At 41.1% G+C, this 117989-nt stretch overlaps 6 protein-coding genes across 11 annotated transcripts; 2 read left to right on the forward strand and 4 right to left on the reverse strand.

Annotated features, from left to right (window-relative positions):
- Nucleotides 1–7509: 7509 nt before the first annotated feature.
- On the reverse strand, nt 7510–10290 carry LOC105923171. Its single transcript, XM_036136850.1, has 6 exons — nt 10147–10290; nt 9915–10060; nt 9703–9764; nt 9488–9601; nt 9074–9172; nt 7510–7757 (listed from the first exon to the last, which is right to left on the reverse strand). Exons 1-6 carry the CDS (start codon nt 10264–10266, stop codon nt 7570–7572), a joined length of 729 nt encoding a protein of 242 aa, XP_035992743.1. The 5' UTR covers nt 10267–10290; the 3' UTR covers nt 7510–7569.
- A 15028-nt stretch (nt 10291–25318) lies between these two features.
- On the forward strand, nt 25319–30259 carry LOC105916748. Its single transcript, XM_021309936.2, has 6 exons — nt 25319–25443; nt 26137–26414; nt 27421–29277; nt 29363–29440; nt 29985–30044; nt 30121–30259. Exons 2-5 carry the CDS (start codon nt 26144–26146, stop codon nt 29999–30001), a joined length of 2223 nt encoding a protein of 740 aa, XP_021165611.2. The 5' UTR covers nt 25319–25443; nt 26137–26143; the 3' UTR covers nt 30002–30044; nt 30121–30259.
- A 10101-nt stretch (nt 30260–40360) lies between these two features.
- LOC118563114 lies at nt 40361–44424 on the reverse strand. The gene is made up of 6 exons (XM_036136851.1): nt 44273–44424; nt 44041–44186; nt 43823–43884; nt 43607–43720; nt 41784–41882; nt 40361–40585 (listed from the first exon to the last, which is right to left on the reverse strand). The coding sequence occupies exons 1-6, from the start codon at nt 44390–44392 to the stop codon at nt 40401–40403; spliced, it is 726 nt and encodes a 241-aa protein (XP_035992744.1). The 5' UTR covers nt 44393–44424; the 3' UTR covers nt 40361–40400.
- A 3911-nt stretch (nt 44425–48335) lies between these two features.
- Nucleotides 48336–53035, reverse strand: LOC105916747. The gene is made up of 6 exons (XM_012851360.3): nt 52772–53035; nt 52155–52297; nt 49096–49157; nt 48887–49000; nt 48591–48689; nt 48336–48506 (listed from the first exon to the last, which is right to left on the reverse strand). The coding sequence occupies exons 1-6, from the start codon at nt 52880–52882 to the stop codon at nt 48382–48384; spliced, it is 654 nt and encodes a 217-aa protein (XP_012706814.2). The 5' UTR covers nt 52883–53035; the 3' UTR covers nt 48336–48381.
- A 3265-nt stretch (nt 53036–56300) lies between these two features.
- Nucleotides 56301–68902, reverse strand: fip1l1b (FIP1 like 1b (S. cerevisiae)). 4 transcript variants are annotated; one of them, XM_036136853.1, is made up of 15 exons: nt 68601–68902; nt 68231–68285; nt 66863–66938; nt 66610–66722; nt 65229–65293; nt 64994–65104; nt 64296–64426; nt 64064–64182; nt 61618–61717; nt 61378–61534; nt 61208–61289; nt 60266–60321; nt 59947–60136; nt 59491–59637; nt 56301–56845 (listed from the first exon to the last, which is right to left on the reverse strand). In XM_036136853.1, the coding sequence occupies exons 1-15, from the start codon at nt 68677–68679 to the stop codon at nt 56707–56709; spliced, it is 1620 nt and encodes a 539-aa protein (XP_035992746.1). In that variant the 5' UTR covers nt 68680–68902; the 3' UTR covers nt 56301–56706. The 4 variants fall into 4 exon arrangements, with proteins under 4 accessions (XP_035992746.1, XP_012706812.2, XP_035992745.1 ...); XM_012851358.3 differs by having other exon boundaries at nt 56301–56848; XM_036136852.1 differs by having other exon boundaries at nt 59923–60136.
- Nucleotides 68903–87251: 18349 nt separating this feature from the next.
- On the forward strand, nt 87252–113869 carry kitb (KIT proto-oncogene, receptor tyrosine kinase b). Of its 3 annotated transcripts, none has more exons than XM_012851355.3 (21): nt 87254–87511; nt 92225–92500; nt 92585–92869; nt 94970–95109; nt 96408–96576; nt 97427–97616; nt 97702–97817; nt 98571–98685; nt 100519–100706; nt 101233–101339; nt 103649–103775; nt 105960–106064; nt 106159–106269; nt 107880–108018; nt 108127–108203; nt 108297–108388; nt 110675–110797; nt 111106–111217; nt 111480–111579; nt 113325–113430; nt 113570–113869. In XM_012851355.3, exons 1-21 carry the CDS (start codon nt 87457–87459, stop codon nt 113711–113713), a joined length of 2877 nt encoding a protein of 958 aa, XP_012706809.2. In that variant the 5' UTR covers nt 87254–87456; the 3' UTR covers nt 113714–113869. The 3 variants fall into 3 exon arrangements, with proteins under 3 accessions (XP_035992747.1, XP_012706809.2, XP_021165610.2); XM_021309935.2 differs by having other exon boundaries at nt 87255–87511; nt 108124–108203; XM_036136854.1 differs by having other exon boundaries at nt 87252–87511; nt 108127–108388.
- The last annotated feature ends 4120 nt before the right edge of the window (nt 113870–117989 follow it).

The following is a 117989-nucleotide window of genomic DNA, read 5'->3' on the forward strand; positions in this document are numbered from 1 at the left end:
AGGCAATTTGGGTGACGTGTCAAGGGGAATGGTGCAACTTAGACAGTTGGAGCAGGGGATTGAACTGGCAACCGACGAATTGCAGGACAAACCCCCAAACCTCTGCACCACTGTACAGACTTGGGTGTCTTTTTTTGTTAAAGCTGCTTCCTCTCAGCCATTCCAGAGCCTTTTTCTGTTATATAAACCCTCCATATATCCTAATTCACTACATCCATTAACCTGCTCCATATCTGTCCATCTTTTTACCCATCCAGCCAGCCATCCAGCCATCCAGCCATCCATCCATCCATCCATCCATCCATCCATCCATCCATCCATCCATCCATCTAGCCATCGCAGACAAAATAGGTCCATTAAGGACAGCCCATCTTTACACCCATGCCCTTTGGTAAACTGTCTTATAGACTGTAAGAAGCTGTTTGACACAATGCCTGTAATCAACATAGATTACAATGAAGTGTGTGTGTGTGTGTGTGTGTGTGTGTGTGTGTGTGTGTGTGTATGTTATGCCATATTAAAGCCATAATGAAAATAATTGATGTCAGATTGAATTCTGACCACAAAGCCACAAAGGAGAGAGAGAGTCATCTGGGACGGCCTTTCTCTCAGCAGGGTGCCTACTGTAAAGCACTCCCCCCATATACAAAGGTCAGAGCACTCCTAGCAGAGAGCCAGTTTATTCCTGCAATCTACATGGAACAGCAGAGTCTGCTTTGCCTCCCTGGGGTTGCCAGGTGGCTAACTAGCCACCTCTGCAAGCCACCACAGACTTCCAGTCTTCACTTCTGACCAGACTCTCAGACGATCACTACTTTTCTCCTGGGGCTCCCGAGGAGAGGGGGCTAGCAAGTTACCCAGTCTCCTTCCTCAGCAACCATGAGGCCACATGGTCTCTTCTGCTTGGGACATCTGAAGGAATTTGGCTGGGCCAGCCACACCTGATCCAGGTTCTGCTTTGACCAGCAGCTATGCCACTTAAGGCCCAAAAAGCTCAAGCTACATAGAAAGTGCTGGGAAACTCATCTGCCTGCTTCGATGGAGGACCTTCCTGGCATCGGAGGAGCTGCTGGAACGAAGCTAAGTTGCACTCTGACTTCTGCGCAAACCAGCCACGAAGTACAGATTGCCAAAACAGTTTTGTTTATTTTTGTATGCCTTTACAGGGAAGCAAACCCATGACGGAGCTGGAAAGCCGACAAAGCAACCCATTTTCGTGACTGCAGAGCCCAGGCCTCCGACCAGGCCGTCCCCGACCACATGCTTCTGCAGAGCTGAGCCACTAGCCGCTGCTGAAGGAACAATGGTTCCCTTTTGACTGCCTTCCCTGGATGACCAAAGTGGACTGAACTCACACGAGGCATCGACATGTTGGATAGAGAGACCAACGGGGAAACAAACGAGGGGAACTTAAATACAGCAGGGAATTAAGCAACAACAGGTGAGTCAAATCAACTACTTAAGTCCCCAGCTTGGGGATCCTGACATTGAGAATGTAGGGTCACCCTGGAGGCTCTCGGCGGGTAGATATGGCATTTGTTTTCCTCTTAGTTTCCTGCATGTAACACACGTGTGGATAATGCTGCTGATGAGCTGCTTCCCTCCAACAATCCAGAGACCATCGTTACAAATTCAACCTTCAGTAAAATGCCTGCCGTGATGCCTACTTGCAACTCGCATTAGCCAAGGACAACTTGCAAGTTGTCCTTGGCTAATGCGTCTACCAATTTCTAACATTCATTTATAATAATATAACATAATGCATTTATTAATTAGCTGTTATGAACTAATTTATGCCAGGACCAGATTATCCAACCGTTTCTGACCGATGAGATTTGTCCAGCGAGCTGATAACTCAAATTATAACTGCAATTAGTGTTTAATCTTACTCCTTTATCACCAACCAATGATTGTGTCTCTGTATTAATGTCAGATGTTAACTCGAAAAGAGATAATTCTGTATCTTGAAGAACCATGCAACTCTGGATTGGAATGAACACAAACAATTACGATTCCACATGTTTTTATTTATTGAACTAAAGCAATTCCCTGTTACTCCCTGTTATTCTAATTCCACAACCTTGGAAACTCTACTCACTACTAAAATAAACATGCAAAATTATATGAAAATAAACAAGTCAAAAATGGATTAAAACGAGAGGTAGCAATTCTTAGTTCAACTCTTAGTTCTTTGAACATCACATTCAAGACGTCAGCACTTGACATAGCAGCATTGAAAGACAGAGATAGCTCTGAGAACTGGATGGGCGCCTCAATGTTTTTAAACAAGCTAGCTAACAGCTTAGATACACTGTACCTTCCCAAGATGGCGACTATGACGACACATGACCTACAACCTTGCGTTGTAGGTCATGTGTACGTAAAGAGGAGGTCCTAATTACGTCTCTAGCGTATACGCTAATGTGGGGTGGTACCTTGATTAGGGAGGCGGCCTGAATGAGAAATTGAAAGGGAGAGCGCGGGCTGAGATGCAGACAAAAAAATTTAACAGATAAGACAGAAAAAGAGAGGAAACGGGGAAAAAGATGGAAAAAGCGACCCGCGGCGGAGTCACTTATGAACCACAAATCAACACAGCCAAAATCACTTACAAAATGCATGCACATACATCAGAAATATTCAGCAGTTAAAACAAAACTCCGTCTTGGAGTACTTAAGCATTAAACTGTATCCTATTAGGTTTCTGCCCAGGCACAAAAATATCACCTTATGGGTGAAAAGAGAAATAAAAAGGGAAAAGTCACGTTTACTTGTGTTGTCTCACGGGGAGGTCCCAGCTCCAAATATGCGGTGTCCTGGAGCGTTTCGGCAAATGCCGGTCCGTCACACAGCAAAGAGAGGGTGGTCCCCGAAGTCTCTGGGCTCTTCGGGTGCTTTGTTTGGCCAAAACGAAAGCCTGGTCCGACGATCACTGGGAGATAACGGCTCTCAGTCTTTGATCGGAGTGGATTCGAAAGTACTTTTTAAGTCGACCTCCTGCACATTAAGCAGGGATAAAGTTTGCTTTGAAAATCCTCGTTCCAGCGAGAAAATCGAGCACGGCCGTGGGGAAAATCCCAACAGGATTAAACAGCTGTGGGTGTCTTCCCAGTCTGGCGGGGCGGCAAGTAAGAAGAAAGATTGCAGTGTGCGATTGGGTTAAATACTTATCACCATAGCAACATTATCAGAGTCGGTGGCCATTTTGACCTTGTTGCATGATGGGAATTGGGGGCCATTTTGACCAAATTGCCTCATGGGAAATGCAGTCTGTCACGTTCTGAACTGGTGTTACATTATGTTTTGTTTTAATGCCTGCTTAATGCCTTTGGTAATAAAGTAAAAAATCTTGGTGTTATTTTTGACCAAGACCTGTAATTTAAATCCCATATTAAACAGGTTTCTAGAGTTTCCTTTTTTCACCTCTGGAATATCTCCAAAATTAGAAACATTCTATCCAGGGGTGATGCTGAAAAACTAACCATGCATTTGTTACTTCAAGGCTGGACTATTGTAATTCTTTACTATCAGGAAGTCCACAAAATGCAGTTCAAAGTCTTCAGCTGATCCAAAAAGAGAGTTCTGATGAAAATCAACAAGAGAGATCATATTTCTCCTATTTTAGTTTCTCTTTATTGGCTTACTGTTAAATCAAGAATAGAATTTAGAATTCTCCTTCCCACATATAAAGCTCTTAATAATCAAGCTCCATCATATATCAGAGCTCTGATTACCCCGTATGTTCCTAACAGAGCACTTCGCTCTCAGACTGCAGGTCTGCTGGTGGTTCCTAGAGTCTCTAAAAGTAGAATGGGAGGCAGATCCTTTAGCTATCAGGCTCCTCTCCTGTGGAACCAACTCCCAGTTTTGGTCCGTGAGGCAGACACCCTGTCTACTTTTAAGACTAGGCTTAAAACTTTTCTTTTTGACAAAGCTTATAGTTAGAGTGGCTCATGTTACCCTGAGCTACCTCTATAGTTATGCTGCTATAGGCTTAGGCTACTGGAGGACATCAGGGTCTATTTTTCTCACTCTACTGAGTTCTACTGTTCTCCAGTTTTGCATTGCTTGTCGTCATTCCAGCTTTTAAGTTTTTGTTCTCTCTCTTTTTTTTCTTCATAGTAGGTACACCTGTTAGCTGTGACATCATCCCGGGAAGACAGATCACCCGCTATTACCATCTAATGTAAAACAGATTACTGGATCAATGTGTGCTTTTTTGTCTCTCTTATTGTGTCTCTAGTCTGTCTTCTGTAACCCCCAGTCGGTCGAGGCAGATGGCGGTTCATACTGAGCCTGGTCCTGCTGGAGGTTTTACATTCCTGTTAATGGGGAGTTTTTCTTTCCACTGTCGCTTCATGCTTGCTCAGTATGAGGGATTGCTGCAAAGCCATGGACAATGCAGACGACTCTCCCTGTGGCTCTACGCTTTTCCAGGAGTGAATGCTGCTTGTCGGGACTTTGATGCAATCAACTGGTTCCCTTATATAGGACATTTTGGACCAATCTGTATAATCTGACCCAATCTGTATAAACTAATTGAATTTGACTTTGGAAAGTGCCTTGAGATGACATGTTTCATGAATTGGCGCTATATAAATAAAATTTTATTGAATTTAATTGGACACACTTTTTGAGGATTTTTTCAGCAACCAACAGGCCATTTTTACACACATGCCATCCAACACACTTATGACTCTTTAAAAGTTTGGAGAAACATTGAGCGATATGATGGGCCATAGCCTTACTGAGTGAGGTCCAGCTAGAAAAGTCCTGGAAGCCTTGTGAGTCAAGGTTATTTTCATCTGGGTTCACAAGGCCATATGTCAATCCCTTCCTGCCACTGGAGTCAGATTTTGTTGGTTTGGTTAAGAATGCCGGCCCCGTTAGTCTTGTGGTGTTGGCAAGCTCTGCAACTAGCAAGTTCATTGTTGAGAAGACCTGCAGGTGTCTCTCACGTTGGGCCCCCCACGTGGCACGTGATTCGATTCCCGGCTGGTCCGAGCTTCGGCAAATCACCTTTCCCCTTCACCCAATCAGGGAGGTATTGACATTAAGATTAACGTTAACTCATTTTTGAATCCACTGAAAGCTGTTATCTTCCGGAGATCGAAATCTGTTTGTTTTATTTTGGTCAAGCAAATCGTCGGAGAAGCGCCCAGGGAACGTGGTGTTTCTGCTCCTCACAGTGAACTGTGCCAAGCCTACCCTAAACTTTGTGTAAAAGCCATGGATGCTGAGTGGTGCCGCCCGATCTCCTTACCGGAGTAACACCAAGTAAAAGGATTTTCCTTTCTTTACGTCACTTTTTTTAAGGTGATATTTTGTGCCTAGGCAGAACCAATTAGGAAATTGTTTTTTTTAATACTTAAGTACTCCAAAGGGAGTTTGTTTAACTGTGCCAAATATTTCCAATGTGTGCATGCATTATGAGTCATTTTTGCTGCTTTGGGTTTTATTTAAGGATAAACCACCGTGCTGGACCGCTGAAACTAGAGCTCTTTTACATATTGCTTCCCTTTTCTCTCTCTCTCTTTCTCTCCCCCTCTTTTGGGCTTCCCGCATTGTTTTCAAAATCCTTTGTCTGAACTGAGTACCGCCTTATGATCAAAGCCCGCCTCTACGCTAGGCTAGTGTGTTAAATGTGATCTCGGAGCTGCCATTTTTCGCACAACACGTGGTCGGACGTCATACATCATCAGGACCGCCTCCTTACACACCGCACACAAGGTCGGAGGTCATATGTCGTCCTAGTTGCCATCTTGGGTAGGGCCTCAGGCAGCCTGAAGCGGTTAGCCATAGGCTGTAGTGAACTAATACTAGCTTGGCAGCCTTTTGTCGAGTGCTACCGGCACTAGAAGGAGTTAGAAGCTAACCGTGCATGAACATTGCTAGCGGCTAGTTTTGCCAGAAGCGTTCCCCATCTTAGCTTCAGGTCTGTTTCGGTACACCAGTTTTGCTACCTCAGTACCATGTCCTTTCAATGCTGTTACCTCAAAGTGCTGACATGTTGATTGTGATGGTTAATGTTGATGTCAATAAGATTCCTAATCAACTGTGAATTAATTTAAGCATTGCTACCTCTTAAGTAATCCATTTTCATTAACTTTATTTTCATTTCTTTTTTCATGTTGTATTGGGTAGTGTTTCCTAGTGTTTTATAAAACAGAATAACTGCTGTAACAGGGAATAATCAGTTTAATAAATAACAGCTTGTGAAATCATAGGTGTTTGTGATTAATTTGAGTCAGAAATTGAATGGTCTCTAAGAATTATTGAATTATCTCCCTTTGAGTTAATAACTGAATAAACAGACTTTCCATTGGTTTGTGGTAAAGGGGTAAGGATTAAAAGTCCAATTGCAGTTACAATTAAAATGATCAACGTTTGCTGGACAAGTCTAACTAGTAAACAACTGGTTAAATAACACCTTTCCGGTATAAATAAGTTCATAACTGCCAATTAATAAACCAATTGGTAGTGCTAATCATTACAGGCTTGTAGCCCTTGATCACAACCATTTCAATTAAATTTCGTTATGGCTATCCTTTGATTTTGAATGATATATTATTGAATTTAATTGCCAATTATAATTAATATTAATCTTCATAATCAAACAGCAGAGAAAGAAATTCAATGCTGGTTTTGAAATGGATAGATTCTTTACTCCGGCGTTTGGTTATGCAGAAGTTAGACAGAAGTTAGACTAATCTTCGATCCAGTCAGCAGTTCTCAGAACCCAGTCAGATCCTCTGCTCTGCAGAGGAGGACGAGAGTTTGCTCCCCAATGCCTGTCCAATGAAACAGCGGGAATGAGGACGATTGGCTGTGGGAGTTTGGTTTTATACAGTCATCCCCTACTGTGAGAGGAAGACCCTGGTGCCTGTAAAAGTGTCCTGCTCCATGTTGTTTCCAACTCATTTTGATTTTTCCTTATGGCTTGATCGCACAGCATTGTCTAGGATAGTACCCAAATACTATTATCAACAGCTGTACCATTAATGAGTGTTTTTCTAATTGTAGGCTGATTCATATGGAAATAAATCAGCAGCTCTTTTGTTTTAGAAACATTGAGATGCAAGTATGAGTTATTTACCCACCTCCTTGCAAAAGGCTAAGCTATTACAGTCATCTGCAAATTTAATGATGAACCATGATTTGCAACTGACTCTGATGCTCGTTAGTGTAGAGCAGGAATAGCAGGTGTGGTAACACATAACCTTAAGGAGAACCAGCTGAGCACACCAGTTCCTTGGAAGGAGTGTTCTCTTAACTTGTGTTTTCAATTACTGAAAGATCAACCAGTCTCCCGGCCTGGGTGTGGGGCTGCATGCAATGTTGAATAACAGTCAATAAATGTATTTATCTAAATTTAAATAAATAAATCCACATTTTAGCGCAAAATTAATGAAGAGGTCTGGTTATTTAGTACCCCCCCCCCCCTTTCGCTCATTGACCCACAACCTCCCCATTTTAGCAAGAATAAGAAAATAAATGTGACAGAAGACAAAAACAATGCCAAGTTTTATTTTCCATTTTTAATACAGCAAAATGAGCCTCCCAGTCATGTTAATTTTCAAACATAGCGGTTACAGTGTTGGAGAACTTTGAAAAAGCGTCAGAAAAAAAGCTTGACTCTTTGACCTTCCTTAAAATCTTATCCATTAGGTCCATATCATCAGAGCCCATGGTACTGAAGATGCTGGTCAGATCGGTGATCTTTGTGTCTTTGGAGAGAGATGGATCTGGGCAAAAACCTGAGTGAAGAGTGAACATTGAATGTAATTCATTCTTGAAACTTATCGATTACATAAATCATCTCATGACCTCCTGCTCAGTGATTCAGGACCCACCAATGTAGTGTCAGTTCTTGCATGAATAGCATCACAAACAAACTTTTAAAACAAAACCCAATCAGGAAATACCTATTGCAATGTGTCTATTTAGAAACATTAAGATGAAATCCCTAGTGATCTCATATTAAATTAGCCATATAAGTAATGTAGTTAGGAAGACATATATGAATAAGACATATTTATAATGTTTTTTTGTTTTTGTTTCGTTTTTTGAAAACTAGGATTTCTCTGTTTTGCTGTTTTTTTTCATGTACTGTAAAGGTTTCCCAAATTCAAACCATCATTGTGTTATCATAAACTAAGGCACGTTTAAATAGTCAATATAATGGTCTTTTCAGGCCCTTCGCGTAGTGGATTAACAAGTTTATTGGTGACAGTCAAAACTGGTCCTCACATGTAAGAGAGGACCATCAGTCTAAAGCAGAGGTTGCGACGCCTAGAAAGGTTGGGGAGGTGTTGCACAAGGGTAGCAAGTTTAAGTTTTTAAAAAGATTTCTTATTACTAGACCTAGGCAATAAACCAAAAATTTACAGACAGTGAAAGTTATGACAATAACCAACGTCATCTTTGTCCATGTCAGTATTGGCGGTTTAAATTTTTTTAAGAAAAAGTTGTTTCTTATAGGTAAAGGTAGGCTACGCTCCTGTCCCTTTAAGACACTGCACTATGTGTGTAGTCTATATCATTATAATATAATAATAATCACGTGACTCCACACCATCCAGTCTTAAATAAGAAGAGAAAGAGAGGGGGAGGTTGAGGAAATGGAGGAAATGGAGGAAATTTTAAATGTTGAAGCGGTGGCGGCTGTAGAGCAACTCCAGGAAGAAGAGGAGTAGCTGTTAAATACGTTGCAGCAACATCTGATCTCTGGTTCAGTCGCACAATGGTCCCGTACATTAGTCTGACTGTACGTTGTTATCAGTAGTTTCATCGTCCATTTATTGTTATCGAGGTGAACTGCTCAATATATCACAATATTGATTTTAGGCCATCTCGCCCAGCCCTATTTATTACCATAAAGTTTACCTTGCTTGCACTTTGTTTTAGTTGATTGGAATTGAACTCGCAAACGTTGCAGAGATTCATATTTAAGCCCAACAACATTAAGTGGAAAAGTTACTATAATGACTCATCTACAACCTGAGAGATTACACTGACAGATGCACAAAATTATCAAGACCTTGGAATCTGTGCAGGCAGATGATGAGTTTACCTTTTTCTACGTCCATGATGACAGCTCCAGGTAAGTTCAAACACTCTGCCTGTTTCTTATACTCTTCTAGTTCAGCAGCAGAAACCTGTGATCTCCTACCTGAGAAACAGAACAAGTAAGCAATGTATTATTGTCCAAATACCAAGCTTATCCAGGGCCCTAGCTGTCCTTATCTTATTGCAATGTTACGCTATTGTTGTCTTGTAAACTATAAGTAAAGGGCGAACATTTTCAAAAGCAGATATCTTGATATTATTCTATGTTTTCATCCTAAAATGTAATTTTTCTTTGTTATGCAACAAATCTTTAAAAAAAACTATTATTACTGAATGAGCAGAGCAGAATAGTGAATGTGTTCAGACATTATTTGAGCTGTGACAATGAATAAGAATTAAATGTTTTTTTTTTTCTTACTCAGAAGCTGCAGACTCCTGAATGAGCTTTTGCCAATTGTGTAGTTGGAGTACACAACCATGCAGTCAGGGCAGCCCGTATTAAGGTGGAAAGTAGTCGGGGGGTAGGGATGCACTGAAAAAAGAATTACACATTTAAAAATATATTTTCCTGCACTGAACATGAAATCCAAAGATGTTAGCTCTGGTAATCACTCAGTAATTGTTACAACCCACCTAAAACAAGAGCATTGTTTTCCAGGGTCATGTTGTATGAATAAGTGTAGCACAGGCCAAACCTTTAGCAAAAGCAAACATTAATAATTTCCACCTGCGTTGTCTTTTAGGCATATCAAAAATTTAGTTTTGCATTTCGATACAATTATGTTTGTTTTTTGTAATAACACATGAAACAAAGACACAATCCTGAAGCTGAAGGTTTAAATTACATTTTTTGGTATTGAATACTTGTGATGACATTCTCCTCAGCAGCAGCAGTGAGATTCCTCCAGACCGTCGCGGTGAACATCTTTGACAGCTCAGTGTATCCGGGCAAGTCTGTGCTCTCTGCCATGTAATTCCATCTTCCAAGGAGCTGGAAAACATCACATTTGGGATTGTTTTTATAAATCACATGGGGACTAAGCAGGTTACAATTAGTAGACGTGAAACGCGTCTTACCTGATCCCTCCCACTAAGTTGAATTGGTTGGGTGAGAATATCACAGTTGGTCGCAGGAGCTGACTGTCCAAGAGACAGAAGACTGAACAGGACAACGGCTACATGAATGCACTCCATCATGGCTGGCTCGTGGACTGAGTCTGTCCAGGCTTTACAGGGGCAATTTTAAAACCCAAGGTTCAGCCCATGTGTACTAACAGGGGCGTCAGCTGTTTACATTAGTTCTGGAATAGATAAGAAAATGTCAACTTGAGGCAAACAATAACTTAGGATATACTTTCATGAAGTATAAATGTTTTTTAAAAATATGTGAAAATTGATTGAGATTAATGTGTGACAGAAGAATAAGTTGTTGGAGGGCTTTTGCTGCAACCGGCACCACATGTGGTCCACCAAGGACCACATGTGGTGCCCTCGAGCCTGTTCAAAAAATAGCACAACCCACCAATGAGATGCATCTCAAATTGTATTTTATTCGGTTGATTTTCCATTTTAATCACACCTGCATTTATATAAATTTAGATTGACAAAAGAATGAGAAATGTTAATTTTTACGTAAAGTTAAGGTGAGCTCCGACATTTCTTGTTCAAAGGTCAGTACTAAAATGGTATTTGTCATGGTTTAGTTTTGGTCTGGCTTTTTCTCTGTTTTTTTTCCAGTTCCTCGTCATGTCACTCAGCTCACCCTCCACTCCCTTAGAAATTAATCACACCTGTTAGACCCTAATCAGTCTGAACTCACTCCACCTGCCAGCCTCCCTACATAAGCTCCCTTCAGTTTGCTCCTGGTCGATGGCTCGTCTTTAGTCAAACCAACACTACCCCTGTCAAACTCCTGTCCTCAGCCATCATTATCATGACGGTTCGCAGGAAGCATAGCTCTAGATTTCAGCCCCAGGTCACAACCAACCCGTCTGCATTTCTAACAAGTTTTCCCCACTCAGCGACGCATCCGCTGAGAAGCCGATCCTGGTGATTTGCAGTTTAATAGTCAGAAATGTGGCACTAGAGACACCATGGACCATAGTTAAATGCCTGCCAGGGGCCAGAACGGGTGACATAGAATCCTACCTGAAACTGCTGGCTAAGGATAAGCGTAAATACAGTAAAATTGTTATTCACGCTGGCAGGAATGACACCCGGGCACGCCGATCGGAGGTCACTAAAGTTGGTGTTGCTTCGGTGTGTGAGTTTGCTAAAACATTGTCGGACTCCATAATTTTCTCTGGTCCCCTGTCTGATCTGACCAGTGATGACATGTTTAGCCGCACGTCATAATTCAACCGCTGGTTGTCTAGGTGGTGTCCTGAAAACGTTGTGGGCTTTATTGATAACTGGTGAACTTTATGGGGAAAACTTGGTCTGATCCGGAGAGACGGCATCCATCCCACTTTGGATGGTGCAGCTCTTCCTTCTAGGAATCTGATTTGGTGATAAACACTGACAAGGTTAAATATAGTGGGGGATTTCAATATTCATGCTGAAGAAGAAAGAGATAACCTTAGTGTAGCCTTTAAAACGATCCTAGATTCAATTGGTTTTGCTCAAAACGTGCATAAACCGACGTACTCTTGATTACATACTTTAGACCTTGTGCTGATATATGGCATTGATTGTGAGAAATTAACAATATTTCCTCACAACCCTGTCCTATCTGATCATTTTTAATAACATTTGAATTTAATCTAACTGAGTTCTCCACCCCCAAAAGAGGGTTCCATTATAGTAGTTCTTTATCGGACAATGCTGCATCAAACTTTAAAGAGTCTGTCCCCCTTTAAATATCGTCAGTATTGCAGAAATACCCTGCAGATAGCAGCAATGTTGTTTCTTCCCATTCACAAATAGATGTCTTTGTTAACGATGTGACTTTGTCATTGCGTTCTGCATTAGACAATGTAGCTCCCTTGAAAAAGAAGCTGATAATTCACAGGAAGCTGGCTCCCTGGTTTAATTTAGAGCTGCGTTCCTTGAAGAACAATGTTAGGAAATTGGAGAGAAAATGGCGCTCTACACACCAAGAGGAATCCTACCTAATCTGGAGGGACAGTCTATTGTTGTATAACAAGACCCTCCGCAGAGTTAGAGCAGCATATCTTTCATCATTAATTGAGGAGAATAAAAATAATCCTAGATTTCTCTTCAGTACAGTTGCCAAACTTACTCAGAGTCACTGCTCCGTTGATCCATCCATTCCCTTAGCTCTTAGTAGTAATGATTTTTATGGGATTCTTCATAAATAAAATCGATTCCATTAAAAAAAAAAAACTTGCATCCTCCTAAACATGATTACCTCATCCTCAGTAAATGAGGCAGCGTTGGAGGAATCTTTAGAACCTGGGCAGTGTCTGAACTGTTTAGAAGAAGTAGAGCTTTCTAAGCTATCTAAAATTTTAGCTTCATCTAAACCTTCTACCTGTATGTTAGACCCAATCCCAACCAAGTTGTTTAAGGAGGTATTCCCACTGATCAGTTGCCCTATTTTGGACATGATTAATCTATCCTTATTAATTGGATATGTACCGCAGGCTTTTAAAGTAGTTGTTATTAAACCTTTACTTAAGAAACCATCTCTTGATCAAGAAGAGTTCATAAATTTCAGACCTATATCTAATCTTCTTTTCTTATCTAAAATTCTTGAGAAAGTAGTTGCTAATCAACTATGTGAACATTTACAAAGTAATGACCTACTTGAGGAGTTTCAGTCAGGCTTCAGAGCTCATCATAGCACTGAAACAGCTCTGGTGAAGGTCACTAATGATAATCTAATGGCCTCAGATAATGGACTTGTATCTGTACTTGTCCTATTAGATCTTAGTGCTGCATTTGATACAGTTGATCAAAATATTCTCCTACAAAGACTTGAGCATACTGCAGGGTTTAAGGGGAAAGCATTAGGCTGGTTTAAATCCTATCTGTCAGACAGATTCCAGTTGTTCATGTTAATATTAAACCTTCTTCAAACTCTAGGGTCACTTGTGGAGTACCACAGGGTTCAGTCCTTGGACCAATTCTCTTTACTATATATATGCTTCCGATTGGCAAAATTATCAGACAGCATAGGATTAATTTCCACTGTTATGCTGATGACACTTAGTTATATTTGTCCATAAATCCTGATGAATCCAATCAGTTACTTCGACTGCAGTCATGTCTTGATGACATCAAAAGCTGGATGACTTTAAATTTTCTGCATTTAAATTCTGACAAGACAGAAGTTGTAATCTTTGGGCCAGAGTCCTCAAAAAATAAAGTTCTTAATCAATCACTTAATCTGGATGGCATTAACTTGGCCTCTGGTGATAAAGTAAAAAATCTTGGTGTTATTTTTGACCAAGACATGTCGTTTAAATCTCATATTAAGCAGGTTTCCAGAGTTTCCTTTTTTCACCTCAGGAATATTGCCAAAATTAGAAACATTCTGTCCAGGAGCGATGCTGAAAAACTAGTCCATGCATTTGTTACTTCAAATGCATGGACTAGTGCATGCACTAGTCCATGCTAGGGACTGGACTATTGTAATTCTTTACTATCAGGAAGTCCACAAAATGCAGTTTAAAGTCTTCAGCTGATCCAAAAATGCTGCAGCAAGAGTTCTGATGAAAATCAACAAGAGGGATCATATTTCTCCTATTTTAGCTTCCCTTCATTGGCTTCCTGTTAAATCAAGAATATAATTTAAAATTCTTCTTCTAACGTATAAAGCCCTTAATTATCAAGCTCCATCATATATCAGAGCTCTGATTACCCCGTATGTTCCTAATAGAGCACTTTGCTCTCAGGCTGCAGGTCTGCTGGGGGTTCCTAGAGTCTCTAAAAGTAGAATGGGAGGCAGATCCTTTAGCTATCAGGCTCCTCACCTGTGGAACCAACTCCCAGTTTTGGTCCGTGAGGCAGACACCCTGTCTACTTTTAAGACTAATCTTAAAACTTTCCTTTTTGACAAAGCTTATAGTTACAGTGGCTTATGTTACCCTGAGCTACCTCTATAGTTATGCTTCTATAGGCTTAGGCTAATGGAGGACATTAGGGTCTATTTTTCTCACTCTATTGAGTTCTACTGTTCTTCAATTATGCATTGCTTGTCATCTTTTCTTCTTATAACATTTTGTTCTCTCTCTTTTTTTTTCTTCATAGTAGGTACATCTGGTCTGGCGTTCTGTTAGCTGAGACATCATCCAGAGAAGACAGCTCACCTGCTATTACCATCCAATGTAGAACAGATTACTGGATCAATGTGTGCTTCTGTGCTTTTTTGTCTCTCTTGTTGTGTCTCTGCTCTGTCTTCTGTAACCCCCAGTCGGCCGAGGCAGATAACCGTTCATACTGAGCCCGGTTCTGCTGGAGGTTTTTCCTTCCTGTTAATCAGGAGTTTTTCTTTCCACTGTCGCTTCATGCTTGCTCAGTATGAGGGATATCGGCAAAGCCATGGACAATGCAGACGACTCTCCCTGTGGCTCTACGCTTCTTCAGGAGTAAATGCTGCTTGTCAGGACTTTGATGCAATCAACTGGTTCACCTTACATAGGAAATTTTTGACCAATCTGTATAATCTGACCCAATCTGTATAAACTAATTGAATTTGACTTTGGAAAGTGCCTTGAGATGACATGTTTCATGAATTGGCGCTATATAAATAAAATTTAATTGAATTGAATCTTGTCATCCACCATCCATCCTTTGCAATAAACTCTCAAAAACTGCTCTGTGTGTGCGTGCTGTGTCCGGGTTCATTCAAGCCAAATCATGACAGTATTATTGGGCTTTCTTTGTCTGGAAACAGATACATACACCATCTTACAGGTGCAGCGATGATAAACTGGTTGAATTTGCACAGCTGATAATAAAGCGATCTGATTGCCTGAGCAGCAAATCTCGAATCACATGACCTCTTGGACCGGAGCACAACAGTTTAGATTTTTTATCGGCTATAACTTGTTAATGTGCAAGTGAAAACGTGGGAACATTGGTGTTTTGAGATCACTACTATGTGTAGCAACTTATCCAAGTGCAAGAAAGTTGCCCCCAGACAGTTCATAAGAAAAGTCATCCTACAGATTCTGGCCCACGGACTATTTGGACTGTGGGAGGAAGTTGGAGTACCTGGAGAGAACATGCAGAAAGAACCAAGGAGGGACTCAAACCCAGGACCTTGTTGCTGCAAGGCAACAGCACTACCACTGAACCACTGTGCAGCTCTCTTCATTATATTTATTCTGATATTCACTTAATGAACAATCCTACCTGCCCACTCAGGACTTGTGGGCCCATGGCTGGTACTTCGCTTCTGGCTCTGAGGGGCTACAAGGTTAAAATTCCCAGTCATGAAACGCTGCATCATACTGTTATTTAGATTATATATCATTATATTATGCGCCACTACATCACAAACAAACATCACACTTGGTAACTAACTTGTAGGGAGGTTGGCAGGCAAAGTTCAACATCTTTCCTAACTTATTTCATTGTTCATCTTTGACGTTTCAGACTGTTAGCTAATTTTACATGAAAAGCTGCCAATATTCGCAAATTTTGCAGCGTCTGTTTTTAGAGCTTTCCTCTTCAATTCTAGCTTTCTCCACCACTCCAACTTTGCTCTTTCTACAATTTTCAAACACCTCTGACCGAGTACACTGGCAGCTACGTGTATGTGATCCACTCTACAGTGTCATGACTGAACAGCGGCCTAAAAAAAGCGGGACTCTGCCACTTCTGATAAGTCCGATGGAACTGAAATGAAGAGGTAGGTATTTATTATATGAGGTAGCGTTTGATAATTTGTAAAATATGATTGAGAAAAGACTTATGTTTCACCATTTCACTGTTCCGGGAAGGAGGTGGAGACAACGGTGGGGCAGTGGAGGGTGCACAAGAAGGTCAGCAAATAAAACTTTCCCGGTTGTGCAGTGTTTAAACAAGAGGTTAATGTGTTAATGGTTAGCTTCAAATAGTCCACCATTAATGTCAAAAACAGGACAGTTCAGTTTAGTGAACTATGCTGAAGGTAACAGTTGCTTTAATTAAAGCCAAAGGTTTTGTGTCAAGAATAAACTTCCTAGCGTGTTTTATCAGGTACTCTCAATAGCTTGTTTCTAAATATTCATACCTTGGGATATTTAAATGTGAATCAGGCATACCCGTGGCAGCAACTCACTGCATTTATGCATTTTGACGTGCTTAAGAATGATGGAGATTTAAGTGACTTTGAACCTGGCTGGATAGAAAGAGATGGACAGTTCATTGTAGTTCAGTTGCTTGAAGAGCACTTTCTTAAGAGGCCCTTCCTGAAGTACTGTTATGAAACCCTGTGGAGGACCACCACAAAGTAGTGACTGAATGGAAGGTAATGATAAATACATTTTAAACATTTAAATACAAGTGACCAATAATCTGATCTGATTGATTTCATCTTTACTTTGACGTATGTTCTGCCCATTGAGATTTTAAATTTGTCTTATTTTTTGAAAAGTCTTTAACAGATAAAAGTTAAAAAACAGTGTATGCTGTCCTCCCTAATGTTTGTTGCAGGCAACATATTTCAGCTATACAGCCAGCTTAACATTTTTTATTTCCCTGCAACTCACTGTCCAAGAAACAGGCTGTTTGCTGTGTTTGGCATGATTCAATAAAAGGGAAATTTATTAGTCGTAAAAAAAAAAAAGGCATACAAAGTACACAAAAAGTGACTTTGAAATACAAAACCCTAGGCATACAATTAAAGAGACCCTTTTGTTATTATTCAAATTTTCCTTATTAGATTTTGAATTGTACATACACAATAACAACCAAACAACATTCCCAACATAAACAATAAAATTACAATAACACAGGAAAAAATAGATTAAAATTAAAAAATCTGATAACATATAAAAATAAGAAACTTGTGAGAGGAAAAAATAAAAAACAATAATAGAAATGGATAAATAAATTAATATCGACATGTTACAGTAGGGTTACAGAGCCTATGACTCAATTATGTCCCAGTGTTTCCAGCAGGGACTCAGTTTCAGCCCTGGAGTTTTATGCCTCAGAACAGCCCACTTAAGATAACACCCAATTATTATTTAAAAAATATATAATTAAATACAGTTACTGTAAGCAGTTTGGTAATAAAAAAATAAAAAAAATCACACTTCTTAACCCGGACCAGCAAGGTAATAAAGTGACCGGTGAGTGTATGTGTGAGTGTATGTTACATTTAGAATTTTTTTTTTTAGGACAGGATTAGTGCTTATTAGGCAATAATTGACGTACAGCCACAGCCACACAGTTACCTGAAAAAGACTGCAAGAAGCTAAAAAACTCAAATAGTCTTTTATCATCCCTTGTATCATCATCACAACAGAGCCACAATATGTTGTGATAGAATTTAAAGTCCACATTGCTCAAACCTATTTTGAAAATGGTCATAATTCTTAGCTCAAATGAAATTACCCCTTAAAGCCATTTGATAAACTCAGGTCATCTAACATCTCACGTCACAGTTCATATAGAAAGCACCATACTCTTCATTATAAAGCGGGACTCTGCCACTTCTGACAAGTTCGATGGAACTGAAATAAAGAGGTAGGTATTTATTATATGAGGTAGCGTTTGATAATTTGTAAAAATGATTGAGAAAAGACTTGCAGGCCTTCTGGTGGTGACACGCCCAAGATGGCTGGTTAGGAGAAGCGGCCGAGCCGACTTAGCTATTTTCCCCATTTGTTCATAAATACAATTTGCAAGCATGTGTATACCGGTGACGAAACAACGCCCCCAAGGAAATGTGTCAGTGGAAAGCCATTATTTTACCCGCAACACCTCTCAAAATCAAAGCAGCAAAAACACAGAGGGAACAGAGGTCCCGTCTAAGATGGCGGACTCATCTCTGCAAGATGCCACAAACGTGGTGACTGAACAGCAGGGTATCAAGAATATCCTCGAGACCCTAGCTTTCGAAGTATCGGGTGTTAAAAGAGAAGTAGACGCTGTGAACGAAAGGGCGAAAAGCCTGGGCTACAGAATTACAGAGGCAGAGTCCAGAATATCAAAGCTTGAGGTGAGGAGAAAAAAAAGGCCCTGGTGGTGTACGATCTAGAGAGACATAATTGCATACTGAAGGAGAAAATAACAGTTTTGGAAGGCTTCTCCCAAACTGTTAGGCAAAACATTTTGTAGGAGGGCCGCGATTGGGATGGCTTTATCAAAAAACTGCTATGGGAGGCACAAAATATTGATGTTGACGACCGGTATGAAATTGACAGGATTCACCTGGTCGGCCCCCGACCTGGAGACAACGCCAGAACAGGACATATCATTGTCCGGTTCCTACGGGACAAGGCCAAGGCTGCTGTGTTAATCGCGGCAAGAAAGAAGAAGCAACTCATCTAGAATGGCACAAGGATTTTTTTCTTCCAAGATTATGCTCAAGAGATACAGAAGTACAAAAAATAAGAGGAGGTGAGACAAATTCTCCGTAAGCGTAATGTGGAATATGCTCTCAGCTATCCAGCTACAATGACCTTCACCCTCCACGTCGCCGTAGGTAGGGAGGGGGGCAGCGAAGGAGTGGGGTGCGATACTGGCGATGTATGAAAATATGGAATAATGTCGAAAAATACGCTGGGAATACCGAACTGATCGTGAGAGGTTTTTTTTTTACATGGATGTTGAAAGAGACCTTACACACCGAGGACTGAACAACAGGAGCTGAGTTATTTCCGAATGATTGACTGGTAATATTTCTGATTACTGGACTGTTTTTTTGTGTCATCATATTATATGGCATGGGGTCAGAGTCTCTGGTTTATCATACAGTTATCACTCAATAAAGCACCTGTAAATTTAGGCTCTCAGGTAGTCACTTTGTAAATGTAGGCTTCATAACAGATATGTTTAATGCAATGGCTAGAAATTGTACTTAAATAGCAGCCTAAAATATGTGGGTCTGCCATTTCTGACAAGTCCAATGGAACTGAAGAGGAGAGGTGGGTATTTATTATATGAGGAAGCGTTTGATAATTTGTAAAAATGATTAAAAAGAGACTTAGGTTTCACTGTTGTCAGAGAAGAGAATTCCAGGAGAGAGGTTATATATACCCAGTGGGTAGTGAGGTTGGAGAGATTGTGGTGTGTGTAGTCGATAAATGACGCTGTTTGTTGTCTTGTTCTGGGAAGGAGGTGGAGACAACGGTGGGGCGGTGGAGGGTGCACAAGAAGGTCAGCAAATAAAAGTTTCCCGTTTGTGCATTGTTTAAACAAGAGGTTAGTGTCCGCAATAACACGGTTAGTGTCACATAGTCCACCATTAATCTAAAAAACATGACAGTTCATTGAACTGTCTATATTATTGAACTATACTGAAGGTAACAGTTGCTTTGATTAAAGCCAAAGGTTTTGCAGTAAAACTTCCTAGCTTGTTTTATCAGGTACAACTCTTCAAAAACTTGTTTCCAAATAGTCATACCTTGGGATATTTAAATGTGAATCAGGCATACCCATGGCAGAAACTCACTGCATTGATGCATGTTGACGTGCTTAAGAATAAAGGAGATTTAAGTGACTTTGAACCTGGCTGGACGGGATGGAAAGAGATGAACAGTTCATTGCAGCCTAGTTCAAGCAACTGAACTGCAATGAAGAGCACTTTCTTAAGAGGCCCTTCCTGAAGTACTGTTATGAAACTCTGTGGAGGACCACCACAAAGTAGTGACTGAATGGAAGGTAATGATAAATACATTTTCAACATTTAAATACAAGTGACCAATAATCTGATCTGATTGATTTCACATTTACTTTGAGGTATGTTATGCCCATTCAGATTTTAAAATTGTCTTATTTTTTGAAAAGTCTTTAAGAAATAAAAGTTAAGAAACAGGGTATGCTGTCCTCACTAATGTTTGTTGCAAGCAACATATTTCAGCTTTACAGCCAGCTTAACATTCTCTATTTCCCATCACCTCATCGTCCAAGAAACAGGCTGTTTGCTCTGTTTGGCATGATTCAATGAAAGTTATTAGTTGTAAAAAAAAAAAAGTACATCATATGTTACTTTGAAATACAAAACACTGGATATACAATTAAAGAGACCCTTTTAAGAGACAGCAAAAACTGTCCTGTTAACACTTTGTGAGAATAACATTGCTCTATTAACATGGCATAAAACTGGGCACCTGCATTCAAATGAATTAACTCAAAATAGTGCCAGAACCTGCTGATACATTTTCAATGCATAAGAGCTTACATATGAAGCCGATATTGTAGACTTTAAGAGCAGGTTTGAAATGATTTTGTGTGATTGTAGCTTTTTGGGGTCTGCCTATGCTGCGGATGAGTCAGAGCGTTCGTCATGTTTAATGTGGCAAATCTGCTGTTAAACTCAGCCACTTGAACAGTATCAGAGGGACTTTAATCTCCGAATATACTTTATATTCGTAATATTTTTATTTTTGTAATATTCCGAGTTTATTTTCGTATCCATTTGGCTTCTTTCTTCTGACTTTATTCTAGTAAAGAATAAAAATAATTAAAAGAATCCAACCTCGCCCTATTACTCCAGGACTAAAATAGTTCTGTAAACTGTGACTATTCTGGAAATTCCCCCTTGATTCTCATAATATGACATTTGTCTCGTACTATTACCACTTTTATCTTTTGTTATTGTATTCTCCTATGACTTTTTTCTCATATTAGTAATTTTATTTCTTCAATACTCCCCCAAAAAGGTCTGTTGCTAATCTGTGTCTATACCAGATCTTAAAAGGTTCACACTGTTTTATGAAATAATGAAGACCACAATGTTTAGATTTAACCATTTGATCTATGTATTTATAACACATTTTCTCTCTCTCTCTTTATATATATATATATATATATATATATATATTTACAAGTATATATAAGCCCCATTTATATCTTTCTATCTAAATACTTAAAACATATATACAGGGAACATAGACATTCACTACTTTCTGCCACATGCAATATGGCAGTGACATCGAAGTGTAAACCTGCGCACCAATTAGGCGTATATGTATATATGTCTGTGTTCCTTTCACCACATCACTATTATGTCACTTCCTTTACAGAAACACATTTCCCTTACATACCACTAGGTTGTGGTAACATTGCAAAACAACTATAATACATCCATTCCATGACACTCCCCACCTGGAATAATGGTAATATGTCACTTTACATTGTCAATCTGAGAAAAGACTTAGACTTAGACTTAGACAACTTTATTGTCATTTTGTATGTACAGAGCGCATACTGAACGAAATTTCATTGCATACAGCTTACAACAGTGTAATGGGGTTTCAGGTGGAATCAGGCAGCATTACAATACAATATAAAGTGCAGCGGTGATCAGATTTAACAGTACAGGAGAAAAACACTGTGCAAGAACAGTGTGCAGAGAATGTTCAACCGCTGTTTATGTCCAAAAATAATGGTGGAAAAAGGAGTCAGGAACAGCATCTGCACATGGGTTTTCTTCTCCTCCAGGTGTGCCAGGCTCAAGAGCGGAGGAGATGGCGTCCTCAGTGGAGTGGTTCCGCCAGTAGGCAAACTGGAATGGGGCGAATGTTGGGGTGAGTCTGGAGATGATGTGTTCTTTACCAGCCTTTCAAAGCACTTAATCATGATGGGAGTCACTGCAACAGGCCTGTAGTCATTAAAACAGGTGACTTGAGGTTTCTTCGGCACCGGAATGATGGAGGCAGACTTGAAGCATACTGCCACTGTGGCTTGGTCCAGCCTGCTGTATTCAGTGATTGCCCGTATGCCTTGCCACATGCCCCAGGTGTTGCTGGCGTCGTGGAAAAGATCCTGGATTTTCTGACTGTGGTTCCGCTTCGCTAACCTGATGACACGGTTCAAGTTGGCTCTTGCTGTCCTCAGTGCCTCCTTGTCACCAGACTTAAAGGCTGAGTTCCGTCCTCTGAGTGTCCTCCGTCATCCAGGGTCATTGGTTAGCTGAGGTGATGATGTTTTTTGTGGTGCTGACGTCCTCAGCACTACGTCCTCAAAAACAGCAAGACTTCCTGAAAAATAGGTCTAGAAAACAGTTTTGCTGTCTGGTTTTGTGTCACCTTAACTTCAACTTTTCTGACTAGGCCATCTTTGCTGGGAATAACCTTTACAGTAATTCCTATAGGCCACTGATTCCTTTTGGTCTGATTGTCCTTCATCAGAACTATATCTTCTTCTTTGAGATTGGGTTTCTGAGATTGCCACTTGTGCCGACGCTGTAGCATGCTCAAACATTCACGCCATCACCTAGTCCTGGACCATAAGGTATCTGCTAAGGCTTGAACTTGTTTCAACTGATTTGTGGTCAGATCCACTCTTGAGAACTCACTTACAGGAGGAGGGGGAACACCAGTTTTCTGAGTCAGCAATATAGAAGCTGTCATATTGAAAGGAGCCTCTGGGTCAGTAGAAATTGGGATTAATGGCCTAACATCTACAATGGCACTCACCTCTGGCATGAACGTGGTTAGAACTTCATGTGCCGCATAGGAGCATAGAATCTAAAATCTTTCTTACAACCCCAATCATGCACTCCCAAATACCAACCTTATATGGAGAGTGAGGTGGTTTAAAAACCCCAAGCATTTTTGTTGAAGAAGGTAATCTTCTGTGCTCTCATGTGTGGGGTCATTTTCAGCTCTTTGCATGCTCCAGTAAAGCTGGTTTCTCTAATTGAGAAAACTCTAAGGAGTGCATTTATAAAGCTTGAAGACATCATTGTTTCACACCTGGTACAACATGTCACCACCTCCCATGGCCCAAAATGCCAATGCCCACAAAAGAGTGTCATGATTTTGCCACGAGGACCTAGGGACAATGAGGCGGAGGACAATGCATGGTGCAAAAAGACATTTTAATCAAAAGAAGACTTACAGGATGCTTGGGAACAGAACTCAGGGCAGCGGCAACACAGGGAATACAGTGCAGAGGAAATCAACTAATTAAGTCCCCAGCTCGGGGATCCTGACATTGAGTATGTAGGGTCACCCTGGGTAGATCTGGCATTTGTTTTTCTCCTAGTTTCCTGCATGTAACACACTTGTGGATAATGCTGCTCATGAGCCGCTTTCCTTCAACAATCCAGAGACCATTGTTACAAATTCAACCTTCAGTAAAATGCCTACCTGATGCTTAACACCCTGATGATGATGACAAACAAGCAAGCTCGCTATGTGGTTACGACTCAGCATAATTAGTGGATGAGCTTCACAACTTTGAAGTTGTCCTTGGCTAATGCCTCTCGCCAATTCCTAACATTCCTTCAATATCCAGAGTAGGTCCAAGTTTGTAAGGAGTGCTGCTTTTGGGAAGGTTCTGTTTCGTTTTAATGCCTGCTATTTCTTCAGAGTAAATTTTTTCTTGGACACACTTTATGATGATTTTTTCAGCAACCAACAGGCCATTCTTACACACATGCCATCCAACACACTTATGACTCTTCAAGAGTTTGGAGAAACATTGAGCAATATGATGGTCCACAGCCTTACTGAGTGAGGTCCAGCTAGAAAAGTGCTGGAAGGCTGATGAGCGGCTGAGATCTCGCGAGAGCTGTGAGCTGTGCGTAAGTAAAATGGCGGCATACATGTATTTCAAAATTAAGTACTAACCAATAACTGAAAATCAAACAAAGTAAAGTTTAAATATTAACAATTGTCTTATTTTGCACAAGGGAACCAACTGGACGAAGAGACCTTGACGAGCCTGGAGAGCTACCTGGACGATTGTTTTGATAACATTGTAATGGGAAAATCAAAAAATCCCGCAGCCACAAACACACCTTCACTCAAACAAACCCGGTCTAGCTCTACTGACGCTTCAACTTCTACTCTGTCTCCCGACAGAAGCTACAGCGACGTCCTGGGATCCATTGACAAGAAGCTTACCAGTCTGGACGCTCGCCTCGCTTTGGTAGAGGTCCTCCATAAAGAGTTTCAGGCCCTCAGGGAGTCGGTGGAATTTAGCCAAGCCCAGCTAACTGCTGTTGCCGCGGAGAACGAGGCGCTGAGGGAGAAAGTTACAGAGCTCATCACCGAGGGGATGATGCAGCTGTCCAGCGAAAATAAGAAGATGAAAGAATCCATTCTGGACATACAGTCGCGAAGTATGAGCAATAAGCTCGTCTTTGCAGGCATCCCGGAGCAGCAGGAGGAGGATCCCGAGCTGGCAATCCGTGAGTTTCTCCAGCAGAAGCTGAGAATCCCAGCGGATCAGGTAAAAAACATCACCTTCCATCGCGTTCACTGGCTTCAGTGATCTTGGGTGATGTTGCCTGCCTTCTCGCCATGTTCTTCCTTTTGTACTCCAGCAGCAGCAGAGGTGGCACTTGTTTTCACTAGGAGAAACTGGAATTTTCGCTGTTGCCTTTCTTTGCTCGTAGAGTGTTGTAAGAGCTGACCCTTCTCTGTAAAACGTGTGTTGTAAGTTGTGTGTGTGTGTGTGTGTTCTTTATTAGCCAACTACCTCTGTAAAAATGGTTGAAAGAAAAAGAAAAATGACAAAGCCAGGTTGATCCAAACTTTCAACTTTGAAGAGCTTATGAAATGTTTCATGTTAGTATTATTAGGCAAAGCAATAGAGAAGAGAGCTGGATGAAGAGAGGGAGGGACTTTCAGACAGGTTCAAAGAGTTAGGGGTAAGTGTAAGTTTGATGAGATTGAATTTATTCATGTTAGGGGGGAAAAAGTTCCTTATTTAGTCATGTAAGTAGGAAGGCCTGATGACAGCCATTTGACTAAGAAAAACTACACCCATATATTTGATGTAAACTCCCACTACTAGTCATTATTGGTCCTGCAGATTTAACAGATTTAACACATTAGAAACCTTAGCATATGGAATATGACACTGATAATGAACACTAATGTAATAATTAATATGACATTTGATTATTAAATACATTTGATTTGGACATGCCAGATTAAACAAATTAGTTAACAGTTATTCAGTATACTGTATGCAGTATTGATAAGGTTCCAACTGTACAGCAGTAGCCTGTATTTCACCCTATCTTTGTTGTCCCTCTAGAGAAATCTCTGTTGTTGGGTACAAGCAGCAGCAGACGTTTGTCAGAAACAAAAAACCTTGACTTATTACGTGACTAAAAGCGCCATCAACTGTTTGAATTGCAGAATGGCACACTGTGATGCCGGTGTCTGATTGGCTCCAACATTATCAGCTGATCCTGACTGCAGCGCTGCTGATTACCTTACTTAATGGCAGGTGTAGCAGCCCTGATGTTTCACTGTTGCGCTGCTCAGTGTTCTGCGTCCGACTTCCAGCGAGGTAAAGGGACTCTTTCTGTAGTCTGTGTTGTATTCCTAAAAGTGCATGGCTCTATGTTGGTGTCAGAACCCTATTAATCTTATGCCATGCTTACACCAAACCTCACCTTTCTGTTAATCTTAAATCATTTATTTTTTTCCACTAACAATATTTGTTCACATTCATCTTGGCAATAGATGAAATGTTCCACACCTGATTGTTTCCATCCTAAAAACCTGTTTGACTCCAAGACTGGATAGCTGGGAAGCACAAGTTGTTGAAATGTAAATCCTTTAACGACATCGCAGTAATGTTGCTGCCATTATTTGGTTTGGTGGACTTTTTTAATGTTGAGAAATAATTTCACTTTAAAGAGTTAAACTTCCTAATGAGGCCAGTTCAATACAGGGGCAATTGAGATATATATTATATATATATATATATATATATATATATATATATATATATATATATATATATATATATATATATATATATATATATATATATATATATATATATATATATAATCTTAATGGTCAGCTATAAACTGAACCCAGCAGACAGTTAGGTTGCTTCTAATTAGTTTTTCCCCAGAAGTATTCTGTGCTCTGAAACTTCATTGGATATGTAGTGAAGCTCTTTAGAGTGGATTCTGGTTTTCGTTGTCTAGAACAGTGTTGCGCGACTAATTCTACTTTCCCATTCCTGCAGTGTAATTATGGCAGCATTTAACAGACCACTTCCAGCCCATTCAGAACGTGATGGAAGGAACCCAAACCTTCATTCTAACGGTGGCATGGCATCCTCTGTGCAGCAGGATCCAAGTCCCCATGGTGCTGCTCAGGACCCAGGATTTCGTTCACTTTTCCAGCATCCCATCTTTGGCCGGCCTGTCATGTACTTTCATCCACCCCCACCTCCCCCTTTACTTCATTACCAGTGGCCCACACCCTTCTCCTATAACCCCTTTGCAGGCTTCCCAAGCATGGGTGAGTGGTGAATTCCTATTTTAATAGCAGTATGTCGTTTAGACGTTAGATTGAACTTGTGCATAGAAAACTTCAGAAAGCTATTATCATTGAAATGGACCATAGTCCTCTGGGCTTTGCCTCTTTAATAGCAGAGTTAAAATCTTACAGGGAATATTTGAGTAGGAGTTTAAATTCAACAAACAAATTGATGCTGTGGTCGAGAATGTTTTAATCATCGGCGTGCTCTGACCAAGGCTAAATCTTTTTTAAATGGTCCCAGATTGGAGAAGGCTGTTCATGCTTTTACTAGTTTGAAACTCAACTACTGCAGTCTCTCTACTCTTAAACGGCTTCAACTTGTTCAGAATGCAGCTGCATGTCTTTTAACTAACGCCTCTGACAGCGAGCACATCACCCTGTTGTATGCGCTCTAAACTGGTTTCCTCTCAATTCTAGAACTGATTTTGACCTTTTTTTTTAAAAGCCGATATATCTGAATGGCTGATTTTTCTGAACATGACGGATCTCTGAGCTTCTCAAATAAACATTTATTAGATGTTCCAAGGACTGGACTTAAGAATTGGGGCGACCGGACATCGTTAGTGACAGCACCGTTTGGAGGGCTTTTCCTTCAGACTTTCACTCTCCCCCAGAAGCAGGCATCTTTAAATCCAAGCGCAAGACTTCTTGTTTTCAGACAGACTTTTAATACCCAGTAGCATGGTGGCATTTTATGGGATTTTTATTTTTGTCTTGTATGCTTTTATGGCTGGATATTTTTGTTTTGTGTTAAGTGCTTTGGTGACCTTAGTTGGTTGTTTTTAAAGCATTATATAAATCAATCAATCATGCAGTGTAGCTTTTTACCACTTAAAGAACAAAACAAAAGTTCATGGTACAGATTAGAGGCTTTTGGAACTACTGCCACAGTCTACATTAAACCCCTAAAGTCATGATATGAAGTGCAACTTTTTTACATTTATTGCAGAGCGTTTTAATTGCAACATCTGTTTTTGTCTCTTAGGCTATGGTACGGTTGTACCTCCTCCACCGTTCCCCCCCGCCCCTTATATGGACATGCCAGGATATTTTCTACCTCACCCTCCTGTTCCACCAGTTGACTACAGGCGTTTGCACCACCCTCAGGCCCACACTCAAGGTGCAACCAATCAAAACCCTTACCAGATGTCCAGAATCCCCCCAAATCATTGTATCCCTGGAAGAGAAACTGTGAATTCTGAAGTTCAAACTGAGTCAGCACCAAGGAGCATACATGGGTATGATGTGGGCTCAGAGTCTGGGAGAGGAACATTTTCAAGCCCTCCATGCTCCCCAGCCTTAAGTTCCCCAAAACAAACCTTAACGGAGTTGATAAACTGTAAGTTGCCCTGCAGAGAAGACAAAGAATTGAACATCAATGAGCCGTGCACAAATGCCACAGTCAAATCCGGCTCTCAGAAACGCCCTATAGGATCAAAGGCTGTTGAATCTTGTGGAAGCACCGGGGAAGACTCGGTCATGAAGAAAGCCTTACCTGACCAGGAGCCTGTCCCTGACTCTCTTTTTAAAGATGGCACAGACACATTGTGGTTGAGTTCTCCAGATGGCGTAGCTCCTGTGTCTTGCTCTTCTCAAAACAATGACGTGGTCCTTAAAGAAAGACGTGTCTCTGCTCCTGGTGTTCTGATGAACAGGGGCGGTGGAACACCACAAACTTCACTGCTGGAAAAAGATGTGGAGTTGTCCCGGAACGGTGATCAGCTGTCTCATAAGCATGAGGTTCAGCCTGAAAAGCCTTCATCTCTTAGTTCCACTGAGACAAACACTGGTTCTGTTGTAGGAGTCAGCACTGCTACTACTGAGGGTATGCAAAGTCTGAAAGGAAGTGAAGTTCTATTCAGGATCCTTCGACTCCCTTATCCCATGATTGACACCCTCCTGGAGTGTAGTACTCATGAGGAACCAACAGAGGCAAGTTTTTCGGAAAGGCCCTCATTAAGTTTCAGAGATAAAGTGCAATATTGGCAAAATTCTTCCCAGAACAACACAGCTGAGTGGCAAGAAAACCACTCTGGGAGATATCTGCACGAGATCTCCGATGTTGCACCTCATATGTCTGATAGTAGCTGTCAGGCAAATAGAAATTTTAATGAGTCCTTTTGGTCTGTGGAATCTCTGCCCCCCTTTATCCCTTCCAGAGAGTGGCTGTTAGAAAATGGCCTGTTGGGACCTAAAGTCAATGAAGTGATGGAGGAAGCTAAACATGTTGAAGACTCAAACAAAAATGACACGATGGTTGATCAAAAAAGGAAGAGTTGTGGCTTGTTGTCCTGTGTCTCCAGTGTTCAAATGTCAGAAAGTTGTCTCTGTTCCGGTATCCAACAAGAAGAGCAGAGTCCTGTGAATGAGACGGGAACAGAAATTGAAAAGGTAGAGTCTGACCCTGTGGAGGCAGAACAAAGTCAAAGCATGCTTCCCTCAGAAGAGAATGTCTTGTCATCTTGTGCCTCGCCAGATAAAGCCATATCTACTCCTTCTGAAAGGGATGAGAATGAAAACAGGTCTTCTGAACATGATTCTAGTCACAGTCCGAACCAGAAATCCTTCTGTTTAAATGAGCTGCAGCAGACAAGTCTTTCCTCCTCTGAAGAAAAAATGTCCCTTAGCTCTGCAGCAGAGGAAATTCCCTCATCAGCCGTCCAACTGAATGGGGTGGACACCGAGGATGACGGCGCTCCAGCTAAGACTGAAGTGTCCCCATCAAAGGGAACTTTAGTGGACTTTGGTGTCCAATGTAATGCATTCCATGAGCAAAAGTGTTTATGTGAGGGGCAGAATAAGAACACTGAAACACATAGAAGACTTCATTTTAAATCCTCAGGTACCAACTTTTTTTTGCTTCGCAATAAAGTTTTACTTTGACTATTCAGTAAAATACTTACTGGAACTCAAATGTTTTCTCACAGATATGAAGAAGAAAATTTATGGCAGAAATGGACATATGCAGAAAAGGAAGAATGGTCAGTGGAGAAGCACAGGTCAAGGTAATACAATCACATCAAACCATTACCAGCTATAGTATGTTCCCTTGAGCCTTGCAGCGATCTGGAAACTACCCAAGAAGCAACTCTGTCAGAATTCTTAAATATTGTAACTCCAACTATAGAAGGGTTTTTTTTTTTTTTTTTTTTTTTTTTTTTTTTTTTTTTGTCAGTCATTATATATGACTCTTGGAAGATGAGATGGGCAGAAGACACTTAGTCCATGTTCAGTCAGTGATAGACAGCAATGTTAGTGCTGTCACGTGGAGAGGAGCTTCAGGGTTGTCCTTCTGTTTATGAAGCTTCATCTCCAGGATCCCCAGAGCACTCCACAGAACACAACCAGCTTTCTTTAACAGCTAGTTTTTGCTTTTTTAAAGTATTTGAGTCTGTGTTAACCCACCAACAAATGTGTTGCTAAACTACTAAGCTTGACTTTTTTTTGCTTGTTGAAGCTGATGATTAAGTTAGTGAATTTGATCCCTTTGGGGAGATTTGCAGTTTTGCTTATCCTGATATTCTTTTGAACTGTTCTTTGTCCCTGCAGAATGGCAGTTTAACTAACAGAAAGCTCATAGTGGATACTGTAGAGGAGGGAAATCAAAAGGTGAGAACCTTGCTTGCTTTTCTCTGGATTGCTGGACCCGGGAGGGAGGACTTGTTTAATATTTTGCTTTCTGCAGGTGGGAGAAACCCCCAATATTAATGACCAGCCTCAAGAGAACAGTGGGTTTTGAAAACAGCCTGTTTTTAAACTTGAAATGGCTTTTTATCTGTTTTGAATGTGTGTTTTGTATACATTAAGTAAATAAAGTTTAAAATTAAACTGCCTTGTTTAAAATACTTTTTTTTTTTTAAATACTGCAATTGTATTATGCCTTTGACCAGTGCAAAGATGTCATCGTTTTATATGAACTATAACGAAGTCTTAAGTTGCATCTATTGGAGTTCAGCTCAGAGATATTCTGCTGGCAAACATCCACTTTATCTTACTCTAACTCTTTGCTTAAGATGGCATACTTTTGCATTCATATCCCAAACTTCCACTTGGGCAAAAAAAAAAAAAAAAAAAAAAAAAAGTTTCCACTCCCTCACTTTTCATAGCAGTAGCACTAATCAAGCTCATCTAGGTGGTTGAAACTCAACTCAGAGGCGATATCATCTCACCTGGCTGGTTTAGAGTAGTAGTGTGTGTACGTCACCTGCTTGGAAGCTGGGGGTTTGCTTGAAATTAGGGTCAGAAAGAAACTTGCTTATTTCAACTTTGGCTGCACAAAAAGTAATGGAGTAGCTGTGTAATCATGGCAACCGTCAGCACATTGCTTGTATTGTTGGCATCAGCTTCAAGTATTTACTGTATGTCTCTTCAAGGTGTATGACTAAGTTTGCTAAAATACTGAGAAATGGGTTGCTGATGGTTTTTTGTAAGGATTCGGACTAACAAGGAAGATCAACCCATATGAAGAAAAAAAGGCAGAAACTAAATGTTTTTGCTTAATGACTGCAATGTTGTGTATATAACATGAATGGATACATCTGACACATCTGGTAACACTTCCTCAGTATCCTCTTAATGTTTTAAGTAGAACCTCAGCTGGTTGTCAAGAATGGAACGTAGATTATGGGTTCCTCTACTGTCTGAACTAGAAGAGGGCTTTGCTAAATTTTATTGATGGATGCAAAGTAAAATGTAAATGGACTGAACATGTTTAGCACTTTTCCGGTCATACCACTCAAAGCACTTCACACTACAGCCACATTCACCCAGTTACACTCGCTAAGATGTACACATTCATACATCAACACACAGATCGGTAGGTAACTTGGGGTCAAGTGCCTTGTCCAGGCGCACATCGACATGTGACAGAACCCACAATTTTCCAATTGTAATACAACCATTCAGCCATAGTCGCCCTATGCATGAAAACAGCCAGTAATGTTTTTTTTATTCGTTTTTTGTTTTTTTTTTATCTGAACGTGGCTATTTCCTGAAAAGTGAGCAACCACTTATGCTTCCTGTCTGCTCCTTTTTTTTTTTTTTTTTTACCCCACAGCAGCTATTCAAGTTGTGAAAAAATTCAATAAACTAATATTTAAAAAACAATATCAAATGTCTCTTTTTTTTTTTTTTTTATTTCCACTTTTCTCCAACAAAAAATGTCTCAAGGTGCCATCTAATATTTTGGCTATGTTTTATTTTCCATTTTCTTTATTTGCTATACCCGATCTTCTCAAATTTTGGTTCCTGCACTTTGGTTCCTGCAATACTGAGGCTCGTTAAATTGACATTGGCATTAGTTGTCACTTAGTTTGGATCACTTTGTATTTTGATTGTTTGTGAGTTTTTTTTCTTTTTGGGTGGTGCATTAAGTTGGTTTGGTGGTAGTTGAGGAGTTTTATCAATTTTGGTAGGTTTATGTTGATTCAGTTTGCTGAGGTGATTTGTTGGTTAGGCCATTTTGATAGAGGGCAAAGAGCAGGTGTTCTCTTTGTTTGGTTAGCATTAGGTATTGGATTTGGTTTTCAACCACTGGTTTTCTTTGGAACAAAGAGTTCACACAATTCATGATAGATCTTGGATTTAAGCAGAGTACCTCGGATCCCTGTGTTTGTGAGATCATCACAGAAGCTGGAGATAATTGCAGTTTATGTAGATGATCTGATGCTGATTACAGTCAACTGAAAGCATGGATAAGGTAAAATTGACTCTCCAAGAGTGCTACAAAATGAAGGACTTGGGTGAACTGTCCTACATTCTCGGCATCTCAGTTAATCAGGACAAAGCAAACAACTGCATCTTTCTTCACCAGAAACAGTACACTGAAACCATTCTTCAGAAATATGGGATGGATAAAGAAAATCCTGTTGCAACCCCTGCTGACATCAGTGTAAAACTGAAAAAAAGATGATGCTGTCAGTAATCCTGTCAATCCAAGCACATAGCAGTCCACAGTTGGAAGTCTACTGTATGCGGCAATGACAAGACCAGACATAGCACAAACAGCAAGTGCAGTGTCAAAGTTGAATGCAAATCCAAATACTGCACATCTGACTGCTGTGAAGAGGATTCTGCTAATCTTGCTCTAAAGTATGACTGTTCAGGGGACAAAGATTGGAGTGGTTTCTTTCATGCTGACTGGGCTGGAGATCAGGACAACCGCCATTCAACAGGGAACATATTTCTACTCAGTGGAGGAGCAGTGAGCTGGCTAAGCAAAAAAACAAGCAATGGCTGCACTTTCAACAGCAGAAGCTGAATATGTTGCTCTCAGTCAAACAGCTCAAGAAGGTGCATGACTGAGAAGATTACTGAATGATTTTGGTATGGTCACAAAGCCTACAGTGATTCTGGAGGACAACCAAGGAGCCATTGCAATAGCAAAAGATCCAGTGAACCATCCAAGAACCAAGCACATAGACATCCGTTACCATTACATTTGTGAATGTGTGCAGAATGGCGAAGTCACGTAAGAATATTGTTCAACCGATGACATGAAGGCAGATATCTTGACAAAGCCTCTTGCAAGACAGAAGTTTGAGTATTTTAGAAAAAAGATTGGACTTTTTCCAATGTAAATCTGTGATAGAATGTCTTGCTCTGTTGTTTTCATTATAAAGTTGATGTTACGACCCGGCTTAAATGGCTGCAACAAAACCAGGCAAACAGAAACGATTTTTAGCCCTTCAGAGGCATTTATTAAATTAAGGGATAACGCGCAGCAGCCAAAGATGTGCTCCCTCCGCCTGGTCTTCTCTCGCTCTTGGTTGGGTCCTGGCCTCTGCTGGTCCCCTGGATCAACCCTAGTCCTCCGCGGCACACTGGAGCTTCGGCAACCTCTAGGTCCACTGGTGCGCTGAACCTCTGACACACCTGGCACTTCAGTGACACCTTGACACCTCGTTGACACAACTTCACGGGTGGAACGGCTGATTTGGACATTTCAGTGAAGACAGGAACGTCAGCGGATTATGATCTGTAAACACCACGATGTTAGCGCCACCACTTAAATAAGCATCAAAATGTTTTAGGGCTAAGATCAAAGCAAATGTCTCCTTCTCAATCACAGAGTAGTTCAACTGATGCTTATTGAACTTTTTTGAAAAATAGCTCACCGGCCTGCCAATACCCAGATCATCAGTCTGTGTAAGGACAGCGCCAGCACCCACGTGACTGCCGTCCACATAAAGCTGGAACGGATGTTTAAGACATGGAGCAGCCAACACCGGAGCAGCACAGAGGAGTCTTTTCACCTGCTCAAAAGCCTGTTGACAAAGGGTAGACCACTCAAACTTGACATCCTTACGCAGCAAATTTGTCAGAGGCACCACCACAGATGAGAAGTTTTAACAAAAACATCTGTAATATCCCACCAGCCCAAGAAAACGCATTAGCTCCTGCTTTGTAGCTGAAACAGGAAACTGCTCTACCGCCTGAACCTTTTCTGCAACAGGGCGGATCTCGCCTTGGCCAACCACAAGACCTAAATAGGTAACAGTCGCCCTCCCAAACTCACATTTGGACAGGTTGACCGTCAACCTCGCCCCCGCCAAACGAGTGAAAAGCTCCCGAATGCGCTCCACGTGCTCTTACCATGTGTCCGAGTACACCACCACGTCGTCCAAGTTGACCGCACAACCAGTCATGTCGCCAACCAATCTGTTCATTAGTCTTTGAAACGTCGCCGGTGCATTTCTCAGACCACATGGCATTACAGTATATGAATACAAGCTTGTAGGTGTAACAAATGCAGATACTTCCCGTGCGCACCTCGTCAGTGGCACCTGCCAGTAACCCTTTAAGAGGTCAAATTTACCAACAAAATTAGCAGAACCAACCATGTCGACGCAATTCTCCATTCTCGGCAATAGAAAAAAGTCTGGTTTTGTAATAGCCTGGGTGCAATTTGCTGGGGGGATGGGGGGGATTTTCCCCCTCCTCTGGTTGTGACGTCCCCCCCTCTGGTCATTCATGTTTTATCCCTGGGGGGGATACATTCCTCCCCCTCTGATCTGAATAAGTAATATTATCAGGGGTTTAATGTTCTCCGTCGCTGTGAGGGACTTTTGTCATTTGGAAAATGAGCGCAAAATGTTCCGTGTAGACTTTTTATTCAAGATTTTAAACATAAGCTGCGCTCAACCAATGAAATCTGGTAGAGCTGGTATCCAATCAGAAGGAGAGTAGGGCGGGTCTTTGCAAACCGGAAATCTACCAGTTTGAGGTTCATCGGTGTTCAATCATTTTAACTTTTGGAAGGACATCTCAAACTGACCGCAGATGCATGAATGAAAGTAGCGGTGGTCAAAGGTTTTCTTTGGATTTATGCAAACCAGCAGGTCAGAAAGTTCAGTGCATAAAACAGCTGACAACAACTTCCCTCGGTAAGTGTGTCTATCGCTGTTATGTTTTATTTAAAGCTGAAAGAGTAACGCTCTTGCTCGGCTAATTTAGCATGACGCGCCTTTTTTTTTTTTAAGAAGAAGAAGGAGGAGGGTCGGAATGTGAAACGATGTCCCGGTTTGACTGGGTCTGATTTGGAAAAAGTAAAAAAATCATAAATATTATTCCACCTGCGCTTTTCTGGAACAAAGAAGGTAGTGGAGGGGCTGTTGACCATTTCCAGCAGTCAATGAGCGAGAGGTGGGGACACAGAGTATATAGGATTGATTTATATTGAACGTTACAGTAGAGTTAATGTACAGGTGTGAAGAAGATGATGTAATGATGAAGCTGCTGTCTTTTGAATTAGCTGCAGTTTATGGAGGGTTTTGAAATTGTAAAGCGGAAAGGTGAGTGGACTGTGGACCAGTTTGGCAATAGTGCGAAGAAAGAACTTGCTTGATGCTGCAAATATGAAAGTTAACCAGGTGATGTTATGGATGTGTAAATGAAGGAGATTATGCAGAGGGCTGTCCTTGATGGTGCAAAGGCTCTGAAGCTGGAAGATGGGAGAGATACAGGAATTGTCAATGGAACTACCAGATTTGGGTAAAGTGGACTTTGCACAATAAGCAAATGAGCTTACTAAGGTGGCATGACGTCCACGGCCCTGGGAATATATGGGCTGACTAGAAAATGTTTTCAGTTAAATTGATTATTTTTGATTTAACCCCTGAATATTATGGATTTTTCAAAATTGATAATACATGTCTTGTGTCCTTCACATTTGTAAATGAATTTTTTTGTTTGTTTTTTTAAGAGTATTATTACGTTTTCTGCTCAAAGCAGTTAAAGTAAACTAATACCGACTCCTGAGTCCCGACAGTAGATGGCGCAAGTTTAAAAACAATAGTCTAACCTACTGGATCTAGCTAGCTACCTGAAAGAGCACCTGGTAGCTAACCATTATTAATAAAACTTTTATTTATTAATAAAACATTTGAAATGATCCCCCCCCCCCTCTGTGTTTCTGCTCAGATTTTCGAAAATGTAACACTATTACCAGTGTGCGATTTGCAAAAAAAACAGAGTGTTATCAGATTTAGGGACCAGAATACATGGTGAAGCCCAACTGGACATGCTTGGTTCTGCAATCCCGTTACAAAGCATATAATCTACTTCTGCAGCCAAATGCTTGTGTTTTTCCAGATTCACTCTATAAAACCGTTGCTTTATTGGTTTAGCGTCTCCCACATCTACATCGTGTTCAATCAAATGTGTGGGACCTGGTGTGTCTGAAAATAGACAGGGAAATTCTCTTATCAACTCTGCTAACTGTTTAGCACAACATGCAGGTAAGTGAACCAACAGCGTGTCCAACTTACCCAAAGTTTCAGAGTTTTTAAGAAGCCCATGAATCAGAGCGCTATCCAACCCATCCGTGTCGCTGTCATCCCCCACAGACGACAGTGCACTGTCCATGGTGCTAAACGTCTCGCTCCTGCCAGCAAGACTGTTTACGGCCTTGCTGGCAGGAGCCGTCACAGTTCACAATATTTTTTTGTATAGCAAGACATAAGTAAACTATAAACGAAAAAAGGAACTAATAGGTTAGTCTTGCAAGTTGAGTTAAGATTTATTTCATCACTATCTTAGTACCATTGTAAAAATTAAGTGGGAGTGTTGAAATATGAAGAAGTAATTTGTTCAATGCTTATTAATGGAGAGGCTGTTATGCTGCCATCTGCTGTGTCAACTGAGTACTGCAGTTGTACTGTTCGGAAAAAAATAAATAAATACGACACGCACGTAAAAACAGCTGCTCTCTTCATCCACAGACTCCATGGAAGGAGTTCAAAAGCCCCTTTCCCCAAAAGTTTCAAAATCTCCTGCCTTAAGGCTGCAGACCTCACTGGATCTGAGACTACTGTCATTCTTACCTCAGTGATCTTTGGGGGACAACGTTTGAACTGAATGCTGTAGCCCCTGAGCAAGGTTGAAGTCACCCATTGGTCTGAAACAATGGCCCTCCAGTTTCTGAGATGAGCTGGGGAAAAGTGGTTTGGTGCCAGATGCCTCGACTCAGGCCTTACCACCTATGCCCCCCAAGGATCCAAAGATGCGGCAGTGGGAAACTCAGCGAAACCGGTCAAGGTTTCGCCAAGGGCCCAATGGGAGGAGTTACCAAAACCACCAATTTGAGCTGCGATGTCACAGCTTTTTCAGAGGAGCTCATCAGTGACCCTGACTTGGGGTTGTGGACAGGGGGAATCAGGCTGGGCAGCATCAGCCAGAGCCACTACCAGATTTGCAATAATGCTGTCAACAAATGGAAAACGGTTAAAACCGTATTGGGCCACATCACGCATAGAACTAAGAGCTCTGAAGTCCTGTGTTAAATAAGTGGGCACATCTTCTATGCTCAGTGGAGCCAAGCAGCTATTATAGCTGTGTCCCAACAGAGCTAACATCATGGTAGCAATACCAGCACAGGGTGGGAATCACTCACAGCTGAATATAATATAAAAAGGGTACAACAACAATAGCTGTCTCTACTAACGGTATCACAGCACGGGAAGAGAGTCATCCACACGCAAACTAAAGCAATGTCTGGAGGACATCATCAGCAGCACGTAACTCCAAACGGATCTTTGCAAGGGTACAAGTGACCAAATCAATACAGAGAAATGTGTATCCAACTTCTGCATGAAGCGAGAATGTAGAAAAGAAACCAGTGCTGGGTGCGTCGGGTATAAAAGCGTACCGCTGATGTCACCCAGGTCACGTCCAATGGCATGTCTTTGTTGGTATGTTCTCGACCTCTGTGTATCACGGGTTTTGTGTTAGTTTTAGTTTTGCACTTTACTTTATTACTTTATCAGTCTGTGTTCAGCAAGCATTTAGTTCAGCTCTGTTCACCTGCCAGCTCACTTCTCTGTTTCCACCCAATCAGTTTGTTTGTCACTCCCCTGTCAGCAGTCACTAGCCAGTCAGATCTGTTCACCTGTCAGTCTCCAGTCACCAACCTATCAGTTCAGTTCTCTGTCAGTCACTTCCCTTCCTTTGATTAGTTCCACCTGTTTTCCTGTAATTAGTTTCTACTCTGTTCACCTGCTCACTCCTCTATTTATACCTGCTTCACTCCTCTGTTCGTTGCCAGATTTTTCCGTGTCCTTGTGTAGTACCTCTTGGTGAGCCTAGTCCTGTATTTTGTGTTCTGCATTTGCCTGTTGATCTGACCCAATTGCCTCGGCATTTCTGAGCCAGCCTGATTCGGTTTTACCCATTTCTGTTCAGTGCTAGAATATTCCGTGCTCTGGTGTGTCTAGTCCAGCATTCTCCCTCGGGTCAGATCTACGCCTGTAGATCTGACCCGATTTGCCTCCGGTTATCTGAGGCCGCCTGACTTTGAGTTAGCCTGTTCCCTGTTTTGGTTATTAGTTTCGCCTGTGACTGCTTTTGGTCTGCCTTTGGTTATTGGACGTCGTCGTTCTGTTTTTGGCTTGATGCACATTTTTGTTTCTGCCTGTTCCTCTTTTTGTAAATAAACTATCTTTTACCAAACCTCTGCTTGTCTGGCTGAATACTGGGTCCTGCATATTCGGCGCTTGAGACTGTGCTGCGTACATGTACATAACCAGGTGCTAAGCACCGTCCTCTGGCGGTCAGAAAGGATGAAACAGAACTGGAAAAAAAGGAGATTCTTACTTCAAAAACTAGAAAAATACATTTTCACTATGTTATCATGTAATTGTCGTGAACCCAACATTGTGTATCTCACATAAGATACAGATAGAGAGGCTCACCTAGGACAGCATCCATACAGGAACCACCACTGTTTTCCCCCAAAAAATCCCAGACTTTCATAAAAACTGTCTTTAATTAAAAAGGCTGGGACACCATACAAAGGATGAGATCTGCTCCATTTCCAACCCCTGCAGATTGGAATGCATATGCTAAGAAGGTTGAATAGGCGTTGGTATTTTTTTCTGGTTTTGTTGTTGTAATGGTGCATCTTTGCCATTATTATAACCTAATTGGTCCTGTCCCAACAGATCTCTGGAACATTTTGCAGGCCAATGATGCAGCAGCTGATATATTGTTGGCTACTCAGTGGTGCAGTTGGTAGCACTGTTGCCTTGCAGTAAGAAGATCCTGGATTTGAACCTGGGTCTGGGGTCTTTCTGCATGGAGTTTGCATGTTCTACCTGTGAATGTCCGGTCTTCTCTCTGGGTACTTCAGTTTGCTCCCACATCCTCCTAAAAACATGACTGTTAGGTTAACTGGTTACTCTAATTGAAATTAGCCATGTGTACATGATTGTTTGTCCTGTGTGTCTCTGTCTTAATGGATGGCTGATATACTGTATGGAATCAAACAAAACTGCATAAACGGTTTTAAAATGATGTGACTTGTTTTCTATACAGTTCTGTTTACTTCTCCATTGTAAAGAATAAGTGGGAGTGATAAAACCTTTGACTATATTGGCATCATTTGCAGTTTTGGTTTTTCATGGAGACTTACTTGCATGTAGGTAACGGAAACCCAGAGATTTATTGTTTTGGTATTGTTCAGCTGAAAGGGTGTGGTGGGAAACTGTCACCTGATTCTATATTCACAATTTCCCCTCTAACTCCTCTTAATTGTTCCTTGATGTTTTAACTCCTCCCTTTTGTGTTCTTTTCTCCTACCAATCTGACTTGTGCTGTCTAATCCTAACATGCAAATCAGACCACAAGAAGTCCTCCTTGCAGCAAACCCAACAGAACTTTCAACAGCAAATATTTCAACAGTGTGCATGATAAAATCATGGCTTATTAAAATAAAGTTTTTATATTAATAGAACATGTTTTAAATTGAATTGTGTTTAATTGAAATACTTTATTATCCCTGAGGGGCAATTTCTTTGCACATAATCAGCACGCACAATGAGCACTCACCCAAAAAGAATAAAGGCACTAAAACATTTACAGAATATCAGAACTCCAAGCAGCACAGTTTATCAGGGATGAATAAAAAGCCTAACAGCTAAGGGAATAAAAGACCTCAGGTGTCGGTTAGATCTTGCTTTATATAAGTAAACCTCCTTCTTGATGAGAGGAGCCTAAACTCAGTACACAAATGATGCTGAGGATCATTAAGGGTTGGTTGTGCCCTCTTAGTCACTCTTGTTCACTCCTTTCCTTTCTTGATAAGCAAAGTGGTCGATCTTGCTCTGCACCAACTGCACTGGTTTCCTCTTTCCCATCTGGTCAAATGATTCCATCACTAGAGATGTGAGAGCCACTGGTTCATAATTATTCAACGCTTTTGGGGATTTAACCTTGGCTACTGGTATAATAATAGAATCCTTCCATATTGCAAGAAAATTTTTAGAGTTAAAAAGCTCTGAAAGAAAGATTAAAAATACAACACAGGGATGGAGCACAGTGCTTAAAGGGGCATAGTGCAAGTTTTGAAGTTAAATATTCTTTATTTTCTTTCCATTCTTGTACAATTGACCGACGTGTAAAATTAGTTATCCTCTATTTTTCCATCTATCTTTCCATTTTTAATACAGAAAAATTACCCTCCCAGTCGTGTCAATTTCCAAACATTGCGGTTGCAGTGTTGGAGAGCTTTGAAAAAGCGTCATTAAGAAAGCTTGACCCTTTGACATTTCTTAACATATCCATTAGGTTCATATCATCAAAGCTCATGTTACTGATGGTGCTGGTCAGATCGATGATCTTTGTGTCTTTGGAGAGAGATGGATCTGGGCAAAAACCTGAGTAAAGAGTGAACAATTAATGTAATTTATTCTTGAAACTTATTGATTATATAAATGAAAAACAGAAATAGTTGCTGATATCATCTCATGACCTCCTACTCAGTGATTCAGGACCCACCATGGTAGTGTCAGTTCTTGCATGAATAGCATCACAAACAAACTTTTAAAACAAAACCCAATCAGAAAAGACCTATTGCAATGTGTCTAATCAGAAACATTAAGATGAAATCCCTAGTGGTCTCATATTAAATGAGCCAGATAGGTAATGTAATTAGAAAGACATATATTAATAGGCCATATTTAGAATGTTTGTTTTTTGTTTGTTTTTTAGAAAACTGTGATTTTTCTGTTTTGCTGTTTTTTTTTTACATGTACTGTAAAGGTTTCCCAAATTCAAACCATCATTGTGTTATCATGATCTATGCCAAGTTTAAATAGTCAATATAATTCAGTATAGTGGATTAACAAGTTTATTGGTGACAGTCAAAACTGGTTCCTCACATGTAAGAGAGGACCATCAGTCTAAAGCAGAGGTTGCGACGCCTAGAAAGGTTGGGGAGGTGCTGCACAAGGGTAGCAAGTTTAAGTTTTTAAAAACATTTCTTATTAGTACACCTGGGCGAGAGACCAAAAATTTATGCGTTACACTGAAATTTACGACGATAGACACTGCACTACATGTACAGTCTATAGTCACGTGACTCCACCCCATCCAGTCTGAAACAAGAAGAGAAAGACATGGGGAGGTTGAGGAAATGGAGGAAATTTTAAATGTTGAAGCGGTGGCGGCTGTAGAGCAACTCCAGGAAGAAGAGGAGTAGCTGTTAAATACGTTGCAGCAACATCTGATCTCTGGTTCAGTCGCACAATGGTCCCGTACATTAGTCTGACTGTACATTGTTATCAGTAGTTTCATCGTACATTTATTGTTATCGAGGTGAACTGCTCAATATATCACAATATTGATTTTAGGCCATCTCGCCCAGCCCTATTTATTACCATAAAGTTTACCTTGCTTGCACTTTGTTTTAGTTGATTGGAATTGAACTCGCAAACGTTGCAGAGATTCATATTTAAGCGTAACATTAAGTGGAAAAGTTACTATAATGACTCATCTACAACCTGAGAGATTACACTGACAGATGCACAAAATTATCAAGACCTTGGAATCTGTGCAAGCAGATGATGAGTTTACCTTTTTCTACGTCCATGATGACAGCTGCAGGTAAGTTCAAACACTCTGCCTGTTTCTTATACTCTTCTAGTTCAGCAGCAGAAACCTGTGATCTCCTACCTGAGAAACAGAACAAGTAAACAATGTATTATTGTCCAAATACCCAGTTTATCTAGGGCCCTTAATTATTAAAAGCCCATAAAACACAACTAACTAGCTGTCTTATTGCAATGTTACTCTAATGTTGTTTATTTATAGTCTTGTAAACTATAAGTAAAAAGCAAATGTTTTCAAAAGCAGGGTCTCCTTGATATTATTTCATTATCTTTTCATCCTTTAGTCCTTTATTATGCAACAACTCTTGAATTAAAACTATTATTACTGAATTAGCAGAGGAGAATAGTAAATCTGTTCAGCTCAATTATATGTCTGGGGGGGTAGATGTCAGGAGGGCTCCTTGACCGGCTCCTTGTCTTGGTCCTAGTCCATGCAGTCTCCCAGTGCTGGTTCTACGCGGGGAACAGGGGTCTGCATGGTTCGGGTGTGCTGGTTAAACAAAGGTTTTTTTTTTTGTTTTTGTTTTGTTTTTCCCCTCCGGGACCCGGAGGAAGAGTGGGCGGGTTGGGTGGTGTGGTTCTTGGTTTGCAGTTGGCTCTCAGGCCCTGCCGCCTGTCCCTGGCCCCTCGAGCTATGGTGGTGCGGCTGGCGGAGCCTCCCTCTCTGGGTGGGTGTTTGGAGAACAGGGGTGACTGTTGGAGTCAGCAGAGGAGCTGGCTTCCTGGGAGAGCATGATGGTCCTCAGTCCTTTCCTGCCCATCCCCAGACAGGCCTTGCTGGGGAAAAGGTCCCTGGGGACAATGGCCGGATCCATTCCACCGTAGCTGGATGCCGGCAGAGTCCACGGGCTCGCCCCGCAGCTGCCTGGGGCTTTGGCTTTGTGGCTGTTGGCGGGTTTCCTTGGGGCCGTTTCCCCTCTTCTCCTGGGTCAGGGAAAGAGGAGAAACGGCCCCAGGGAAACCCGGCAGATTTCTGGTGTTGGCCCCTCTTGGGCACATTGGGCCCCTCTGGGGCTCCCTTTGGGCATGTGGGGTTTTGGTTCCCCTGGCGTCAGCCTCTGTGCTCTGGGGGGCAGGTCTTTGTCTCTTCACAACCACTATTGAGCACTTTTCTCATGGATAAACCTTACATACACAAGCACACTCTCACAAACACCTACATGTGCTTGGATCCAGGTACTTACAGACTCACTTCTATACAGAAAACCCCTATTATTATCGTCAGCTGTCACTTTATACATGTCGTATTAATTGATGCTGTATATCCTTCAGTGATGTTACTTGATTGTATCTGTAACACTTGATCAGCTGGTTGTCCTGTTCTTTTTACATCCCTTTTTGCAGGTGAAGAAGCAGACTGAGGATGTATTGTTGTCTCCTCTTTCTCTTTCACCTTGTCTTTTTATTTTTCTTCTACCTACTTGTTTCAGTGTCCATGTAACATGAAATATTCCCCGCATTAATTATCATAAAGCTTCTTAAATTTATAAATCAAGCGGCGCACTATGGCGAATGTGGTAAGGCTCCGCTTGTGAAAGTAAAATCTGTTGGGCTCTTTTTGCCGTTAAGACAACAATTCTACTTGCCACATTGCCAGACAGGACACAATAAAATAAATGTATATATATATTTAATGTATATAAATGTATATATATATATATATATATATATATATATATATATATATATATATATATATATATATATGAGTAGTTCAGACATATAATTGAGCTGTGAAAATTGAATATGAATCTTTTCAGAGTAATTGAAAATGTTTTTTTTTCTTACTCAGAAGCTGCAGACTCCTGTATGAGCTTTTGCCAATTGTGTAGTTGTAGTACAAAATCATGCAGGCAGGGCAGCCCGTATTCAGGAGAAACGCAGTCGAGGGGACGAGGTGCACTGGAAAAAGAATTACATGTTTATAAATATATATTCCTGCACTAAACATGATGTTCAAATATGTTAGCTCCGGTAATCACTCAGTAAATTGTTTCAACCCACCTAAAACAACAGCATTGTTTTCCAGGGTCAAGTTGTATGAATAAGTGAAGCACAGGCCAAACCTTTAGCAAAAGCAAACATTAATAATTTCCACCTGCATTGTCTTTTAGGTATATCAAAGATTTAGTTTTGTATTTTAATAAAATTCAAAATTATGTTTGTGTTTGTAATAACACATGAAACAAAGACACAATCCTGAAGCTGAAGGTTTAAATTACATTTTTTGGTATTGAATACTTGTGATGACATTCTCCTCAGCAGCAGCAGTGAAATTCCACCAGACCGTCGCGGTGAACATCTTTGACAGCTCAGTGTATCCGGGCATGTCTGTGCTCTCTGCCATGTAATTCCATCTTCCAAGGAGCTGGAAAACATCACATTTGGGCTTGTTTTCATAAATCACATGGGGACTAAGCAGGTTACAATCAGTAGACGTGCAACGCGTCTTACCTGATCCCTCCCACTAAGTTGAATTGGTTGGGTGAGAATATCACAGTTGGTCGCAGGAGCTGACTGTCCAAGAGACAGAAGACTGAACAGGACAACGGCTACATGAATGCACTCCATCATGGCTGGCTCGTGGACTGAGTCTGTCCAGGCTTTACAGGGGCACTTTTAAAACCCAAGGTTCAGCCCATGTGTACTAACAGGGGCGTCAGCTGTTTACATTAGTACTGGAATAGATAAGAAAATGTCAATTTGAGGCAAACAATAACTTGGGATAGAAAAGTAGAATCTCTACTCCTTTCATGAAGTATAAATGTTTTGAGAAATTTATAGGAAAATTGATTGAGATTAATGTGTGACAGAATAATAAGTTGTTGGAGGGCTTTTACTGCAACATATAAAACCAACCTGTTAATCAGATTTAAGAATTACACTCTGGATCTTTTTTTTTTTTTTGTGTGTCCTCATCCGCCTGTTTTTTAGTATCGTAAACATAAAAGGAGGTCAGAGTTGATCTCTTGCATGTTGGCAACGCTTCTTTGAAACAATATTTTTGTGGAAAAATCTGAACATCCTGACATTTCAGTGATATAAATAAAAACTGAGATACAATCTTTTAAAGTGTTCTGTAAAATGTAATTTTATTTAATGTAATTTCTTGTGAGAAATTAATTGAAATAAATGCATGTCTTTACCCAGTCAAAATTGAATTTATTTACAGTATATAGCACCAATTCACAACATATGTCATCTCAAGACACTTTACAGAGTCAAATTCCATCAGATTATACAGATTGGTCAAAAAGTTTCCTATCTAAGGAAACCCAGCAGGTTGCATCAAGTCTTGACAAGCAGCATTCACTCCTCCTGAAAGAGCGTAGAGCCACAGGAACAGTCGTCTGCATTGTTGATGGCTTTGCAGCAATCCCTCATACTGAGCATGCATGAAGTGACAGTGGAGAGGAAAACTTCCTTTTAACAGGGAGGAAAACCTCCGGCAGAACCGGGCTCAGTCTGAACGGTCATCTGCCTCGACCGACTGGGGGTTGGAGAAGACAGAGCAGAGACACAAAAGCACAGAAGCACACATTGATCCAGGAGTCCTTTCTATGTTATATGGTAATCGCAGATGATCTGCCTCCTCTGGATCATGTCACAGATAACAGAACGCCAAACCAGGTGTACCTACCTATGAAGAAAAAATGGCAGAGAGAACAAAAAGTTAAAAGCTGAAATAACAACAAACAATTCAAAATGGAGAACAGTAGGAGAACTCAACAGATTGAGAAAAATAGGCCCTGATGTCCTCCAGCAGCCTAAGCCTATAGCAGCATAACTACAAAAATATCTCAGTGTAAGCTAAGCCACTCTAACTATAAGCTTTGTCAAAAAGGAAAGTTTTAAGCTTAGTCTTAAAAGTAGACAGGGTGTCTGCCTCATGGACCAAAACTGGGAGTTGGTTCCACAGGAGAGGAGCCTGATAGCTAAAGGATCTGCCTCCCATTCTACTTTTAGAGACTCTAGGAACCACCAGCAGACCTGCAGTCTGAGAGCGAAGTGCTCTGTTAGGAACATACGGGGTAATCAGAGCTCTGATATATGATGGAGCTTGATTATTAAGGGCTTTATACGTTAGAAGGAGAATTTTAAATTCTATTCTTGATTTAACAGGAAGCCAATAAAGGGAAACTAAAATAGGAGGATGATCTCTCTTGTTGATTTTCATCAGAACTCTCTTTTTGGATCAGCTGAAGGCTTTGAACTGCATTTTTGTAGACTTCCTGATAGTAAAGAATTACAATAGTCCAGCCTTGAAGTAACAAATGCATGGATTAGTTTTTCAGCGTCACCCCTTGACAGAATATTTCTAATTTTGGAAATATTCCGGAGGTGAAAAAAATAAACCCTGGAAAACTGTTTAATATGGGATTTAAATGACATGTCTTGGTCAGAAATAACACCAAGGTTTACCAAAATGGTAAGACACAAGTTCACCTTAAGAGCAGACAGCAAGAAGAAGCCTCCCAAAACCGAGATCTCATCAAAAGACCTACAGTAAGGTCTCAAATACACAAATACACAAATAGGAATTTAAGTTGTGCAAGGAGGAACCTTTGCATTCTAAAAATCATAAATGCCTGAAAGTATACCTAAAACAAAATAAAAAACATAGGAAAAAATGCTAAAATATTGATATACACCCCTAAAATATACACCCCTGGTGTAGGGCTTTGACTGCGGTCTCTGTCTTTCACTGACAGCAGCATAACAAGCTCCCACGGCTGTCTCTGCACAACTTCAAACCGGGTTCTCATTCATAAAACGGTGAATTTGTTGACATCTCTGGGTACATTTTAAATGAGGACAGATCTTCCAAAGCGGGTCCACAAGTTCTCCATAACTTTCTTTCCGTTCCTTGGGGCTCTGTAACTTATTATCCATCCATTTTCTCCACCCGCTTATCCATGCAGGGTCAGGGGGGCTGGTGTCTATCTCCAGTGGTCAATGGGGGAGAGGAGGGGTAAACTGTGGACAGATCTCTTTATATTACCATTTTTTTAAATAGTTATTATCATTATTACCTCCAATGACTGAGGGGACGTTTCCGTCTACAAGGCTGGAGAAGCTCTGCTCATCTGTCTTATTTGACACGACCTGATACACGAACCGGTAGAATAAACAGGGATAAATCTGATTTGTCAGCTTTAATATTTTCTTATTATACTTAGACATAAAACTAAAGTTTTTTTCTTCTGTTGAGCAGAGCTTCTGCTGACAAAACGACCCTTTTTCTTAATGTTTTGATAAAAATGAATATTGTCTCAAAGAAAACAGTTTAATAGCAGAAATTCTCCATTCATTAAAATGGTTTTGTGCGTCCTGGGTGTCTGGAGATTTTATGTGAAAGATTTGATCTTCCTTTTTCTTTTACACCAAACAGCCAGTACTGCACGCAATTCTCTGATTTAAATGGGGCGGACCAAATCTTTTTTGCACTTCTTATCTACTGGGGACGCAAGCTTTGTACATCAGGCGCAACATGGCCACTTATTGCTGGCACAGTTGTTTTTTCTGTCTACACAATTTAGCAATCCTTATTTGGAGTCTTTGGAGATCAGGCCCTTAATATTCTTATTTTTTCATAGTTCTTGGAACTAATAAAACATGTTCGACTGTTTTTGTCATATTACACAAATCACATAAATGAGAAGTTTTTAAGCTGTTTCCTCATCTCAGAAAGAGTGCCATTTAAAGAACAGTAACCAGTTCTTATTCCATTTATAAGTATCTCCTCCCTCCTACTTATCCCTGTATTTCTTGTCCCCTCAGCAGTTTTTGCACTCTGCAGCTTTCATAGAGATCTAATTTTTTAACCTCCTTTTTCTGGGTACATAGTTTATTTACTACTGTCAGGATGGAAGGAGCATTTCACCCAGTATAACAAAAAGTGGGTGTTGTCCAAGCTCACATCCATCATGGACAACACCTTTAACCCCCTGCACCAGAGTGTAGAGGAGCTGAGCAGCTCCTTCAGTGACAGGCTTAGACATCCTGTTTGTAAAAAGGAGCGCTACCGTTGGTCATTCATCCCTGCTGCCATCAGACTTTACAATGCTGCGTTATAAATGCAATAACTTGTGCAATAACTAATGTGCAATTACTATTTAATACCCTGTGCAATAACCTGTGGAATAATCCTGTTAAATAAGTGACTTCAGTTGTTAAAGCTATCTCAGTACCTCACTGTTGTTCTTTACCTGGTACCACTTTAATGCACAACGTCAAATCCATATGTATATAAGTCACCTTAAATGTACATAAGTCACCTTAAATGTACATAAGTCATCTTAAATCTCTGCTTTATTTCTTTTTTATCTCTCTCGATCCACTGTACATATGTGGACACACTGTATATACCTCATGCACCTTTTCCTCATTTTGGCACCTTCTTCTGATTATTGAGCCGATGTGACACGTGAATTTCTCCACTGTGAGATCAATAAAGTCTATCTTATCTTATCTTATCTTATCTTATCTTAACAAAGGCCTTCCATTTATTTTTTTATTTTTCCACACCACTGACCGATAAAATGGCTTTTTGAACCACTCTTTCAGTTTATGAACATGTCAAAAACTGCGTCCAAAAGTCTTGCCACCCGATGTCCCATCTTGGCCTGCAGTACAGAGTTGAGGGCACTGAGCCCCTCGGAGGGCGTGATGTTGTCAGGGCAGATTTCTGTTTCCATAAAAAAAGATTTAATAATACACAACTGGCGGTCAACATAGGTTGGATAAAAGAAGATAGGACCGGTATTCTCACCACTGTTTGAGTTTGACATTATAGGCGTCGGCATCAGAAGGCATTCTGCTTGTTTCTTTAACAGCTCCACTGCAGCAGGTGATACGCTCCTGCTTTTACCTGAAAATAAAGGTGTCACCATTTAATTTAATATATTATTAAAGACCAAGCGGGTTTACCTGTAATGCTTGTGTAACATGTTTCACTAATTGGGGTTGAGTGCCAAAGCATAAAAACAGAATAGTATCTTTCCTGGATTTCTTAAGAAAAAGAAATACTATATATTATATTTTTTGATAAAGTGTGCTTCTTCTTACTAAACATAAGGAGACTGGTAAAATTATCGTTTCCAGCGATGACGTCCTCTTTCGCAACCAGGCAGTCTGCACACTCTGTTGACAGGTAGACTTCTTTGAGGTAGAAAGGTTGCTCTGGGGACCGCAAACAACACCGAGCAGACAGCTGAGTGAAACGAATCAACGTAAACGTGCATCAGATTCTCCCTGTCTGCCTCCTCTTTACTCACCGATTAACATTGTGCTGTTTTCAAAGATCACGTCGTATGCTAAGCTTGAACATTCGCCTAATCTGGAAGGTGAAAGGCACAAGACTTCAATGTTGATGCAAAGCATTTCGCCTGCAGTCAGAAAACAAGCCGTGAACTGAGTTCCCCTATGAAACCTCTGCTGGGGCCTTACTCTGTCTCATATTTTAATGTCTGGAAAGGGACAAAGAGAATATGTGGACCTGGAAGTTACATTCAGGAATACTGAACATTACAATATGTTATAGCCGAAGAAGCCGAGGCAAAAAGTAATGAGTTACTGAAGTAAAATGTGCTTCTAAGAGTATTTGAATAACACCTTACTTTTTACTTCCACTTGGAAGATTACTTCAAACTAAAGAAACACTACTCTTACAGTTTATTACGCTGGTCCCACAACTAACGGAATCAGGTTTTTATGAAACATGCACCAGACTGAAACACACTAGTTTCCTTGTTCTAATATTATTTTAGTCTGCCACCCCATTTTAAGGGCAGGTGACCGTGCCGTATAAAGCAACGTTGTCTTGTCAGTGGAAGTAGTTTGCAGCGGTTAAATACACGTATGTGCAAAAACATTGTTTTTGGAAAATACCAGGATCTGCACATAACCCTACTTCTGTTTTCTGTCTGATTGCATTGGTCACACAAAACAGATCAGACATTACGATGATCAAAAACTTGAGATGTCTTTTCGCCAAATACCTTTTTAGCCTGACTTAAGTACTATTTTTTAAAATGACTACATTTTACATCTACTTGAGTATTAGTTGTTTTTAAGCAGTTCTGCTTTTACTTGTGTACATTTACTTTTCAGCTACTCTGTTGCCTTTTTACGTTTAAATGTCAGTGTAAAAAAAATATTTCAGCAATGCCTTCCAACACTTCGGAGCCCCTCTGGTGACATGGACAGAATTTTTTTTTTTGAAGATGTTAAGTCGTGGCCACGCTTTAATAATGCGTGGCCACGACTTAACATCTTCAAAAAAAAAAAAATCTGTCCATGTCACCAGAGGGGCTCCGTACAACACATCAGATACCGTGGTATTTGACTCTGTGGCGTACATAATTTGATCGCTGTCCAGGGATTAAGATTATTATTGTTATTAGGTTTTTTTATGGGGGGTGGGGGAACAAGTTGAAAAACTCAGCATTACAACTCTTAAAAGCCATGTTTAGAACACATGTGCACCACTACTTTGTAATAATATCAGGTAATTTCATACAACGCTTTACCCATGATTCTTTCTGCAGCAACGAAGATTTACTCCCTTCGGCATGCCAAATACTTCCAGTGTCTCCAGCTCTTTGCGGTGCAACAAACCCTCTGACTAAATGAGATAATAATTATTTGAGCACTTTGGGACACTCATAGACTAGTGTAGGTCACTTCTTTATCCCCAGATGGTTAACTGATGGTTAGTCATCAGTCAAGACAATGACTTCACGGCAAAATGAACAAATCTGGCATGATATTCTACACCCTTCATCCCAATATACATGCAACGATATACACAGCAGGGATCACCAACCTTCTTTGAAACTGAGAGCGACTACTACTCTGGTACTGTTTGATATAAAGGGCTACCTTTACTGACCTTTGAACTAAAGAGTCAGAGCTCACCTTAACTTCATGTAATATAAACATGTTTTTGATGGGTCAAATTTATGTAAATGCAAGTATGATTAAAAAGCAAGAGCAGCTGAGTAAAATAGCATAGGTTTTCCTATTTTTTGAACAGGCTTGAAGGCACCACATATGGTCATGGGGGCTACCTGGTGCCCACAGGCACCATGTTGGTGATCCCTGATATGCAGCAACCTCGGCAGGACACTAGAGATGCAGTTCATCCTGCTCAGTAACATGCTTTGGGAATTCACTGCTGTAAATAACCTTAGAGTTATCCTAAAAGTTGAGTTAACAAATCCTGTTATTTTGTCTTGGTTTTATCTGATTATGACACCAAGGCTGTATACAGTCATTTAAGGGCCCAAGAAGGCCTATTCTTCCTTTCCTTTTTGACAAAGCTTATAGTTAGAGTGGCTCATACCCTGAGCTATCTCTATAGTTGTGCTGTGATAGGCCTAGGCTGCTGGAGGACATCAGGGTCTAATTTTCTCACTCTACTGATTTCTACTGTTCTCCAGTTTTGCATTGTATTACATTGAAATGACTGTCGTCATTTCAGCTTTTAACTTTTGCTCTCTCTCTTTTTCTTCATAGTAGGTACACCTGGTCTGGCGTTCTGTTAACTGTGACATCATCCAGAGAAGACGGCTCACCCGCTACTTCCATCTAATGTAGAACAGATTACTAGATCAATGTGTGCTTCTGTGCTTTTTTGTTTCTCTTGTTGTGTCTCTGTTCTGTCTTCTGTAACCCCCAGTCGGTCGAGGCAGATGACCGTTCATACTGAGCCCGGTTCTGCCGGAGGTTTTTCCTTCCCGTTAATGGGTGGTTTTTCTTCCCACTGTCGCTTCATGCTTGCTCAGTATGAGGGATTGCTGCAAAGCCATGTACAATGCAGATGACTCTTCCTGTGGCTCTACGCTTCCCTAGGAGTGAATGCTGCTTGTCGGGACTTTGATGCAATCAACTGGTTTCCTTATATAGGACATTTTTGACCAATCTGTATAATCTGACCCAATCTGTATAATATGATTGAACTTGACTTTGTAAAGTGCCTTGAGATGACATGTTTCATGATTTGGCGCTATATAAATAAAATTGAATTGAATTGAATTGAATTGAATTATTCTATTGGTCTCCAAAAAGAAAAAAGAAGTTTATGGACTGTTTCACGTGTATACCAACACTAGTGTCAATCGGCTTTGACATTAACAGGTGATTTTTATTTTAAAGGATACTTTTGACTTTGTGTGGTGGTTAGCTTCTGCACTAAGTAGTAACAAATATAATCTCCACAATATTTTAGGATCATGTGAACTTTGTTTAATAAACCCCTATACTGTTATACTTATTCCCTATTTGACCAAACTGATGACTACTGGTACATAATTATGACTATATGCAGCTTTACATCCGCTGAGTCTGGACGATGTTGAGAACGTTGCTCTTGGAGGTGACAGTCATGTCCAACCAGGCGCTGGTCATCAGGTGAGCCAGGGAGCGACTTCCTGGGATGTCAGAGCTGCCGCCAATGAAGTACAACCGACCCAACATCTGCAGCACACAGACATCACAGTGCATGGTCATGATCAATATGATACTAGCATCAACATGTTGCATAACTACACAGTCATGACATTCACGTAACAGCTAAAATAGTTTTTAATACCAGTAATCCAATTTGAATCTAATCAAATTGAAACGAGAAGAACTGATTCCACATCTTGAGAATGGTAATCGAATTGATTTTTGAAATTTCAATCAATACACACACACACACACACACACACACACACATATATATATATATATATATATATATATATATATATATATATATATATATATATATATATATATATACATACATGGAATGTGTTAAAATTGAAGAGTTTAATCTTTTCCATAACAATATCCTTTTGTAGGTAACTTTTTATCAGCCTTTTACCATAGTTAGACAACAGATTTGCCAGTTTTAGGAGCATTATAGAATGATGCTGCTGACTGTATTCTCATGTAGGGACTTACTTCTTCAGTGCTGACAGTTATTGGTTTGAGCAGAGCATCACAGCCGCTCTGAGGAGCAGAGAGTCCCAGAGAGAGAAGACTCAGCAGCACAACAGCAGCAACACACTTCATCTTCCTGATGAATCTCTGATTTTTGTCTCCGGTGGCTGCCTTTATGGTGTCTCCTTTGTTTGGTCGTCTTCTAACTCAGCTTTTCTTCACGCTCGACCTGTCAGTGCATCAGAAATTTAATTTCAGTAGTGTCCCTTCTGGCCAAAACACACATTCTGGAGTTTGTGAGCTGATGTAGTGAAAGTAAACAGTTAAAGGTTAACGGGAGGGAACAGACTTTGGCCTTTTTCGAGGACAATTGATCTGATCACATGGAAGTAAGAGCTTTGAAGAACATTATGTACAGTTGTACTCAATGGTAATGTAGTAGGTTATAAATGGTGTAATGGTAATATGTGTGGTAAGAATAGTAATAGTCATCTCTTCATCACAAATAAAAAGTAATTTAAGCTCTGTAGTGTCCAACTTGTGTGTTAGATAATATGCAAAGCTCTCCTTTCCTGTATGACACATTCTTAAATGGTGGGAATCAGGTGGCCGAAGGTTTCACAAATCTCTTAATTTTGCAGAAATCTGTAATTTGATGCATGAAGCGAGTTAAGTATTTCAAAAACAAAAGTTTTAGCATTTGATTACAGAACATTTCTTAGTCTTTATATTTTTCAATGAGGTTTAGTCAAATAAAAATTCTAAGTTTTAAGAATAGTGCTACTTAAAAAGAAAAAAAAGGAATATCAATGCCAGCTGGTTATGTTTGTTTTTTTTTTTAGTTTGCTAAATACTTCTGAAGTGTTCTGTGTCTAAAATAGGCTTCTGTAAAAGCTCTTGAAGAGTTTTGTTTTAAAATGAAATCACAGAGACGTAATTTCAAAGCTGGAGATAGAAAATGGGGGGCCTTCGACGTTTCCGCCCCCTCCTCACTAACTCTGAACAACAGCGGCTTCGTGCAAAATGTTTGGCATTTCATTAAAATCCCTCTGAACTTTGTTCTCCTCTTGACAACAGCTTTGCTCGGCTGAAAGAGCCCCAACGAAACCCCACAGCTGGAGCTGAAATTGCACAAGTGTTAACAGACTGACACAACAGCAGGTCAGGTATTCACGTGAAGTGGAAACACGTGTCGAGAATTTCCTCAGAAGGCACGCCTACCTGTAAAAACATGCTTATAAAAGGCCAGTGCAGGAAAAATGCTCTCCCTACACGCCTATCCAATATTTCCTTTTGTTACATTAGAACCATGATCTCCCTTGAATTTCACTGGAACTTATAGGCCAGCAAAAGCAACACATTAGTGTGACGTGGAAGGAAAGCGCTCTACTCCCTTTATCACCATATCCCTAAATAAAACCCAGTGTAACAACAAACAACCATGGACACAGTCCCTCCAGAGGGTAATTTATAGGGACCAATTACCCTAATAGTCATGTTTTTGGACAGGGGGCGGTACCCGTTGAGAACCCACGCTTGCACAGCGAGAACATGCAAAAGACCCCAGATCAGGATTTGAACTCAGGACTTTCTTTCAGCAAGGTAACAGTGGTACCAACTGCACAGCCCCATGTGCTTTCAGAAGTAACTGATCTGTCCACCGATGTGTGATTTAATCTCAGTATCTCAATCTGGCTGTTCTGTGAAGTCCTCACAGATTTGATGAAGACCAAAAAAGAAAAAAAAATTCATCATGAACACCAAGGAACAAAGCAGAAGTTTAGAGCAGGATTTAGTGATCACATGTCCTAGATGTTAAACAGCATACGGTGCTCTGTTCAGTCCATCATCTGAAAATGGAAAGAGCTTCACACCTCTGAATATAGGGACGTCCACTTTAACTGACCAGCTGTGCAAGAACAGCGTTAGTTTGATAAGCAGCCAAGAAAGCGGTAAGGCTCCACTTGTGAAAGTAAAACCTGTTGGGCTCTTTTTGGCATTAAGACAGCAATTCTTATTGCCACATTGCCAAATAGGACGTACACAAAAAAACAAGAAAAGATAAGCAGCCAAGAGGCCCATGGGGACTCTGGAGGAGCTGTGGAGACCCACACTTAAAAAAAAAACTTTTACCTGTGGGGAGAATGGCAAAAAAAAAAAAAAAAAAACAGCCACAAATTCCTTTTAAGGTCCACCAGAATCCATGTAGGGGAAATGTCAGAATCAGAATCAAGTTTAATCGCCAAGTCGGTTTGCACTTACAAGGAATTTGACTTGGTGTTGATGATGCAGATAAAATAAATATATAAATACAGAATCTATAGCTATATACACAGTAGACTTTGCGTTAATGTAATGCAGAAGGTCTGGAGATGCTACTTTAGTGTAGCTTGTAAGTCCTGAATGGGGGAGCAGATGGGAAAAAACTGTTCTTGTGACGTGAGGTTTTGACCGCAGCCTTCTGCCAGAGGGAAGTGTCTGAAATATTTTTTTAACTGGGGTGCAAGGGATCAGCCACAACATTCCCTGCAAGCCTCAGAGTCCTGGAGGCGTACAGGTCCTGGAGAGATGGAAGATTGCAGCCAATCACTTTCTCTGCAGAAAGGATGACACGCTGCAGTCTGCCCTTGTCCTTAGCGGTGCCACCAGCGTACCAGATGGTGATGGAGGAGCTGAGGATGGACTTAATGATGGAGGAGTAGAACTGCACCATCATTGTCCTTGGCAGGTTAAATTTCTTCAGCTGGCACAGGAAGTAAATCCTCTGCTGGGCTTTCTTGGTGAGGGAGTTGATGTTCAGCTCCTCCATATATGTGGCAAAGGTGCTCTTGTAAGGCGAGATCAGACTTAAGGCCTACATGTATAACTCCATGGTTTAAAAGGAACACTGCCCATCACCTAGAACATGCCAGTTTCTATACCAAAACAGGGTGTAGGAGGCATCATACTGTGGGGAACACATGGAGCTAATTACAGGGGAATCCTAAAACACGTCAGAGGCTACAGGAGACTGTGGTAGTCCTGCTGGAAGGTGAACTCCCATCACAAACTGCCAAGAGTTACAAAAGGTTAAGATCAAACCAAATACATATATTAGAATGGCCTAGTCAAAGTCCAGTCCTAAGTACGATTCAGAATCTGTGGCAAAACTTGAAAACTGATGCTAACAGATGCTCTCAATTTACTCCGACTGAGCTTAAGCTGTTTTCCTTTCAAAGAGTGGCCTAAAAGTTCAGTCACTACAGGAGCAAAGTGTTGGAGGCGTATTCCAAAAGCCTTGCAGCTGTGATTACAGAAAAATGAGCTCTAAGAAAAGGACAAATCCAGATTTCAGACTTTCATTTGCAAACAATGTTTAAACCCACGTTAAAAGGTCACATTGTGTGACAAACCTCTTGATCCTCCATAATTATACAACATGGCAGCCATTGAGTTCATTTTAACTGCATTGTGTGTAAACATTCAATTCAACAAATAGCTCCCTTCATGCAGAACCTCCAATAAACATGCAGAATGTCAGGCTATTCTGATAAATAAAGAGAAAAAGAGGTGACTTATCAAAAGTGTTTTTAATCAAACTTAACAGACAGCTTTTTTGTTTTTTTTTGGAAGTCTTAATTTCAGACAAGAACAAAAGGAAATCAAACCAACAATAGAAAACGGTCCTATCAGACTAATGGTCCAGAATATACAACGGTGCAGCCGTGCGGGACAGGATGGAGGCGGCTGCAGAGACTACGGTGTTTACTGGTGGAAACATGAGAAGGACGAGCGGCTCTCCTTTCAGCTCCTCTTCTCCTCGGTCTATTCTGACGTGATGGTGAAGTTTAACAGCAGGAGCGTGCAGGGGGAACCAGACTGACGGAGGACGACATGATGCGTTAATCTCATCCCCTTCCCCGTCCATTTTTGTCAGCGCGAGGACAAAGTGAGGGGAAAATAGGACCCGGTCATGGCTACTCCATAGCCTCCTGGTTCTCCTGATCTGCACCCATGTCTTCAGCCTCTTTGCCCTCCTTGCTCCTTTTGCTCTTCTTGTGTTTGTGCCTCCTGTGGCTGTCGCCCTCCTCGCTGTCGTGTCTCCTTCGACTGCTGCTGCTGCGAGAAAGAGAACAAGCGGAGTGAAATGAGGACAACGGTGCAGACAGGAGAGGTCAGCGTGAACAGAGACAGAAGGGACAAGAGGACGAAGAATGACAGAAAAGGCATGCCAGGGATTTGATACAAAGGGAGGTAGGTGCTGTTCAGGAGAAAAAAGATGAAACAGAGACATAAATACTGCCTGGACTGTTTCTGCCGAGCCCTTCACCTCAAATCTCTCTAATATATATATATTAGGGCTGGGCAACGATTAAAATATTTAATCGCGATTAATCGCCCCGATTAATCGCGATTAATCGCGATTAATCGCATTGTATTTACAAACTCCAAGAAGTACTGTAAAGAGCACTTTTATTTTAATGTCCTGCTGCCATATGAACAAAAGTGTTGTAACATTTGTAGCACTTATTTTATACTGGATATTTTCAACCCATCTATTGAATTTAGTGCACTAGTTGATCTTTTCTTCATAAGAGAACAAGCACTGCAGCCAAAATATGGCCTTTTTTGACCTGCTGTATATTAGCCAGTCCCTAAGCTTGATGTATCATGAAACTGTTGACCTTTTGGGTTTTGTGGTTTTTATTTTATTATTACAATTAAATAATAATAATAATAATAATAATAATAATAATAATAATAATAATATTATGTTCAGTGTTTTTTCGCTAATCCACCTCTTATATATTTCAATCCTTATGTAATTTTATCTGTGTTGTGTGCACCTGCCTGTTGCTTTAATCCTATAAATTTCCCCGTCGTGGGATTAAAAAAAGGATTAGCTAATGTTATCTTATCTTAAATAACACTTTTTAATATATGTACTGGGTTCTTTCAAGGTCTTAATTACATGTTATGTGTGGGCTCCAGTAACATCCATCCATCCATCCATCCATCCATCCATCCACTGATCTACCTGGATGTTCCCTGGAGGACTGAAACGCCTCAGTCAGAGACGTCAGTCTGTGGGTCTGTCGGGGCAATGAGAGAAGTTTCGTCTCCTCTCTCCGTTTCTGGGGCTCGACGTTTTCATGTTTTTTCACGTGCTTAGATAAATTTGTTGTGTTTCCACTGAAATGAACCGGCTTTTTACAAAACATACAGCTTAATTTAATTTACGGTATTAAAATAAAGCCAAACGGTGCTACTTCCCCTGTTCATGTTTTTTCGCTGCTGCGGTCTCTCTCAGCTGTTTGTGTCTTAAGTTTGTGTGAGAGCTGAGTGGGCGGGCCAGGCTGAGCCCGCGTGCTAATTGGCTGGCGCCGCTGAGCCATGTACGAGAGGGGAGGGGGAGCGGGAGAGTGCTGCCGTGACAGCAAGCTGCAGTCAGCGCGCCTGCTGACTGACACTGACTGAAAGCATGTGAGCAACATGCGTTAATGCGCGATAAAATAAATATCGCCGTTAATAGTCTAATGAATTAACGCGGAATTAACGCGTTAACTTGCCCAGCCCTAATATATATATATTTTTTTTTTTTTTTAAAACGCATCGACATATATGAGAAGTTTCAATCTGAAACCAGTCTGTAAACATCAACTCCCTGAAGTTTAATGAAAACCCCAATAATTTGGTTTATGAGATGCAGACATGAATCCTATGACATCACGTCTATTTGTCACAGACGTGATGTCGTGTCTATGACAAACAGACATGAAAATGTACCAACCAGTTCTCCAAATCATCCAATTTCTCATGATTGCCTCTGCCGGCGTTTACATGGACAAAAATAATCAGGATAAAGGACCGATCGGAATAAAAATGCGTCATGTAAACAAGACAATCGGATTATTATGATCGGATTAAGCTCAGTAGGAATGAAATCGTAATCGAATGAGAGGGCTGGTTTATGCCGATTGATGATCCGATCACCTTGCGTATAAAAGCTTGTCAGGGTCAGTTATTCCGAATGTGGCAAACTGACCCGAGTGAGCCGACTCAGTAACGTTTCATTGTAATTAGAACATCGTGCGAGTCTAGCCTGGACGATCTGAAGACAAAGGAACTCGTATAATACTGCTCTGTTTACTATTTTTGTTGTTTAGCAAAAACAGAAGTTCTTCTTCTGTGGTTTTTAAGGGTATTTGACAACTGTGTAAGTCAGAGTGGTTCTATTGTGAATAAAGCCAGGTGCGTATAAACACAGTCCAATCCGATTATTTAATCTGAATACAGTTTATTTCGATCATGAAATTTTGTGCATGTAAACCAGCTGCTGATCGGCAGGTCAAAGCTGGTTTGTTTGTTGAAAGCATTAAGATATCAACTTTTAATTAGTGAGTGAGCTTTGATTTATAAATTAGGTTCATCTTGCTATGCCTTCATTTTCTGGATGATTCAGAACTAACCTTCAACACATCTTTTCTTCTTCAGTGACTATTTGTAATATTTATTAGCTAAATTAAAACAAAGTATAACAACAATAGATAAGGTCAGCCCCTAGAGGGAAACTTTGGGGTAAACTGTTAACCAGGAAAACTGTATCAGCAAAGGTCTGATTTGAACCCAATAAGTACAAGAACTAACTTCTGTGCCAGAGAAAGATTATATGAAATAAAAAACAGAATAATAAAAACCTCAGGATTAACTAAAGTACCAAACACATAGATAAATGTTTGGCGTTTCGGCTGCTGGCGTACCTGCGGGACGACTTGTGACGGCCCTCCTCTTTCTCTCGGTGCCGCCTCTCTCTGTGTCTCTCCTCTTTCTCCCGGCTGGCCCGATCACGATGGCGCTCTGCGTAGCCACGCTCCTGGTACTCGCGGTAGCGATACCGCTCCTCGTCACTACGGCAACAGAGAGAATTACCCTTGCACCCTATAAACCTGAACAAACCTGAACAGGCATATCAACACATATCACAACGACGCAGGCTGATGGGCATTTTGCATTTGCGCCTCATCTGCTCTGAAGTGAAATTCAACACACTGTGGGCCCATTTGATTAAAGGCCCTTGTTTCTGTGACAATAACCCGCTGCAGAGCATCAGCTCAGGGTTCTGTCTAGAGTCTGAGCCACACTGATGACACGACATGATATCCTCTAAGTTGAGTCTGCGGCAGAATACACACCATGCATGTGGCTGTCCTTCTGACCTGGTGTAGCTCATGGTTGAGGGGCTGTGTTCCCTCTCTCGCTCCCGCTCATGCGTCCTCTCTCTGGGTCTCTCACGCTCCTTGTCTCTCTTGTCCTCCCTACGAGAATAGTAGTCCCAGGGCTTGCTGTTGTCCACCATGGGGGGCCATGGCGGAGGCACACCTCCGGCTAAAGGCGGAGGGTAAGCCCCTGCAAAGGGAAAACATTAGGGGTTTCAATTGAAATGTTTGCTGGAAATTGGATATAGCTATGAATCTTGACTCAGCTCATCCCTTATTCAGTTTATTTTGTAGGTTTGTAAAGTGGAGAGATTCCTACCTTGAGGAAACGGGTACGGGGGCACAGAGCGACCGTCGTAGCCTCCGCCGTGGCTGCTATGGAAACAGATGAAAGGCACTGTGTTAGCAAAAGCTCGGTGGGTCAAGAGAAAACCAAAAACCATTTTATTAAATATACAGTTCTTCAGTAAGGAATATTCTGACATAGATTTCCAAGTTTATTTACTTCCCCAGTAGAAAAAGTGATTTAATTCCAGCTAAATGCCATTTGATGAGTCCATAAAAAGAATAAAACAAAACAATGTTTTCCATCTGAGGTTAAGGTTATAACCCCTCCCCCTCTAATAGCTAGCGTTAGCTTAGCTGAAATGATTTCTGGGCCGCTTCTTGTTACCATCCAACAATCTGCAACATCTGTCTGAGGACGTTTGCACCGCTTCTCACCTTCAGCTGTGAGATATTTAAAATCCAGCCAGTCTCTGGTGGTTGGACCAGGAGGTCGTTTATCTTTTTTTTCTTTTTTGGTAATTTTCAAATAGTAGGGTCCACATTAGTTTGACCTTTAATTTGTGTTTTACATATGTTCTCATATTTTCCACAAGCATCCTCCTTGCACACCTCTTATTAAATTAAATTTTCAGGGTGATGCGCGTTAACTTCCTTAAACCCAGACTGTAGCTTGTTGGCAGTTGCCCTGAATCTCCTCCACGTTGAAACTTTTCCCGTACGGCTGATTTCAGGTGATCCTGAAACCTCTTCAAACCCGGTACCAGACCCATGAGCTGCTATGATCTTCTTTCTGAAAGCCTCACACGGCTCTTTGATCTTATATCTGCGTTGACTCGTACATCAAACTAAAGGACTAGGATTTAATCAGGGCAAACCAGTAAACTAGTTGATCTCTGACTTTCTACCCAGTGTTACGAGACAAATATACGACAGATGGAGTTACGATCAGGATAAGTGTTGTCATGAGTGTTACCTGTCCATTGTGGGAATTAAAGAAGGCGGAGGCCCGCTGGTTGGAGGGTGAAAACCAGGAGGAGGGACTGTGATGGGCAATCCTGTGAGGTAGAGCACGATGGAAAAATAAGCACTAAAAGCAACAGATGTTCTTTAAAAACGCAGGATCAGAAGAGAAAATGCACTCACTGGGTGGAGGTATGAGAGGAGGAGCAGTGCTGACGTTTGGTGGAGGAGGGAGAAAGGGCGGCGGGGGTATGTTTGGAGGAAGGGGTCCGGGGGGGAAGAAGGTAGGAATCTTAGCCGGTGCTGGTTCAGCGTCTGAGGTCGAATGCTCAGAGATCACCTGTGCAAAAAGCAGACAGCAGAGGGCGCTGTTGGCACATTATCTGGACTTTGAGCAGCGACTGGTTCTAGTTGCTTTCCTACCTGGATATTGTTGCCCTCTAGGTTGTGTCTGCGTCGACCCTCAACCCGGCTTATCGTGGCCGTCTGTCCACCAATCACATCAATGGTACCGCTTGGCTTCCTACAGAAAGAAGATTTTAAAACAAACGTTAAAGCCAGCATATTTATTATCATCCATTAAAAGGAAAAGTTCTGGTAAAGATGGCGATATGATGCAACGTTGACCCCTAACCTACCAAACATCTGCCATTTATCTATCTTTTGTCTTACATTTATCTATCTATCAAGCGTGCGAACATGAAATGGCAAATGAGTGAAACGGAAAAATGAGTGAAAGTCAAAACAAAATCAAACAGAAATAATGGTTAATTAACAAAAATAAAATAAATCTAAATATACAAAATGTAAAAATAGAGGAAAAATAAATAAAGTCCAGAAAAAAGGCAAAGTTGAAGGAACAATTTATAAAAGCCTACCCTCCTCACTAAACATCAGCTGTATTTCTCTTAACAAAAAATAAAGTTTAAAAACTTTAATATGTACCATTCATTTCACAACTAATACTATTATGCAACTGGAAGACGGTGTTGCGTAACAGTCCTCTCTGAACGATGTGACTGATGGTGAAATATAGAGCAGGTGTTTCTGCTAAAAAGATCTGTGGGACCAACTAAATCCTGCTGAATAGGAAAACAGCGCCACCTGCTGTTTGGTCTGGGCCTGCAGTCAATAATACCAGTGAGAAGAGATTCTCTATAATCCTCAGAGCAACGGCTTCACTGCGTCGAGGTAACATAGTTATAGTTATTAATAGCATTAATTACCTCCTAAAAGAGAATAAAACTCAATAAAGCATGTTTTCATTTTGTTTTTGTTTATTTTGTCTCTGAATTTTTATGATGAGGTTCAAACCAGTTAAAAGCACCATGTGCCGTCTTTCCAGAGAGGGAACGTGCCATGTTTAGTTTCCTCTTTTGTTTTGACAGTAGGGATGCATCAGGCTAAAAATCTTTTACGTTGTTCTAGTTGTTAGAAACTCCTGTTTTAAAACATTTTGACAATTATAACATGTAAAAAAAAAAAGGATTCCGGGATTTCTAAGAGAGAAAAAACTAAATTTTACATTTCTGACCCAGTTTGTTGGGATGGGTGGCCTGAATTATTTTCATTCTTCAAAGGGCGACCAACAGCATTTTGAGAACCACAGCCTTAAATGTTAATGGGTCAGTATGACTAGTTATGTTTACTAGTTATTCTTTCATTTAAGTCCTAAAACTTTGATGAAGTTAAATTGAATCGGTTTTGCGTTTATAACCATTTCCCCAGATTTCCAAATCGATCAATAATGAAATCATTGTCATGTTATGCATTAATGCAACAGACAGTTTAGATGTGACATAATTTGCTTCTTCCATGGTCATTTGCTGTCTATAATTACTTCAGTTTAATGAATCAATTACTTTATTTAATTTAGATTAAAAGTAAATTACTATCAAAGTCTTTAATTTGTTTAGCTGCTTTCCTATCATGTCCTTTTCACGACACAATTTATTTTTGTTATCTGCAAAAATGTTAACTCTAGTAGTATAGAAACCTTACAAATACTTATTTGTATTTGTAATATATATATATATATATATATATATATATATATATATATAAATAAATAAAATAATATTTCAGAAAACTTACATTTCTGTTTAAAATGTGATTTTATTCATATTCTAGTTTTCTGAGAAACTCTATTTTGGTGTTTGATGTTCTGTAAGACATAATCATTAAAAAGACAAAAAAGGTCTAAAATATGTCACTTCACATGAAATTAATCTGTACAAGTTCTCTTTCTAAAATGCCTGACAAAAAAATAAGTTAGAACTTTCTTGTGTTGTTTTTATATGTACTTGTATATATAGTTTATTTGAACACACTAAAAATCTATTTAACCAATAACTATTTTTAAAAGAGACAAGTGCTGCTCTTCCTATACGACACCTTGTGGCTTTTCTTAAAAATGTACAGCGGGCGATCTTCTGTCGCCTTCGGGTTCTGGAGGATCGCCTTATCTACTGGTTGACCCACATGCCAATGGTTGTGATACGCTCAAGTGACTGAGAGTCGCAAGAAGCAAACTGTGTACAAGTGTACGAAAAGAAGAGGAAGGATTCAGGAGAAAGAAATAAGACCAGAGTGGATTTGGGAGATTTTTTCACACGACCCAGCCCCCCCCCCCCGAGGCGCAGAAGAGCAGGTGAGACGGTTTTGCGAATGCGCTGTTATTCAAAAAGGGAAAAATCCTCCTCTATACCTTTAAAATTTTATGATCAACAGTATGAAATACCTTATTTGATAAAAAAATACACATACAAGATATTCTTTAGTGTCTTTAGCTGTCTAACTTATTATTATTGGCTACACAGAATATTGTTTTTGTAATTTGGTCAAACATTCACAAAAGTATAGATGTTACCTGGTGATCTGGCTGGTAACAGACTTGTAGAGGCTGACAGGAGATGTAAAGTCTGTTTTGGAGGTATGAACAGCCAAACTGGATACATCCTTTTCATTTCCTGTTCTGCCCTGTTGAACCTACGAAGATAGCCACAGAAAGTCCTTGTTAACAAAAGGTTTGACAGCACATAGTGTCTGAGGGTTCAACTGGGAAGGATAAGAGAAAAATGGCAGGAGGACAAATGTCATACACTGATCTTGCTCGTCACGGAGCCAATTGTAGAGACCTCCAGGCCCATCCGCAGTCTCTTCTGTTTCTCACAGTAAGCCTTCCAGGAGTCCTCGTTAAAACCATAGTTGAAGTAGTCAGACAGATCCGCTCCTGCAAACCAAGACACAAAGACACTAGCAGTGAATTACAGCACAGAAAACCTGAACAAGGAAATAAAGACAGGTCAGTTTTGTTTATTGCGCAGCCGTTATAAAGATAAAGTGCATCCGAGAATAAAATATGTTACTTTACAGTATGTTTAGATTTTATGGCCATGTTTAAAGGCAGCATGGATGACTATACAGTGAGAATTAACGTTTCTTTAAACTTTGAGTCAGCACAATATCAGCAAAACACGTGACCGTGATATTTTGACTGGTTATTGTGATTAATATAGATTACATTCAATCCTATCACACTGTCCCCACGGTCACACACCATAGCAGCATGCAGAAATTTAATGCATATGATATGAAATAGAAAAGCCTGCCATGTATTGCATTTAAGCCGCCCTCTGCAAAAATGATCCTAGGGTGACGTTTATAATTTAACATAATGAGTCATCTATTACAACTGATCTCCACTGCAGCACCACCTTTTCAAAGCTTCAGATCTCTTTTCGTATTCTTTTTTTTATTTTGCTTAGATACAACCAAAACACAAGGACCCTCAACAGACCTGGCTTCCTCCAGGGCTTCTCTTCAAAGGACTCCATGTCCACCTCCAGCACAGGAATACCATTGATGTTTCCAGGTGCGTCCAGATCCACACCCTTCAGCTTTGTGTTCACTGAAAATGAAAAAAAAAAAAAAAAAGTAATTAGTGGTTATTATTGTGGTGAAGAAAGAGGTAAAACTAGCTGTAGTCAGAACAGCAACATGAGATGACAAGTTAAACCAATGAAGAGCGACACCTTGTCCATACGGTCTGGACCCTGTTGTCTTTATGTTGAGGTTAACCGGCGGGGCTCCATATGTCCTGGAGAGATTAAAAGAAAGAGATCAGCTGTTTATTTTTAACCTGACTAGATAAAATGATGCTACTCTGATTGAGAAAAATTTGCAATAAGGTTGAGAATGTTGCAATAATAATGCCGATAAAAAAATTAAAAAAAAATCAATTGTGTATAAACTGGATGTTTGTAAAGCGCTTTGAGACTAAAGCGTCCTAAAATTAGTTTGTGGAACCGTTAACAGTCTTTGGCTGGAGGATCTCAAACTATGAGAAGGGGAATATGGTTGTAAAAGGTTGGTAATATAAGCTGGAGCTTGGCCACTCAGGGCTCTAAAAGTGAATACTAAAATGTTTAAATAAATTCTAATATGTACCGGTATACAATGAAAAGAGATTAAAACTGGGTTATGGGGTAATGTGCCGTCTTTTTCTTGTCTTGGTTAAAAGTCTTGCAGCAGCATTCTGCACTAACTGCAGACGGCCAAGATCTTTCTTTTTCAAACACATAAAAAGGCTGTTACAATAGTCAAGATGAGATGAAATAAAAGCATGAATAATCATTTCTAATTGACACCAAAGTGTAGAAATATTTCTTGACTGAAAGAAACCGTTTTTGATTAATCTGCGAGAATGACACTCTGGTGACACGTGGCAGCATAAAAAATGATGCCAAGGTTTCTGAGGCTTGCTTTGACAGAGGAGGCCAATACACCCAGAAATTGCTTGATCTCAGTTATTTGGTTCTCAGGGGAAACAATTAAGTGTTTCCGTTTTATCAGAGACACTGTTTAATAGTACTAACACAGTTTATCAAGCAGGACAACTAAAAATATTCAGTTGGCTTAAAAGAGGAATAGAGCTGAATCAGCATAGAAATGATAAGACACACCAGGGAACTGCCTGATTATCTGGCCAAAAGGGAAAATATAGAACAGAGAATAGGTCCCAAGACAGAACCCTGTGGAGCCCCAGACAACAGGCACTTTGAGTCTGACATGAACTGGTTAGCAAAAACACTGAAAGATCTTCCAGAGAGGTAGTATGTAAACCACTCTAGCTCCTTGCCTGATGGACTGACTACATCACAAAGCCTAATAATCAAAATACTGTGATCAACACAACAGTATCAAAGGCGGATGTAAGATCCATTAGAACCATTACCATGGAAGCACCAGAGTCATCAGACATCAAAACGTCACTAGAAACTTTCAATGTTTGTGGCTCTGCGCTACAGAAAAACACTGCCTACAGTTTAATATACTGCATCCTGTTTCCATCGACAATCATTGAGACGTTCCTACAGCTCTGCATTAACACACATTTTCTTTTAGGAAACCTACGTGTATTGTGGGGCTCCAGTTTTGATGTCACCAATGGTGACACGGACGTCGTCGTCGTCGTCATCGCTGTCGCTGTCACTCTCCACATCCTCACCTGCAGCTTCACCTGAGGGCTAAGAGTCCAGAGAAAGAAATGTGACACATGTGAAAGCTTGAGTGTTAGTTTGGAGGTAGAGAGGAAGGAAACGTAACGGGACGGTAAGAGCATAGACAAAAGAAAAGAATGTCCCAGGAAAGTAAAGACGTTACATACCTCAGAGGCCACTCCGTTTCCCGTAGCGTGTACATCAACAACACCAGCATCGTCCGTTGAAGTCTCAGCAGGTGTACTGCAGATTTAATACACAATCAAACATTTTACAGTTTTTAAAAAACTGGAGTGAAAATTAAACTACCATCCTATCCTTGACAGATGGAGTTTTAATGGGGATATCGTGCAAAATCCGCTTTTTCAGCCTGACATTTTGTTGTGTACTTGGAAACTCTAGAAATGCAGGAAAGAGGAAGTTCAGGTGCTGTGTAGATATCTTTATATATGGGTCATTTTTTTACAAGCCAGTTTGCACTATTCTGTTACATTTTTCTATTTTTTTTTAAATATTACATCACAGTATTTGCTGCGGCTTACTAATTTCGAGAAGCCACCATTTTCATTTCATTTTTTGTAGTCAAAGTTGAAGGATGCTGAAGCTGCATGTGAATAAGTCAAAATGTTCGGCTGTTCAATACTCCCACCAGGGCTGGGTGATATAGAAAGAAAGCATATTGATAAAACAGAAATATTGATTGATATCAACAATTACCAAAAAAAAAAATTCAAAACATATATTTTAAATGCAGCCCTGGTTATTTACTGCCGTTGCTTATTTACCTATTTTTAGATCAAGAACACCGAATTAAAACTCAACCCTTTATCCAATCAACTTCTTCACAAAAAGTTTTTTAAAAAAGAAAAAAAAGGAACACATGCTCTCTGAACTCTTTGAAGGAGGCGGAGCGTTTCTGGATCTGGGTTTGTGATTGGTTGGGAGGATGTAATGCCTGCAGTATTAACCTACATGATAGGCTAGAATGCAAAAGGAAGGAAAACTGTTATTGTATTGAACTTTTTATAGGCCCTTTTTTATCTATCACATATATGGTCTATCAATCGATAGATATTGTTTTTCAATTATCATCTGGTCCTAATCCCCGGCATACTAGGGCCCCCCCTCCCCTAGTATGTTAATTAACGAGAAACCAAAGCATTGCTGTTCAACTTTATACAGACCACAACTGAACAATTTCAATATGAAAAGCATGATATGTCCCCTTTAAAAAAAAAAAAAAAAAGTTAACGACAGATTAACTACTTTTCTTCCCCATTCTGGATGTGCTGCAAGACCATTGTGTTTAAATGTGTGTAGATGATGGCTGGTCCAGACCAAAACACAGAACTCTATAGCTGTACAGTCCTGTAAGCAATCATTTATCCTTCCCAGCTCCTTACAGGCTGATTTTTCTTCACCTAAGCAAACACCCTTATTAAGAACAATCTTGTCTAATCTCACTACTGTGTAAGAAGCAGTGCGTTAATGCATAAATCATCAATCATGTTCCCCTTGAGCAGAGTTTGTGTTACCTGACTACACCACTCAGCTTGGCTTCTTCACCCTCCTCCTTGCTTTCTGATTCATCTGAAACACAAATCAGACAGTATTTTAGCTAATGATTTTAAAAATACTTTTTTTAATAACAACAGCTATATAACACGTATTCATCATATTACGGTGGATTCTTTAATGGTTGGGTCCAGTTCATGCTTCTGCTAGTGATGCTAAAGGCCTACAGATCAAACAGGCAAGGCTAGCTAGCTAGCTAGCTTGCAGGCTAACGCGCCGTCCTGGTGGCACACGGAGGTAATTACTGCTTAACGCTGTCATTATTAGAGCAGCAGAGACACTAACACACGTCTCCGTCAGTTCTGTGGGGTGTCCTCTGGTTGTTTTTACCTCCATACAGCCATTCCTCCTCCTCATCACCGGCACTGGCGTCAGTGGTGGCTGTTTTGTCCGCCTCCTCCGCAGACATGTTGCGCTAACGTGAAGTTTACGTCAACGGCAGCGCCAACTGCTGGAGCAGCGAGCCTCGGTGACGCGCAGAAACACTAAACCGCGAGCGCTGCTTCTCCCTCGAACGGGACAGTTTAGTTACGAACGTGAAACATTTCTTCTTACATTCATATTCAACCTGTGCAAGTCAGCCAGACGACCGGAAGAAGCGCCTGTGCCCGCTAAGGTCAGGGCGCGTCGGAGCAGAAACCACAGCGCCCCCCGCTGGACAGAAGGAACTACTGCCTTCTTTCAGGTCACGGTGATACCTGGCGAAAGGGCAGTTTAGGGTTTATGATGGGGTGGAGTTCTGGTTCTGTTAACAGTTCACAAGCAATAAATGTCTTAAATGTAGATAACTCTCTTGGCATCTTGATTTAGTCGTAAAACTAACAGCTGGATCCGAGAGGTGCAGGACTAAAGTGGATTTCTACCATTTTAAAGCAACTCCATTCTCAAAAAAACGTCAAAATGGTTGATGTAAATCCCATTTTTTTTATCAACCTTTAAGCTGTTATGTTTGCATTTGGCAGTTGTTTACAGAAAAACCACATGATTATTTACATTGGAGATGCCACCGGTGATCTTCCTCTGTGATGAGGATGAAACATGTGCATTTCTGAATGCGAAGTATTTACCTAACAGAAATTAAGGCATTGGGAAAATCAATAAAAATATAGTTCAATTAAACTACGCATTTTTTTTTACACTGCTTTAATTTTATATAAGACTGTTACTCTAACTGGAAATGTATGTTGTGTATCTTCCATTTTTAGTTAACGTTTTACACAGGATGAACCAAAACTTTGTTCCCTGTTTTAATAATCATAGGCTTATCTGTGAATAATCACACAATGCAAACCTGACAAGAGATCAAAGGTTCACAAGACAGTGCTGCTCATTAACTGCTATGAGGTTTTAAGAATTAAGTTGTTTTACGATGGTAGCAGTCCACCTTGGGCTTGGCATAGTTGTTAGCTTCAGCACCCAGGCCCATGTACTCTGTATTTATGCTGAATGAAGACAACAAGGGTTATCCTGTAGGCGAGCTAAAAACGTGTTCACAAATTCCATTTAATTGTGGAGTTGCAGTCACTTGATAGTGGTTCTGATGTTGTGCTTGGTTTAGTACTGAGAGTGTTAAGTGTCATTTCGCTGCAATAAAACTCCTTTAAAACTCCTCTCCTTTAAAAATAGGCAGTATCATGTCCAGAGGGGGAAATGCTCTTCAAGAATCATGGACTACAAAGTATTTTGTGTTTAAACTACAATGAATAGTGAAATAGGTGCTTTGCCGAATAATGGGTAGGAATATTTACTGAGAAATATCAAGCAATGGGAAAATGTATTTTCTCCATACACTTTTTTATCTGTATTTAAAAAAATATAATCCTGGTTTTGTGACTATAAATGCATTCCCGCAAAGGGTGTCAAGGTTTCTATATGTAATATAAATTATCGTGAGACATATCCCCTTTTATTTTAAACGTTTAATTAACAGATGTAGGTACAAAGGATTACATTTTGTTGCTCTCATGGCTGACTACCTTTAATGTAGTCAGCTAGAAGGGTTTAAAAAATATTAAACCCTTCTAGCTTTTCATGTTTTGACACATCAGAACCATAAAGTTCAACATGTTTATATGTTTGTTTTTTATCTGGGGGGCGGGTTGTGATAGCCGAACGTGAAGCAACACATCATTGTCAGACATGTTAAATGGAACAAAAAATATTGTGCTTTCTTTGTTTGTTTGTCTTTGCAAATAAAAATCTAAAACGGTGTGGGTGTTTTTGAAATCAGCCTCCTAAATGTTAAAATCCCTATATATAATTCTGTGTAACCAGTTGTCTTAAGAAATTACAACGGTGAACAAACAGTATCAGAAAGACCAAGAAACGGATCCTACAGCTCAGGGAAAGTTGTGGAGAGATCTAAAATAGGGTTAGGTCATAAAACGATCGCTCAAGCTTTAAGCATCTCTGGAGGACTTAAAGCAATCCACAGATAAGAAGAGGTAATCTGTTGACAGAACAACCATCACTTGTGATGGCCACAAGGAAGCCATTTTCAGTTGGTCACCAGACATGCAGGAGGACAGAACGTGTAGGAGAAGATGCTTAGATGAGATAAATACATTCTGGTCTACATGCAAAACATTAGTTATGGAGGAAATGAACCCTGCCCCTCAACCTGAGCACACCATCCCAAGTTTGAGGCTCGTTTGTGGCAGCCCCAAGCTTTGCAAGTAGATTGAAATTTTGTCTAGACATTCAAAGCTGGTAGAAACACACAAAAGTCCTGCAGCTGTAACGACAAAGTTGTTCCCATAGGTGAGATTAAATAAAAACACATGCCGCACTTTTCAGATTTTTATGCATAAAAATGCTTAAAAGCCAGCTATCCTCTCCTCTATACGTTTCATACGTATCTGCTGGTATGTGTCGTTCAGATCAAGTACCAAAAAAATCCATTGATGCTCGTGGTTGTAACATGACAACAAGCAAAAACCTTGACGTGGAATGAATTGTTTTGCTAATCGCTGTACATGAAGAAGGTCCAAAGAAATGTGAAGTGTCACGCTGGCGACGTTTGTTGTTGTTTTTCATCAGTCTTTCCTTTCGATTGCACAATCTTATTCACATGGGATCCCTGACAACACTAACTGTGTCCCATCATGCAGTGGTCAGTTCGGTATTGCTCCATTATTGTTGTTCGTGATGCAGCCCTAGACTGTGGGCAGGCCAGTAGAGCACTTAGCACGCTTGATTAATAACGTAGCTCTGCTTGTGCTTTGCTTTCTGCGACGAAAGAAACTCCGGCTGCAATATATAGAAATCTGAGATGGGACCAGAAGGCCGCACAGTCAGCAGCATCAGATGCATGTTGCACTTGATGTGTCGAACACCTCCCTGACAGACTAAGAGCCTTCAGCTCTCTTGCGCCCCCCCCCCCCAACACACACACACACCTATTTAAAATGCTGAGCTGTATTGTTAGGTTTACCATATTTCTGAGAGCGCCCTCAAAAGTGACCACAATGAAGTTTCTGCTTGTAAGCTAGTCTTGTTTTGTGTATGGAAACAAGAATAAACTAAAGAGATGGTTGAGTGAATATATATATATATATATATATATATATATATATATATATATATATATATATATATATATATATATATATATATACATGTAGTCCTACGTTTCGTGTGTTTCTCAGTGATGTCTTTCAGGGTAATGTTCTGTGCATTGGTCTAATCTGACCGAAGAATATACAACCGTTAGATCCAACCACCTTGTTATAAATGTTATAGATGTATTGTGCAAGTTGTGAAGTAATAATTTTTTTCTATTTCCCATATATATTACAATTGCCCGACATGTAAAATGAGTCATCCTCTATTTGGGCAGGGATACCATAGCAGCACCATGTTGTGTGACAACGATGGACGTCAAGAAAAGTGGTCAGAAATGGTTCCACTACCATTTATCACTCTGTGTCTATAGCTTTGATTAATGGTGCAATCCGACTTGTAATCTGAAGTCAGAATTTCCAAGTGCCCAAATACAAAATAGAAATAAAATAAAATAATAATAATAATGATTATGGCACCTAAAGTGCATACTCTGGTTTGGAAAGTCAGCCTTACGGATATGGCTGCTGTGGAGAAGTGCTGTGATGATCCTGAAACATTTTAAGCTTAGTCCAAGTCAGAAAATGTTGAATTTTCCCATAGCCAAAATTTTGAGGAAATTACGGTAGTAATAAAATAATATAGGACACCTTGTGCCAGTTCTCTGCCTAAACTGGGGATTGAATGGATGTGAATGGTTGTAATTAATTTACTTGGTTTACATTTGCCATAAACAGGAGAGTCGAAGGAAACAGAAACAGAGCCTAACATTGATGAAAGTATTATGGGCCTTGTGTGTCTTGGGTCCCTGGAGCCGAGGTCTTACAACACCTATGCTGCGGGGTATATAAACTACAGTGAAAGTGTCAGGCTTTAATTATTTACAAGTGATTCTGGCAGTCCCTGCGACAGACTGGTGACCTGTCCAGGGTGTACCCCGCCTCTCGCCCAGTGAACGCTGGAGATAGGCACCAGCAACCCACGCGACCCCATGAGGGACTAAGCGGGTCAAAAAATGGATGGATGGATGGATGGATGGATGGATGGATGGATGGATGGATGGATGGATGGATGGATGGATGGATGGATGGATGGATGGATGGATACTGGCAGTTATTATTTGATTAAACAAGGAGGACACTAATTTCTATGTTATATTAAAAGTTACTTTAATGTTTCAACACATAAAATGGAAAAAATACATGTATATATTTTGCTTTAACCACTATTAGTGGTTGATACAATAACAAGTTTCAATGTTTTTCCATCTTACAACTAGAACACACTAAACTCAAGGGTGACATCCTTGCTAGATTGCGGCCACACTACAAATCAAAGGCAGCAGGCTCTTGTCTGTTTGAGACGGCCCTCCTGGCTCTCTGTCCTCTGATTGGTCAAAAACAATTGAGCTGATGTTGTTTGCTTGAACTTTGCCAAGCTGTACACCGGTCAGGTAGTTGGGAGTAAACGGGGAAGTAAAACAAGACCCAAAGAAGGCAGCATTTTAAATAAAGATTCCACACAGCTTAGGAGTGTAGGGGACGTAAAGGCCTGCATGCTTGCAGAACGTGACGAGTGGTGGAAAACGGACATTGCGCATCACACTGAATGCACCTTCCCCAATATGAAGCATGATAATGGCAGCGCCTCGCTGTTGGGATGCTTTTCTTCAACAGCGACAAGCAAGTGGGTCAGGGTGGATGAGAGGATGAGTGGACCTAAATACAGGGAGGAAAACCTGTTAGAGGTTGCGAAAGACTTGAGACTGGAGCAGAGGTTTACCTGCCAACATGATCATAAAACCAGAACTAAAAGGAAAGGCTTTAGATCAAAGCACCTTCAGATCTCAGAACGGTCCAGTCAAAATCCAGAACCAAATTGAGCTTGGAATCTGGGGCAAGACTCGAAGGCTAATGTTAACAGATGCTCTCCATCCAGCCTGACTGAGCTTTAGCTTCTTTTGCAAAGAAAATCAAAGCAAAGGATGGGTAAGCATATTACTGATTCAGGGGCGCTGAACCCAAATGCAAATGCAGGCCTTTTTTTAACTTTTATTTAGTAAAACTACTGGAAACTATGGATGCTTTCTCTTCTGTTTCCACATCCTGCACTGCTTTGGGTTGGTCTATCGCACAAAATCCCAATAAAATGCACTGATGTCTGGGATTGGAGTGTGACGACGTGTTTTGCACGGCACTGTGTATCTTTTCGTCTCACGGACAGCTGCAGCGCTTTCCTTTTTATGCCACTGAGCAGTAGCAGCAGTAGCAGCAGCAGCAGCAGCAGCTGTGGGCTCATCGTCAGTAAACCGACCCTCATGACTTCTGCCTCTGTTTGCGAGAAGTCGCCGTCCGTCGATGCAAAGCGGGGCTGTTAATGCTTTCATGGCCTTTCACTTCGTTTAAGTGGGTCCTGTTTAGCTGCTCAGTTAATGACTCGTAATTTTTTTTTTTTTTTTTGCGGATCGTCTCCCGCTCTTCTCTTTCACTTTAAGTGCCATCGCAGAGATTGCACACAGAGGCGTGAACAGACTCCGAGCCGATCTGCCTGCTGCTGAGAGGAAACTCACCAAGGCCTGGGTAGTACCTCCTCTCTCCGAGGCGGTAACGTTATAGTTAGGAGTGCATTGATTTTTCTCTTCCATGTGAGAACCCTGCGGGGGGGGGTTCATATCATGAACATCTAACCGTATCATATCATATCATACGTGTGAGTTTCATGTGGCTCTTTGTAAGGTCTCACACACACGCAGTTAAAACACACACACACACACACACACACACTCAGAGGGATGTCAGAGAAGGCTGCTAATGGTCCCTGAGTTAAACTGATCATGAAAATTACATTTATTTTATTCACTCTGTCTCCTTCAAAGTGATCTCTCCTGCAGCCTCCACCTCCCCCCCCCCTCCACCTACCCTGGGTTTTGTTTTACTTTCATTTTACCTCACCTCATTTCACGCCTCATCTTCTCACCACTTCTCTCTTAATGTCCTCCGTGCACCCGAACCGCATCAGAGTTTTTGAAATAGAAATTAAATAAAAAATTCCCCCCATTTGCCACAGAAAATATTTTTTTTCACTGCTTTCTATTTTGCCGCAGTCCCTCCCATCTAGCGTTGTTTGGGTTAATTTGACACTTTGATGGATTGTGACTTGGAATCAGTTCTCCTTTTTTGGCTCCTTATTGTTTTGTTCCTCTCTCTGGCAGAGGCTCTGATGACTGCATGTTTATTTCAGAGTGTGCCACTCTGGGAGTAGTTCTCATCTGCCATGCCAGTAGGAGCATCCATTCGTGTCTGGGCTGACACTGAGAATCTTGGTTAAGAGTGTTGTCTGATTGATCTCAGATGACCTGAAGGGACATTGTTGGATGATTTGTTTTGTCTGGTGCAACCATGGCTAAAGCCACAAGGTTTACCTCCGGTGGCTTTTCTGTTGACTGCAGGGTTTGAAACGGTTCCCTTCAGGTGAACGCCTCGACTTTAGCGTTACTGAAGGGAATTAGATTTGCTGAAGGTAAAGGTATGAGCCTGATATTTGTTGAACTTAGCACAGACCTATTTGGGAACCTAAATTTCATGTAGTTATATAGGTTTATCTCGTGCCTACCGCAGAGCTGCAGTGCCTTGCTAAAGAATACACACCCTGTAAACACATTTATCACATTTTGCTTCATTGCAATCGCAGACATTCATGTATTTTATTTTGTTTGTATAGCATACATCAAGAAGAAGGGGAATTATATGGTTTCTATTGTTTATTTTCAAATTAACATCTGAAAAGTGTGGCAGGCATTTGTATTTACCCTCTGTGAGTCAATTGGTGAATAATAAAACCTTTGGCCGCCATCACAGCTGCAATGGTTTTTGGGGTTTGTCCAAAACACATCTATGCCGAGCATCTTCTCATTCCCATGGAGGAAGGCGTCCCCAAAGCATGATTCTTCCCCCACCCTGCTTCACCATGGGGGTGGTGTGATCAGGGGACTGTGCAATATTAGTCTTCCACCCCCAGATAGCATGTAGGCCAGACAGTTTAGTCTCTTCGGACCAGACTGCCTTTTTCCACATCTATGCTGTCTCCCTCTCAAATAGCTTGGGGCAAACTTCAGACAGGACTTGTTGTGGCTTTCTTTCGACGCTCTCGTCACTCTTCCATGTAAGGCTCAGATTTGTCAAATTCATGACAGTTTGCCTTATTTTAAATTGGAGAAGTGATAGGCATGTGTGTTGAAGCGTATAGCCAATAAAAAGTTACAGCGGCAGCAGCTTGTAACTGGGACAGTCGTTGATGAGGAATACAAACTCTGTTTTCAATGCACTGAAAAAAGGCTTCAAAAATGTTTAGTCAGTTGTGATGATTTTTTTATATAGTATCAATTTTGACCCATCCATCCATCCATTTTCTGATCCGCTTTATCCCTCATGGGGTTGTGGGGTGCTGGTGCCTATCTCTAGCGTACACTGGGCGAGTGGCGGGGTACACCCTGGACAGGTCGCCAGTCTGCAATTTTGACCCAAATATGCCAACCCTAGTCCTTTTTGTCTGAGAAGTAATTCAGACGAAACCCCTAGAAGTCACGAGTCCGGTGTGCGTTCTTTCCTGAATGGAGGATATTTGCTGGAGGGTGTGGTTGCCGGCTGAAGACCGCACACCTGCCTGCAACTTTCTCACCAGGCTGCCGGACATTTAAGGAGCTGTGCCATGACCTGCTGTTTTTGCCAGATGCTTAACCTGCCTGGCATTGTCAAGTCAATCCTCCCAGTGGTTTTGTCAGCTTTCTGAGCATTGTGTCCGTGCCGGTCTTTGCACCTTCCTCGATTCTCACCGATTTTCACGGCGACCCTGGGTCCCTACTGCAAAGTCCTCCAAGGCAGATCTGCCCCGTCGCTCATAAATCTTGCGTTGATTCTGCATGTGGGTCGAAAATGTCTGGAAATATGACAGACCCGGATCAGATTCTATGTGAAATTGAACGTTTTACGGCTACCTCCATATTTCACAAAAACACTTCAATAAAATGAGAAATGAAGGGTGTGCTTTGGTGGTGCCTCAGTGGTTAGCGCACATTACCCATGTATGGAGGCCTTAGCCCTCAACGTGGCTGACGCAGGTTCGACTCTCCCCTCTCTCATACCCCCTTTCCTGTCAGCCTACTGAACAAAAAAACATGCCACTAGTACCATAAAAAAACTAAAAAAAATTAAATTGGGCTTAATGGTAGGAAACTCCATGAAATGAAAGACTGTGGGGGTGAAATGCCAGCAACAGGTAATGATGGCGTTCTGAACTGTTGAAGGCGTGACTGTACCAGTGCCCCTTTGCAGTCTCTTTTGGTGAGCTTTTTTTTATAACTCCCCTATCTTTTGTCTTCCTCTCCTTCATTCTCATATGCTCTGCCTTTGCTTCCTCTCGTTTCTCATCCGCCCTCTCTCCCGCCCTCTCTCTGTTTCCAGCTCCCCTCCCGCTCCCTCCTGTGTCCATCCCTCTCTCTTTACGGTGGATTAGGCCGGCTCACCGCCTATTCGATGCTAATCCGGTTTATCCAGACAGAGGACGATCATTGGGTAATAAGTAATTACCCGCGCTCATATTAGCTTCTACAGATATGTGCGCTGACACATTTTCAATCCACAGCATCTCGTTGGATCAAACATATGGTTCTCTCAGTAGCATGATGCCACCACAGATTATTCTGCCTCCTTTGTTTCACGACACAAAGATCCATCTGTTAGCAAATGGATTCATGTAAGAATACTTAGAATATACTTGTAAATATGCTTAGGGTATTCCAGAACCATGGGATTTACCTGTAATCTTTGTTTTTCTCCCCAGAACTTAAAGCTACACGTGACTTTTCTGTAAAAAGAAACAAAACAGTCTTTCATTTTAGATATCATTTGCCACCTATAGAGCATTTATTGGTCAGTGTTTCCATTTGTTTTGCTATTTTGTAGAACTTAATTTTGTTGATCAATACAAAATCTCCCTTCTAAAAGAACAATTTCCATGCCTCTTGTGACATCCCCTAAGGCGGAGAGTAGCTGATTAGAGTTTGCCCACCTTTCATTTTTCTGGTTGTTTTATTTGCTTTTTTTAGTTCACATTTTTTTAATCAAGTTCCTTCTTCGAGGTTGTTTTCTTATTTTCAATTAACCAAAGGCAACTGCTAAGCTCGAACCTTTTTCCTGTTGGGACGTTATCGACCCAGTTTCACACGTAGCAGATCAACAGTTTTTTTTTTGTGTATTTGGTGCGCTTCTTAAAACATTTTGGGAAATTTTGCAATGGCAATCTGTTCTTTATTACTATGTGTTATGTTTTTGTTGTTAGTGGGGGGGAGGGCTCACAAATGCAAAGGACACTTTAGATTTATACAGTTTTGCTTTACATTTTCATAGTTTGAAAACCAAGCATCAAGTTTCCTTCCACTTTACAGTTGTGCCACACAGACGTTTGTGGTTGTTTTGTGATAGAATGGGAAATGCAATGGATTTATACTTCTGTAATGGCAATATACATTTCATTAAGTTTCAATACATAATGTAAAAATTTTCTTCTGTAAATTGGCCCACAATATTAAATTCTACAACAAAGAGAACTTACAGTGTTGCAGTTTTTTCCGACAAGCAGCCTAGATCATTGTATTCAGTCCAAGTCCTCTTGAACATGAAAACTAAATATTTTATTTATTTATTTATCTGGGCTTTTAGTCCAGTCTGTCCAGTCAAAGTTGAAAAGCAAAGAACAATAATTGAACCACCGATGGACACTTAACAACCACACACAGTTGATATATAAAAAAAAAAAAAACATTCCTGACTACAGTCAAGAAGAGACAAATGGACATATATCAGGTTTATAATGTCCACTCAGCAGAGAAAGAGAAGAGCTGTATAATATCGGGGAAGAAAAGCTTAACCTGAGCTTTTAACCAATCATTACAAGGAGGAACAACAAGGTTTTCTTTGAACCGCATGTGTGTTCAAATGTGTGTGCGCTCTGTTGTTTTCTGCATGTGTCAAAGACGGTTCTCGTTGCTGCCTGGGGGTGTGAAGATAGCTCCATTTGCAGGTGATTGAGTTAGGATGTTTGTGCGCCTGTGTCTGTGTGTGCGTCACTAAAAAAAGAAGATAAAGAGAGGGGATGGGGGGCGGGTGATGGAGAACAAGAGGAGGGGAGGAGCACAGAGAGGGAGGAATGTTTTTCATTACGTAATTTAATCTAAGTGGCTATTTTTCTTGTATAAAACCTCCATTGCCCTCAGTAGGACCGCTGTCCTCATCTGTCTAAAAGCACTGAGTGAGTCACGCTGCAGATCCACACACACACACACACACACACACACACACACACACACACACACACACACACACACACACACACACACGCTGAAAGTCAAAGTGAGTCAGCCCAGACCTGCTGCAGACGCTCACCTCAATAATGAATAATGTAACAGAGAAGGCATATAAACTTCTCAAATGGCATGTGAACTTAGTGGACAGCGGCCATATGAATGATCCTGGTGGACTGAAAAACTCCAGAGAGGGGCATCTTCATGGAGCATATGGCCAGCTGGACTGCGCCTGCATTGTACTTTGACACCTTATTGTGCTGCTTTCCTTTGTCTATGGAAGGAATATTTAACAGAAGGTGTCAAACTACGACTGGAAGGTGCAAAATTTAGCAGATCTTGTTAAAGCAACACGTAGGATTTAGTCGTGTATATAACTTTTTTAAGTTGGTATCAAAGAGGCAAATATTTAGCCAGAAACAAGCTTGTTTCTTGTCCCAATTAGGTCAACAAACAAGTTTGACCAACTTGGTTGGAATCCAGTTGTGTTGTTTTTACTCACCCTGATCTTCTTGATGTTGTTTTAGCAACATAGTTTTTTGTATTGCTTATTATTCGCTTCTGAAATCCAACGAGAGGAAGTACCATACAAACATGACCATAACCAGACAGACAGAATAGTTATGTCCCAAGATTGGAGGAGAAGCCCACAATGGTTCTGAGAAGGTGAATGATCTCCAACTTACATGGAGATAGTCTTTCCTGTTCTATGAAAAAGCTGAAAGTCTAAATGTTCCTTCGTCAACTCTTTCAGAATTTCCCTTTAATTAGTTAGATTTCAGGTTTGTCTTGCTTCCTAAATAATCATTTATTGATTATTTTTGGTGACTGTATGCAATATAGCCTTATGATTTCCAACAGAACTGTTGATATTGTGATAAATTTATTTCCTCATGTCCCGCTGCGGCATTTCAAGCATACCATCTGGAGAAGCAGGTTGCCTACATGTGCCGGGGCAGCTTTGCTCTACAAAATGGATATCGGGAGATGGTTTCCTAATTGCTTGATTGACTTTATTAAATCAGGGTAGCATCTGGCATCAAAGAAGACAAGTTGTATTATCAAAATATGAACCTGTGTTTGTATGACCTCAACCTCATGGACTGTGTGTGTGTGTGTGTGTGTGTCTGTGTGTGTGTGTGTGTGTGTGTGTGTGTGTGTGTGTGTGTGTGTGTGTGTGTGCTAGTTGTCCATGAATTGCAGAGATGTTCCAAGGAATGAATGAAAATGGTTATTACTGAAGGAAATTCCAGGTTTGGTTATTTAAAGTCAAATTTGGGCTTAATGATTTTACCCAATGATATTCAAGAAAATGCCATTTAGGCCTAAGCCTACTAAACCTTTGAATGCTATGAAATCTTTCCCTTCAAACATGTCCTCTAAGTTATTTACCCCTCTACTATTCTATGTTGGAAAGTTAGGACTCATTTTATCCCAACTGGGATAATAAAGAAGATACGGTTTATTTTAAGGAGGACCATCATTTTGACGGCAGAATATCTTCCCATGATTGAGAGAGAGAGAAAGTTCATCTTCTAGTGGTTTGATTAATCAGATGTTCAGTAGTGTAGTGCATTAAGGTTGTTGAAAATATTGATGCCCAAGCACCAGATGTTTCCAATCTGATGGTTTGAATAACATGAACATTAAAAGAGATAGGAAAGGCTTTTGAGTCCATCCAATTGATAGAATAATATGAAATCATTGAAAATGTATTCATTAGGATAATTAAGTCTGGAAGAGATGAGTTTGGGTTTTGAAGAGAGAGCATCACATCATCAGTGTATAAACAAATCTAACAGGTTTTATTGGATTATTTCATGAAAATCTTGACTTTGGAAACTTGCAGTTGCCGATGGTTCAATAAAAATAACAAATAGAAAGGTGGAGGATGAACAAACAGAATTTTGATACATCTACACACTTTTATAAAAATAGCAGACTGAATTTAATAGTACATGTTGAATGTTGAGACAAGCATAAGACTGACTAATTAATATTAAGCTTTTGAAACCATGATTGAAGTGCTACTGCTGGACTTCAAAGGGATTTTTGTATCAACTATTTCCAAGGAACAAGATGAGACGGAGCACAAAATTATAAGAAGTATCTTTTGAAAGCAACTCTCTCTGCTAGTTTTTTGTTTAGCCCCATTCAGTCGTCATGTGCTGTGATAAGGTTCTACAGCTGTAGGGCGGTGTAAACGAAGACAACTATTTTAGTGCTATCTTAAAATTGTCTCCAAAGAAACAAGGAAAACATGAACAAAAACAATGTATAACACAGCTAAACCACACACTCCAACAGGCTGAGCAGGCCAGGGTCATGGAAGTAAATTATGCAATAACCTGCGTTCGCTAAGCCATTAAGAGAAAGGGAATTAGAAATGCATATCACTTTTCGGGTTTTTAGTCGTTTTACGATGGATCCTTGAAGTGCTCTTTGACTTGTCCCTAAAACTTTTATAGCTCCCTGAGGAACAAACAGCGTCCAAGTGACTGACACGTAATACATTTTCCTGAATGTTCATCACTGGCTATTACATAACAACACCTCCATTGTATTTTAACTCTATCAATATTAGACTTAGTCTTCAGATGCTGTCTGTGCTTATGGGACATCACCAGCAGTTCTAGACCAAATTTAGCAGGGAGGCTAAGGTAGGGCCAGTGTTTTCTCATGGAGGCACAGAACTAAAGAATAAAACAAAAAAAAAGGACAATTATCACTCTTTTAATATATTAAGAAAGCCACCGAGGATCTGAGACACTTTCATCTCTGGAACTTCAGGTCGCAGATGAAAACTGTGACCCTAACTCAAGACGTCTGAAACAAAACATGCAACAGCTCAAATTTTAAAGCATTATTAAAGAAAAACTGTAAAGGGAAAAAAAATGAAGTTCCAAGGGAACAATCAGTTAGAGTTTCTGTGCCTGTGCAAATAATCATAGGATATGGATTTAGTATCATATCTTCAGTACAAAGGCCATAGCAGGGGCCAGGCTCGGTTCTAGAAGGGCATTGGCCCCTGTCGGCCCCTGTCTTGAACCGCCTATGTTGCAGCGGGACTTGTTCTGACCTTTGCTGCGTCTGTTTCTGAGAGGGGAAAAGGACAAAATAAGGGAGCTGTTTTCCCAAAACATTGTCTTCAGCACTGGATTTTGTCTTCATTTACCCAGAAAATATTCTGTGATGACGTGAATTTACTGATTTGTCACTAGTAACCACATGATTTCGTTTCCAAGCTGTATGCAAACGATATTTCGTTCTGTGCGCACTCTGTGCATGCAGGATGACAAATAAAGTTGTCTAAGTTTAAGTCTAAGTTACCATGTTAAATACACAAAACGTTTAGGCAATTTACAACAAACGTTATTGGTGCTGTGGTGGCTGGTGTATGACGGACTGAACTGGAACTATTTTAAGCCGGGTTCTGTTTTCAGATATCTTTGATCTATACAATTGTTGCCCATCTCTACGTAATAACAACTGATTAAATGAAAATGAAACAAAAGTTGGAGCAGTTTATTGCTGATTGGGGGGAATGTGAGCCATCAGTCCCTGAGCTGCAGGGAGCCTCCTTTGCCAACAAGTGAGAAGTGTCAACACCAGTGACGTGCGGTCAGGGGAGGCAGGTGAGGCAGTGCCTCACCAGCCATCATGGAAAGAAAGAAAATATATAATCATAAAGTAATTTAAATTGTTATATTCATCCGGTGGTTTGTACTAAAAAAATATTTATTTTTCATGTAGCTTCACCAATTTCGATTTTTATTTGTTCAAAATCGCTGAATTTTCTTATTTTCCCATTCAAATGCTTGGAAGCGATGCGGGTGAGGCAGCAGCGAGCTCTGCCTCACCTTGGATTGCGCAACCCCTGGCTCTGCGCTGGCTGCTAAGCGGAGAGAGCATGTTGCTGTAAGGCGTCAATAAAATGGTTTAAACAAATTTAATATGTGAACTTATTTCCAATAATTTAGCTTATGTATATAATGTACAGTGCTTTTTGTCACCAACTGTGTTTGTGTAACGTGTTTCGTGTAATGAGCGATTATAAACGGCAGAGAACAGGTTCGAGGTGAGGCAGGCAGTTCTCTTGCCTCATGGCAGGGGGCGCTCAAGATCCCAGACGTTCGTCTTGTTCACTCCTCAACTGCCGAGTAAGTGACAGCGAGCTAGGCTAAACGATTCGGGAAGCAAGTCAAGTGCAGCGATAGATTATAATAGAGATAGTGATTTTTTCCCTCTCTTGCATTCATCCATCAAAAACGGTGAGGGATGAATGCAAATCTCCTGGACAGCTTCTCAACTTTTTGGCCGAGAAGGATCTTGTTGTAACTGTTCCTGAAGCGACAAAGTTGCTCCAGCTCGTGCTCACAGTGCCAGCTACTACAGCGTCAGTGGAGCGGTCATTCTCAGCCCTGAAGAGACTGAAAACATACAGCAGGAACAGGACGGATCAAGGAAGGCTTTCTTCCCTGGCAGTGATCTCCATTGAGACAGAGAGACTTTTAAAACTGAAGGAAGATAAGGAGGACTTCTATTGCAAAGTGACGGATGTTTTTGTGCAGAAGGAGCGACGCATGGACTTAATTTATAAGTAAAGGTAAGACAGTAATAACATTTATTTTGTTTTGTTTTTTAAGGAAATGTGTGTTTTGTGAGCTACCGTTTGTATGCGTAAGGATGCAGAAGTGAAACATAACCTGTAAACTGCTGTCAATCTATGCATCTATTTGCAAATCTGATTCTGATGACGTCAGTGCCTCACCAGCTATGAACCTCACCGCACGTCACTGGTCAACACGCAGCAAACACTGGCCCTGGAAGTGCGAGGAAAGGCTGCTTGAGAACAAACCGGCTACAACATTAGGGCTGAGCATTGTCAGTCAGCTTTTTAAAGGGATCTTGTAAATTCACAGTCCTCTTAACTGGAAATCTTCTTAAATATTCGTCTCTGCAGTGACGGCGTAAGTTAGAAGGGCTGACTTAGACAGAAGCTGTTTTTTTTCCGGTAAATGACCGACTCACAGGCTTGGCCGCTGTCCAGCCGGTGCAGGACAGATACACTCTGAGAACCGAGGGGTCATTTTTCAACCCTGATGCTGGGTTTATGCTGCTGGGTACTTCTAACTAAACGTATGGCCAGAAACTGTGACACAGTTTATTGGGTTAGAGCAGAAAATAGAGAAAAAACTCATCCTTCTTCACAGGCTGCCCTTTTGAATCAGACAACAACCTGAAAAGACTTCATTGATCTGCTTCCAGAGGATAAAAATAAGAAATGAATGCCATATAATGTTAATGTCAGTTGTGTTAATGACTTTACTCCACACCAGAGAACAGGATTGTTCAATTAAGATAAGCTTTTACTTGCTAAGTAGCAGTAGAAATCATACGCACTTTCATGTCTTCAAAAGTCTCTAAAACACCAGAGAAGGTAGCTTAATTTCTGATCTGCTTTTTTTATTAGTTATGAGAAGTGCTTGAATACACACACAAAATAGCAGCTGCTTTGTTCAACATTTTTCCACTTTTATCAAGCTTTTTATATTCAATAGTAATATGCAATATTGCATTACTTTGCTATATGTAATATAGCTCTCTGCACCAGTGTCTTGGAGCAGGAATGTTCTGGTTTAAATCCAAATTGGTACATCTCTAAGTTGTGTTTTTCCAGTGGGAAGACATCTGGCCCTTCACATATTAGACAAGGCTCTTAGTTGATTCATGAGTAAAGTGAAACAGTTTTATATTATTATAAATTATGCATTGATATACTGTACAATATAATTAAATATTACAATATATCCTCTGTTAGATGAGGCTGAGCTTGATTCAGATTGGTCTTTTTGTGCACTGTGCATTATCATTTTGTATCAGGTAAAATAATAACCAATTAGAAATTTTTGTTTGCTGTTACTAGGCAGAGTTTGTCCACCCTGATAAATGTTTTAATCAGTTAGCCATATCTTGATGTGTAGTCAGGGGGATTTCCACGACTGGTCCTAGGTTTGCTTGCTGGCTTATTTATGATGATGATGATGATGATGATGATGATGATGATGATGATGATGATTATTATTATTATTATTATTATTATTATTATTATTATTATTATTATTATTATTATTATTATTATTATTATTATTATTATTATTTAACCAGGTGTATTCCATTGAGATTAAAAGATCTCTTGCAAGAGAGATCTGGACAAGAGGGGCAGCATACAGTTCAAATAAAAAAAAAGATTAAAAAAAGTTACAAAACATAATCACATCAAACATAGATATAAATATAATATTTCTAAAGGAAACTGTTAAAAAAATAAACCAGTGTACACTCGAATAAAACAATAACGCTGTTGTAGACTGGATACAATGGGATCTATCATGGTCCTAAATACATTGAGAGAATCCAGGGTTTTGAGCTTGAGCTCTGACTGCAAACTGTTCCATGACGTTGGAGCAGAAAATCTAAAAGCTTTTCCCTCCTTTCTCTTCTGACCCTTGGAGCAGTAAAATGTAAAAGGTCCTGTGACCGGAGAGTGTCTTCCCTGGTATTTTACATAAAAAAAATAAAAAAGATAAATAAGCTGCAGTAATTTTAAGAACAGACTTATAAATAAAAACATACCAATGGCCAAGTGGGCGCAGATGTAACAATGGTCATTTTATTTTGTCATATAAGAGTTAGAGCTCCACTGTTTGTGGTGAACCTCAAAGTGCCATGATACGCACTATCCAGCTTGTGAAGGCATTGAGCAGAAGTAGGCTTTTCATTCATCTCCATGATCAATGATCAGAAGACAGGTTGACTCCATCCATCCATCCATTTTCTGACCCGCTTAATCCCTCATGGGGTTGCAGGGGTTGCTGGTGCCTATCTCCAGCATTCACTGTGTGAGAGGCAGGATACACCCTGGACAGGTCGCCAGTCTCTCACAGGGCCAGGTTGACTCCACCAATTTCTATTTAACACCACAATTAAAACAAAGTTTATTTTGGAAATAAAATCTGAATAAAAGCTTTGGCTTCTTGACAGTAAACAAAAGTAAAATAAAACTCAGATATTTTAAAGTAGATACAAGTTCAATTTTTGATCATTATTGGTGACAATGCCAGACAAGGTTGATCTTGCTAATTATGGATTGTTGAAAAACACAAGCTTTGTTTTATCAGCATTCAATACAACTTGAAGCCGACAGAGTTGTTGCTGTGCTCTGTTTAATGCAGGCTGCAGATATGCAAACACTTCTAATGGTGTAGATGCCAAACAATATTTCACTGCAACATCTGCATTAAAATGCATTTGAGTTATTTTCTCTAACATCGTTTATGTACAAAGTAAATAATAACAAGCCCAATACAGAACCTTGTGGCACTCCCTCGTTAATCGACTTAACCTCAGAAGAAAGACCTTCTAATTAGCAAACCATCCAACCATTTGAATGGAAAACCCAGTTGCTGTTAGATGTTTAATTGAAATGTTGTGATCCACAGTATCAAACTGTGGAATAAGTAGACGTGGAATAATCTCAGATTGGGTCGGCATAGGTTTAAAGGGGGAGCGTTTGGGTAGAGGAGTGAGAGACACAGTCATCCACGGTGTTTGTGTGTTCTCTCTGTGCATGTGTGGAGTCTCTTTGGGTACTCCATCTCCCTCATTAAGTCCAGCAGTCTTACTGACCTCTGGAGTTGGGCACCACCTGGAACCCTACAAAAATGAAGAGGGTTTAGAAAATTCATGGATCATTCACTTTGGCCCATTACATCATGGCAATCCAGTGTATGGGTTCTTCTGTTCAAGTTCAACTTTGTTAATATTACTGTTAAATTACATTTGTCACTTGAACACTTTTTTATGAAAACCTAACCCAGCACATGCAAATCCAAAAACCAAGCCCTGTTGTGTTAAATCAACAGAGGCCTGGATCAGTCAATATTGTTACCAACGATCCAGTTCCCAAAATAAACCACAAGGGTTTGTATTTTAACCCAGCAGTTTTCTCAGTGTGGAGAGGAGTGGCAGCCATCCAGCGCACGGAGCAGAGGAGACTGTGCCTTTAAGTGCCTCAGCGTGAGCTCCATCAGGAGAGAGTCGGAGTAGAGGAGGACACCGCTGCGTCCGTGCGCTCCTCTCTGTGGATGGACCTGCTCTGTGTCCTTGTGCCTGTGGACGGAATCTGCTGTTTGCCAGCCCGGGATGGTCATTTGTGCGCTTGAAACGCATGGAGTAGATTAAAAAAGACGCGTAAACTGCCTAATAATGATGTGCCCTTGGGTTGTTTTTGCCTCGTATTTGATATTGCTCCCCCTTGCAGGTAAGAAAAACACTTTTGCTGTTGTTTGGGTACAGTAGGGTGTATTATCTCTTTACATCTACAGACTTTGTGCCCAATTAATGTGCAAGTTATCAATGCTGCGTATTTATCCAAACCTTCCCGCTCCCAAATCAAAGTCAAGTGTTCTGCTTTCTAACACTGTCTATTTATCAGACATTGTGCTGTCCATTATCAAACTGTGATACCCTTTGGCGTTATTTTCTTTTTTTTTTCTTTTTGTAGTTGTTTGTTTTTCATAGCTTCCTCTCCATTTATCTCACAGATGTGGTTTACATAGGCAACAGTTCCCACATTGTTCCGGGAGAGACTGTTACTCAACCCACCCCAGACCCCCCCGGCTCAGGTCATTTGTTATATGGCTCATATGCATAAAGAGATCGTTTGGTTTGTTGTGCGCAAAGGACGCGTTTGCGTAAAAGCCTTTCCTAAAGGGCAACAGGTGTGTGTCCGTGCGTGACTTGTTTGAAACAACCATTAATTATTTAGGCTGCTCCCTCTGAAATGACGGGGATTAGGTTGTGTGACCAGAACAAAAAAAAAAAAAAGGCGCACACCACGCTCCACCGGCAGATCAGCTCCGGGATAATTCGTCGTCTAAACCAGTGAACAAGTCATTTCGTTCATATTTATCACGGCTTTCGATTCTTTTGGTTTTGTTGTTCTTGATTATTTGTAAAAGTAATGGAAATAGAAACAGGAAATGAAATCTCACGTGTACGCTACGTGCAATTTCTGATGCATGAATTATGAATCTCTGAGTCAAGATTTTTTTTTAAAATGTGTTGTTACTCTTCTTAGGGCATGAAAAAAACAAATATGAACTTTTTTTTTTTTTTTTTAGTTAGATTTCAGGTTTGTCTTGCTTCATGTGCTTCAGCACTCAACATAGAACAGTATGAACTTAACTGAAGAATAATTTAATCTGAGTTTGATCATAAATCCATGACCACATATTCCATTGGGGGCTTTGAAAAGTACTTGAACATGCTTTCATATACGCTCTAACATTCTATAGCCTTTCTGTTAATCCAAACCAAGAGAACAATCCTTATCAAACAACTCCAAGAGAACAATCTTCATCAAACAACTCCTCTTCTAACTTCTCTCCTAACTAATTTTCCTAACTCCTAGGCTACATGAAAATTGGCAAAGCATCCAGGGCACAGTGCCACATGGCACTGCCTGTAGATGTATTTGGTCCTCCTTGTGCATGCAGCATCATGGCATCTGTTTGCATTCTTGACTTGGGTGAGCTAGGGCCAACTACATGACTCATGTTAAAAAATATAGTCAGCAATGCATTGATGTCCACTGTGTTGGACACATGGTTAATCGCAATTTCCTACTTACGTGAAATAAGATTTTCCAAACTAAGTTAATAATATTGTTACCTAGATACTCCTGCATGTCAGCATATTTTTTTTTACCTCTAGGATTCTCCTCGAATAGAAGGATTGAGAGGATATTCCAGGAGTGGTCATTGAGTGTGTCTGTTTGCCGGCCATTTTGGACTCCGATGACATTAACTTGTAGTTACAACAACTTGCCACTGAATTAACCTCAGTGGAGGGGAGCAGTAGAGAGCAATCTAAGGACTGATATGCAATACCAACATAGAAACCACTGCATTTAGGACAGCTGTCCTCTGTGGTGACCGCTATGCACCAGAGGGTTAATCATTTGAAAACTTTGTTACATCTCTTATATGGTGGTGAAATTTACCCGGAATCCCTTGGGGTTGCTGGCTATCCCCCCACCCCTCCCCTTTCTTGGTTTCATACCTTTGCAGTTTTGGCTGTCTTTGAAGAAAATTATATAATTTTTTTAATGTAGATTAAAAAAAAAACTCAAAGTGCAGCAGAAAGACCATAAAAACAACTACGTTTGTTTGACGGGTACGAAATGGAGCCATTTGTCAAGGGAGGTGGAAAGCATTTGGTTGCTGGTTGTTCCTTAACGGTTTCACCCGTTTCGTCTGGTAGTTTTTTTTTTTGCCATTTGCCACAGGACATATAGCCTGGAGGCTGGTCATTCCGCTGCTGTTTGGTACCTTTGCAGCTTTGGTAGTATTTCCAGTCAGAAGTAGGATCATCTGCGACAACGTGGATCCTGTTTGAGTGCTGGCCCTTTCGTACCTATGCTGTGGGTTGTTTCGTGCCTGAAATGGTGCCCTCTACTGATAATTTATTACTCACCACTCTAAGACGCAAGGCTGATGTGACTCCAGTTAATGTTATCTACCAGAATGGGGGGGGGTCAATTTGAATCATTTTGGTAGGGTTCTAATCTGTCAACTCGCCCAATCTGGGTAAATAGAAATAGAGTGCAATACAAAGATTTCTGATAGTAAATTGCATAAGACAAACTGTATCTGAAATTTGAATGTGTATCCATTTACCTTTGAAATTCCTGAAAAATATTTAGATGTGAAGAAAATCAACTTATAAACCATGGGTGAGTAGATGGGTATGAAATTGTTTCTTTGCGGGTAAATTAAGTATGGCACAAGAAAATGCCAATGTGAGGTTACGAAAGTGGAAATTTGACCAACACCCTATCTGTGGTATTTTTTTCCATCCTTTTTTATTTTGCCAAAATAAACATGTTGACTCACAGAAAAGCTTCAGGTTTCTACACGAAACCTTTAGCCTAAACGGCATGTTTCTCCAAACAGGCCGATCAGCCGGGAGACATGCGCCCACTGCCAGCGTAAACACAGATAGTCTATTGATGTTTTGGAGGGAGAGCATCCAGATGCTCCTTCAGAGCTCCACTCCAGCCCTGAGGCATCACAGTCACATGAAAATCTTGCTCTTGAAATGCTGCTTATCATGTGAAAAATCTCTGGCTGATGGGGGCTTAACTGAAACTAAAAATGTTGGTTTAGGCTGTATTCATCTTTAAGGGATGGATCACAGAGGCTTAATGCATGATTACTCAGCGGTAGGTCTGCTCATAAATATTGATTGTTCAGTTGAGCTGTGGTGGTTAAAAAGCAGCCTGTCCTAAAGGGGCATTGTGCCAGAGATAACATCCTATTTATCTATCACATCATTGCCCCTCAATTGGGTTTGGTTTTGTTCCACCCTGGTCAGTCCATGAATCATTTAGTTTGTGAAATGGAAGAAAAACTGCAATAAAATTTGATGTCTTCCAAGCAGAAATACCAGCACTGATTCCTTTACAACTTCTCAAATCTGTCTCATTAGTACACCAGAACTTTCTTTATTGCATCTTTATTGTGAACAAATAAAAAGTCAATTAACACAATGTGTTGTAAACATATTCAAACCACTTAAACTTTTTTAACATTTCACAGTTTATAACCGTAGTCTAACATGAAGTGGCAGGTGGAAGTTACCTCAATATAAATGCAGCTGTTTTGTAAAGCCCTCTGAGGTTTTTTGAGGACATTAGTGAACAAACAGAATCACGAAGACCAAGGAACCCAGCAGACAGTTGAGACGATAACGTGGTGTACACGTTTAACGCAGTTACAGTGCCCCCCTTTGACTTTTTACCTATTTTGATACATTCCAACCTACAATTTTTTAAATGTTTCTTGTACCATGGAATGGATCTGCACAAAATGCTCCAAGTTAGTAAAGTGAAATGAGAAAAATAGGATACAACAAATGTTTTTTAGAAAAGGTTAAAAAGTCCTGGTGCTGCTAATTACCTCTAAAAGTGACAGAATTAGTGAAGTCCACCTGTGTGCTATCTAAATGTCAGATCACCTGTCAGTATAAACACGCCTTTCCTGAAAGACTGCAGAGGCTGCAGCACCACTAAACAAGAGGCATCGCACCATGAAGACCAAGGAGCTCTCTAAACAATCAGGGGCAAAGTTATTGAGAAGTACAAGTCAGGGTGGGGTTGTAAAAAAATCAAAATCTTTGATGTTCCCCCAGAGAACCATTAAATCTAGTATCTTCAAATGGGAAGCACATGGTACCACAACAAACCTGCCAAGAGACGGCCGCCCACCAGAACTCACAGGTCGGGCCAGGAGGGCATTAATCAAAGAGAACCCTGAAGATGCTGCATAGCTCTACAGCAGAGAGCTCTGCAGCTCTGTGGTCCTGTCCACAAGACCACAATAAGCCGTACGCTCTATGGAGCTGGGCTTTATGGAAGAGTGGCCAGGAAAAAAAAGCCCCGGGGATGCTTATCAGCAGCAGGGACAACTGGAAAACTGGTCAGAGTCGAGGGAAAGATCGATAGTACTAAATACCGGGGTGGTGTTGAGCAGAACCTGTCAGAGGCTGGGGTGGAGGTTCACCTTCCAGTAGGACAATGACCTGAGCAGACTGCTAAAGCAGCACTCAAGTGGTTTAAGGGGAAACATTTAAATGTGTTGGAATGGCCTAGTCAAAGTGCAGACTTTGAGGGGTAGTGTGGGTATGCTCTAAGCATGCTCAAAGTCAAGGTCCAAACTGAAATCTAATTGAGTCTCTAAAATGTGATCTTCTGGACTTGTAAAAGTTCCAGTTCAGAAATATGTGCTACTTTGTGTTGGTCTTTCAAATAACAACTCAATAAAACGCTTTGAAGCCCGTGCATGACAAATTGTTAATGGTATCAATACCTTTGCAAGGCACTGTCCAATCAACTAAATGACCTGAATCTATTGAGAGGATCTTCCTGATTTGTCCTTAAGCTCATTGATTTCCCTTTTGCCCTCTGTTTCAGCGTGGAGCAAACCTGTCATCTACCCCAGCGAGCCTCACATCGTGGTTCCCAAGAAGGGTCGGCTGGAGCTGCGCTGCCACGACAACACCACGGCGTCCGGTGCCCCGTCCGTGTTGAGGTGGCAGAGGGAGAAGACCCGCAGGCTGGAGGCGAAGCTGGAGGAGGGCCAGTCAGCTTCTCTCAAGATATCCACGGTTCACCCCTACCACATGGGTCTGTACATGTGCGTCAACAACAGCACCTTGGAGCACAGCTCGGTTTACGTTTATGTGAAAGGTAGGCGCCCGAGCCGTGAGCAAATCCCCTTAATCCCTGCTGTACCTCTGTAGCGGTAGTATCTCATCTAACGAATTCCCCCAGACCCTCAGAATGCTTTCCAGCCCATCATGGTGACCAGCATACTGGTGCGGGCGGGTGAGGACTGCGTCATCCCGTGTCTTGTGACCGACCCCGAGGTCACCAACCTGACGTTGGAGACCTGTGGCGGGAAGCCGCTGCCCTCAGGCATGGCATACAGTGGCGCCCTGCAGCGAGGCATCGTCATCAGGAATGCCAGGAAGGAATTTGAGGGCTGTTACGTGTGTGCGGGACAGCTCGGCGGAGACAAAGTCACGTCCAGCTCGTACACCGTGGATGTTCAACCCGGTGAGTGAAAAACGGGAAGCGGGAGAGGGAGGCGTAACATGTGGTTCGCGTTGCCTGAAGGCCTTCGCATTAGTATTCCAACTGGCATAGCTTCACTAGACTTGTCCCATGGGTGTCGATGAAGTTAGAGAGGAGAGAAAGGAACAGACTGAGTGCTCTGTGTACGGGATGTGTGGAAAGGAAGCCATGTTTGCAGAAAGCAAGATTTACAGTGTATTTCCCAGGCAAAGGGAATTTGCTTTTCAGCTCAGAGAGGCACCCTTCACTAGCTGTTATCGGATCACTTTTTATTTTCAAGAGCCGAAGCTTTTCCCTTCTATGCATGGGCTGACGGCAGCATCACAGCTACTCTAAACAGTCCTGCGGGGCTTATAAACTCGAAAAAAAAAACAACAATAATTGATATTGAAATGGGAAAAACATTGATGAAATGAAATATGCTGTCATAAAACCTTCAGTTTTGTGTTGTCAAGTAGGATGAGGGGGAGATGGATGTTTTGGCGGGGACTGTTGCATCGCCCCACCAAATTAACTGCAAGTGTCCCACTGCTGGTAGATCATATTAATTGGGGTCCAATAAGCTTGAAGGATATTATCTCTGTGGAGTATCCCTGTATGGGCAGATGTTTGATCTGACAAAGACCCAAGTGGGATTGAAGCATTGTCACTAAATGCTGGAAAGTTGTGCTGTGTGCGCTTCTGTCTACCCATTGGCAGTTTTCTTGCATTACAGCGTTTTGCTTGCGGACCAGAAAGCTAAATCTTGGTCCCATCTGACCCGAGCGCTCATTCCCCCTGTCTGCGTTGTCCCCAACGGCTCTGGACAAACTGCAAATCGGACTACTTTGGATCATAAACACCACATTTATGGTGTTTGGACAACAATTGTCCTTTCAATACATTCTCCCAACTGATCTGTGGATCTCTGCAGGTACCGTGGACCTTTTTTGTCTGTTTCGCTGTTTGAAGCCACGTCTGTTATATATTTCTCGGTAGCTTTGCAAGTTGTGTGATACTCTCGTTTTTAGTGCTCTGTCAGATGTTTTAGACCCTAACCCCATTTTAAACCTCTCTACCACTTTACCCCTGGCTCGTCTGCAGTGTTCCTCGCTCTTCACGGTGCTGTTTGTCCAATAATGTTGTCCAGCAACCACTGATGCTTTCACAGAACAGCCAGATTCATCATCATATTGGCTAAACAAGATTAAATCCTTAAGAAAGCCAACATATACACACAAGATCAATTCTGATACATGGATTAAAAAAATGTGTCAGATGCTGGATCATCAAGTGAAGTTCATGGTAATGCATAAAAAGCACAGTTAAGTTTGAGTGGAACTATAGAGACACAAGCGTCTCTAAAATCAACTTTAAAAGCTGTAAGACTTTGGTAATCAGTCCAAAGACAAAAGCCGAGGCCTATTGTCCTCCCGTCCTCGGCACTGCATCAACACTTGCTCTCCTCCCAGAGGACCGTGTCGACGTGGAGACAGGGAGGAGGGTTGGGGGAGGCGTCACGATAGTGTCCTTAAGACTGATGGGGAGGAGGGGAGGAGACGTGTGGGAAGGAGGAGCCGAGGGATTTGAACAAAGCTGTGTAACAGAGTGTGAAGATTGTGTTTGGGTTAAACAGAATTGCTGCCGTACGAGCAGAAAAAAAAAGAAGAAGAAGAAGAAGAAAAAAAAAACAGGATCTGAGCTCCGCAGGCAGTTGATTGTGGAAATAAATCATGTCATTTATGGCCGTACAAGCGTCTGCAGACTCACACACACTGAGCTTTTTGTGTGCTGTCATGTGAGCACAAACCGCTGGTCACACGCCCTCTGCGGATTGTTTTTCTTGGGTGTGTGAACATGATTTTCACTCATCACGCTTTCAATGTGGGCTATTTGTGTTAGCGGTGTTGCTAAAGCTCCCTGATAGAGATATTGCAATAAAATGCAAACATTATGTACAAAAGGTAACTCAAAAAGCCTCAGTGATCATGTAATTGGTATAATAAGGCTACATCTGTAGAGCTGCGATCCCAGTTTGCTGATGTGTTTGACCTCATTAAATATACAGCTAAGAGGATGTTGCTTTTGTGTCCCATGTCCCAGTGCCGGACCTGCACCCAACGATCAGCCTGTCCCAGAAGGACACGGTCATCTTGAAGACAGGAGAGCGATTCGAGCTTTACTGCAGCTCCACCAACGTCAACTCAAACCTCAAGCTTAACTGGGACTTCCCTTCAGCAGCGGTAAGATTAATGGTGAATATTTATTTTGAGAAGGCTGGTTGTTTCTCTGCTTCAGGTTAAATGGTTTTTATGGAATATTACTATATGTGGATGCGCAAATACCCAGAGGTTTAACTGTGTGGAAACCAAACGGGTAACATGAAAGCAACCCATGCACCTCAATGCCTTGCTAGATCAAACTGCAGTACAGCTAGCCACCACAGGATGTTAGAAGAGGTTAGTTGATTTTGAAATGTTGCAACTAATTAGGTATTGTAGTGAGTGTGTACAGCAGTTTTCAGTGTTTATGTTTAGAATATTGAGTTTATATCAGTGAAAGATGACCGCGATCATCTTTTTTTTATATTAATATTTGGCAGGTATAGGGAGGGTTGTTGATAAATGACAATGTAACTCAGTTTAGTGTTTGTTGCACCGAAAAACATTTAAGCTGGTTTATAATTGGGTTGAACGGCTACTGACACAGGTGGCGGGGAAAATTTGCTGTTTTGATGTCTTAGGGAAAAAAAATTAAAAACCAAAGTCAAAGAAGAACAGAAGCTAATGCAGAGCAAACTCAAACAGTTAAAAAAATGTTTGGAAAAAAACAACTAACTCAGACAGAAAGAGCAGGATTTGATTCAATTGGAAGTTTTATTTTGCACCATAAAGAGATCAGATTTATTAAGGGCCAGAACATAAACCATTTATCTGCAAACAAGTCTCACGTGTTGCTCTTTTTTCTGGTATTTCAAACATCTCCTAGAGCAGTAAGCTAGTAATGTTACTTTTATAAAAGCAGACCAAGCATTTAAACTAAACTCAAGCTCAGTTTGTGTTGCAGAGATTCCATGTAGTGACATGATTTAGTGGTCATATTTAATGTTAATAAGTATTTTTATTTCTTTTTTACTTTGAAAATATAAAACAAGTGAAAAGTACTCTGTGAGTGTGGGCGGGGGGCTCACAAAAGATAGAGGTATAACACTCAGATGTAACTACTGCAGGCGCAGGGAAGCACCAAGATGGCTGCCGAGATTAGGAGCAAGCTTGTTTTGCCGGGATTTTATGCATCTTTTTTTATAAAACCAAAATCAAACTAAAAAACATACTTTATACAGGTTTATTTTTATTACTATAACAAGCAACCACATCTATATTTGCTTTAAAAAGTAATGCAACTAATTATCAACTCAACCTCTGATTGGTGGAGTCAGAGGGTTAGAAAGTTTACGATTTCTTAACTGTCACACATGAGGTTTTGTTGCATTACAAACAGATTTGCATGATGTGGCATGTTTGACGCTAATTATCCACAGAGTCCAGAAGAGAACCGGAACTCACGCATCCTTCCGAGCTCCCGAGGCTATCTGCGCTCATCCACGCTCCTCATCGAGACCGTCAAACCATCCGATTCTGGAATATACCGCTGCCGCGCCGAGAATGAAAAAGGACACAGCGATGCAGCAGTGCAGCTGGACGTACGTGGTAAGTCCTACAGCTGGTTAGCTGCTTTACAGAGGTGACCTGCATGTGCATGGGCAAAGCCTACATCTCCATCTCAAATGCACCATCATCAGTGGTGGTTCTAGACCAAATTTAGCAGGGGGGCCAGGGTGGGGCCAGTGTTTTTTCACAGGGGCACAAAACAAAAGATTGGGGGGGGGAGGGGGGGAATAAACAGGTCAACCTTTCATAGTTTAATTTATTAAGTAAGTCAAAGAGCCAATTGTGGCTTTGGAACTGCAGGTGGCAGACCCATGATCTTATCTCAATACAGCGGGGGCTTAACGTGAAACAGCTTAATTTTTTAATTATTGTTATTTTTGTATATTTGTTATTTTATTATTTTGTTATTTTATTATTGGGTAAAATCATAAATGTAAAAAATACAACTGATCCAAATGACCAGTCAGTCACGGTATCTTTGTCAGCATTTATCATCCTAAGAAATTTAATATCATGTTTTCAGTACAGGGGCCATAAGAGGGGCGAGGACCAGTTCTACAGGGGCACTGGCCCCTGTTGGCCCCTGTCTAGAACCGCCCCTGACCATCATCATGTTTACAGGAACAGATCCTGTGGAGCACAACCTGTGAGGGGGATCCACAGATCCCAAAGTAACATAATTTATTTGCATATTATGCAAATCTACAGTTGGTGCCTCGGGGAAACGTCCTTTACTACTCAAACTACGTCACAACTGTACACTGTGATTATTTGTTCAAGATATGACTCAGCCAAAGGAAGGATGACTCAGAAGTGCTGCCAAATGATTTCAAACGGTCTTTGTGCAAGCAGCACGGTCCCAACAAAGCAACGTCTCTCTGTTCTTCAGATCAGGGGTTCATTACAGTCTTAGGAAGTCCGGGTCTGGTCCAAGCCGACGTCAAAGAAGGGGAGAGCCTGACGCTCAGTGTGGAATTTGACGCCTATCCCGCACCGCGCTCCATGTCCTGGTCCTACAACGGCAAGCACGTCCTCAACACCACAGAACACGTCATCACCGTCCACCGGCGTAAATATAGGTGCGCCACATTCAGGGCCCAACTGCGCTTCCAGGGCAAATCTGCCTGCCGTGGGGCAAACGCTTAAGTCTGTTCATTTCTCCAGGTTCGTCAGCCAGCTGAGACTGGTGAGGGTTCTCGGCTCCGAGGGCGGGGTCTACACATTCTCGGCCAGTCACGGAGACGCGTCCGTTGACCATTTATTTCACGTCTACGTTAACAGTAAGTAGCCCACTCGTTTATTAGATGCATAATGAGACCAGAGTGTTAACCTGACCCAGAATTAATGTTGTCGTCACAAATACAAAAGAGAGCAAAGTTCCCTCAACCGATGAGTGGATCAGACAGAAACTAAAGGAGAAGGGCTGAGGGGGAATACTTTGACAGCTCCCAGAATAAACTCAGACAGACACCAGTGAACTAAGAAGTGGTGGTCTCTCATTTACCTCCAAACGGTAACATGGATGTGGGAATGACCCCAAACCAAAATTAACTGCATTCCAGTCACAGACCAGAAACCCAGTGGGATGCTGACCGCTCTGCTTAGTGACAGGCTGAATACTATTAGCAACACAAACTACTTCTTTCCCTTTTTATTTATTTTAACACAAAACAAATATGCTGGCTTACAAAGGTGGATCAGTACTGCCTGCATGAAAGTCTTTATTGAGGTACGGGGCATCAAATGCACAGGAAAACAGCAGCCATAATGGTTTTTGGTGAAAGGTTCAGGAAAGTGTCCTGTATGTATTTTTCAACTTGGAACATGAAATCTCAACTTCAGAGAAAAAAACCTGAATCCTCTAATCAAACATGCAATGCCAAGGATAAGTAGCAGGGATGGTGACAGAATTTCTGGGAAACAAAAGGCAGCAAACTGATAAAGTCCGAATCCTCCATTACTATTTTCCAAACATGGTGCTACGTGGATACCTTAGTGTTTACTGTGATTCTATGTCTTTTTTCTACTGTAAGGTAAGCCTGTTATCATTGCCCAGGAGGGGCCAGTCGATGGTCAGGTCCGCTGCATCGCCGCTGGTTATCCAGTACCTAAAATTAGCTGGTACTTCTGTGAGCTGCCCCGCACAAGGTATGTAAACTGTATATTGAATGTTTTTATATCGCTTTGTTTGCCTGTTTTAGATAGTTTAGCTGATGTGGCCGCCAGAAAGACAATCTGGCACAATTCTTTGTCACATTTTGCCTTGTTGGTTCACAGCCATCTGTCTCCTCGTCTCTTTCCTATGTGGGATTATTACAGCTTCTCAAATGCTTGGTGAGGCGGGGGTCTAACAATCATATACAACAGAAAGGTTAGCGGATCTGCAGAAACTGATTATCTGCAGTAATAATTGTCCGCGTAAAGCAGTTAAAACGTCATAAAACCGCTGTGATGGTAAAGAGTTAATGGGTGGCTGTTTTCCTGCCGTCGTTAAGGCAGAACACACATCCAGAAATAATCATCTGAAGATGTTTTAAATGTGCTTTTTGGTGTTACTACCCTCTTAAATAGTAATCTTACACGGATCACTTGGAGTAAAATCAAAAAATAGCTCATTTTCACTTCTGCAGTTATCTATCTAAAAGAAGAAAATGCTCAAGGAGGCTGAACGAGATGGTTAACAGCTTTTTAGGCCCACAGAACACACAAAAATAGCCAGAACCTGCACACATGCCTAACATGATGCCAAAAAGTACTTTAATCATAGTAATATATATATATATATATATATATATATATATATATATATATATATATATATATATCGCTAGCAAGACCAGTTGCCTTTTTTCTAGCTATTTTTAACAAATTGATACTATCAGTTCCGACATCCAGCAAACACAAAGGATGTGAACGTTTTGTCTATTTGTCTTCTTACTACCACAAGCTTCATTGTATTTTACTGGGATTTTATATGATAAACCAGCACAAAGTAGTGCATAATTGTAAGGCGGAAGGAAAGTAAATGTATTACAAATGAGAATCTGAAAAATCTGCCATGCATTTGTATTTGCCTCCATTTACTCTAATGGCCTTAAATGACATCAAGGGCAACCAGCTGAATTCAGAAGTCATCTAAGTGATAAACAAAACCCACGTGTGTTTAAATGAATCTCAGGATAAATCTAGCTTCTCTGGTCTCAGATGTTTGTTAGAGAACGTTTTGGAGCAAAGACCATCGTGAAGACCAAAGAACACAGCAGACGGGTCGGGGAGGAAGTTGTGGAGACATTTAGAGCAGGGTTAGGTTTTATAGGTTATAAAACAATATCCAACGTTTTGCAAATCTGAAGACGGACTCGGAACGTGGCTGTCCACCTAATCTCACATGCCCCGCAACGAGAGTATTCATCTGAGAAGTAGATAAGAGAGCCACGGAAAGTTTTTGGGGAGCTGCAGAGATCCACAGCGCAGATAGGAAAATCTGCTGACAGGGCAACTATTGGCTGTGCACCCTACAAATCTGGCATTTACAGAAGAGTGGCAAGAAGAAAGGTGTTGGTTTGCTACAAGACATGTAGGGGACACAGCAAGCACGAGGAAGAAGATGCTCTGGTCACATGGGGCTAAAGATGAATTGTTTGATGACATCATCACGCTGTGGGGATAAAGTGACGGGACAATTGGTGGAAAGGCATGACAATTGATGATTAAAGATAATTTCTAATCAGTCTGAGCTATTTCATAAAGGATGGGTGAAAAAAGTTTAGTTTCATAAAGTGTAAAGCGATGATTGAAGCTAAAGTTGTTTTATAAAGCATAGACTCAAAGGGGCTGAATACAAATTCACAGCACACTTCCTATTTTTAGATATTTACTGTAACCTTTTTATTTGTGTCATCTTCGAGTTTAGAAAACCTGCTAACGCGGGTCAAATGTCGATTAAAACGTAGATCGATAAAGAATTCTGTATCTCATCAGGTGCTCCCACCTGCCCAATGCCACCCAGTGGGAGACCCCGGAGGTTGCCACCTTGTCGCAGTCGGCCTTCGGCAGGAGTGAGGTGGAGAGCCGGCTGAACGTCAGCAGTGAGCACGCTCAGTACCACACTCTGGAATGTGTGGCTTCAACGGAGGGAGAGGAAGCCTACACTCTGTTCTCCATCAGCGGTAACACATTTCCCACCTCAAATACAATCCGTACCCGCGCAGGGTCGATACAGTTAGACGGGGGGCGGGGAGGAGGGGGGGGGGGGGTATGTCTACATCACACAAACAGCAACCCATTGACCCTGGCTCTGCAGGGGCCAGGTGTGTGGTTACTGGGTACGGATTGAACGAGATTACTGCGTGCTGACTATGCAGGCTGGGATTATGTGGCGTCGATTTACTAATCCCTGTCACACAAACACCACTGCTGCAGCTGTCTGCCGTTACGGGGGGGGGGGGCGGAAGAGGAAGTTCAGGCTCCGTCTGTGTGTGTGTGTGTGTGTGTGTGTGTGTGTGTGTGTGTGTACTGACACCTTTGTAGGAACAAGTTAGAAGCCTTTGTACTAATCAGTCATTTGAACACGCTTTAGCTGAGGGTAAAGGGGCATCTGGTGAACGACGCAGATACTGTAGATGTTTTCAACTGCCATTCTGTTCATCCATGTGATTTCTAATTTCATCTCGTGTGGGTGTGTTACTTTCACAGAACGCATTGTCCCCCATAAACTCTTCACACCTCTTCTAACTGGCATGGTGGCCACTGGTGTCTTCCTCAGCCTCATTCTAGTGGTGCTTTTCTATAAGTATATGCAGGTGAGATCACACGTACGTATGCGGTGCACCCTTCTTCCAAATCAAAGGTTTCACTTTCTCTCGTCAGCGTTAAAAGCTCGGCAAATACAATCTTGATGAGCAAAAATATGTCCACATAACACCGTGTGGTGTAAAAGTGAAGTTAAACTACACAGGCAGTGTGTAGAGCTGCTAAGTTTGGTCTCTTCTGCTTCTCCCTAGATAGGAATAAAGTAGGATGCTGCTTATTACATGTAATGACAAAGTAAACATGATCTGCCAAAGGTTTGGGCAATTTTCTGATTTTGCATATTCAAGAAAGTTGCCAATGTAGTATTATGCTAAAAAAAAAAAAAAATTTTTTGCCATATATATATATATATATATATATATATATATATATATATATATATATATATATATGTGTGTGTATATATATATATATATGTATATATATATATATATGTATATATATATATGTGTATCCATCTATAATATATCAGTGGACTTACTATTACTATCTATATATACTCTATTAATATCTATCTCTCTATTATCTCTCTATCTCTCTACGATCGATCTATATATGTATACTTATCAGTCGCTCTCTGATCATCTCTATGGCAACAACTTATTCTTTTTTTTTTACTCTCTCTCTATACTTTCTTCTCTCTCTCTCTCTCTCTACTCTCTCTATATCTCTCTCTCTCTCTTCTCTCGCTCTCTTCTCTCTATCTCATTCTCGCTCTCTCTCTATATGTGTGTATACTATATCCAAAGCATGGGAGTGGAAGAGTCATGGTCAGGGTCACATGACCTTGGCACCTTGAGGTCATTGGTCCAAAAAGGACCTCCTCTGTTTGAATAGGCATCCTAGTGTTAAATGTGAAGTCATGGGTCCAGGTGTTAAAGTTTAGTTTTTTTCTATTTTACAAATCGACAAAGATTGTAAACTCTGGTAGCAAATCTTTATGGCTTGAAGAAAATCCAAATTAGCTGAATGTTTGTCATGCTACTGCCGTAACTACTGTACCATAGCATGCCAGCTTTATTCATCAACAGCTTCAAAAGAAACTACAGCTCACAAAGTGCTGTACATGAATAAAACACATGTAGGAAATTGAAATGTAAGGTATCAAAAAAAGAGTTGGCATCTCAAAAGCAACCAAAGGCTATGGGCCAATCATGATTCTAAATTTCCCTTAGAGGTGAGCGTGTGTATGCGAGTGTTTGTCCAGGCCATACCAGACACAGCATCGGTCCTTCTTCCAGAAACGTTCAGGTCACAAATGGTCGGCCCTAAGTCAGAAAGTGCAATGGTTTCTGGAATGGTTTTGTCTTTGTGTCGGTCCAGTAATGGACCAGTGACCTGTCCAGGCCGTACCCTCCCTCTGGCTCAAACACAGCTGCACCCAGAACAGGATCAAGAGGTTATAGATAACGAGTTACTCCGTAGACGCGTCACTGAGCAACGTACAAACTCACGTCTTTTTGCTCATCCGATTGAGTATGTTTGTCTAATTTTAACACCTGGTGAGAAAATAATTACTCTCATTAAAGCCTAGTATGTAAAACCTTTAGAGCTGAAGAAGGATGTGCTTGCTTTTCACCTTGACTGTACCCAGCCTATTATAACTGCAACTGTAACCCCACGATCAGCGGCCGTAAATCTCACACCTGCGACATTAATCCTGTTCAAACCCACAAATCACTTTATAGACACCCTTGTTTAATTAACTCCATTGAGCCGCTCTGATACACAGTTTCCATCGTAGAAAAGCAAATGGCTTGAATAGCTGCTGGCAAAGAGTCTGGTCTCATTGACTAATAAGGTCTGCCTCCATGCTGTGCAGAGGGCGCGTTAAAGTCAGAGGCATCTGTCTTTCTGTGCGTGGTGACAAAGTTTTGCGCAGCAGAGGAAAAGCATGTTATTTCAATCAGCATGAATGTGTGCTAATGAATTTGAACGGAGCCAATCAGCCGTTTGGAGTGCATACGCGGTGCAGTTAAAGGATTTCCTGACACCCCGATGACGCCTCGAGCCATTATTCACCTCCACGAGCACGCTGCTTTTACCGCGTGCGGATGACTCAGGCTCCTTCAGCCCCAGCGTGCGCCTCTGCAGCAGGTGGAGTCTAGACATAAGCCATCACATAAAGAGCATTGATCAGTGGGTATTTTGAGAAAAGAGCGATGAAAGTAGCACAAATGTATGTGTGATATCCATAAAACTACTTAGGATGAGCGATGCTGGGAAGTGAGTCCGACAACGGTGATAAGGGGATGTCGTTTTTTTCTCCGTGTAAGTCTCTTTCTCCGAACTGCCGCAGAAACCAAAGTTCCAGATTCAGTGGAAGGTCATCGAGAGCATCAATGGAAACAACTACATCTACATTGACCCCCTCCAGCTGCCGTATGACCTGAAATGGGAGTTTCCCCGGCAGAAGCTTCGCTTTGGTATGACTGCATCCTTTATTGTGGGGCCGTTTTTATACGGTTGTGCCATTGTTTAGAGGAATAGGTCAGGATTTTTAAAGCGAAGTTGTGTTAAGAGATTGTAAGCAGCTGATAACTCTCTTCATCTCCATATTGAATGAAATTCCACGTTATACAGGTCTACATCTTTAAGAGCAACTGGCGTGCTCCGATGGTGCAGGGGTAGTGAGCATAAAGCATGTCAGTCCTCCACGGTCCTTTGCTGCATGTCTTCCCCCTCTCTCTCTCTCAAACTCCCTTTCCTGTCAGCCTACTTTGTAAAAATGAGACACTAGTGCCACAAAAACCCAGAAAATCCCCAAATATTCAAGCGCATTGGACATGAATCAAAATGCACATCAGCTGCCTCTGGTTGCTGGCGGATGCTCCAAGAAGCAACGACCCATTATGAACCTCATCTTTTCAGCAGTGTCAACAATTCTGATAAAACTGGAGTCCAGTAATCAGTCCTGTCCTGGTACACTTCATGGCAGCATGACCAATGTTTGTTAAAAGCGGGAACTGACACGTTATTTGACCATGACACTCCCCATGTGCATTCCCCTTAAAGCTGATGGCCGTGCTCAGAGGGGCTAAGTCATGAGTGGATTTCTACTGCTCTAAAAGAAATCCAGTCACAGAACAGTCATTACCGTTTATGAAAAAAAAACACGCTATTTGATGAGCTTTTAAACTGTTGGCAAATTTGTCCCGGGGAGTCATTTTCAGGAAAGCGACAGATTATTTACACAGGAAATGGAGGCAGGGAATGGCGCGCCACCAATGATCTTCTTCTGTGAAACATGTTCTGAGAATGGAACCTGTAAAGTTTCTCCTGGCAATGAAACTGGTAGATTGAAAACTAAGGCAGGGTAAAACTAACCTGACTCTCGCCAGATGTATGTCGCTCCGCCTAGCTTCACTCACATCCATCTGGGACCTCTCCCATAGAGAGTGATTTCTCCAACCAATTTTATTGTCTGGCCAATCAGGACGCAGGGCTGGAGTTTCATAGATGTGACGTAGTGGTGATGCGACCATGACGTGAGACTGTTTTGATAGCAATGGTGGCTCGCATCGAGGAAGCAAGTGTTAACATTGATGCTGCTATTTCTTCTGTGTTGTCCAATCTACCTAATATTGTTTCATTAAAAGAACATCAGAGAACGCCTCTGAAGGCTTTTGTTGGTGGAAACGATGTTTTCGCCCTTCTCCCGACCGGATTTGGCAAGTTTTGTTTTCCAGGGCGCGCCCGTGGCGGAGCGGTTAGAGCGAACCATGTTAGGAGGCCTTTAGTCCTCGACGCGGTCGGCCCGGGATCGACTCCGACCCGCAGCGCTTTGCCGCCTGTCTTCCCCCTCTTCCTGTCGGCTCACTGTCAATAAAACGTGTGCAACTAGAACCGCAAACACATAAAAAAAAAGTTTTGTTTTTTCCTGCGTCGCTCTCATCAGCGTCACGGGTTAGCTTCGGTGTGAGTGGTTGAAATAGCACGTTGATAAAGATGACAGACAAGTGGCTTATCCAATCATATGCAAGGAGTTTTGATAAGGCCCAGCCTTCAATAAAGGCAATTCCTATGGAAAGGTCCCAGGTGGATGTGAGTGGAGCTAGGCGGAGCGAAATACATCTGGCGGAGTCAGGTTAGGGTAAAACCAGTATAATATTATGTTTTTTACACCATTTTACATGTATTTTAGTTACTTTAACTGGAACGGCTTTCCGTTCTGCAGAGGATGGAGCACTGCCTCCTTCCCCCATTTCCCTTGCGAATACTCATACATGACTACAAAGTTCATAAAACTGTGTTTTCTTAAACCGCTGTGACCTTTTTGAGACTAAAGTTATATAAAGACAGCTGAGGTTTGCTTTGGTCTTGGCTCCTCCCGAACTACATGTTAGCATTTGCCTCCAGGACCAACTAATCTGGATTTATGCTAAAGGGAGATGCAAAGAATGACCCACTGCAAGTAGCATATCGACAGCTTGTAAATATATATATATATATATATAACAATGTGTGTATATCTGGAGCATGTAACAAAAGTAATTTCCCTTTGGGATTATTAAAGTATGTCTGATTCTGATTCTGATTCTGCTTGTAATAACAGAACCTTAGTTCAGAAATCTTGAAATTAAAATGCTGTTGCTGTTTTGTTCTTAAAGGTAAGACCCTGGGCTCCGGGGCTTTTGGAAAGGTGGTGAGGGCCACTGCGTATGGACTTTGCTCTGCGGATACTGTCACAACCGTTGCTGTTAAGATGCTGAAACGTAAGTCTGTCGCTTTGCCCTTTGTGGTGAGCCTTCATGACACATGCAACATGGAACAGAAAAATAGAGGGTGCCTCTCCTTACGTCCTCCCAGCTAACGCACACGCCACGGAGAAGGAGGCGCTGATGTCTGAGCTGAAGGTTCTTAGCTATCTCGGAAACCACGTGAACATCGTCAACCTGCTGGGAGCCTGCACTGTCGGAGGTAAGAGAAGACGCTGTAATCCAAGCAGGACGTGTGGGAGACTTTTACTGAAACGTCTCTCAGCGTTTAAAAAATTTGGGCTCAATCATCCTGTTTCAAAAGCTCTAGTTTTAGTTACGTTTCTGTCAGAATCTTTGAGTCCAAACAATATGGTCACACATTTTATATTGAAAGAATTGTCAGTGTGATAAATAAAAATGATACATTTTGACGATGAAACATGTAAAATTTGAATAAATAACTAAAATAAACTGACATCAGACATTGTGGTAGACCAATAGGGCCTCAACTCACCAGCCACCCAAGTCAAAAGTCTTGATCAAAAAGTCTTTAGATTGTCTTTCAAATTTGATTTCATACAAATAAGAGTTCAAATGCCAATTTGTCCGGTGAAGAGAAAGAAATCAAAGCTTGGAGACGTAATGCACCGGTGCCCAATCTTGTTACGCAGGAGCAGTCAGAGAACCCGATATTCCAACTGGACACGGCGTTTACGCTTTAAAAGGTTTATCGATAAGGAGGGAACAGAGGCAAGAAAGCCTCAGCAGGAGAATGCTGAGGAGCCAGGCGTTGACGAGCCGCCTGCTCAGCAGCAGCAGGTTGATGGGCAGGTTGGCAAAGTCTGTAATCGGCTCCATGGGACGAGCTTGGGTCATGCACAGGAGGACAGAGACAGGCGGACAGATCCGTAAGATAGGGCATCAAGAGAATGTGACAGAGACAAAGCACGCAAGCAGTATAATTACAGAGAGGAGTGAGTACTGGGAGCAGGAACAGGTGAGTTTAATTAATGAATGTGAATCCCATTAAGTAGGAAGTTCAGGGACAGAATGAACTAAAAGGAGGAGACGTCTTAATACAAAAAAAAAAAACAAAGATGAGCGGAAACGATTTTAAAAATGTGCTTGAATAAAAGTAGAAAAAGGAAACTACATTAAGGAAACACAGTGAAGAATCAACATACACAAACACACATCTCAAACAAATCATAGTCTAATGGTCCATGATAGGTTGTAACGTTTTTCTATTAGGACTAAAGTTATCTGGCCCTGAAAGTGAATGATGTTCGGTCTTTAATGATAGTCGGTGTTGTTCGGGAGATTGTCTTTAATGATTAGAAACATTCTCTATCTGGTTTTCTGCTCGACCGCTGACTGCTCAATGTCTGTCTTAAATCAGATACCACCCAGCTCCAATAAAAGGACATGATGTAGTTCAGCTTGTCACTAATTTACCATTGATCAATGTCAATTACCTGTGCACCTAGACCTCACTATTGACTGTGATGCAGCATTTTTATGGGTTTCTAACAAAGAGGATGCACGCTATTATTTTTATGCACACATAAAGCACTTGAGGGATGTCTTCAAGGCATGCAAAGATCCTCATTACAAGTTATTATGTGCTGACAGATATTTGCCTTTTAAATACGCTTATTGTTAAAACCTATTGAGTTTATCCCATGTCCTAGCACTTGTCAAACGTAGTCATTAAAATGACTAACGGCAACACAAAGGCAGCTCCATCGTCTTTTGTCTCCTCTTTATTGTTCCCTTAATGTTTTTTTTTTTTTTCTTCTCTTCTCTTTTTTAATCCCTGGATCCTGCCAGGCCCAATTTTGGTGATCACAGAGTACTGTTGCTATGGCGACCTGCTCAACTTCCTTCGAAGAAAACGAGAGTCGTTCCTAAATTCCCAGGTTGGGGACGGTTACTATCGCAACGTGTTGAAGCAGTCGGAGCCGGCAAGGTATTTATGTGTGCACATTTTTCACTTTGATTATAACGCTAATAATGGTTCAGTTTACTGCAGAAGTCTGTATATATATTTATATATGTGTGTGTTTGTGTGTAGCAGGGATGCAACTGGTACAGCAACTGGTACAGGATACATGCCCATGCATCCCTCTGAGAAAGAACGATCCTCTCAGTCAGGTACCTCGTCCACGTTCTTACCCACGATGCAATGGACGTTGACTTTCGGCGTAGCTTCCTGTACTGAGGCTGACCACGAACTCTTCATTGTAGATTACATAGACGAGCTCTCTCTGGATGCAGAAGACCTCCTCAGCTTTTCCTACCAGGTTGCTAAAGGAATGGAGTACATTACCTCTAAGAACGTAAGGCTTTAACACACGCACAGAGGAGACTTTAAAGGCGCTGCGGCCGGCGTGTAAATCATCTCAAAGCTTAAGCGCCGGCGTACGTGCAGAAAGCCTGCTGTCAGCTGATGATGCATTAACACACACGAGCACAGGGTTACTGCTTATTTATTGTTTACACACAGTACTACCAGGCCTGCAAGAAAACTATATTTCCAGGGAGACCTTTAACTGTCTGACAGAAACGATCCATGACATTAAATCTTATAGTACCTGTATACTCCCCCATATGGTTGCTGCGTATACACCACTCTTACTCAGCAGGTCATAACTTAGCTTTTTAAAATCATGCACATTTTTAAAACGCTGGCAACATATAATGCTTCCAAAAGAACATTCATTCCCATTGCCAATATTAAAAAAACCTTTTCAGTAGCACCAAAGCATTTGCCTCATAGTTGCAGCAGAGTAACAACAATAGGCTAATAAACAATGAAAAGTCATGTGTTGGCTTTACTTTTTTTAAGCAGTTCCTAAGAGGAGTTTTAAAATGCTGCTTTTCTAACGTCCTATAGTGGCTACCGGTGCTGCAGCTCAGAAAGCGTCGTCGTGGAAAGAAGGTTTCAACATAAACTATCCTATAACAAGAAATGAACTCAGAGCGAGACCGAAGTTTAAAATGTTTTTGTCTTTGGGATGGTTCTGCTAATTCATTAATTTGGTTCTATATAATTTGCTCCAGCTATGGGCAGAATTAAAACAACAGAGACAACGCTGCTCATCTTTTCAACCAAAAGCCTGAATTGGAAACAAAGAACTTTGGGAATGAGAAAATGATTACTGGTGTTTCTAAGCCAACATGTCTTCTGCAACAGCTGCGAAAGAAAAGAACAATGAACACACGGGGATTACACTGTGCTGACCTTTACTCGACAGGGCTGTGTGGTTTTGCTTCACCATGAAAACCCCAGTTGATGCTCCGACCTTATCAAATGCTGGACATCCATCACTCTACAAGAGAACCGGAGACACAAATCAGATTGGTAAAAACATGATTCTAAAAAAAAGCGATGATCTAGGACATTTCCCTAAGGCTTTGAAAACAGCAATGATCAAACTTGCTTTAAACAACATCTTTTTGCTTGAACAATGAATAAATACAAGTTTATATCTAAACTATAATTTTTTTAAATCAATTTTAGCGATAATTACTGGAAATAATGGGTTTCTTAACAGCGATGCATCAAAACCCATCTTGGCTTTGCAGTATTGTATTTGATCCCAGTAATCATAACATATTAATTGATAGACTGGTAAAGTGGCTTTAACCTTCTGGTAATTAAACTGGTTAATTTCTCCTTGGCAGACTTGGACTACTTTGTGTAATTTGGCTCTATGAATCTGAGCAATTGAAAACCCCACATAGTGCTCCTCAGAGCTCCATCATTGGCTCACTTCTATTCACTAACTACATAGTCTGACTTCTACTGACTATAAAGTAACATATCATGCCTTACATATGCTGATGACACACAGTTTTCATTATTGTGTCACCACATTGTCAATACTCCTTACAGTCACTGATGAAATGTATCAATAATCAGCCAGTGATTGGACATTGTTGAGTGATCAACAGGAGAACCAGCAAGAAACAAAGGAAATGTAATATATTTCCAACTTTTAGTTGACCTCGGACTTTCTTTTTTTTTATTATAGCACTGCCATCTTTCTTTGTAATATCTAGCAGGGTGTTCTGTTCTCTGGGGGGCTTATCTATCCAGAGTTCACAGAATGCTTTAGTTTGATCACGTTTACAAAATTCAACAATAAGCTGCTGTACGTTCCCAGTTTTTTGTTGGGAAAGAATTTTGAACCCAGGTATGTTCTGTAGTGTAGCGTGTCCCTGAAATTCTCACATAAAGACCTGCTGAAGAGTTTAGCAAAGCGCTGAACATCTGTCGGAGCTTTGGTGGCGCTAAATGTTTAAACAGCTACTAAGTTCAAGAGTTCACCTCCTCGTTTAGAGTCACACAGGCGGGGATTGTTTTATCCTCTTTTGAGTGACTTTACGCTTATTGGCCCATGTGGCCTGAAGATCAAACAGGAGTTTATGAAGCATCAGGCCATTCCATATCTTTCACAAATGTTTATTTTTTGATGAACGTGCTTTTCTTCTTTAAAAAAGTTTTTATTTGTGTTTTTAATTTCAGAAACAGCCCTGGACTTACCCGCACACATTGTGTGGACTGATGCGGGAACAGGTTATAAGGTCAATAATCACTTTTCCCTCGTTTCTGCGCGCAGTGCATCCACAGGGATCTCGCAGCCAGAAACGTTCTGCTGACTCATGGCAGGGTGGCGAAGATCTGCGACTTCGGCCTGGCCCGAGACATCACCACCGACGCCAGTTATGTGCTCCGGGGAAATGTGAGTGCGACTTTCATTTGTTCCCGCCCTTCATTTCCCCTTCATCCATCGCTCTTCTCTTCACGGCGTGATTCTGATCGCAGTCTGCGCACCAAGATCCTACAAAACAGACTTCACTGAGACATTTTACATAGGACCAATGCAGTGCTGCCATGTTTGGATCATGTTTGTGCTTAATCATCGATTCACTGAACATCATCAGCTGTATTATTATTATGCTTCGTCATGTAAAAGAACCGCATACATTATTAAAAAGCTGTAGATCATTTGAAGTGCGTCCCTTACGGTAATGTACCCCCTCTCTCCAGGCTCGCCTGCCCGTCAAGTGGATGTCTCCGGAGAGCATTTTCGACTGCGTCTACACCTTTGAGAGCGATGTGTGGTCCTACGGCATCCTGCTCTGGGAGATCTTCTCTCTGGGTAACGTTTTGCTAGCAGAGTTCTGCAAGCGTTTCATAACATCGGAGCCGATATTGTCATCAGTCTGAGCTAGCTGGAGCCCCATTAGCGTCTGCGATGACGCTCCCTGCACAGCAGCATCACTTAGTGGAGTCACTAATGCGATCAATTATTATGACTGTACCCAGCCGCCTTCAAAGAATCTATATTTTTTTTTATTTGGAAGATAACACAGAGCATGCGTCTGTGTGTGTGTGTGTGTGTGTGTGTGTTGGCGTTGCAGGAAATAGCCCGTACCCAGGGATGCAGGTGGGATCGGCCTTTTATAAGATGATTCAAGACGGCCGGAGGATGAGCAGGCCAGAGTTTGCTCCCATTGAGATGTAAGTGTTTTTTTTTTGGGGTTTTTTTGTTTTTTTTTTTGGTGGGGGAGTGTCTCTGAGTAGGATTAATCCTAAAAGTTTGAGGTTGTAATTTTTTCCCTAATCCACAAAGGGTCAAAACTATACATACAGGCTAAAATCTATACATTATTGGTTAATCATCCTTTAGCAGGATGCTGAGAAGTCCTTTTGTAGACCTCTACACGCTTCTGGTCCAATTCTGACTGGATGTTTGGAGGCTGCACAGACTGTTCAAGCATAATCTACACATTTTCAATAAGGCTAAGCTCACTGTCAGCGCACAGAGCTCCCGAGACATGGGTGTTTCTGGAGGAAAACAGATGAGGATGAGGCGACTGCAGCGCAACAGACAGATGCAAGGACATCGTTACATAAAGCTAATGGCTGTAATGTAATTTGAGCAACAGCAGGACAGAAAACGTCTCACTGCTGCAACTCAGCATTTGCATTTCCTGTTTATTGTTGGTCTGTTCCCGATATTATTTACAAGAGTTCTACTTGATCCGACAAAGAGTATACGTTCATCATTTAATGTCACAGAGATACTTTTATAACTCCATTCCCCGCGTGTCCAAGCCAGTCAAAGGCATTTCTACCCTTAAGAAATGTCCCATACATAAAAATAAGAAGAATTCAAAGAAACATTTTGTTAGAAATAAAGAAGTAGCTTATCTGTGATCAAAACAGTTGCTAGTTATAGACGTTGGTCACACTAATAGGTGTTATAATTCAATTAAAAAATACTTTATTTATCCCAGAGGGAAATAAATAAAATCTTGTGTCATTCAGAACAAGATTGTCTTTAAGTATTAAGTGCTGCATGGACACATTCATATACAACTTAGGTGTTGTTAAATAACTTTAGCTGCTTTTTTAAGTAATGTTTTATTAAAGCCAATCATTAACAAGTAGTATGCGTAATACATGACCAATGTTTCTGGCCTCTATTGAAAACTGAATTATTTAGAGTGCATTTTTGTCCATCTTTTAACCAACAGTAATAGATGATTCTACATCTGCAAATTAGATATACAGTGCTTTCAAAATAGCAATGCATTTACCACAGAGAAGTCATCAAAACTTTATTGTGCGCCTATTTGGATTTAGCAGTGAATCTATCACCCACAGTGCCTAGTAAAAGTGTCCCTAACTCTTGAATGTTCTAACATCTTTTCCCACAAACTTCAATGTCTTTTATTTGGATTTTATGTGGCAGACCAACAGAAAGTTGTCTACTTTAGTGAGGACGGTTAAAAATGTAAACTTTACTTGGATACCCTTTAAATACAACACAGTTCAGCCAGTTGCCTTCAGGAACATCACGGCACTGAGCAATCCATCATCCAAAATTGGAAACATTTAGCATAAACCGCAAACCTGTAGAGAACATGGCCGTTTACCTAAACTGACAGGCTGGGCAAGGTTGAACATTAAGCAGAGGAGCAGCCAAGAGGTTAGTGTCTATGGAGGAGCTGCAGAGATACACAGCTCAGGTTGGACAAATCTGATGACAGGACAGCTATTAGGTGTGCACTGCACAAAGGAGAGAGAGAGAGTTTTGATAGAAAGCCCGAAGAAGTCCACCCTTTTACCAACTGGATACTCAAAAGACTCGCAGCTGTAACTGCAGCAAAAGATGGGTCAGTAAAATATGGATTCACAACTATTCGCTGTAACCATTACACTCCCAGGAGCACAAACTAACCCCAGCCTCACCTCGGCAGGTATGACATGATGCTGTCCTGCTGGAACCACGACCCTCTGAAGAGACCTCCCTTCAGGAAACTGGTGGAGAGAACCGAGCTGCTGCTGTCAGAAAACACCAAGAACGTAAGCAGCGAGGACGGAGGATTGATCCCGAAAGGGCTTCGTCTGTCGCACTGAGAGCTGACGTGATTGTTATTCTTTTTGTCTTTTGCATCAAAACCAAAATCTGCGGGGGAAAAAAAAAAAAAAAACAACAACACAGGTGTACCTGACGCTGAGCAACGCTCCAGACGGCGGTGAGCAGCAGAGGACGCCGTCGCGGAGGCTTAGCTCCGCGTGTAGCACCACAGCGCAGACCCAGCCTTTGCTGCAGAGCACAGCCGACGTCTTCCTGGACTACGTCTGACATACACACACCTGTGCATAAAACCCGCTACCACAGCTCATACAGGCCTCTCATTCCTAACGAATACCACACATTCGCTGCGTTCATCTAAACCTACGAACGATAACCCCTGAATTCTGGCAGCCCTGCATCTCAGAAACACACACACACACACACACTCATGTGTATATACAAGCCTTCACTGGGCTGTAAGCCTCTAATTACTCAACCCATTGGTGTATTGATTGTTGTGGTAGGTATTTCAGGTGCATGTCTATATAAAGCAGACTGCAGCACTAACAGAACATCAGATACATCATCACCCAGCAGCACTGGGAGGGGATTTGGCTCACATTCAGCCTTACATTACATCCTAAGATACTTTGACTGAAAGTACAACAACATATATGACCAAGGAGAGATGATGTCTGATTAAAGCATAGACGACGGGGCGCTGCTGACCAGTAGGGATGTTTCTTTACTTTTCTTTTTTTTTTTGTCAGAGATTTGTTACACTTTGTACAGGATTGGTGGTTAAATTTAGGCGGATATTCTTGTTGAGGGATCAGTGAGAAGACACGGAGGTGGTTTCGAGCTTCTCGTCGCTCTCTTGACTAAAATATTTGCCACAAAATGGTCCGACCTTTGTCTGGTCATTGTCACTGGATTTGTGGGAGATTATTTTTTAATAGGCCTTTGCGTACCGAGGCCTTCTCTACGAGGCGGATGCTGTCCTTGGAGAGAAGCCAATGAGCGGTAAAAGATAAAAGTGGCGTGAAAGCAATGATCCTCAATGAAGTAATTTAAAGCCATAAGTTACAGTGCCTTGCTAAAGTATTCTCGCTCCTTGAGCCTTTACGCATTTTGTCAGGTTATGTGACCACAAGCTTTCATCAACTTTATTGGGGCTTTGTGTGATGGAAGTGAAAGAGAAATAAAAAAAAATTGGGTTTAACAATGCTCTACAAATAAAACGCTGAGAAGTGTGGGGTGCGTTTGTTTTTAGCACCTCTGACTTTGTAAACCTGCCACTTTCTGTAGTAGCAGCTGCTGCTACTCACACTCCGTGAGGAAAGCAATCGCTCAGCATGATGCTGCCATCACCATGGGTCGCCATGGAGATGGTGTGTTCAGGATGATGTGCAGGGTTAGTTTCCTGGAACACCTAGCGTTTTACATACAGGTGAGAAGGTTTGGTTATGGTCTCATCTGACCAGACCACCTTCTACCTGGCGTGTGGCAAACTGGAAACAGGACTTACTATGACTGTAAAACGAATACTTCTGTTGACAGATTCCCCGGCGTGGGAGCTATCACGGGGCTCTCCCTCCCTGTCCTGTTCAGTTTCATCGGCCATATCCTGGTTGGTGTGAAGTTGTGCAATATGCTTTCTGTAGCTGTGTTTCCATCCAATTCTCATAGAAAGTTTGAGCGAACTTAAAATATCGTAGGAAAGAAAATGTGCATCGGACGTGAATTAATCAGGAGAGACACGGCGTAACGTCGTCATACGTTGACGTCGGCTGTAATAAACAGGAAGCAGATGTCGGCAACTAGCACGGACCGCAGATCGGTAATGGAGTGAGGCTTTAATGAATGTGCTGATTTTTCTTTTTCCATGGATGAGACTAACAAATGCACCAGCCTCTTTGTCGGTCCACACGTACCCGATGTTGCTTCCAGACGTCTTTTCCAGAGAGTTATGGGAGCATTGAGGCAGATACTGGCAGAAGAAACAGCTGATCAGACATGCGAGGTTAAACGTTCGCCACGTCAGAACCGATTTGACAAATGAGTTTCCATCTCCTCTTTATCGTATTTACTGTTTTTCCGAAAATGTCAGAAACCACCTCAAGCGAGCGTAAAAACGTTTGTGAAATTTAGTGAGTTAAAAAAAAACCTTGATGGAAACACGACTTGTTTCTAAATGACTGATGGAACAGAGCTCTGTGGGACGTTCAAAGCTTAGGAACTTTGCTTTAAAGGGACCTAGTCATGTACTATGACAATAAAAGAACAACAACACAATAAACATATTTATCTTTAAATAAAACAATATATATGGCGAGTGTTCATCCTGATAGTGTTTACTTGTTTAGTGCACGAGCCAGTGGACCGTCCTGCAACGCCTCGCAGTAAAGTGACAGTTCGGCGTGGACGAAAACCAACCAGATCTACAGGGTTAGGGTCAACTAACCTCTTTCTTTTCACACCTCCGCTGGGCGTTGCTTGGCTCCATTGCTTCTCCTTGTCTACTCATTGTGTGCATGCAAAGACCAGTCACATGGTCTTGTTATGGTAAATGTATACAAAAGTACTTCTACTACTAACAACAAGAACAAAGTATAAAACACAGAAATAAAATATAAAAAGCCATCAGGGCGTGATCATTTGATCTGAAGACCTGTTTATGCAACCAGGGTGAGCTACTGGCATAGAAAGTCATAGAGCGTGACTGCGCCCCTTTAAACTTCTCTGAATCTTTCTGCTTGACCTGTGTAAAGTGGTCCTCGGTCTTCATGATGCTGCATGATGTTTCCTCTCTAATGTTCTCTAACAAACCTCTGAGGCCTTCACAGAACAGCTGGAATTACACACACTGGTTGGGCTGGGTTTTATTTTGGGGCATCGGTGTGAAGGAGGCTGAACACAATACCACACTTTTCAGCTTGTATCTGGAACAATCTTGGACACCATGTATCATTTACCTTGCATTTCACAATGACGTGCGACTTTGCCTTGTTCCGTCACATAAAATTCACTAAAGTTGCACTATGGCGACAAAACTTGACAAAAAAGTTCAACAGGTATGAATACTTTTGCAAGGCGAACACTGATTCCCACCTGTGTTGTAGCTTCACTGTCGCTAACTGACTATTTATTGTACGTGTATCCAAAATTACTTATTTAGCAAAGCCCCTAAGGCTGAGGATTTAGGACCAATTGTGTGCTTTCTGTTGTCCAATGTGTATGCAATGTAAATAAAATAGAGATGTGCCTTTAGATTTTTTTTTTTTTAACTGGATGTATCATTTCCTGACTGTTAGTGTTGAGGCAATAAGCAGATTTCCTCTGCACTCTGGTTTTTGAGATTATTGCAGTTTTGATACGGTTGGTTGAATTGTAATAATAAAGAACGCATCTGTGATGGTTGAACAAAGTCCGCTGTCCGTGTTTTCTCGTTTTCCTCTTTTTGTGTCTTGAAAACATGTGGTGGTCTGAGATAAAACTGGTAGCTGTCCTATGGAAAAGGCCCGGTACAGATATCCTGTCTTTTTTAACTTTCGTCACAAATATCATAAACAGATTTTAATATCAGGCTAAGATAACCAGAGTAAACACACAAAAAAAGAGTTTTTTAAATGATGATTTAAGTCATCAAGGAGGGAAAAAAGCTGCCTGGCCCTATCTGAAGATCTAATTGCCCTAAAGTCTAATAGCTGATTATGTTCCTCTTGGTGGCAACAACTTCCACTGAGTGTTTGCAACAACTGGCAACAATGTTTTTACATCACAGGGGAGGAATTATGGCAGAATCGCTTTCTTTCAGCCACATTTCAGCACGGTTCTTGACCATGAACAGCCTCGTTAAGCTCAAGCACATTTTGGTTACGCAGCGAGACAATGAGCTGAAGCAAACGGGCAAGTTTTCAACGCAAATGCTTTGTTGAAATCTGATTCCCAGTTCATTAAGACCACAGACTGATGGCCAGACATTCTCCTTTAGGATTTTATTGCGGAGCTGAGAATTCATGGTTTTCATCAATCACAGTCAGCGGTCCACATCCCGACGCAGCTCCGCACTGTCAGACGGCAGCCGCCATATTTGACCGCAGCTGTGACGGAGTACTTTTTCAGAAACGCTGCTAGTTTTGTGCCAAATGGAACGGCACCAAAATGTCCATCCTTTTGTCTCATCAGCTCAAAGAATATTTCACCAAATATAATCATGAAGACGTTTTTTCGGCAAATGTGAGACGGCCTTAATGTTCTTTTGATTTGGGACAGCAGTGGTTCCGGCCTTGAGACTCTCCCATGGAGGCCATTTGGCTGGCTTACCTGGAGTCCCAAAGCTTTAGAAATGGCTTTAACCGTTTCCCTTCTGAAAAATATACATTATATACACTCACCGGCCACTTTATTAGGTACACCTGTCCAACTGCTCGTTAACACTTAATTTCTAAGCAGCCAATCACATGGCGGCATCTCAGTGCATTTAGGCATGTAGACATGGTCAAGAGAATCTCCTGCAGTTCAAACCGAGCATCAGTATGGGGAAGAAAGGTGATTTGAGTGA

Source organism: Fundulus heteroclitus, chromosome 5 (assembly GCF_011125445.2).
Source record: "Fundulus heteroclitus isolate FHET01 chromosome 5, MU-UCD_Fhet_4.1, whole genome shotgun sequence".
NCBI classification, from domain to species: Eukaryota; Metazoa; Chordata; class Actinopteri; order Cyprinodontiformes; family Fundulidae; genus Fundulus; species Fundulus heteroclitus.

Bases quoted from the DNA above. Each gene is read 5' to 3' on its own strand.
- LOC105916747 (XM_012851360.3), bottom strand. From the start codon at position 52,882: ATGAAGTGTGTTGCTGCTGTTGTGCTGCTGAGTCTTCTCTCTCTGGGA. The intron at 49,001-49,095 runs GTGAGTAAAGAG...TGCGGTCCCCAG, and splicing joins AAACAGCACAATGTTAATCG to AGCAACCTTTCTACCTCAAA. The intron at 48,507-48,590 runs GTGAGAATACCG...TTATGGAAACAG, and splicing joins AATGTCAAACTCAAACAGTG to AAATCTGCCCTGACAACATC.
- LOC118563114 (XM_036136851.1), bottom strand. From the start codon at position 44,392: ATGATGGAGTGCATTCATGTAGCCGTTGTCCTGTTCAGTCTTCTGTCT. The intron at 43,721-43,822 runs GTGGGTTGAAAC...TTCTTTTTCCAG, and splicing joins AAACAATGCTGTTGTTTTAG to TGCACCTCGTCCCCTCGACT. The intron at 41,883-43,606 runs GTAAGAAAAAAA...TCTGTTTCTCAG, and splicing joins CAGGAGTCTGCAGCTTCTGA to GTAGGAGATCACAGGTTTCT.
- LOC105916748 (XM_021309936.2), top strand. From the start codon at position 26,144: ATGGCAGCATTTAACAGACCACTTCCAGCCCATTCAGAACGTGATGGA. The intron at 26,415-27,420 runs GTGAGTGGTGAA...TTTGTCTCTTAG, and splicing joins TGCAGGCTTCCCAAGCATGG to GCTATGGTACGGTTGTACCT. The intron at 29,278-29,362 runs GTACCAACTTTT...GTTTTCTCACAG, and splicing joins ACTTCATTTTAAATCCTCAG to ATATGAAGAAGAAAATTTAT.
- kitb (XM_036136854.1), top strand. From the start codon at position 87,457: ATGATGTGCCCTTGGGTTGTTTTTGCCTCGTATTTGATATTGCTCCCC. The intron at 92,870-94,969 runs GTGAGTGAAAAA...CCCATGTCCCAG, and splicing joins CACCGTGGATGTTCAACCCG to TGCCGGACCTGCACCCAACG. The intron at 103,776-105,959 runs GTATGACTGCAT...TTGTTCTTAAAG, and splicing joins CCGGCAGAAGCTTCGCTTTG to GTAAGACCCTGGGCTCCGGG.
- fip1l1b (XM_012851356.3), bottom strand. From the start codon at position 68,679: ATGTCTGCGGAGGAGGCGGACAAAACAGCCACCACTGACGCCAGTGCC. The intron at 64,183-64,295 runs GTATGACATTTG...CTATCTTCGTAG, and splicing joins CCGTGACGAGCAAGATCAGT to GTTCAACAGGGCAGAACAGG. The intron at 60,137-60,265 runs GTAGGAATCTCT...TTCCCTTTGCAG, and splicing joins CCCGTACCCGTTTCCTCAAG to GGGCTTACCCTCCGCCTTTA.
- LOC105923171 (XM_036136850.1), bottom strand. From the start codon at position 10,266: ATGATGGAGTGCATTCATGTAGCCGTTGTCCTGTTCAGTCTTCTGTCT. The intron at 9,173-9,487 runs GTAAGAAAAAAA...TCTGTTTCTCAG, and splicing joins CAGGAGTCTGCAGCTTCTGA to GTAGGAGATCACAGGTTTCT. The intron at 7,758-9,073 runs GTAAACTCATCA...CTCTTCACTCAG, and splicing joins CATCATGGACGTAGAAAAAG to GTTTTTGCCCAGATCCATCT.